This window comes from Brugia malayi (assembly GCF_000002995.4).
Source record: "Brugia malayi strain FR3 genome assembly, contig: Bm_v4_ChrX_scaffold_001, whole genome shotgun sequence".
NCBI classification, from domain to species: domain Eukaryota; kingdom Metazoa; phylum Nematoda; class Chromadorea; order Rhabditida; family Onchocercidae; genus Brugia; species Brugia malayi.
The window spans coordinates 450,767-594,945 of record NW_025062479.1 but is presented as its reverse complement, the minus strand read 5'-3'; the positions used below and the strand labels follow the sequence as shown (position 1 = coordinate 594,945).

General features: G+C 30.0%; 17 protein-coding genes and 1 further gene across 26 annotated transcripts; 10 read left to right on the top strand and 8 right to left on the bottom strand.

The window, feature by feature from the left end:
* Positions 1–4,920: 4,920 nt before the first annotated feature.
* Positions 4,921–12,012, top strand: Bma-mgl-3 (metabotropic glutamate receptor type 2, putative; the record flags this gene model as incomplete). Of its 2 annotated transcripts, XM_043073141.1 has the most annotated exons (17): positions 4,921–5,204; positions 5,597–5,783; positions 6,057–6,109; positions 6,215–6,278; positions 6,507–6,667; positions 6,925–7,062; positions 7,700–7,806; positions 8,127–8,329; positions 8,545–8,644; positions 8,815–8,956; positions 9,109–9,231; positions 9,459–9,612; positions 9,819–10,088; positions 10,257–10,542; positions 10,707–10,741; positions 11,009–11,311; positions 11,401–12,012. In XM_043073141.1, 17 exons carry the CDS (start codon positions 4,921–4,923, stop codon positions 12,010–12,012), a joined length of 3,222 nt encoding a protein of 1,073 aa, XP_042929075.1. The 2 variants fall into 2 exon arrangements, with proteins under 2 accessions (XP_042929075.1, XP_042929076.1); XM_043073142.1 differs by lacking the exons at positions 10,707–10,741; positions 11,009–11,311; positions 11,401–12,012 and having other exon boundaries at positions 10,257–10,547.
* A 679-nt stretch (positions 12,013–12,691) lies between these two features.
* Bm17877 (Uncharacterized protein) lies at positions 12,692–13,405 on the top strand (the record flags this gene model as incomplete). The annotated part of the gene is made up of 3 exons (XM_043073140.1): positions 12,692–12,825; positions 12,928–13,025; positions 13,380–13,405. The coding sequence occupies 3 exons, from the start codon at positions 12,692–12,694 to the stop codon at positions 13,403–13,405; spliced, it is 258 nt and encodes an 85-aa protein (XP_042929074.1).
* Positions 13,406–16,101: 2,696 nt separating this feature from the next.
* Positions 16,102–20,902, bottom strand: Bm6534 (Sodium:neurotransmitter symporter family protein; the record flags this gene model as incomplete). Its single annotated transcript, XM_043073139.1, has 15 exons — positions 16,102–16,221; positions 16,446–16,586; positions 16,710–16,872; positions 17,006–17,106; positions 17,300–17,557; positions 17,659–17,836; positions 18,005–18,167; positions 18,371–18,449; positions 18,698–18,808; positions 18,916–19,024; positions 19,268–19,365; positions 19,460–19,575; positions 19,739–19,873; positions 20,049–20,245; positions 20,766–20,902. The coding sequence occupies 15 exons, from the start codon at positions 20,900–20,902 to the stop codon at positions 16,102–16,104; spliced, it is 2,106 nt and encodes a 701-aa protein (XP_042929073.1).
* A 10,658-nt stretch (positions 20,903–31,560) lies between these two features.
* Positions 31,561–34,881, top strand: Bm7215 (the record flags this gene model as incomplete). Of its 2 annotated transcripts, XM_001898412.2 has the most annotated exons (8): positions 31,561–31,577; positions 32,548–32,682; positions 33,076–33,164; positions 33,249–33,370; positions 33,544–33,648; positions 33,923–34,012; positions 34,265–34,459; positions 34,774–34,881. In XM_001898412.2, the coding sequence occupies 8 exons, from the start codon at positions 31,561–31,563 to the stop codon at positions 34,879–34,881; spliced, it is 861 nt and encodes a 286-aa protein (XP_001898447.1). The 2 variants fall into 2 exon arrangements, with proteins under 2 accessions (XP_001898447.1, XP_042929072.1); XM_043073138.1 differs by lacking the exon at positions 31,561–31,577 and having other exon boundaries at positions 32,642–32,682.
* Positions 34,882–45,573: 10,692 nt separating this feature from the next.
* Bm17876 (Uncharacterized protein) lies at positions 45,574–45,925 on the bottom strand (the record flags this gene model as incomplete). Its single annotated transcript, XM_043073137.1, has 2 exons — positions 45,574–45,628; positions 45,873–45,925. 2 exons carry the CDS (start codon positions 45,923–45,925, stop codon positions 45,574–45,576), a joined length of 108 nt encoding a protein of 35 aa, XP_042929071.1.
* Positions 45,926–54,615: 8,690 nt separating this feature from the next.
* Positions 54,616–64,574, top strand: Bma-unc-7 (Innexin unc-7, putative; the record flags this gene model as incomplete). The annotated part of the gene is made up of 13 exons (XM_043073136.1): positions 54,616–55,023; positions 55,724–55,774; positions 60,014–60,089; positions 60,932–61,063; positions 61,473–61,514; positions 61,624–61,727; positions 61,922–62,063; positions 62,146–62,258; positions 62,434–62,550; positions 62,920–63,081; positions 63,275–63,442; positions 63,969–64,157; positions 64,500–64,574. 13 exons carry the CDS (start codon positions 54,616–54,618, stop codon positions 64,572–64,574), a joined length of 1,779 nt encoding a protein of 592 aa, XP_042929070.1.
* A 3,524-nt stretch (positions 64,575–68,098) lies between these two features.
* On the bottom strand, positions 68,099–73,126 carry Bm4617 (Protein FAM20C precursor, putative; the record flags this gene model as incomplete). Its single annotated transcript, XM_001898414.2, has 13 exons — positions 68,099–68,494; positions 68,722–68,878; positions 68,961–69,095; positions 69,214–69,298; positions 69,413–69,555; positions 69,727–69,880; positions 70,227–70,339; positions 70,510–70,602; positions 71,465–71,595; positions 72,026–72,104; positions 72,268–72,397; positions 72,653–72,772; positions 73,030–73,126. The coding sequence occupies 13 exons, from the start codon at positions 73,124–73,126 to the stop codon at positions 68,099–68,101; spliced, it is 1,833 nt and encodes a 610-aa protein (XP_001898449.2).
* A 15,752-nt stretch (positions 73,127–88,878) lies between these two features.
* On the top strand, positions 88,879–93,736 carry Bma-miro-1 (EF hand family protein; the record flags this gene model as incomplete). The annotated part of the gene is made up of 16 exons (XM_043073135.1): positions 88,879–88,957; positions 89,154–89,294; positions 89,524–89,621; positions 89,863–89,982; positions 90,052–90,243; positions 90,374–90,472; positions 90,727–90,793; positions 90,894–91,014; positions 91,115–91,199; positions 91,524–91,669; positions 91,785–91,878; positions 91,975–92,106; positions 92,472–92,555; positions 92,810–92,938; positions 93,159–93,361; positions 93,628–93,736. 16 exons carry the CDS (start codon positions 88,879–88,881, stop codon positions 93,734–93,736), a joined length of 1,899 nt encoding a protein of 632 aa, XP_042929069.1.
* A 1,773-nt stretch (positions 93,737–95,509) lies between these two features.
* Positions 95,510–101,338, top strand: Bma-efk-1 (MHCK/EF2 kinase domain family protein; the record flags this gene model as incomplete). 2 transcript variants are annotated; one of them, XM_043073134.1, is made up of 18 exons in its annotated part: positions 95,510–95,563; positions 95,881–95,955; positions 96,021–96,160; positions 96,289–96,427; positions 96,571–96,699; positions 96,962–97,042; positions 97,181–97,327; positions 97,428–97,526; positions 97,824–97,988; positions 98,194–98,332; positions 98,687–98,850; positions 99,003–99,071; positions 99,158–99,292; positions 99,563–99,683; positions 99,845–99,949; positions 100,026–100,197; positions 100,401–100,549; positions 101,208–101,338. In XM_043073134.1, the coding sequence occupies 18 exons, from the start codon at positions 95,510–95,512 to the stop codon at positions 101,336–101,338; spliced, it is 2,214 nt and encodes a 737-aa protein (XP_042929068.1). The 2 variants fall into 2 exon arrangements, with proteins under 2 accessions (XP_042929068.1, XP_001898451.2); XM_001898416.2 differs by having other exon boundaries at positions 99,146–99,292.
* A 757-nt stretch (positions 101,339–102,095) lies between these two features.
* On the bottom strand, positions 102,096–106,320 carry Bma-dyf-19 (Uncharacterized protein; the record flags this gene model as incomplete). Its single annotated transcript, XM_001898417.1, has 15 exons — positions 102,096–102,186; positions 102,271–102,347; positions 102,486–102,608; positions 102,686–102,748; positions 102,824–102,979; positions 103,100–103,222; positions 103,515–103,620; positions 103,826–103,978; positions 104,091–104,198; positions 104,318–104,476; positions 104,599–104,772; positions 105,414–105,515; positions 105,748–105,800; positions 105,929–106,024; positions 106,231–106,320. The coding sequence occupies 15 exons, from the start codon at positions 106,318–106,320 to the stop codon at positions 102,096–102,098; spliced, it is 1,674 nt and encodes a 557-aa protein (XP_001898452.1).
* Positions 106,321–109,197: 2,877 nt separating this feature from the next.
* Positions 109,198–111,675, top strand: Bm10138 (Uncharacterized protein; the record flags this gene model as incomplete). 2 transcript variants are annotated; one of them, XM_043073133.1, is made up of 8 exons in its annotated part: positions 109,198–109,397; positions 109,761–109,995; positions 110,486–110,587; positions 110,733–110,831; positions 110,926–111,008; positions 111,162–111,255; positions 111,380–111,461; positions 111,539–111,675. In XM_043073133.1, 8 exons carry the CDS (start codon positions 109,198–109,200, stop codon positions 111,673–111,675), a joined length of 1,032 nt encoding a protein of 343 aa, XP_042929067.1. The 2 variants fall into 2 exon arrangements, with proteins under 2 accessions (XP_042929067.1, XP_042929066.1); XM_043073132.1 differs by having other exon boundaries at positions 109,761–110,004.
* Positions 111,676–112,485: 810 nt separating this feature from the next.
* On the bottom strand, positions 112,486–115,414 carry Bma-sfxn-1.5 (the record flags this gene model as incomplete). 2 transcript variants are annotated; one of them, XM_001898419.2, is made up of 7 exons in its annotated part: positions 112,486–112,680; positions 113,017–113,066; positions 113,211–113,338; positions 113,607–113,692; positions 114,107–114,278; positions 114,624–114,797; positions 115,242–115,414. In XM_001898419.2, the coding sequence occupies 7 exons, from the start codon at positions 115,412–115,414 to the stop codon at positions 112,486–112,488; spliced, it is 978 nt and encodes a 325-aa protein (XP_001898454.1). The 2 variants fall into 2 exon arrangements, with proteins under 2 accessions (XP_001898454.1, XP_042929065.1); XM_043073131.1 differs by lacking the exon at positions 115,242–115,414 and having other exon boundaries at positions 114,624–114,700.
* Positions 115,415–118,666: 3,252 nt separating this feature from the next.
* Bm4824 (uncharacterized protein) lies at positions 118,667–121,865 on the bottom strand (the record flags this gene model as incomplete). The annotated part of the gene is made up of 9 exons (XM_043073130.1): positions 118,667–118,793; positions 118,899–119,047; positions 119,392–119,519; positions 119,835–119,884; positions 120,121–120,241; positions 120,600–120,683; positions 120,803–120,938; positions 121,387–121,539; positions 121,719–121,865. The coding sequence occupies 9 exons, from the start codon at positions 121,863–121,865 to the stop codon at positions 118,667–118,669; spliced, it is 1,095 nt and encodes a 364-aa protein (XP_042929064.1).
* A 749-nt stretch (positions 121,866–122,614) lies between these two features.
* On the top strand, positions 122,615–123,133 carry Bm10137 (Uncharacterized protein; the record flags this gene model as incomplete). Its single annotated transcript, XM_043073129.1, has 2 exons — positions 122,615–122,769; positions 122,950–123,133. 2 exons carry the CDS (start codon positions 122,615–122,617, stop codon positions 123,131–123,133), a joined length of 339 nt encoding a protein of 112 aa, XP_042929063.1.
* A 697-nt stretch (positions 123,134–123,830) lies between these two features.
* Positions 123,831–131,664, bottom strand: Bm1924 (the record flags this gene model as incomplete). 4 transcript variants are annotated; one of them, XM_043073127.1, is made up of 24 exons in its annotated part: positions 123,831–124,005; positions 124,163–124,285; positions 124,464–124,636; positions 124,816–124,899; positions 125,059–125,176; positions 125,345–125,491; positions 125,611–125,795; positions 126,045–126,151; positions 126,388–126,478; positions 126,686–126,832; positions 126,924–126,990; positions 127,117–127,301; positions 127,687–127,779; positions 127,932–128,129; positions 128,361–128,542; positions 128,630–128,750; positions 129,029–129,176; positions 129,376–129,582; positions 129,698–129,816; positions 130,026–130,164; positions 130,278–130,383; positions 130,538–130,710; positions 131,091–131,224; positions 131,641–131,664. In XM_043073127.1, 24 exons carry the CDS (start codon positions 131,662–131,664, stop codon positions 123,831–123,833), a joined length of 3,246 nt encoding a protein of 1,081 aa, XP_042929061.1. The 4 variants fall into 4 exon arrangements, with proteins under 4 accessions (XP_042929061.1, XP_042929062.1, XP_042929060.1 ...); XM_043073128.1 differs by having other exon boundaries at positions 129,698–129,804; XM_043073126.1 differs by having other exon boundaries at positions 131,091–131,197.
* A 1,238-nt stretch (positions 131,665–132,902) lies between these two features.
* Positions 132,903–132,984, top strand: Bm15519. Its single transcript, XR_006227912.1, has one exon. The product of XR_006227912.1 is annotated as a pre-microRNA Bm15519 (primary transcript).
* Positions 132,985–137,161: 4,177 nt separating this feature from the next.
* Bma-crf-1 (Uncharacterized protein) lies at positions 137,162–137,985 on the top strand (the record flags this gene model as incomplete). Its single annotated transcript, XM_001898423.2, has 3 exons — positions 137,162–137,224; positions 137,378–137,459; positions 137,900–137,985. 3 exons carry the CDS (start codon positions 137,162–137,164, stop codon positions 137,983–137,985), a joined length of 231 nt encoding a protein of 76 aa, XP_001898458.1.
* Positions 137,986–138,912: 927 nt separating this feature from the next.
* Positions 138,913–143,321, bottom strand: Bm10136 (RE24065p, putative; the record flags this gene model as incomplete). The annotated part of the gene is made up of 13 exons (XM_043073124.1): positions 138,913–139,090; positions 139,318–139,399; positions 139,545–139,713; positions 139,997–140,188; positions 140,253–140,449; positions 140,727–140,880; positions 141,035–141,128; positions 141,463–141,535; positions 141,843–141,946; positions 142,262–142,418; positions 142,594–142,788; positions 143,002–143,145; positions 143,264–143,321. 13 exons carry the CDS (start codon positions 143,319–143,321, stop codon positions 138,913–138,915), a joined length of 1,797 nt encoding a protein of 598 aa, XP_042929058.1.
* Positions 143,322–144,179: the final 858 nt, after the last annotated feature.

Genomic DNA, 144,179 nt, shown 5'->3' with positions numbered 1-144,179 from the left:
CAGAAATTTGGTGCTTTCACAGCTGTATCTTTCAATTAATATTTTTTTATTCTGCTATTCATTTATTTTCGAATTTCTCCAAGGAAATAAAAAATTTGATGTAACTTTTTTTGTATATATAAGGCATCACTTTTAAAGCAGTGCAAAAAACAGATAGACAAGGTGGTTTTAGTATTCATCTAGTATTTCTAACTCATTTTGCTGCTACTAAGTTCATTTGTGAATTGAATTTCATTGAAATTTGAAGGTGATAGTTCAAATTGGATATAGCTATATACATTTCAACTTTTAATCCTTCGTTATTTTCCTGCTCTCCTTCTAAATTTTCTGCCAATGTTAGGATTTTTTGTTACAATTAGCAATAAAAATTGATGTTAAAGGAATTCATGCTGAAATGAAACTGATTCAGGAAAAGGAAAAAAGTAAGAAAAGGAACTGTACGAAAAATTAGTATGAATTAAATGAAGAAAATAAACAAAATAGGTTTGTAAACATTTGACTTTTTTAACTTTGTTGTCCACTTATTACACATTGCAAAGGAACTTCAAAGGTGGATTCAAGTGCTTTTCAGAATAATAAATATGAAAGAAGTAATTATAAATTTCAGTTCTGTTACTTCATAACTGCCTGATGTTCGTAATTCACCTCTGTTTAAAATTTCTAATGAAAAGAACAAAAAAAATCAAACTAATAAGTTTATAAGCAGACTGCATGAGCTTACCGTTTTCAGTGTAAATTTTCAAAGTAACTGGCGTTTCAGAATAGCTGAAGTATGCCCTAAATATCTTTTTTCTTTATGAAGCTTTCATCAACTTTTTTAAAAGATTTTCAAGGAATTTTCTTTTTTTTAAAGTTTAAATCCAAACTAAAGGATTGCGAATGAGTGGTAAGAGTTCACAATTTTAATAACTAGGTTTGCATTTCTTCAAATTTCTTAGGTATGAACACCTGAAGCAGTATTATCCTGATTTCCTATCCGTTATTTTATCATGCAAATTTTGGATATAACTAAGCGCCTACTTTTTGAAAGTATTCAAGATAGTAGTTTTAGAAGTTTTCTGTTTTCAGTTTTCTGTGTCGCTTTCAGCTGCTAAACATTTATTAGTGCCTCCCGAAAAATTTATGATTGCCGTGCTTTAACAGTTTTATCGCTGGCATTTATTTCTTCAGTGCTCTGTTTAAATTGATTGTTGTTGGAGTGTTCGATGAGCATATTAGTATTTGAAAGTAAGATTTAACTCAGTAAATTATGAATTTTCATGAATTCCAATAAACAGTGGATTTGCAGTATTGTTAACTTGATAAATGTCAAAAAATTAAAAAAAAAGTGACTTTTTTATTTTCATTTAAGCATTAAGCGTTTGAATGAACTATCTACAATTGTTAATATGATAAATTTCATGATTCAAGCATTTCATGAATATTAATTACTTGAATAACGATAAAAAAGATTTTGATTGAAAGAGAGGTAAATAAATATTCGTTACAACATCTACTCTTTTCAAATGTATTATCTTATTTGGCTGCTGTTGTCAATTAAATTATTGATTTTCCAAATCCTATCTTTGCATCTAATTTTTACAATTAGAACTCATCATGATAAATATTCCAGTAAAGTATACTTGTGATTAGTCATTACAGTGAGATATTTTTATAGTAATTTCATAAAATTTGGACTAATTTTATCACTATTTTAATGTAATGACCATTGCGAAGTACTAAAACACTGCAGGAAATAAATTTGGAACTTGAAAAAAGAGTGAAAGTAATAATTTTATTTTTGCATTTAATTTTATTTTTTGCATTATGTGAAACTTTTCCAGCATAAGAGAAATTAGGAATCTTTTTTAAGAGCAATTTTTATATATCATTCATTAGAAAATTCAATTATGCCCATCAGTAATTTATTAACTAATAGATGCAATGCATTTTTTCTGCCATTCTCCCACCTTTCTCTTTTGGGCTATTTTCCTAAACATTCTATTATCGCACTAATTCTCAGGGCAATCAATGAATTATTATAGTAATTGTGTTTTTATCTTGCTTTTTTTCCTTCTTTTTTTTTTTTTTTTTTTTAATTTAGAAAATCAAAGATAGCAATTCACCATTTGCTCAAATAGATTTCTGTCAAAATTTCGACATTAGTCACAACTTAGTTTTTTTTTTTTCCTTTGCTTGTATTCTCATAAAGTATTTGAATAATTTTAATATTTTCTGCTGAGATTACTGAAAACTATCAGTGTTAGAAAAATAGTTGGAGTAATTGGAATAATGAATAATAATTCATAAATATTAGCTTTCTATTTTGGTTTCATAGAAATAATATTAATAACTGTTGGTTTTCTTCAATGGTATAGTAACGATATATGTATATTTGGATGAAAATATTACTGAAATGATAAGTATCTGACTGAATTTTTGCATCTGTAAAAACGATATTTTTTTTTTTGGAAGAATGAAAAATAGCGAAGTAATAATTAATTTAGCTTTTAAGGATGTTTTTTTTTGCTCAGTTACGTAGAATAATTTAACGGGAATTCCAGTAATTACAGTATCTTTCTCGCTAGTACAAAATTATATTTTATTGATACCTTTCGGAAGAAGTGTTATTTAATCCTAAATCAAGTTTTTTTTTTGCAAAAAAAGGTATATTAAGAACGAATTGCTCTAATAATGGAACTTTCAGCATGAATTTTTGTTTTATATCAAATAATTATGCGCTAAAATTTCCAAATATTTGAATTATTTATTTCATTAATTTTAGAGAGAAATGATGAAAGTTGGAATTTTTAATAATTGAAAACTTATCACCCCGTTAGTGAAAGAGGTAAAAAGCGAAAACAGGACTTTATGCTATATAACAATTATGCTTTTTCATTCACCATTTTTTTTTAGAATTTCGAAACTGTCACATAAATCTTGAAATTCGTAAAATTACATAAACAAAATGAAGTCGACTACCTCTTTCGGCATGTTTCTCTTACTGAGCGACGCTTGATTTATACTTTCTGCATTCTTTTATGAAAATTTATTGAATTTCATCATTTTTGCATTAAATTTTCAATATCCATAATATTAAATCATATCTGCTGCACTGTTTCATTCCTCCCACATTTTCATTTTCTATTTTTAATTATTATTAACAGAATAATGTCTGTTTAATTCTTCACAAACCTCGGTTTCTCGCTAAGCTCAGTGCCTGTCGAGGAATAACTTATTTGAGGCACCTGAAATGCAATCGATGAGATGTAAAATATTGATACCAAAAAATTAATTTTGTTCTTCAGATGCCTTCAACAAAAATGAGCATACTAATTAGCTAATTAGAATGCCATTTTAAGTAGGTCATCCCATTAAAAAAAGAAAAACTGAAGCTAGTTGGACAGATAGAGAAAAGGAATTAGAAATTTGATATTACTAAAGGAGGTACATATAAGGGGATAATTCTTAAATCCAATTCAATTTTTCAATATTTTTCATTAAACTTTTTCCATGAAATGAAATATTACTTTACATAATTTATGCATCATGAATTTTACAAATAGAAATTCTTCGATGTGTGTGTGTTGCTTCTTTTTTTTTCCAATCACGATAAATTTTAAAAAGAAAATTTTTTTTTTCACTTCTCCATTAAGCTTAAAAATTTTTTGAAATGTTTGCTTAGCATCACCTCTCAAAGGAATAATTGGAATGCACATCGATGGAAAATATGGACCGATCTAGAAATTGTTCATTTCTTGTCTAAAAAACTTACTAGAAAAAGTAAGTTTATGACATTTGCACATATATCTTTCTAACTTCGTTTTTCCTTCCCATCATCTCACTGAATTATTAATTTTTTTTTTTTTCAAAAGGTAATTCTGAAAGAAGAAGAGTTCAAATATTCATGCTAACATGAGAAAAGTAGTATTATAGGCAGGAACTCGTGTTAGTTATTTTTCAAACTTTGTCATACAATCACATTTTGATAACTCTTTTTTAATATTTCATTATTCCCACTTTGCTTTCAAACAATCATCCACTGCCATTTTTCATACTCATTTAAGGAAATAAACTGTATTTTCTTTCAAATTTCCTAAAATTGGTTGGAGAAAAGTTGGATATTTGTGAAAGAAATAGGAATGACATTTGGTAATGATTTGTTAGGTTCGAATTCACTTGCTGACTAACTTTAAAACTTAAAAAGTTTCTCTTTCACTTTATTGTTGGAATTAAAGAATCTTATAAGTGAAGGCATGACAAAGTGGAGAAGATTAGTTAGGAGTAAGATGCATCTAATTTTTCCTTATGCTTCCCTTATATTTTAATGAAATTTTAGACAAAGCCAGGATTGTTAAAAAAACTAATGCTGTACAGAGTGATGCAAAAGTGTCACCAATTATTAATAAAGGACAATTGAAGAGACAAGTGGAAGATAACAAGAATGAGAAAATAAAACAAATTGTGCAACTTGGGAATTTGATTATTTCATCTTTTTTAATAATGTATTTCTTGAGATTAATTTTACGCAGATTTCGTTTAGCTTAATTCATTACACCTTTTTATCATTGTCTTTTCCGCTATTCCTTGCTGTCATTATTATTTCCGCCATTTGCAAACTAGTTATTTTGTGTGATAAAATTGGTCGCCTTTCATATAATTTTATTCATTCATTGAAAACATCACGAAATTCAAATTGCTCATTTTTTGAATTCTGAATAATTAGAATAATTTTCAGAGAAGATTCTAAATGTAGGGAAAGAAGGTATCAAATTGTCTGCATCGATGATTTTGTATCCAAAAAAATGCTGACTCTACGAGACATTTTTTGCTCTTCTTGCGACAATATCTTCTTGGGAGTCTTTGCATGCAGTAATTAATATAACAACGGTACGTGTAGCAGGAAAGAACGACGACAATACAGTAACAGACGAAATTCATATGTTAATTCATTCATTCGCTTATTTACGTCTCATTCTCGTCATTTTACTAACTGAAAATTCATCGATCATCTTTGGTCGTCAAGTATTTCTGAAAGGTGATATAATACTGGGAGGTCTCTTCCCTGTACATGAAGCGGGTTTCAATGGTTCTGAGTGTGGTGTTCTGAAAGCAGCGCAAGGTGTACAACGACTTCAAGCAATGCTCTATGCATTAGATTTGGTTAATAATGATGAGACAATTTTACCGGGCATTTTGCTTGGTGCTCAGATTCTTGATACATGGTGAATTTTAGTTTTTACAAAGTAAATCCTTGTTCATTCAATTACTCACTTTCTTCGGAATGATTATTTAAAAGTTTCGAGATCAAAAATTTTAAGCTTTCCTGTAGCAAAAAAGAATGATAAATCAGATTAAAGTAATTTTAAAATTGAAAAGGGAAAGCGGCAATAATATAACACATCAAATTTCTTAACCATTCTTTTTTCAAAATTTAAATTTTGAATTTTTTATATTGCTTTTCTCATGTTGTTAGCACAGCCGAATCAGTCTAGAATTTGCTTTAAAAAGTGCTTGACAGAAGCAATATTTTCTGACTAGCATTACCCATTATTAGCACTTATAATAATGATTGCAAATGTTAATGGAAAAGTGCTTAGAAGCTTATTTGCTTAAGCTCAGTTGATTCGTATGCATTGGAACAAACTTTGGTATTCATCAAAACGATAATGTCGCAAGCGGAAGAGATTTATTGCTCCGATGGTTCTAAACCCATCTACCAGCATCATCCAGTTGCAGCTGTTATTGGTGCTGCTAGCAGTCAAGTTTCTGTTATGGTGGCATCTATGCTACAGCTATTCAAAGTAAATATTTCATTTCATGGAAAAAACTTTAATGAAAAATTGAATTGGATTTAAGGACTTTCCTTTTGTATGTGCCTCTTTTAGTAATATCAAATTTCAAATTCCTTGTTTGTTATCTGTCCAATTAGCTTTAGCTTTTTTTTTTTTTTTTTTTTTTTTTTTTGAAAAGGGATAGCCTAAACTAATTAGTATGCTCATTTTTGTTGAAGGCATCTGAAGAACAAAATTAATTTTTTGGTATCAATATTTTACATCTCATCGATTGCATTTCAGGTGCCTCAAATAAGTTATTCCTCGACAGGCACTGAGCTTAGCGAGAAACCGAGGTTTGTGAAGAATTAAACAGACATTATTCTGTTAATAATAATTAAAAATAGAAACTGAAAATTGTGCAGCAAAATACTTCAACGTTTGGAGTATTCTTATTTCAGATTTGCTTATTTCTCACGTGTGGTACCACCAGACAATTTTCAAGCCACTGCTATGGCACACGTAGTAAGTTGTAAAACCCCTTTCAATCTAAAACATTACAACAACATTGAGAAGAGATTCTAAATTTTTTCTCTTCTTTTTATTATAAGGTCGTTTGCTGTTAAAATGATTCTCTTAGCTAAGAAAAGCAGATAGAAAAGGATAGTCACGTGACAGTTGAGCAATCTACGTGTTCAACGAGTTATTACTTGATATGTTCAACGGAGAACATAACTTGATGACTCATGTCAGGTCTCGGCACTAGGCTGGACTTACGTGCATGCGATTGCTATAACTGGGGCTTACGGAGAACGAGGGATCGATTCTTTTCGTGCTGCAGCTGCAGAACTTGGGATATGCATTGATGGTGACGTTCATAAGATTAATCGACGGTGGACAGATAGTCAATTCAAGTTAGTTAACCTTTTCTGATCGTTGTAAAAGTGAGCGATCGGTTCTTTTTGATGAAATTAATTGACAGATATTCAATTAAAGTCAATTAATTACTTCCTGTTAAATCTTTATCAGTTCATACCTTTTCCCCTATCCTTTAACCTTATGAGTAATTTCTCTTTTTCACTTGAAAAATTTTTCGTTAAGAATTTTTTTTTCACTTAACTTTTAATATTTTTTTGTTTCTCTTCAAAAACTTCTTATTACTCTTTTGCAGAGAGCTTTTCTTCAAAATGAAGTACACAAAGAAAGCACGTGGTGTTGTAATATTCGTTGATGAGGACCAATTAAGGCGAATGCTTTCAAGTTTAGATGATATCAGACATGAGGATTCAACTTTTGATAATTACTTCTGGTAGCTCATAATCTTTCTCTTTAAAAACACAAATCAGCAAACACAATACATGACTCATAAGCGTAACACTACACGTGGACTTTTTTATACGCTTAGTAAAGCAGTGCTGATTAGCGCATTAGAATATTGATGTATTCATTTGCTATAAAGTTGTCTTGGAACTACGTTAAGTTTCGCATGACGAAGTTAAAAGTCACCGGGAGTTGACAAATAGCCGTAACTCAAAACTGATTAAAATTCTAAGAAAATCAAGCGGATAATGAAAACTGACTGGAAAGATTCCTAAAAAATTATTACCTATAAGCTGAAAAAATAAAATGATATAGTTGAGATGATTTATACTGACGATATATTGGTAAATCTTATAAAAAAAGAAAAGAATAAAGTTATGGCATTAAAAAAAGCAAATGAAATTTTGCGAATCGAAGTAATAATATTTATAAATTAATTTCCTTCCATTTCCATTTAAAAAGCTTTGAAGAAACTATTTCATTACGAGCAGTAGCTCAAATTATCGACTTTTAAATTAGCCATAAATTACAAAATGAAGAAATAGTTGAAATCTTACACATTTCTTTTTGAACCAAAAAAATATAATTTGTCGCATAAAAATAATTTAAAAAGAAATGGAACTCAGGTGGATTGCTAGTGATTCTTGGGGGATCAAACAGTCTGTTATAACTGGTTATGAAGCAATGACCAGTGGAGCGGTAACAATCTCACCTGATCTTAAAGTTGTGCCAGGTTTGAAACTATGTGATTGTGAAGAGGATGTTGTATCATTTAAATGTGAAATCTTTCTTACACTCATAGCTTTTTAGAAAATTTATTAATTGAACTGAAAGTCGCGGTAGCTGATACCTGAGGAAGTTTTAAAATACAACAATGAAATTAGACATAGATGATAAATAGCCCAAACAAAATACATTTCTCATCTATAATTTATGTAATTTAAGAAAGAATTAATCTATCGTTTTTGTATTTTTTAAAGTTTCTTTTTTAGTTCTACTTTCAGCACTCACAATTTATTTGCTTCTAGAACAAAATTAAATCTTGAAATTTAGATTTTGACAGATATTTCAAGAATTTATGGCCATCAAATACATTTCTTCGTGAGTACTGGGAATTGATTAACTGTACGGACGAACACAATAATTTCGGAGAGTGTTTTGACAAACATGGCATTACCTTTAAGCAAGAAGCTTACGTACCATTTGTTATCGATGCAGTAAACGTTGTCGCTAGAGCACTTCATCAATACATACAGGTGCTAAATCATTTGCTACAAGGAGAAAGTAATTTAACTTGAAATTTTTAAATTTACTGAATTCTTTAACTACGACTGATAAGATAAGCTATTAATAAAATGCTTGGCTAATCGCTTTCCGAGTATTTGAAAGCAATTCCAATTCCAGAATTAGATTCGAAATTTTGATAAGATAAAAATTAAATAATTGATTTGTATTTTGCATAAATTTACAGACGACCTGTTCATCACTGAACTTCCACAACTGCAATATTTCTAAAACCGATTTCGATGGAGCACGATTGCAAAGTTATTATAGGAACGTTTCAATTGAACGTAAGATTTCAAAATCACAGAAGAGAGAGAAAAAAAAAAATCAAATATTAGAAATGATTTCCTATGGTAGTAAATTTTGGAAAATCTTTAGTTCTTCAGGAAACTAACTGAAATTTCAATTCACACCTTGTTTTAAAGCTTTTTAAGGCTTTTAATTATAATTCTTACAGCTGGCGTTCCACCGCATATTGACGCAAATGGTGATGGGATTGGCAATTATAATATTTATCAATTAAATGATATGGGCTACTATCAAAATGTTGGCAAATGGACTGCAGGAAAGAAGCTTAATCTAAATGTTCGCCGTATCAGGTTGCCATATTTAGAAGTGCTTTGATTAAAATTAAATTTCCGGTCAAAAAGATAAAGCATTTTAAATGCTGAAATTTTATACAATTTGAGTTTTTTTGAAAAAAAAAAAAAAGAAAAGCTTTATTAGTTTGAAAAATATTTTGAATTTTTAGGAAAGGATTGAAAAGATGGGATGGTTCATTACCGTTATCAGTATGCAGCACAGATTGTCCACGAGGACACTACCGTGCTTATCAGGATCAGAATTGTTGTTGGACTTGCATACCATGCGATGTGTCAACATCAATTATCATCAATGAAACAAGATGAGTAAAAATGCTTTAAGAAAAGTTCGAATACTATTTCTTCTCAATAGTGCAAGTATTGAGACACTAAGCGAAATGATATTAAAATTCCAAAAATAAAAAGTTTTCCAAATTTTGAAAAAATAAAAAAAAATCCATTTTTGTTCTGAATTTTTTTTCTCTTATTTCTTCATGATAAATATGAAATGAATTTGCAGATGTTTCCAGTGTCCATTAGGTTATGCACCTAATGACGATTTGGTTGCATGCAAACTAATACCACCAACAACATTGGAATATAATAGCCCATGGGTAGTGCTACCAGCCATATGTTCTACACTTGGCATAGTAGCAACACTTTTCGTTTTTGCAGTAATTTTTCCGCTTATTTTTTAAAAATTTAAATTCAAAACATAAAGCGCAAACAAAAGATAAAAAAAAATATGATTTTCTTTGATAGCTTAACTTCCACAATTAGTTATTTCTCTGTGATCAATAACTTTGGCTATTCTAACTAAATTAAATCCAATACAGATTAAATTTAACTGAACATAAGTAATAGTGATTCTGTTCAATAGGTATTTATTCGATATAGCAGTACACCTGTTATAATGGCATCTGGTCGTGAATTGTGCTACTTCATGTTAGCTGGAATTTTATTGTGCTACCTGGCAACTTTCATCCTTGTATCTAAGCCAAACATTGCAATATGTGCAGCATCACGAATTCTCATTGGCTTATCAATGTCTACCATTTATGCTGCAATTTTAACCAAAACAAATCTTTTAGCAAGAATATTTTTGATGCAAAGTGTAGGACGTCTTGATTGCATTGTACCCAGTGCGCAGGTTTCATCTTTTGAAATTTCGTTGTTTGATTTTACTTTTCCAAATTCATTGCAAAATTTTGATCTGAAAAGAACAAAAATAAAAAGTGAAAAAAATATGAAAATGTATTTAGGAAGTCTACTGTGTGTATCAGAATCATAAATATCAAAATAAGTTTACTTATTTCAGATAGCAATATGTTGCGGTATTGTATCGATACAACTGATCGGTTCTTTAGTATGGTTGATTATTGATCCACCAGGTACCGCTATATTATTTCCGTCACGGAAAGAAACAGTTTTAACCTGTAAAGCTAGAGCTTCTCATTTGCTGATTTCATTACTGTACAATATGCTTCTGATCATCGCTTGTACATTGTATGCCTTTAAAACACGAAAAATTCCTGAAAATTTCAATGAAACACGATTAATTGGCTTCACAATGTACAGTACGAGTATCTTATGGCTTTCCTTTGGTTAGTTCTTGTATTTTTCGTCGCATTCCTCACATCTTTATGTGAACACGAAAGTTGACATTCATGTATCTTTTACGTGATTTTGAATACGTCATTTCAAGTATTAATGACTAAATTACGTAGTTTTTATAAATGTTAGTAACGCTTGAATTCTTTCTTTCCAGGACCAATTTACTTCGCAACACAAAATAATTTCAAGGTAACAGATTTAATTATTGGTTTTGAAAAAAACAGTGCTTAAATTTAACACTTTTTTTTTCTGCATGATTTTTAGATGGTATGTGTTTGATGTGTCACTCTGCATGCTTATATTTTTTTTGTCCTTGACATTAAATGGACATATTTCGTTTAGACGGAATAAGCACTCAATTTAAAAACATGATAATTTACATAATACTGGAGTGTTACATTAAACTTTAAGTTGAATATTTCGGATTTTTATCACTTGTTTTTTAAATTTTGCTAGTGTGAGGTGGTTCTTGTACCCGAAACAATGTTTCATTCCGCAAGCTCAAGTATCTGTAAAAATCCACCGGGTCGTAAGGTGAAATTTTCCTGGAGAGGAGATTCGTCATGTCAGGCTGTCTTATGTGTCACACCATCTGACACTTTAGCGCTGGTTTTATCCCATGACGTAGTGGTCGAAATAACACTCAACAAACATATCCGTATTTGTCGCATTGGTGGTGTTGCGGCTACTATTTGCAGTGGTGGACGAGTGGCTGCTGTACATCATCCATCCGTTGAAATTGTCCAACAAGAAACACAGGTAAGCTAGTAGGATTTTGTAGGGATTAATTCGTGAAATACCGAAAAAAAAAAAAACATTTAAAAAAATGGTGAAAGAAGGAACTTCAGGTGTTGTTCGATATGGTACAGGGTCCACGGGTTCGGGCTAACAGTGATACTGTTCACGTGTTTGATGTGAAGGGAACAGATCCACCGACACGAGTGCATTCTATAACGAAACAGGAAGTGTTAATTCATGAAAATGTCACCGTAGCAAAGGACAAATTTTGTTTACGTCGCGATATCGACGCTACAGTTGCGCTATTTCTGGACGATGACGGTGGTAGTGACGTATTTGGGATCTATGAAGATAAGCATGAGCGATGCATGCTGGCAGCACGACAAGCAAATGTAGATCAGAAGGGTAATCAGCTGAACGCAATCGTTCAAGGGGTTAAAGTGAAGCATGATATGGACAATGGCGATACGAGGATTTACTGTGGACGCAATTTCATCTCACTATGTGTATCTACGCATGCTTTAACGTTGCATTCCCCGTGGATCGATATTAATGTTGACCGCTGGTCACGCACGCGTCTACGTCGAGGTGAACAAATTATTGAAACGAGTAAAAATCAATTAAGAATCAGTCAAAACACAACGCATGCAGATTTCACATTAAGTTCTTCTGAAACCGCTGATGAATCGTTGTCAAATGAAGCGAAAGATGGCAACCTTTAAGTTCATCCATCTCTCCTGAAGTTTTCTGATTTGTTTATGACTGCTGCAATTTAACAGTATCTATCATCTATAAAACGCCCATCACAGAGCTCATTTTTATTTTCCACCAACAAAGTGAGATTTGAAGTGGTTGCATGCTTGTGTGTAACATATAATTTATGCACTCATGTCTTTTTAAATTGCACAGTAAATATGCATGCTCTTAAGTTGTTTTACAAACAAAAAGGAAGAATTGAAAGTGATAAATAGGTTTAAGATTAATAGATTCTGCTCAACAGCTAAAATTTCAGCTAAAATGAAATTGGCTGACTAATGTTATTGCTTCTGCTTGAATTTTTGCTTCCAAATGTTAAACTTTTTGGTGATTGCACAGATTCTGGCTATTTATTCTCATAACTATCCCTAAAATTAATGGTATTCAAAGAATCTGTAAATAAGTGGAAACAACTGAAAACTGGAAATGAATTTTTGGACAATAAATAGATAAAGGCTGAAGAATTGAAATGAATTTTTTTTTTTTGATCATTAGTAAGATTTGTTACCCATCAAACTACTAAACAATATTATAATTTGATTAATCGTCATATTTGGTAGCACTTGTTTTGCTCTTTAAAGTTGCCAATTTACATAATTTTTACTCTTACAGATACAAATGACAAGTTTGTGTATGTGTATTTCTATGAGCGGTACTGTAGCACTATGTTGCTTTTTTGCGCCAAAAGTATATATTGCCGTATGTCAGCCATACAAAAATGTTCGCATGCGGCAAAGCGCTGTTGGTCATTTGGTTAATCAACAAATGAGGTTTATGAGGTATTTCAAATTCATTAATTTTTTTCTTTTTTTTTTTTGAGCAGTTGAACACGCTTATTATTTGAAAGATTGTTTTCTCTTAAATATCGTTTCAATTTTCAGTCAAATAGCCACCACGGAAGTACCAAATAGCATTCTTTCCACATCTGTGGTTGATTGCTCGTCCTACCCGCATTTTGTATCCTGTAGCATTGTTGAGGGTAAATTTCTCTTATTCATTTTTCCCTCTTATACTTTCCATTTTGTTTATTAGAATAAATTGGTTTAAGCAAAGAGAGATTTTAAAAATTCCATATGATCACTTTCTTTTTATTTGCCTCTCTCCTTCACATTCAGGGGGTTTGCTATAAATTTCCTTTATCCTTCTAAAACTAATCCATATATTTCCCATTAACATAAAATATTGATATCTTTCATTTATTGGATGTTCTGCTGGATTTATTGTAATTTATTGTGCATATAATGATTTGAATGCTCAAATTTTAAATTAAAAAAAAAAAAAAAAGAGTAAGATCTCAAAAGTTTAAAATGAAAGATTAACAGTTAGTACTCAGGACTTCAGCAGAAAAGAATTCTATAACTTCGAGTCAGATAAGCCAGCAATACGGTACCATAACTCCGGTAATACTGATGAAATCACCTCCCAAATGCAATGCAAACAGCGATGACAATGATATCATCCGTAGAAACAGTAACTCCAACGATCACCAAAATTCATCATTTATCAAAACAACAGCATTTCTGCATCACTCTTCCAACAATATGCTGCATTCCAATGATAAACTTCCCAAAGAAACTATTATGTACCAAAATGACACTGAATTATTTTTTGAGCAACTTTTTGTTAATTGTGATGTTACCTCTCTTTGATTTAGTTTTTTCTTTTTTTCCCCTGAATGAATTTTGTCAGCTTTTCATCGATTCAACCCCTCCTCCGCATATCTGGTTTAATTTTTCGCATAATTTTCAATTTGTCCTTATCATAATTCTTTTTTGATCTTATAATATTTCAACTAGGCTAATTATTATAGCAGTCATTTCAAACTCTTACAAGGTAGGTACATTATTCACAGAATCAGTTAGACCATAATTTCAAAAAATTTTACAGAAGTTCATATAGTATTATTGCATGAATCTGAACTAAAAGTAATGCTGGAGATATGGCACTACTTATTCACTTCATTTACACCTGAAAATTCGTTTTTTTTTTTTTACATTTCTTGCTAACTTTTTACGAATTTTTAGTGAGACAAAAAAATCGAAATAAATTAGAAAAGTTTAAATTCACGATCTCTTCATTGTAACATGTAAGACTGCAAATAAGTATTGATTAAATAAAATTCAATTATTTATTACTTATGCTCTCTATGTACCAACTTTTAGTCTCTTCTGATATAGTAATTGTTGAATATTTGCAACACTATTATCGAATTGAAATGAATGGAAAATTTTGTGCTCTGAACTTTAAAAAAATTCAGCAATATGTCAACAAATGAAATCTGAGATAATTTATCATTTTTATTCATTTATTTTTACAAATTTAAATGTCCTACAGCAAAACAAATTACAAAACTTTTATTATACTGTTTACGATGTGTCAAACTTATTGGTGACTTCTATTTTGATGCTGTTAGCAAAAAATTAAAAATTAAGAAAACTGCAATCAATAAAATTAAAAATGAGAGAAACGATAATATTTCGTAAAACACAAAACAAATATCGCTTGATGATTTCAATGACTGTTACTATCAAATTCTCGAAGTACAGTACTTTATTACAATTTCTATAGAGCTTTCAGATTATTCCACATAATTTCACTGATCTGTTGGGCTTTATAGCTTGCATTAGCTAAGCAAATTGTCTCCGTATTGAACTTGAATAAATTTTTCATTAGCACTTCATACCTAATACCTATCTTTACTGCATTGAAAACGAAATGAGACTAAGTTTAAACCAATGAGCTGTAACCTTGCATGGACCAAAATTTATTAACATCTATGGTACTATATTAATAAATGAAATGGACCCAATTCATTATTTATTAGTCATGTATATACATTAGAAATTATTGTACAATTGGAAGGAATTTGCATTACTTGCTTTTTTGATTTCAGAAATTTTGTGGAAGCATCTTGATTTTTTTCAAAACTTTCTTTGAAATTCTCTTTCATTATAGAGAGGATTTTTTTTTAATGTCACCAAAAATTATATTTTAAATAATAATTCAAAATTTTAATTCCTTCGTTTTTTTATGATGTGATGACAATTGACTAACCCGAACAATTTACATAATTCTATCAAGCAACAGCAAGTTCTGAGATAGCAACTTTTCTTGAATATATTTACAAATCAACATTTCAGGACAATTTTATAGCTGTGGAACGAAAAAGACATTAGTGGAGAATTACAAAAATATTACTTAAATTAATATTTTTCTAAAAATTTTATAACTGCAATCATCAAAGAATGTCGAGAAGAAGTGATAATTAAGTAGAGTTAATGAACAAATTCACAGCTTTGTTTATTTGATCTCCTTTTTACATTAAAAAGAAGAAAACAGCAACTACATCAGTAACAATAACGGAAATAATAATATCATTGATGGAGAAACACAAAAATGATAAGATATCAGTGACCTGCAAATAATTCAAACAATGATTGCATATTCCGTGGCACATTTAACAACAATAAAAATATTAAATGAAGGAAAATTTGGGTTGAGCGTTGTTTTCGAGCAGTTAACACTGCTTGTGGTGACAGGTGACAGTTCATCTGGCGTACGCAAACTTTGGTCAAATATGAATTTTGTTTACGAGTTACAAAAAATTATTACGATTCTAAATCGTTTAATTGGAAGCTAAAAGAATATGATGAACAATCAATCATTTCGTATACAGTTATTATTTTACTAATTTATTGGATGGATTTCAACTGAAGTAAAATTATTCAAATTTTATTTTCAAAAATTCTTATTAGTTTATTAAAAGTTATGAGGATAATAAATAATATATAAATTTGTCTTCTAATGACAACAAGCGGAACGAATATGATTCCTCGAGAGGTGATATTGAATTTATTACTCATTGCATTTTAACCATACAAAACAAAATGGAAATAATTACAAGAGTTTCTTTATTAAATTATAAGTTTTGAAATGTCAGTTAAAATTAAGAAAAAAAAAAGGAATTTGAATATTTGGGTACATTTTAATTGCGATAAAGAAAGAAAGATCAATTTAGATTAGTTGGATCTTAGTCTACCTGACCCGTGATACTTTTAGAAGGAAGCTTTTAACGGCAATAACTTGGCATTACTTTCAGTGGAAACTTGAGCAACCGTTGATACAGACCTGAGAATGTATGTTGTACTCGGTGTTGCATTTAGACATTTCTGAGACTGGAAAATTGGTTAAAATTTAAAAAAGAAAAAAGAAAGAATATTGAAACAGGAAAAGTTGTCAAAAATTTTTGTAACTATTGATTTTCACTGTTTTTTTTTTCCTTGTAGTTTTAATGATTTGAAATGTGTTTAATAATTTAAAAAAAAAAATGATTTTTTTTTTTTTTACTAGTTTTAATGATAATTTCAAATATTGGAGTACAAATTAAGAAAAAAAATACTGTAGGTATATCCATCTCTAAATTCATAATTTTGAATTTCCGAATAAACCATATCAACGGTACTGGTGCCATAGCAAATAAAACCATTGAACTGGCAATAATCAAGACCCACTCGGGATATGTTTGTGCATTTTGATGTGTCTAAAAATGGAAAATATTATTAACTGAAAATAAATTTACCTACTAATTTATAGTGGAAGTAATTTGAAGACTTTTAAAAGAATTAAAAAGTTAAAAAATCAATAAAACAAATGATAAACTTACTGTCACAGAATTGTAAACCGAATATCTCGGTAAATCAATGAAAGATTTGATAATGGAAGCAAAAAAGAGGATAAGCATCAGGACTGGTGATATGAAACGCCATGTTATAGTCCAATAACAAGAAATTGTTTCACCAGTCATATCCACTAAATCTCGAGCAAAACTGAAATGATATTATCAATAGACTTTAAATGAGAAGCTAATTTGTATCCATTTTGGATTTATTCTTTCCCATCTCAGTTAAATTAATATCATCGTATATAAAACTTTAAATTAGCTGGAGAGAAAAAGCTAACTTTTGCCATCCGTAAACGTATATCACAGCTAAAACTTCAAAAAAAGCTACAGCCATTAGAGAGTAAGTACCAGCGAAATGATCAAACAACATTACCCAGTACTGAAATAAGATGAGTGAAGAATCAGATATTCCAGAACGATTGAAAAATCAAATTCTAAATTATTATTTTTATTATTTATATTAATTATTTGACAAATCTGACTTCTATAGGAACACAAATAAACATAAACAAAGAAATGATTAAGTGAACTGGCATATCAAACAATTTGAAGAAATATCCAGAAAGTCATACCTGACCGGAATGTGTTGTGAAAACAAGACCAATACCACAAGCAATTGAACATAAAATGGCTGTGAGAACGGGTTTTTTCAAGCTGATTAATTTGCTGTCATTCAGTGATGTTATTACACCTTCCAAAGTACCAAACATTGAACCCATGCCAAGCATTAAGAGCATCAGGAAGAACATTACTGCCCAAAAAGGTGGAAATGGAAATTGATTTATTGCTTCTGTGAATACAACAAACGCTAAACCGGTCCCTTCGGCTGCCTGAAATTTTTGGATAATTGAATGCCCCGAGAAATTGATAAAAGCTTATGGAAGGAATATGCAAAGTAGTAAATGGAGGAAAATAGAAGAACAGTGATCACCTGTGAAATGATCTGTTTATAATTACAATGACCTGTCACATTGGCCAGAAGAGAATATTCGGTGTCATGGAAGTCGCGGTACATCCATATTGCATATTGCTCCACTGATATATTCTTTTGAATTTCATCAAAGTTGCGAAACTTATTTGGATATATGGCAAGAATATTAGCCATATCACTGAAATGCTTGTATCAAACAGTACACAGATTTTAGAAATACGCCTGAATTTTACTTGTAAATTATTTGAAAATAATTTGAATGTAAATTATTCTCAATGTTAAACTCCGAAACTTCAAACTTTTCATCAAATCTTTTTTAAAGAAACTGAAATGAGTTTGTAATTACCGTTTTATACAATTGTTATAGTTTTGTACACCCATATAGCCAAGAACACAAAAAATAACAATAGCCATGTAAAGTGAGGTGATTAGATTGCAAAGAGAAAGCCAAAGAACATCTTTTTTACAGTTGTTCTTTTCCGGATTGTAAGATCCAAATGCTATCAATCCTGAAATTCATTTGCAAATGTGATGAGTGCTTTCTTCATAAAAAAATTTCCATCTGATAAGTAATATTTTTGACTAAAATTTCAAGTCTTACAATATCTTAACAAAATATTCACTTTCTTAATGAATTTCATGAAACTCTGAGCTTCTTCGTTTTTTATTACAAATTATTTTTTTTTTTTTTGTATGGCAGAAAAATTTTTACCACCAAAACCTAATCCCATGCTATAAAATATTTGTGTTGCAGCTTCCATCCAAACATTTGGATCCCATAAACGCTTTAGCTGAAATAATCTCTAGAAAAATCATTCTTGAAATTACTTTTCTATGCTATTTGCTAATAAAATCATTAGTTCAATGCACTCAGAATATTAATATTAGCGCAAAAAGGAAAAAAAAAACACAAAAAGTTTTTGGGTAATTCAACTAGAAGATTAATTATCTGACTTGTTTACTTATAATGTTAATTTTACCTTTCATTTTGCAGTTTATTTGTTAATTAGTTGCTTTAGAAGAAAAAAATAGAACTTACATCAGGATTCATCATATACTTCAAACCTTCAGCTGCGCCATCAAGCATCAGTGATCTTATTAAGAATATGGTTGTAACAGCATATGGAAAAGTAGCCGTAAGATACATAACCTGTAAATATGGAAGCTTTTCAATGACCTTTATAACGACTTATTCTAAATTATAAATGTCTGGAACTTTGAAAATAAACTTGAAATAGTGAATGAAACTGGACATGCCTTTCCACTACTTTTGATGCCACGCATAACGCAGAGGTAGATTAGCACCCATGCAAGAATCAGTGAAACTGTCATATGAGGAACAAAACCACCGAAATCACCTATTGACCTAATATAAACCGAAATAAGTAATTGTATTTTAGAATGTCATTTCATGATCTTAAATTATTATAACAAATTATAGAATCTCATTTTTTTTATAATAAATAAATACTGTATAATTTTCATTCAAATTTAATAGCAATTAAAATTACAGGATTTTTGTAGAATTAGGTTAAAGCAGTCAAAATTTTAGGAGAAAATTCAGACTAAAGAGTTTTTCTGAAATAATAATGTTATAAGAAAGGCTTACTCGCTTGTGTTAATTGCTTCACGATTCCAGAAATAACTTGTTGTGGAACTAGATATCCGGCACTCCTCCACCACAGAACCATTTATTTCAGGACAACTCTGCAATCTCATTGGTTACTGATATCGTCATGTATCACTTTATTATCACTGCTATGGGAGGTGAAAATTTGAAAAACAGAAAAGGAAAACAGACGCTCCATGGCAAATTGATATCGAAGGATCTGTACAGGTAATATATGCACCAGGTGATGATTACATTATAATAAAGAGCGACAAGAAACGAAACAATGGCTGCAGACACTCCAACACCTTAAATGGATCAGTTTTTCATTAAAGAAAAGCTTATCAAGAAGTATCAAAATTTCATTTCCAAAATGCCTTCACATTTAAAATTTTTTTAAATTCCATGATAAAATTATCCTGCAATAGCATTTAATGCTACCAATCATGATAGATAGCACCACTTTCTGACCTCCAAAATAAGGATGAATTTCGTTCCAAACACCAACAGGTCCTAATCGTAATTTTTGTCCAATACCAAGTTCAACAAGAAACAATGGTGTACCTTCGACAAACATCATTATACAGTATGGTATCAAAAATGCACCTAAAATTTGAAAGTTTATGCTTTCATAGCTTTTGCTAAATTTATGTTTTATTTGCAAATTCTTTCTCACTTGTTTTCAATTACTACCAATTAAATCAGCGACTGTCTCTTTCCATCCAATGCTTTTTTGTATGTTTAACGATGATATCATATTTATCATGCTTATTTTACTGACCACCGCCATTTTTTTGACACAGATACGGAAATCGCCAAACATTTCCAAGGCCAACAGCATATGATATAACACCCATCAGAAATTGCATTTTGTTATCCCATCCTTCACGATCGTCAGCACCACTACTGCTACTGTTGTCGTTGATTACCACTTGATGATACTCTTTTTCCTCTGTTAGTCCATCTGTTTCATTCGATCTTAAATTTTTTGAACAAAAATTGAAATAAGTATGGCAAAATCTGTCAATATTTTATGCTACTAAAGCTTGCATCAATTACTACTCTAAATTCTGCGTCTGAATTCACTTCGAAATTCAAATTTTAAATCTGTCTAATCGATCTTATAAAAAAAAAATTATTCAAATCCAAGAAGGTTTTTTTTTTTTTAAAAAAAAAAGCATAGTTAACTAATATGTTCCATTAATAAATCTTTTTTTACCAGGTTTTCAGTTCTTTTAAATCAAATTTAATCATATAATTCGAACCATTCAAACTCTTAAATTTGTTAGTATTTTATAAATTATATTCTCAATTAAATTCATTGTGGGTTAGATTTATACAACACTTCGTTATAAACTTTATAGAATCTGTAACCAAAAACCAAATTATTTGAACTAATTGATTATGATAATTTTCGGTTGAAATTGTGGGTAATGTAAAAATTTTCATCTATTAAAAGATTCTAAATTTCGTTTATTTTATAAATCTTTACAGCTACTTGTGTTCAAATGCTACGGATCCAGCACTGAATGTAACTTTTGAACTGAATTTCGACTCGATGGAAGTGTTGGATATTATTCGGCTTTCCTCGATATTCGTCGGTATGCAAGATAAATCGTTTTCTCTGTGACTCATTGACAAATACCCAACAGAGCACTTTAAGTGTGATTGATTCACTCCTCAAATTATTCGTTGCTTACAAAATTTTAAAATCAACTTGTTTGTTAGCTATAATTTAAACAATTTTTTGCTATTTTATTTATTTTGTTTGTTGCGACATCACAGTGTGAGAAACGTCGAGCAATACTGATCATCGATGCAAATTAATTAATAAAAATGTTCGGATACTTTAGTCCTAGTTAGCTTGTATTAACATTGTATGAATTTTAAAATATGACATGTCTCATAAATTTTAACAGATTGAGAAATTAAACAAATAATATGAAATCAAAATAAGCTCTGTTAACAATGCATGTGTGAATGAGAGATTGATTCGAATTCAAGGAAATTTAGGCAGAAAAATGAAAGGATCTATTTTTTTTATGAATGGTACTAAACTCTGACCTTCTCCATAAAAGTTGTATAGCTGAAATGGAAAGTCTTGGATTTCGCTGGATTTCTTCTTTATTAATAGAAAACTTTAATACTTGTGCGACAAATAAGCATTGACTTCTCCCTTAATGAAAACTTCATTTATGAGCTCAAAGTAAAAGTACATTTTGATTTGAATGCATTGCTTATTTTTCATAATGTAAAATTTAGTTCAGAGATGACATATTGAAAGAAATTTAAGCAAAAAGCGAAAGGATCTATTTTTTTCTTTTCTTGAAAATTAAATGGAATTTCATTATCTTTCCTATGTGAGAGGGAATATATTTGTATCTATTTCAAAGAGATTTTTCTATTTTCAAAGGAAGCAAAGAAAAAAGGTAATTAGTATAATTTTCTTCGAAAAACAATTACGCAGTGCTTTGATAGTGGACACATTTATTATTCAGCAAAAGCTAAATGTTTTATGATTTAGCCAATATATTTCATTCATTCATTTCATTCATTCATTCATTTCATTTCATTCACTCATTCATTTCATTTCATTCATTCATTCCATTCATTCATTCCATTCATTCATTCATTCATTCATTCATTCATTCATTCATTCATTCATTCATTCATTCATTCCATTCTTCCATTCTTTCATTCTTTCATTCTTTCATTCTTCCATTCATTCATTCTTTCATTCATTCATTCATTCATTCATTCATTCATTCATTCATTCATTCATTCATTCATTCATTCATTCAGTCATTCATTTCATTCATTCATTCATTCATTCATTCATTCATTCATTCATTCATTCATTCATTCATTCATTCATTCATTCATTTCATTCATTCATTCATTCATTCATTTCATTCATTCATTCATTCATTCATTCATTCATTCATTCATTCATTCATTCATTCATTCATTCATTCATTTCATTCATTCATTCATTCATTCATTCATTCATTCATTCATTCATTCATTCATTCATTCATTCATTCATTCATTCATTCATTCATTCATTCATTCATTCATTCATTCATTCATTCATTCATTCATTCATTCATTCATTCATTCATTCATTCATTCATTCATTCATTCATTCATTCATTCATTCATTCATTCATTCATTCATTCATTCATTCATTCATTCATTTCATTCATTCATTCATTCATTCATTCATTCATTCATTCATTCATTTCATTCATTCATTCATTCATTCATTCATTCATTCATTCATTCATTCATTCATTCATTCATTTCATTCATTCATTCATTCATTCATTCATTCATTCATTCATTCATTCATTCATTCATTCATTCATTCATTCATTCATTCATTCATTCATTCATTCATTCATTCATTCATTCATTCATTCATTCATTCATTCATTCATTCATTCATTTCATTCATTCATTCATTCATTCATTCATTCATTCATTCATTCATTCATTCATTCATTCATTCATTCATTCATTCATTCATTCATTCATTCATTCATTCATTCATTCATTCATTCATTCATTCATTCATTCATTCATTCATTCATTCATTCATTCATTCATTCATTCATTCATTCATTCATTCATTCATTCATTCATTCATTCATTCATTCATTCATTCATTCATTCATTCATTCATTCATTTTCATTCATTCATTCATTCATTCATTCATTCATTCATTCATTCATTCATTCATTCATTCATTCATTCATTCATTCATTCATTCATTCATCCATTCATTCATTCATTCATTCATTTTTTCTATTCATTCATTCATTCATTCATTCATTCATTCATTCATTCATTCATTCATTCATTCATTCATTCATTCATTCATTCATTCATTCATTCATTCATTCATTCATTCATTCATTCATTCATTCATTCATTCATTCATTCATTCCATTCATTTCATTTCATTTCATTTCATTTCATTCATTCATTCATTCGTGTTTTTCTTACATAACTAAGGTTTCTTTGATGCTACTTACATTCTTTCCTTTTCCACAAATAATAAAAGCCAAACGTAAAAACAGGAATGCAAGCAAATAATAATTAATGGATAGCTACTATAAAGAAAGGTTTAGAAAAAAGAAAAAAGAAAAAAGCCTCGGTAAGAACTAAATGTAAATCCATTAAAACGATGCCATGGTAAATTTAAATTTCCTCTTACACCCCTCTCCCCACCCAAAAGAAAAAAAGAGACTTTCTACCTCCAATTCTTTTATTCTTCTTCCGAAATGCTTTAGGTAACTCTTATGATGATGCATTTTTGACGAAAATTTTTGCTTTTGAGAGTGGAACAAGAAAAGAAGAGATATTGAAATATTTATTGTATCTTTTAATATGTTAATTTGTATTTCTTCAACTATCATTTAGACAAGCTCAGTGCTAATTGCCAAATATTGTAATCTATATGTATTTTTGATTTTATAATCAATATGTTTAATTTCCTTAAAAAGTTAAAAAAATTTTCTTCGTTACTTTACACTTAAATTGTATTCGAAAGCTAAAATAGAACTTTAATTGACAAAAAGAGCATATAAAAATTATGCATGGTAAGCAATCTTATTAGTCTATTTTGTAAAAAATTAACTGAGCTAAACACAAAATTACTTAGACCAACAATTCTTAAAATTTGAAACAAAACTATTAGTTGTAACTTTATTTTTTTTTTTTGTCTCTTAAAGCGAATTTACTAAACCACAAGTAGTCAATTAAGATTTCAAAGGAACAAACTAATCAAGAAATGAAACAAATAAATTGTTGGTATAAAGTAAGCGTTGTTGTCAATTTCAAAAAAAATGCTTACGCAGAATTTTCTTTTAACAGAAACAGCTTTCTTCAGAAATGGAATTGGCTAGAAAAGTATACGATATAATAAAAAAAAAAAATTAACAGAATAAAAAATCATACGTGTTCACTGGATCTTACTACTATTCATATTTATAAAATTCTTCTATATGTTGATTTTTTGATTTAATAATTTCTGAAATTTTTTCTAATAAAAAAAAAATGTTGAACAAATACGTTTTAAAAACTTTAAACACAATATTTTTTTAAGATAAATAATTCACTTAAATACTTTCAATTTGATTTTTCAAACAAGTTGATTTCTTACGCAATCAATAGCCTATTTTCTAAGAAAACTTCAATTGCTTATATTTTGTGAAAGTTTATTGAAAAAAATTTGATCTCTCAAGCAACTTCAAATTAATATTTCATTGTATTCTGTTTTCGTTTTTCGAGAATAATAAAAATCAAGAGTGGAATTATTTAGCTTTATTTGTTAAAGTCTTGTGTTTAAATTATATAAGTCATACAGCTTAAGTGTTATACTAAAGTAAAATCTTTGGAACAATGAAGAGCCATATAAAAACAGAATAAAATTATAATCTGGGAAATTTCCATCTCATCTACTTTCATTACTGAGATAAGAAAAACGCGAAAGGTAAACGAACAGAAGAAGTAATAATAATTTTATTTCATTTCATTCAATTCGTTATATTTTCAAGAAAAACAAAACAAAAAACATGACAAATATATATAAAGAAGATGGATGTATTGAAAATGAAATAAGCACTTATTTGCATGACTGTAACTAATGTTTCCTTTTCCTTTTTTGGAGAAAGGAGGTTGAATAAATTGTTATTGTTGATAAATAATGTCTCCATTTTTAATCCCTTTTCTTCAATTAACATTTAAATCAATGTTTTCTTCAAAAATACCTAACATTATGACATCTCGAAGCTATACCATGATTAAACTTTCTTATTTTATTTTTTTTTATCCCTTAATTTCACACGATAAACTCTTATCCTTTCAATTAAACAATTCCTTTATAAATAATTCAATTCTCGTACCAATAATTCAGATAAAATATATTCTAAATTGATGCTATTTACACATCATAAAATTTTATTCAATGATTTCTGAAGATGAAAATTACTTACTACGTATGATTTATTTATTACCATTCTTCTGGCTCTAAATTTGTGAAAATCCACAATTCACTAATGCAGTCAAAAAACTTTTGTCACCTCATTTCGCATGTTGTTCCCAAATAGTCTAATAAAAACAATCCTTTAAATGACTAAAAAAAAAAGTTTGCGAAAAAAAGTTTTAAAAAGTAAAGTGGTTTTTGTTGCTTTTTAATGCATCTAAATTTTAGTTTTTCCTCCTTTTACTTATCAATTTTTCATTTCTTGACAATTTTTTTTTTTTTTTTTTTTTTGCATCTCAAAATAATTTTATTGGGATTTTGTGCGGCAAAGGCAAAAACGTCATACTCGATATGATGTGACACACCAAACATGAAACGGATCAGTAGCAGTCAGTGATGTGGACTTTAAGATAAGAACATAAATTATCACCGGAAAAGACTGATAATGACCAATTATACAGCACAGCATTCATCTACGAAACTTCTTCTGACCGAGCACTAAATAATTCCTTATTCATCAAACAGTATTTAACTAAAGATGAGTGATAAGCAATAGCTTGAAAAATGTTAACTGTGATCTTGGTGATAGTAAGATTTTCACTATTATGCTATTATTTAATTATAACTTTCTCATTGAGTAGTAGTGAATAAATGTGAAAAAGTACCACAAATATTATTTTGCTGTATCAATTTGAACAAGTGATAATTCAACTGCAAATGAAAGTAAATTAAAAATGGTTAAATAAAATGATTTGAATGAGTGTAAAAATAAAAGCACTAAGAAATTATTCGGCAAGCAAAAAAAAAAAGAGAACAATAACAGATATTTGGAAATTTTCTAACTTCTGATAAACCGCTTAGAATGTTAATTAGAAAGTGTTGAATGAAAGTGTCAAGGAAATAATAGAAATTTAAAATTATTAGATTAGATTTCATCAATTTGTTTTTACATTCTATTACCAATGTATTATTTCAAAAAAGAAATCTGTTACTGAGAGATGAAGAAGAGCAAAATTTCATATTTCATTTATTTTTTCAAATGTGGTATGCTTTTCTAAGATTTGTTAGAAACATCGTCGGTTGTTTATAGAAGAAATGCTGGAACGCATTCTAGTGCCAGCAAATACTTATTATTATTTTTTTTAGGTTTGAAAGTGATTTGAAGAAAGTAAGAATGAAAGCTGACATAAAAGAAAAAGAGAGAATATGACTGAACAAAATAATTTATAATCGAAAAGAGGAGGAGGAATAGATTTGATTAGGAGAGAAAAAGCAGATTGGATTAAGTAAAATAGGTCCTTCTAAGTGCAACAAACAATTATTTCTTCAAATTCAATTCACATATTGTGAAATGCAATAAACTTTTTGAAATGAATTTAAAGCAAAACTTCATAATAAGTTGTGGTAATGAGATAATTGCCTAAATTTTTGCATGAAATCACAGAAATTTTATGATGCTGTCTGTACTTTTTATCATTGATGCTACTATCACTGCGAAAATTACTCATTTCATTTTACATACGAATGGGTTACAAACTTTAAATGTAAATATAAAAATGAAGTTCAAAGTTCACATATCATAGTTTGATATTTGTAGCAAACAGCATTTGTGTGATAAGATAGAAATGCTTCCAAAAGTAAATAAGCGACAAAAGTAAATTGACAAATATATAGCGAAAGCATATGTGTAATGATTATTTGGATTTTGAAATAAATTGAATAAGCAATTAATTTACTATTTAACTTTATTCTTAAGTGTATTAAAATACACATTCCGAATTTAATATAGCAAATCCTTCCGATGAGAAGCACTTCGTCCTCTTAAGTTTCAAAAATGACTAAATTTAATGAAGTGTGCTTATGAGTTTCAAAGTATCAATTACTTGCATACAGTATCGTAAATTATATGTGCGAAAGTTTTCATAATAGGTTTTATAAATTAACTTCGATTAATTTCTAACATAAATAATTTTATCTTTCAGTTTTTTAACAATTGCACTAGTGATAATGAATGGATAAAATAAGTGTCACATATGAATTATCAATTAAATTGCAAAATCAATTAATTATTACTAATGATGGATACTAGTTTTTTTTTTGTTAAACATTACTCCCATGATTAAATCTTCGTCTTCAATATTATTTCATTAAATTTTAATGCTTTTAAACCATGCAATATGTACGAAAGAAAAAAGCCCATAGTTTGGTTTATTTATTTATTTTTATGGATTCAATTCAATTAAAAAGGTTTGAATTATGTCCCTCCCATATAAACTATATCATAATACAATCATTCCTGATTTCCTATCTTATCAAGACTATCAAAGTTGCCAGTGCTGAGTGATTACCTATGTGATAAGAAATAAAATAAAAATGAAATTTGAAAAAGAGAGCAAAGCCGATGATCCATTTAGCAGACAAATGATTTCAAACCAAAATATTGTTGAAAAAGATTGAGTAATCCATAACATCCTTTCATCATACAAATATATCAACAATTTTTATTATTTATGGAAGTACAAGTCACAGTAAATCTTTTGAATGGTCGGTTAGTTATATGATAGTCGAGAATGAATCTCTTGGGTACCATGGCGAATATATAGTGATTTATTTGCTGTCTCTATTATCTTCACTTTAGAATTTTGTTTTTTGTTTTTTTTTTTAAGAAAGAAAAAGTTACAAATTAAGGATTTTTGATAAATTTATGCGATGAAAGGATGAATTTGAATTATCTGATCTTTTTTAATAACATTTTTTTAACCATCAAAGAAAAAAAGCACCTGCAATTTTATGATTGTCGAAACTATGCAAATCATTTTTCAGTTAAAAAAAAATTTTTTTTACAACTAATATTACAGAAAAAAAATTCTCCAAAACTATTGTATCAAATAAAGGAAATGATTATTTCTGTGATAAGAGAGTGATAAGAAACACACACAAGGATTTATAGAATAACTTTAATGCAACAATGAATAATAAGTGGCAAAAAAAAAAATAAAAAAAAAAGTTTATAAAGGATCAATGGATAAAGCCGATGTCAATGAGTGCTATCTTTGGGGAATTGTAGGAGGTTTAAAGGTTTGCTTATGTATGCTTTCAAGTGTTGTTTTCGCTCATGGCGTTCAAGCTATAAGCAAAGAAGAAGGATGAATGAATGAGTTTAAGGCCTGACAACATGTATATTTTATTCTTCCATTGAAATTGGACTAATGGTACAGGATGTTAGATAAAGAAGAAACTTGAAAAGAAATGAAGGAAGGAAGGAAGAAAGGAACTGTTGGGAATGTCGTCCCTCTCTCTCTCTCTCTCTCTCTCTCTCTATTTTTGGCCACAAAGTTTTGTTTCTGGCCAAAAAGAGGATGAGAGATAAGGGAGGCCTAGATAATAATAGTGTAGATGAGGCAGTGATAGAAATTTAATACTAGATATGAAGTGACTCTTAAGATTTTTAGAACCGTTTCAAGACAGAGAATGAGAAATAATAAAGTAAGGAAGAGAGTTTTAATGTCAAAAATTTTTTTTTTTTTTTTTGGTGGCTTATTGCCAAGTAGTTCTTTAAGAGATAAATAAAGAGTTGAGAGGGTGAAAGTTGTTTGCTAAACTAAACTAACTGCATGATGATTTGTAGGAACTTAGCCAATTGGGACAAATGTTCCAAGCAGCCTTTTTTAGGCCCTTTAGGCTGAAAAAAAAAAACTGCTTTCGATATATTAAGCTTTAAAGCTCATTCATTGTGTTATATACTTCATTTCAAATACAAAATACTAATTACACGTATATTGCTAGAAATAATGGTAAATTATACACCGTCATATTATAGTTGGTTATCTCTCCTGTTTATATTATTATTATATTTTTATTGTACATCGTTTGTAGCCTTTTTTTTTAATAAAACTTAAAAAAAAATAAAAAAAAGAATTTGAAAGAAGAAATAATCGAGCCAAGTTCAATTCTCACTCATAAAATTTTTCGAATTTAAAGGAGAAAAATAAAATTTACAACAAAACATGTCGACAAATTGAGGACAGAAAGCTACTTTCTCCACTTCGTCATTTTAAAAAAAGAAAAAAAAAAAAAAAGTGGCATCATTTGATCGATTCATTCTGTCCGTTTGCGTGATGCTATGAAATGTCGTGCGGCGAGCAGTGAAGTAAGTAGACGGAATGAATGGCGGAATATTTGTCGGTTCATTGTCAATGATCCTGAAGACTATTTGCCGCAGAGATTTTAGGGCTTAAAGATTTCGATCCGAGAAAGTTTCCCACTTCTTTTTCATTCGTATATTCAAATGATGCAAAGCTTATTTTTTTCATAGTTTTTGAAAGTGTACCATAATCGGTTCCATTTCCACCCATTAAAGTAATTGTTGTAAAGATACGCTATATTTTAGTACATGAAAGTGGCAAATTAATGTTTTTTTCTTCTCTTTTACTTGTGTTAAACATTTCATAAATTTCTTCCCTGCCCAAATCCAAGAATATTAACCATATTTTAGGGTAACTATTCCATACAATTCTATATTATACATTGAATACTATTCTAGTGCTATGCTTTCCCACGAAATAGAAAATAATCGATTTCTTGCATTTTTTACATCTCTCAGAAGTTGCACCTCACATAATTCATTTCAAATCTTTAAAAAATCAATGATTGTACTGACTGAGTTATGAGAACGCATTATTGTAAATCGGAACATTTGCCGTTTTTCCGGTGATAAATTTGATTTTAATTTATTTTAATTAATTGCAGTGAACAGTTAACTGTTCATATACATACACCACACACACATGCACACACACACACACACACACACACACACACACACACACACACACACACACACACACACACACACACACACACACACACACACACACACACACACACACACACACACACACACACACACACACACACACACACACACACACACACACACACACACACACACACACACACACACACACACACACACACAAACACACACACACACACACACACACACACACACACACACACACACACACACACACACACACAGTTCGTTCACTTTTTTGTCATCATTGTTGGTTAAATTACTACGACCAATAGTATGCTCAGATTGATGTTCACCCATTAAAGTAATTCGGCTACATGAAAGACTAAAATTTTGCTTTACTTACTAATGTTAAATTAGCAAGGTGATAGATATACCATATTATCATCACTGCATTTATCCGTGTTACGTTACCTTTATTATTTACCTCGTTATGTCTACCATTATGGCAGTACTGCAATTTCAATATCACGACAAACAATCACTTATAAGTGTTCCCTGTATTTCTTGACATTATTATTGATTCGGTAAAATCTTGCAAATAACAAAAGTAAGTTCGGGACTGTGCAATTGTTGCATAACAGTTTGAGCTGATTTAGAGTACGAGAAGGGAAATAAACAATTTACTCTAATCAATATGTTTTCTCACGTTATTTTTTTTTCCGCTAGCTATTCAAAAGTCTAATTTATATTGGTTTTGTCACATTTTTATGTCCTTCATCGTTTGATATCTTCGAAAGTAGTTCGAATTCAAAATGATCCATTTTATAATCAAAATCACTTTCTCTCATTTTTCTTTTAAAATAAAAGCGGAGCAATTGATTTTGATTCATCTTTATGCTTTGCCATTTATCATACTGGCAAAGCTGTCATTTTGTAATGTTTTGTTATTGTAACTACTTTTTGATAATAAATTTAATAAAAAAATATGTTTTCAAAATGTATTCCAATTACCGTTCCAATCAGGTAATTTTATCAAAATTTATTTGCAACTTTCTCACTACCTCTAACAGAGATTACATTTGTGTTTAGTTAAATGTTAAACAGATCTTTGACCTATTTTGATTTTACGAACGATTCGCTTGCTTACCACTCTTTGTGCTGCAGAGGTAAGAATTACCGGATGATTCATACTGTCAGGATCGTTAGCTTTATTGACTGGGTAGTATAAATATTTGTCAATAAATGTATCTGAAGCAAACAGTCGCACATTTGCTACTGTGAACTTTGTCAACTATGACTTCATCTTTTTGATCGATTCATAATGTGTTATGCATTTATTCACAAAATTTGTGAAATCTTCATTTTACTTATTTCGGTCTATTTCAAATATTTGGCAAATCGATTTCCTCTATGTTTACAATGCTAAAGTTGACAGGAAGAAAATTCCGGTCTTGATCAAATTGGATGATTGTTCTCTGATATTATAGCTGTATTTATTTGCGACCAGCTGCGTGATACAATCATTACGTTCTCGCTTCAAATCATGTATGATATTAAAAGGTACTACTAATATTAGAATTACATTTATGCCAGTTACAATATCAGATTTATCAGAGATAAACATTGAATCTATCGAGAATGACCTTTACTGCTAATTATCATAGCATTTCAGTAGTTGGAATTGAGATAATTGCTTAGGTAGAGAATAAGAGTTTGTGTTCAGTAATGTGATTAATAATTTTTATATATCAGATAAGTTTTCTTAATTCATTCCTTAAATCCAGTCAAAAATTCGTGAAACCGTTCAAAGATTTTCTTGTGAAAAAGCATTCTACATTCACTATTTGCCCTTCAATAGAAATTTTCTTTGTTTCAAATGATTTTAGTGGTCATTTTGACTTTATTAATCGCGTATTGCTTTATTGCTTGTGATATTTGGCTTCTGTTCAAAGGTCAATTTTGATTAAAGAAGGTTATTCAGCAGAAGGACTTGTAATACCTAAGATTAGAGAATGTAAGTAGCTGAAACTAGTACATGAAGAATGATCAATTTTGATAATATTTACTATTGATATCTTCATCGTAATTTTAAACCATTTATTTTAAAATTCGAATTTCATTTCTTTATCGTTTTGCTTGCTTGATATGCTTTTTGGTTGTATTAGAAAAAGGTTACTACCTTTTTGATATCAATTTAGTTTGATTTATGCACTTTTTAGTTAAAAATTTTCAATGATTTCATTCATAATTCATCTAGAAAAAATCAAAAATTGCTCGCTGACCTTTCTTTCCTTCTTCCTTTAAAAATTCCTAATTTTTATCAATTTCAGCAAATCAGAAACTTGCACCATTGGTGCTTATTTTCAATTTATTTTAATTTTAAAGAAAGCAAATGATATTACTTAAGTGACAATTAAATCAGACATTAAAGCACAAATGAAAATGAGTAACTTTCACCTGTAATTGAATTATCATACGAACTTCTGATACTGACACATGATGGAATTACATACTACATTTCATTATTTAGGTTTGACATCTATCGAAAAGTGCCACGTGATTTGACGCAGCCAACAACGACTGGCGCAATCATTTCGGTTGTTTGCATATCATTCATATTGTTTATGGTAATCAATGACTTGCTCAACTTCCTTACATTAGAAGTGTATGCTTCGTTAATTAACTTTCCATTACATTGAATTTAATCAACAATTTATTTGAACTGTTACGAATTAATTTAACAATTCAGTTTATAGTAATTAATGAAACTGCAACAATAGCAATTTGTATTTTATTTTAGCAACAACTTTCCTTCATGCTAACTGATACAACAACTAAACTTCATTCATAAACATTATTTTTGTAAAATTTACTGTTCCATCGTAATAATCATTTTTGCTCTCAAATCCTACTGCTTTTATTTGTTAGTACTTTATGAATTATAACTTTTTCTAATTCTTCATTTATATTTCTATTTCAGTAATTTGAACAATATTATAGTTCATTGCAAAATTTTGATTGAAATTTTACAGAAATTTCCAAAAACATTCTGTTACAGTCGATCGGAATTATTTGTGGATGATCCAGGTCGAGAAGGTCGAATTGAAGTGCAACTAAATATTTCACTTCCATATTTGTCATGTTATTGTGAGCTATTCCTGATTCATACCCAAAAATATAATTAGCTTTTCGGATGAAAACATAGATCCTTTTAACAGATTTTAACTTTAGACATAGGAATTGATATACAAGATGATAACGGACGACATGAAGTTGGTTTTGTTCGTAATACCGAAAAAATACCAATTGGTACCAGTGGTTGTAGATTCGAAGGAAAATTTGATATCAGTAAGGTACAACTTTATATCGTATAATTTTAGCGAATAAAAAGTGGACTTATTTCATTCAATAAAAATTAGTTGATACAAAATTCCGTATGTTTAAATTAGAGTTTCAAACATATTGGTGAGTAAAAGAAGAACGAGAGGATACATAAATTAATAATCAACGTATTTCTATTCGACAGGTACCAGGAAATTTCCATATAAGCACTCATGCGGCTGATACACAACCTGAAACATATGACATGCGACATACAATACATTCAGTTGTTTTTGGTGACGATGTCTCAGTTAGCTTTTCGTTTATAAATGAACGATATATTTTTTAAATGATACCTACGCTGTCTTTAAGAAATTAGTGTTAAAAATATCAAATTTGAATGAAAGAAACTTTCTTGAAATTAGGTAAAACGAATTGAGTTAGAATAGATTAGAGTGTTTTTGTGGATATTTTACATTCTAAATTTCTTCATTTCTTTAAAAATTTCTTTGCAAATTTAAAAATTTTAAATTTTTTTAGAAATATTAATGCCAAAAATTGTTATAGAATTGTATATCTTGCAGACATCTCAAAACCTTGGAAGTTTTAATCCATTAAAAAATCGTGAAGCTCTTGAAAGCGACGGAAGTTTTACCCATGACTATGTTCTAAAGGTAAGAACGTGTGTTAACATGACGTACGTGGCATGTACTTAGTGTTTTTGATTCTCTAGATATTCTCTTCTATGATTACTTCTCCTGTAACAGTTCTATTTTTTCTAATTCATTACTTCTATTACTATGTTTGGTGTTCTGTATTAGAGGAGCAAGATTTCTTAGACTTCAGCCTAATTCAATTCAACTAAAATTTCATCTATGATTTTATTTCTCGGTTCTTTTCATTATGCTACTTCAAATATGTCTTAGATAGTACCATCAGTATATGAAGATATTACTGGAAACAAGAAATACAGCTACCAATATACCTATGCACATAAAGAATACGTCACATATCATTATTCCGGTAAAGTAATGCCTGCTTTATGGTTCCGTTACGAATTACAACCAATTACCATCAAATATACCGAAAGACGACAACCATTTTATACATTTATCACGTCTGTATGTTCTTTTTTTTTCTTTTCTTTTCTTTATATGATGCGCGACCTTGTTTAGACATCATCTTCCATCCTTTTGAAGGAAATAAATTTTAATGAGCCAAACTTCCGAATACTTTTTGATTTGTTCAAAGTCAACTTATAATAGTAACTATTCCATTTTTTTTTCAATTTTTTTTTTCTTTCCGAACAAAACTTTGATATACAATGCTTTTTGCAAATTTCTAATTTTTGTATATTCCGTTGAATAATTTTCAAATTCATAAACACAGTTACTGTATTATTTGTTTTCAGATAGAATATGAATATAAATTTCAGATTTGTGCTGTGGTTGGTGGTACATTTACGGTTGCAGGTATCATTGACGCATCGTTGTTTTCATTGACCGAATTGTACCGGAAACATCAAATGGGCAAACTGAGTTGATTTTTTGGTTATTATTTTTATTTATTCATTTTCTGTTTCTTTATATTGTTTTTTTTTTTTTTTCCTCCCTATTTTTCAAAGTGAAATTTAGATTTATAGTCGAAACAAACGGAAAAGGTAGAACATTTGGGCAAAAATTTTGAAAGATTCTCGAAATTTTCGGCATAGAAGTTGTTTACTTTTCTAATTTAAGATATTGCTGTAAATAAAGATTAGACTTTATATAACCAAATTACATTGTATGCAAATTGGTATGCTTCTATTTCAAACTTGATATATTGCCTCCGGGTGGAATGAGCATTATCTAATAGCAACATTTCGTTTATTCGTAGGCTTTCGTATTTTCTTTTCAATTCCAATTGTTTCTTATCATCATTGGTTCGTGTTAAATTTATTTTCAAAAAAGTTCAGCTGATAAAAATTTTCCCAAAATTTATCAAAACTTTTGTTATCATAGATTCCCGATTTTTTATTATAAACAATTTTGTTATCATCTCTAGTCCACTGTCTTGTAATTAATTATATTGCTTGCCTTGTTTTTTTTTTTTTTTTTTTTCGGAGTAGTAATTTGTCAAGGTTCAACATGGAAAATTTATGGGCTTCTCTGAACTTATTTGTTTAATGTCAGTTTGATTTCATTAAATCACAAATTGATTTTTAAATCTGTTGTTCTTCTGTACTCTCTTAAACTAAGATTTAATTAGTATTATTTATGCAGATGTTTATTTCATATTTTATGTATTCACAATAAATAAAATGGGTGATGAAAAAGTCGTCTTTTCACTGCAAATTTTGAAACAACAACAAATGAAAGTAGTAATTATCTGTGTGTTCATCATTTTCAGTTAGAGAGATGTAAAAATATAAAAATTATTACAAGATTCCGCTATCAGTTTACAACCCTACGAAAAGCCTGTTTACTTAGGTCCCTACTTTAGTCAAGAGAATGCTATACTTACCTTAAGAAGTGTTTAACTGTACTTTGCACTTATTTTGCACTATTTGTTGATCAAAAATAACATCTAAAAGCCATACAATTTTGCTGTATTTGAATAGAAAACCATATTTTATTATCAAAGTTTTGCTAAACATTTCAAGAAATTGCGCAATTTGCAAAGAAAAAATCAATTCAGTAGCATTTTATTACTACTTCACCGTTCTCTTATAATTTTGATTGGTAGATAAATAAAAATTTTTAAAATGACAAACTATAATATCCAAACAGTATTTTTTTTTCTCTTTCTCTTGCTATAAATGATGGATATTAACAGATTTGTTGTGACAGTGAGAAAAGAGAGACAAATTATTTCGAACTGATTTAAATTATTCATTGTTGTGTAAGGAAAACTTTTAAGACAAACTAAACATAGTACTGGCATTTTAAAGTATTTAATCGGTAAGTTGCATAGTAAATTATCTATGAATTGCTATTTCATTAGCAATTAAGCATAAATAAATGAGCCAACAAATTGTTTAGTTTTGATTTGAAATAAATCGTTTTTCTCTTTTCACTCATTTTTGCTTCTCTTTCCTTTCTCACACTGTTTGTAATTTACTCATATATTAAAAAACTTTTTGTTTCTTTTTTTTTTTTTTTTTCTTTTGTCAATCTCTTCTTAATATTCCATTTGTGACACTTTTAACTCTCACATCAACCAATACTCAATATCTTTTCCTATCTAATTCATAAATGATAACTTTTCATTTGTAATATTGAAAACCGTACACAATGGATTACCACCATATTTATGCTTTTACTTGATAATTCTTTATAGCAAAGCAAATAAGCAATTAATTTTATGGTTTGATACACTGATTTCAATTCATAAAATTCGTGAAGTATATTGTAAAAGACTGAGAAAGACTCACTGGAATTTACGATTTTTCATACTGTAAGAAAGCTTTGAAATCTGATTCCACATTTTGATTCAACGAAGTATTTTGATTCAGCTGTTCCTTCACTACTGACATTTTTGGTAGCTTTCTAATTTTGCTGATCTCTGCAATTCCAAAATTGAAATCTACCCAATGAATAGGAAAAGTTGACAACTGAACTGTTCTACCGTAATGTTGTTTATTTTTTCAAAAAAAAAAAAAAACTTTTCCATACATAACAAAGTTATATGTTCCAATTTCCAAATAATCACAGTTCAAGATTATTGCCTTTCAAATTAATACTAGCATCTCCTCTCAAACCGTGTGGATGTAAGTATATGTACATTTTGTAAGTATTAGAAATATCAAAACCAAAAAAGAAAAAAATTGACGAGAAAGTAAAGTAAGAGAAGATGAGAACCAAAATGAAAAATATCAGGCTAGTGAAAGACTTTGATTTAATTTGCTTGATAATTTGATCGAAATTTGCCTACTAAAAAGATTCGGTGTGCAAACTTTACTCCATTCGTCCAACAACTTTTTCTTCTAACAAAGTCTCAATTTCCCGAGAAGTCTTATTTTCCCAAGCTCGATCGATGTTTTTATTTATTTAAGATATTTTCTATTTATTTAAATTTGTTTTTAATTTAAACAATTCTCCTCACAATGCTTGATTTGGAAATTTTACGGTAATGTGTGATAATTAAATGTTAGATGTTCACGAACTCCGCTCAGATGTGTTTTTGGAAGTCTGAGTGAAAGTCTCACTGCAAAATGAATTAAACAAATCAGTTGTGATAATATCCTGGGAGTTCAGAGGTCATAGCAACATCTGATTTGATGTACAACCACTTTATGAATAAACAAGCAATGATCTAACAAGTTAATCTGTTCTCGCTTTTCAATGATTTTCATTAGAAGCAGCAGAACAGTCTTGAATTTTTAGACAATTTTGAAGTGCAACATGAAAATGATTTAGTCTTGCGATAAGCTCGTAGTCTGTTTATCGGAATGTTTGGATAAGTACAGGATGAATAGCAAAAGAGTTTTTCCTATGGTCGTCGTCAATCGACATTTGTTGCAGTCAAAATCAAAATGACCTATAAAATTATATTTTTTTTTTTTGTTTAAACAGACATTTCGAACTTTCATAGGAACGAAGTGTGTTCATAGAAAAGTTTATAATATCAAAATTATATTTTTTGCATAATCGTTATTACCAGCAATGGATTAACACACAACATATGGGATATTTTTTAAAAAAGTTAAGAATTATGAAAGATGTTGCTTACTGCAATTCCTCTGGGGTCACCCAAATAACATTTTCTCTCCATCTACTAATTTTTTCTTTTTCCTCCGTTTATGAGAATTCGGCTGCTATTTGGAATTTTCGTGGTCAGCGCAATATTCTTCATCATAACCCAATTGCAGCAGCAATGCTGAAAAGCCCTTCTAGCAAGCTTTTAGTCTTCTTTTTCAGCAATCTTATCATATAAAGAATTTTTTTTTTTATTAAGATTTATATATTCAAGCTACATAGAGTGTTCAATAATTGCTAAAGATATTTTAGAGTTATTTGAATATTTAAAGAGATATTGATTGTTTAATTCTTTAGAAATTGACTGTTAAATAAATTGTGCATTATTCCTTTTTATGAAAACCTTGTAAGATATATATATGTATGTTGTATTCTGATCTATTTGTATAGAAAGGAAAAGTGATGGATGATTTATAAGTCACATCTAAGCAAACATTTTGATTTTGATTTGTTCATAGAATTGAAACGAATAGTTACATTTAAAGCATAATGCTTAGACAGAGGAAAATTTAGAAAAAAAAAAAAAAAAGTGGAAGAATATTTTTTGTCAAACAATCGCTGTACTCCATATTTTAAAAAAAAAAAATGATAATGTAATGCAAAAAAAGTGACAAAAAGGAAAGTTAAAAGCGTTATTATTATTATCTTCAATTCTTCTAAAATTCAGAGTTTTGAGAAAAAATGATAAAGCACCTTTTAGAATTGAGTAACTTTATAAACTTATTCACTCTACCAAAAAATGAAGTTAAAAAAAAGGAAGAGTTAACTGGAAAGTTAAATATTGGATCTAAAAATTGAATGTGTCGATTAATGACAAACTGGTTTTTAAAGAAAAATTCAAAAAGTTTACTTTTAATACTTTCATTTTTTTTTTTCATGTTTACATAGACTAGTAAAAGCTATGCTAAATGTTTTATAAGGTCGATCAGAGCAGAGAGAGTATTTGAAATAATTTCTTTCCATTCGGTAAACAAATGTCGCGCAAATTTTCATGATTTACGCAGGAATAATTACCGAATTTAATAGTTTATGCTAAAAGCATTTTAATAAAAGCATTTTAATGTAATTGTAATGAAGGAAGCAATCCTATTTCCGCTTTTTTCGATGGAATTTTCCAGTTAGGAAATGAGAGGATTTAAATTCAGCTGATTTTATTCTTTCTAGCTAGCGTCTTATGATTTCGATCGTCTGACGGAAATTTGAAATGAATTTTGTTACAGAGATACTCCATTTTGGCAAGTTCAAGCTAACGGAAGTGGTAGATGTAGCTCGAGTGTCATTTAGTGGTAAGTTCTACTTTTATTTTTTCATTAAATTATATATACTTCACTGAAAGAAAAAAATTATTTGAATTCTTTTATAGTCGGACCTTATTTCACTGTTATTATAATAGCGTACAATGAGGGAAAATTTTATTAATGATCATAAGTTGAGTGAATAGTATAAAATTTCCTGAAATTTATCCAGTAAAACTGAAGAATTGGATTAAGAATATTCCTTATATCATAAAGCGAATTTCGGAATTGGTCGGTGACAATGCTGAAATGTCGCATCGCCGTTCTGCACTCTTTCATCGCTACTTCAATAACTTCTACGATAATCCAAAATGAAATGATGTTACAACTAGTATTTACAATTACAATTCAAAAATATGAAAATTCAATCGAACAAATGGAGCTATTAATCAAGAAATAAAAACAAGAGCATAATGAGAGGGTTTATCAAATTTAGGAAAGGGATTACAGGAGGAATTGAAAAGGACCATAATGATTTGCGCAAATATTTAATTATCATGCAGCATTATCATATATTATATTCAATACCAAAATCAATGATTAAATGTAAACATGTGCTTTGCATATTAATCAATTCAATGATAATTTTTTTTTTCTTTTTATTCTATTAAGGAAAAGATTAACTTCGGAAAGGAATTCAATATGAACCAGAATTTAAAAGAATTAGAGACTCCTATCTGCTTCTGTATCTAAATCGGAAATTAATTGTGTTTGATTCGTCCACCTCCTCTTGTTATCATTATTTCCATCACCAGAACTACAGTCATCTAAATTGTTACCACCATTATTTCCTTATCTAATGATAAGGAAGTTCAGATAGATGAAAAGATCAGTTCATCTGTTCCTACATGAAAGATTTATCGAAGGAGTTTCAAATAAAATAAGAACTATTAAATGAGAGTGAAATAATACTGCAACCAAACAAGTGACACTTTTTCTTTGCTTTTCGTTTATCTTTTAAACATCAATTGGTAGCTTTTTTATCTTCTTGAAATTGAATATTTTCCAGACAATAATCTATAATTACCACTTCTCTGAGAAGAAACTGATTCTTTGAAATGACAGACAGTTTTCTCAAATTCTCGATGTGCTTTACCTTTATTCACGATACCAATCACCATTAGCTTGCTATAATTTATACTTTTAACGCTTAGTGGGAAAAATTTTATTTCTGTATTTCAAATATTTAAATTTGTATTCGATTAAGCAAATTTAAGCAGATAAAAAAAAAACGTCTATATGTCATCAAGATGGCTTTATTTAGTTGATTTTAGTTATTATTATGACATATTATTCCTATCGGTTACTATTGATCAGTAACTTTGCTACTATATCAAGAATGGAGGTTTTTTTTTTTTTTTAAATTTCAAATCATCCGGATTACTTAGAACCACTAAGACTTTTTTGAGCTTCTTTAAACCATAATATGAATTGAATAGTGTCAGTAATTTCAAAAATTGTTTCTGTTTATTTTCCAATGAACTTAAATATGTTTGAAATGAAATCCTTTCACATGCATTGTGATATTTTTAAGTTGTCAGCAATCTTTTCAAAATAGAATAAGCATTACAACAATGAATATTATCGAAATAAACTAATATATAAAGGTAGATAATGAAGTTTTTCTTATTATTATCTTTATTTTTGATTAATAAATGACAGACATACCAATATCATTTCATTTTCATTCAAATATAAAATTTGAATAACAATGGAATAAAGCTCAGCTAAATCTGTAACTGGATTATAGAGAAAAAAAAAGAAAAAGTAGAGAGAATAATGTACTATGTTTCCTCAAATTCCGAAATTGAGTTAACAGATTTGCTTTTAAATGAATGCAACACCTATTCTGTTTGTTGCTTGTCGAAAGTTGAATTTTGTTATATTCTTTGATTTGAATTTTAATACTGTTCACATCCTTCATTTCTAGAATTTCCATTTAGAAATAAGAAATTTGAGGCTTAGAATATTATTTAGTAAAATTTTTGCATTGCGTCTTATTTTATGAGGCATAAGATGTAGTGCAGACCTGAATTATCCTAATGCAATTGCCCACTGTTTAATGATAATTCCCTGCGGTTATCTTAGTTGGTGTTTGTAATAGTTTCCCAGAAATAATTCAATTTTTGCTGATCAAACTTTTTATAAACATCATTTCTATTACACTCTTTTTCTGCTATTCCTTAAGAAAGAGTTCATCATCCTCACCAATACTACTTTATTCCACATTTTTCCCACTTAATGACCTGTTATTTACCCGTATTACTTGTAGATGAAAACATAAGCTTAGCTAAAAAGAAAAAAAATTAGACATTTTCTTCAAGTTTTAATGCTTTTATCACTTCATTGTTAATTTTATCCATTTACCGACTTACCATTGGTTTACCTATTGTACATTTACTTAACCTTACATACGGTTGGTCCAATTAACCCAATTTTTTTTCTTCATTTTGTTGATTTATTTGAATGAATTAGAACAATTAAGTAGTAGTTAATACTCTGAAAGCTGAATGATCAGAGCTTTCATTTAATACGTCATTAATTTTTCAAACTTATACAGTAAGCAGAATAAATGATGCTTATAGTTTTGTTGCTAATCTTTTTCATAATTCGTTGCCATCTTTCAACATGTATTTAACACAAAAAAAACAAAAACAAAGACATATAAGAAATTAATATGAAAATTGAAAATTGCATGTTATAATATTTGAAACAGTAAAATTTGATATAAAAGAAACAAATATTATTGTCGAAAAGAAATGAAAATCAATTTTTGACATGCAATTTTTTAAAGTCAAACTATAGCTAGTTATACTGCATGATGATGTATCATTTCATTCAAGAAAATAGTTAGAAATGATGACCTTAGACCCGTATGATAATGCAAGTATCATGAGAGGAACTGAGAATTCTCATTAAGTAAGTAAGGGAGAACAGTTAATTTCTATGTCCAAATTGAAATTTGCCTACTTTTCGAAAGTTATTTAAACTTCTTGTTCATGGTGATTTTATAATGTGATAATAATATGAGTCTATAAGCAACTAATTATTAACATTGGCTACTTGCTGCGGAGATATACTTCAGACAGAGTAAAAGTAAGCACGAAATTATTTGAAATTTCCTCTTTTTTTTTTCTTTTTTATTAATAAGAAAGCTGTAAAAAAATTATTTCAAATTATACTTTGATCCATAAATAAATACAAATAAATTTAATATTGAAATATGAAATTCATTAAGTATCGACTTTCTGAATCTTAATAAAATCACTTCTCTTGCAAATTATACCAACAGATCAATGAGATGCACAGGAAATTGCTACGGTTTTCAGCAGAAAGGTCTTAATTCATCTGGAGGACGAGTTTGACTACTACTCAGAGAATCAACGTTTCAAAAATTGGAGGAATTGATTTAAAAATTTTCTGTCATCCTCCATTTTCACCCGATTGTTGTCATCTTAATAACTGTGTGTAAGGATAAGCAATGCTACGATGGATGAGATACTTTCCGGAAGTTTCGTCGGTACGATGGATGAGATACTTTCCGGAAGTTTGTCAACTTTCGAAAGATGTATTCATATGCTACAACAACAAAAATATTAATTCCTTATTGGAAAGAATGTATTTATTGTCATGGATCTTCTCGTGACCAATATGTGCGCCCAAAATTCAATTTAAAAATTCAATTTAAAACTGTAATTAGTTTTGCGCCAATGTCATAAATTGCTTCAACTGGTCTAAACCACCTTTCATTCTTATTTGCCAAGAAAAGAAAGCAAACTAACGAATTTAACATTTAATATTAAAAACACAAATCGTTTTTTACCAGCTTTATTTACTTAAATAAAAACACCATAAAAAATTTCTGTTAAATTTTTTACTTCTAATTTGTACCAAATCAAACATTACATCGTCTTTCTCCTTAGTGTCTAATCAAACTATGCTTCCCAGAATTAAGCATATTTTTATTTTTTTACAACTTATTTTTCAATCTTAAAAATGACATACATACATTTATAAAATCAACTTTTGAACAATTTAGAAAACTTGTGGGGAAGATTATTTATTAACTGAAAGAAATACAAGAGACTTTCAAGCATCTGTTTCAAATGTTGAATTGCAATTCGCTCATATTCTCATTTTTTAATTTAACATTTCACAGCTGTGTTATCTGGCTTTAAAATTTCGCAAGCAAAAAAAAAAAAAGAAAGAAAGAAGAAAAAACACGGTATATATATTTTTTTTTTTTAATTTTAAAAAGTTTTCCATCTTGCAGAGAAAAAAAATATGCATCGGATGTGAAAATTTATGTCGGAAACCTGATAAATAATTTAAAGTCGCACTTATTAGTAAGAAGGAATGCTAAATTCTTTTCTCTTTGCTTATCTATTATCAGAACAAGTAATTGATCGTTAGAGATGAAGAAAAAAAAAAAAATTTGTTTTTCAATTATAAATTGTTAATAAATCTTGACATAAGTGCATGCACATATGGAGAAATTAAATAGCCATCTCCTCTCTCCATTACTCTTAGATCATTTTTGCTTTCCCTCTTAACCTTCTCCTTTTATTATACGACTTTTTGTTTAGTGATTCTTTTGTTGTCATATTTTTCATAAATCCTTGTCCATTTTGCATCATCTCTTAATCACTTTCTTTTTTTTTTTGTAAAATTGAAAAGCATTAACATTTTCTATAAACTATTTAATGGGATATTTGAAGATTTCACAACGAAATGTTCGAAAATAAGATAAGCACTGCGGTAAGCTTCATTTCGAACTTCCTGAAATATTCATGATTATCTGAAATAGCAAGTTAAATCAGGATGTAAACATGAATGCAAGAATTGTTAGTCCCTTGTAGATAGAATGACCAATGAGTGTATACTTAAATGAGGAAAGGATGTGCTTATCGGTTTGTTTCCAAAATTACCACATTTTTTTATACTGATCTCACATGATTCTTTTTTTTTTTTTTTATTTTTTTTTTTTAAGGAAACTTTTTTTTGCATTTTAACGAAAGACAAACTGACGAAATCAAATTAAGCAAATCCATTTCCTTTTAAATTAAATGGAATATTTTTTTTTATCATAGTCAAACCACTTTTCCTGTAATGGTATTCAATGAGATATGTATGTATTCTGTCTATTTTTGCATGATAATGTGTTTCATTTTCTTTTCTACCAGAATTAAGCTTTCCATCAGAAAGTTCTTACTCGTTAAAACGACCTTGATAATTGATCATTTTTTTTTTGCAGTGCTTCAAAATTGCATCATATTTGAACAAAATACTTTTTTATTTATTTATTCTTTAAAGATTTATTTATTTTTTTTTGATACACTACTCATTTAGCGCCATATTTGTTGCTATCTAATTAATGTTTTCCTCAAAATCTTTGAAGTGGCACTGTTACAAATTCAAGACTTAAAATCAGTAAGTTAAGTATTATCATCCATTCTTTTTGAAACTTTGCACAGTTATCACTGGAAGGGCTCACAAATACTGAAGAATATCATTTAAAGCTAAGGCTAAATGAACGATTGGAGATTGCAATCACAAAGCCAAGTTGCATTTTTAGAAAATGACCTTTCCGTCATCCTGAATTACCGGGTTAGATACCTCGAAGTGCATCAAAATTTTTAAAGCGAACTTCTGACATAGCTTTTGACCTTATATTTAAGCTAGTGTTCTAGTAATTAAACCCATTGTTACCGGATGAATTACATTTCAAGCATCGAGGATGACTTGGTGTCTGTTGATGCAAATCCATTACTACTTTATCATTTGAACTGAAGATTTTTCTGCTAATGGCAAATAAGACAAATATATCAAACTGGAATTAAACTAGAAGTATTTATTACTAACTATGAAATTTAATGATTCAAATATCTGAAGTAAAAAGCAAGTCAGAAATTATCATTATCAATTATATTAACATTCACTCAACTATTTTCTCATCATCGATGTTTTGATTTTAGCTTAATTTAGTGCATAAAATACAAACAAACATTATAATATGATCACAATCAAACATATCTGATAAACTCGTAGAATATTCTCTCGAACTCGACTAAGCAAAATAAAGAATACAGTTAAGCAACCAAATTTTCACTCCAAATGAAAGAATTAATATCTGCTATCCTTTCATTGTCATTATCAATAGCAATGCTTGTAATTATCATCATTTCACTATCATCAATATCACTATCATCCAGCATTTCCATCATTTTTTGCCTTAGCACTGTCACTGTTATCCCGAATCCTGCATTATTAACAGTCGGAAAATAAAAAGAAAAAAAATATTTGTTTTGGATGAGTACTATTTACTTTTAATTAGACTACCGACTACCATTCAGTAAACAGAAAGCATTTAAAAAGTAAATAGTTCGTTTGTTTTTAAAAAATCCACTAGACCTGAAATACTTAAATTATTTCAGGAATTCTGAACCTGATAATTGAAATTAGTTGTAAATTTTGAGAGAAAAGAAACTGAAAGAAAGGCTTACAGCATATGATTTGATAAGAAATTTTCAAAATTTTTACAATGCGACAAAGCCATCGAATAACCATTTCCGAAAGAAAAAGCTGCTAGTGTGTGCTTATTGGAGTATCAATGCCGAATTCTATCTTCTTTTTTTTTTCTTTTTCAATGATACATATTGATTAAAGATTACTTCAATTGCACTGAAAGTAAGCTCATATGGCTTACATACCTTTCACAAAATCTGCATCTGTTCATTTATTGGGATTATGAACATTTTACCATTCTATTTTTTTGTTATTTTAAAATTCTTCAATTTTTAGAAAAAGAAATTCTTTCTACATTTTAAGAAAAATTTACAGACATTGCTTGAAGAAATTCGATCAATTATGGACGATTATTTTAATTTTCATGATTCTCTGACATTCATTTGCATTTGTTAATTAATATTGAATTCGTGATGTAAGCTATGTGCTCCTTTCATGAAGCATTTTTTTGCTATCAGAATGTCATTTTTGTAATATAACCGATTTCATGAATTATGAATTGTGTTTCTGTGATTGACAACTACTGGTAACAAATGGATTTTGAGTTTGAAAAAGAAATTATTGTCAACGATCTTCTGTATTTGTGAAAAAATTTTTCAATAATTCTGGTTTCGCATCTGTGTCAAGGTGGTAGCATTTAGAGTTTATAGCAATTTTAATCCTATGAATAATTTTTGGCCAATGTATTTTTTCATATTTGCTCAAAATGAGTCTAACAATTATCCATTTATCCATTTCAGGCTAATTAGCACACTTTTTCACTTTGCGAAATCACGAGTTCTTAAGGATAAGAATGTAACAATATAAATGATAATAAGTGATTTTAATATAGCATTTAATCGTTTTTCCAGTCACAAATTCAAAATATTCTTACTGTTAGCTTTTTTGTTTACATCAGAATTAATTAAACATTTAATATTTTGCACAAACTTAGCTCTATTTAGCTAAATAGAGCAATTAAGTTGAAAATTTCTTAAATATAACTTTCGAGTATGACGAGAAAACAGTTATTTAGTAATATGCACTTAGAATTAGTGGTTTCTTTTTATACCTCATTTATTTTTTCATAGCTTCTCGATAAAAACATGCCGTAAGCTCTCTTATTTCCTTTCTTCAGAATAAATCTTAATAAATAATGAAAATAACTTTAATGCGCTCTCAACGCGGTAATTTCTGCTTTCTGTTATTTCCATTTTCTTATCATAACTATTCAAATGATTCTTTAACAAATCGATTGGAGAAATTGTCATTTCTAAAGCAGCTGTTATTTAGAATTTTTTTAAATCATTTCTTTTAATATTGACAAAATAGTTTCAGCAATATTTTTGCTTTATCGATTACTATCAGCGATTGATCATAGAAACTTATCACTAGTATCTATTCCCAAACATTTTGCACTTTGAAAATAGGAAGCATATTGCTGTGCTAATGAAGGAATTCTTCTTTTTCCTATCATATGTTCACAAAAGTTTTTTGCAATTACGAGTAAAGATTTAAAATTAAATTCCAAAAACAATTATAAATTATAATTCTTTGCCTTCTTTTGAATTGCTCTGTAAATTCTTTTTATTAGCACACTAGTTGATCTAATTTGAGGTATTGATTTCGGACTGAAATTAGACCATTTATAATAAGAAAAAATGAATGAAGAAAAAATGCATTAATGACTTAAATGGACTTAATTTTTGTTAAGAATTTAATGATTCATTTACATTATCGCGTCAAAATTCCCCGATTTTGCTTTTTTTCAATTCGTGAAAATAATCAATCTAAAAGGGTCTGTAAAGTAACCAGTTTAAAAGCTTTCACTTTCATCTGGAAAATATATAAACGGAGGAAAGCATGCAAGAGTGAATGTAACAGAAGTACGGAAAGAGAGAGATTCGGAAAAGGGATGCGAAAAGGAAAAGGAAAACGAGACGAGACGAGACGGAAACACGGAAGGGACGGATATCTCACCATTTGAATTAAAATGTTTTCAGGATAATCGTATTCAGTGCTAATTGATGAAATAAATGGAACGTAACGCACAAATCAGACTCTGTTATTGCTTGTATTGTGTTCAAGAAAAGAATTTCTTTTTTTAATTTTTTTGATTTCATTTTGAGATTACAGAATTTAAGTGCAAATGCATCATGCGCACATGCTTGCAAATATATGTATATATATATATATATATATTATATAGATTAGATAGATAGATAGATAGATAGATAGATAGATAGATAGATAGATAGATAGATAGATAGATAGATAGATAGATAGATAGATAGATAGATAGATAGATAGATAGATAGATAGATAGATAGATAGATAGATAGATAGATAGATAGATAGATAGATAGATAGATAGATAGATAGATAGATAGATATAGATAGATAGATAGATAGATAGATAGATAGATAGATAGATAGATAGATAGATAGATAGATAGATAGATAGATAGATAGATAGATAGATAGATAGATAGATAGATAGATAGATAGATAGATAGATAGATAGATAGATAGATAGATAGATAGATAGATAGATAGATAGATAGATAGATAGATAGATAGATTAGATAGATAGATAGATAGATAGATAGATAGATAGATAGATAGATAGATAGATAGATAGATAGATAGATAGATAGATAGATAGATAGATAGATAGATAGATAGATAGATAGATAGATAGATAGATATAGATAGATAGATAGATAGATAGATAGATAGATAGATAGATAGATAGATAGATAGATAGATAGATAGATAGATAGATAGATAGATAGATAGATAGATAGATAGATAGATAGATAGATAGATAGATAGATAGATAGATAGATAGATAGATAGATAGATAGATAGATAGATAGATAGATAGATAGATAGATAGATAGATAGATAGATAGATAGATAGATAGATAGATAGATAGATAGATAGATAGATAGATAGATAGATAGATAGATAGATAGATAGATAGATAGATAGATAGATAGATAGATAGATAGATAGATAGATAGATAGATAGATAGATAGATAGATAGATAGATAGATAGATAGATAGATAGATAGATAGATAGATAGATAGATAGATAGATAGATAGATAGATAGATAGATAGATAGATAGATAGATAGATAGATAGATAGATAGATAGATAGATAGATAGATAGATAGATAGATAGATAGATAGAATAGATAGATAGATAGATAGATAGATAGATAGATAGATAGATAGATAGATAGATAGATAGATAGATAGATAGATAGATAGATAGATAGATAGATAGATAGATAGATAGATAGATAGATAGATAGATAGATAGATAGATAGATAGATAGATAGATAGATAGATAGATAGATAGATAGATTAGATAGATAGATAGATAGATAGATAGATAGATAGATAGATAGATAGATAGATAGATAGATAGATAGATAGATAGATAGATAGATAGATAGATAGATAGATAGATAGATAGATAGATAGATAGATAGATAGATAGATAGATAGATAGATAGATAGATAGATAGATAGATAGATAGATAGATAGATAGATAGATAGATAGATAGATAGATAGATAGATAGATAGATAGATAGATAGATAAAGATAGATAGATAGATAGATAGATAGATAGATAGATAGATAGATAGATAGATAGATAGATAGATAGATAGATAGATAGATAGATAGATAGATGGATAGATTCATCCAATTATTTTGAAATGGGTCGTATTTTAATTATAAAATTTGAAATGTTTCAGACTAAAATTTTTAGATAATATTTATAAAAATAAAAGAAAGTAAGTTAATAATTTAAAAATTTGTTTGCAAAGAAAACCGTATTATGACTACAGGAAGGATTACTTTGGCAATCAGCATAACTGCCAATGATTGCAAAAATTTTTAATTGCTCTTAAATATTACGTCAAATTGTTTTATTTTTTGCTAATATAGGTAATGGACGATATGAACGGAATTTCTCTTGAAAGAATTGAAAATTCACTATGACTTTTACTATCTTTTAAAATATTCCATCAAGCTATCTACCATCTTGATAATCAGTTGCAAATATTAGCTTTAGCCTGGCATAAATCTTTATCAATCTTATTTAGCAATTCTAATCAATCTGTTATCAGTAGTACTCTTATTAGTCAAGATGTACCAGTTTGATTGCTGCTAAGGTTATTTCATGAAGAAAAGAATTGGATGTGAAGAATTGAAAAAAACTTATGGAATAAAGTATCTGTTTTTCTCTTTTTTTTTAAAAAAAGCACTTTAATACATAAATCTAATAAAAGGATTTGTTTAAACTAAATGGCTGAAACCTTGAAAGCATAAAGTAAGATGAAAAATATTCATAAGAAATCCTCAGCACATCATTTTACCATTGTTTACTTTTCTTTAACCTTTCTTAAACTAAGAAGCGAAAAATCAATTGTGTAAAAATCATTTAGTTTGATGTTTCCGCTTGTCACATTGTCACATTGTATTATCGAATTTGCCCCATAGTTTATCTATTTCTAATTTTCTTTGATGTATCAACATTTCAGTCTTACCATAGCACCACCTTTATCCATTTCAGAAGTTTATTAACAGAGCTAAATAGCCAATTCATTTTCAAGCATTCAAAGTTTGATCTCAAATCTAAATGTTACTTTTGGCCGTAACAATAAGGTCACATTTTCAAATAAATATGTTTGGTTCTTATTTGAAAATAACTTTGATTAAAAGTCATCAAATATAAACATTTGCATAAATTATAATAAATATTTTATTTGATTTTTTTAGTCCATTTTTACTTCTGGTCCTCTTTTGTAATATCGAGATTACAATTTTACTTGATTAATGTTAGGACGGTAAACATAATCGATAAAAATTTGATACTTCAAAATTTTTAAAGTTCAGATTTATCTTATTAATTTAATTGATGAAATGAATTAATTCTTGATAGGAATTGTACTTAGAACTTGAAAGTTTCTTATTGGAAGGAAAAATTGTTATTTTCTACCAGAAGAAACGATAAAATGACAAGGATCGATTTAGACGATGATTATTCCTCTTTCCGTCATCCTTGGAGAGTCCTCTATGACATCCATAAGTGTTCCGTAGCCGTTCTCTTTCACTTCTTATTTTTTTTATTGGTTGCAGCATAATTCGGTTTCTATGATGGCCACCCCCTATTTTATTTATGAAGATAGTGAAAATTTCCTTCTTTCTACTTTTCATCCTCACACCCTTCCTTCGAAAAGTTGAGACTTTCCCTGAGAAATGGGTAAGGCCATTTTTTTCAGATTAAGCCTACTCACCTGATGGATAGACAACCAGGCAAATATGGATTTCAATAAATACATATGTCCAAGATAGGCAGTCAAACTGTTTGTTAAGCATTTCTCGTCGACATGTTAGGAGTTCAAGACCTCAGCAAATAGATGGATAGGCATATAGCCAACTGAATGTTTCAAACCCAAGTTGGTTAGGTTTGTCACCCATTCTCATTTCAATTCTCTTTTTTTCCTTTTACAGTTTTTTATTCTACTATCATTTTTTTTTTTGCATATATTCCGTCCGTATTTTGTTTTTCTTCTTTTTTAATTTCGGGAAAGAAAGAGATATTTGATTGGAATATTTGTGCTATATCTCATAAATGAAATTATTATGATTGGAATGATTCGGTAATCGTACTGTCTACTGATGCAGTATTGATCAATTTTTTCGGGAAAATGAAAATCTACAAAAATTTGTTTTCCTTGATGAGCAAATTTATTTTCTTTTTCGCCATCAGAAAAATCGAAATTGAAATAAACGTTATTTGATCGTTTGCAAAGGATTGGATACTTCCTGAAGATTGCGATAAGCTTCCAAAACAACATTCTTTTATTGGGGTGTAATATTAGCCTTTCAAAAAGTGTTGAATGAGAAAGGGAGCTAGAGGGGCAATCAATCTTTCATTGATATCCAATTCTTTATGTCAAACACTTATTGGTATAGTCGTCATGAATTTAACCAAATTTTAGATATTCCTATTTGAAAAAAAGAAAAAAGCAACTACCTTTTCCGCCATATTAAATTATGTTATAAAATTTCATCCTGTAATATTTGGATTACTATTACAATTCTATAATCTTTGCTCATTATGTATGAATAGCTTTTGAAAAAAAAGAAAAATGCTGAAATAATTATTTCAAATGGGAATATTTTCTAGTATGAGCTCAAACAGCAAAATAAAACACAAATTTGAGGTGCGAAACTCTCGAACCACCTTCAAAAAAAGTGCACGAAGCAGGTGTCATTTGTGATTGCTATTCGAAAGGAGGAAATCAAATAGGTATAGCATTAGGATGACGAATTGAAAAGATTTGGGTAGTTCTACTTCGTCACAACGATCCATAAATAAGTAATACGAGCTAATGCTCATTTTATGGCATTTCCTGTACCTTTTTTTATTTCACTTATTTAAATTTATAATTTTTTGCCATATTTTACTTGGCATTTTCACTATATTTGATTCAGATGATTATTTACGAGTGTCGAAAGTAACTTGTATGCCATTATCTGCATCCGCCAGCTAATTATGCTTTTATACTCCTACTTCAATCTTTATTCTCAGACAACTGCTTATGAAAATCTGGAAGGAAACAAAAAAAGAGAAAAACTTTTTTCCTAATTTAAAAAACTACCTGAAAATATAAACTAGAAAATTTTAATCAGGAAGATGTCTGATTCATCGTTTACATAGTATAAAGGGAGATAAGGTAAGAGGTGTAGTTAGTCATTAACTGGCATTTTACGATGAGCTTGATAACAATCATTGATCGAGACATAATTTATGACATGCAGCAAGTGTCTGGCAATATCAGGTGAGTTTATTTGAATTTTTCAATTAGCATTTGTTACCATCAATGGCAATAAATGCTGATTGTTGAACTTAGAATTTAGTTCATGAAACGATGAAATCATCATTTACACCACACAAGAAAATAATCATAATTGTCTACTGCATACCTTTAGTGCTTCAATTCAGAAATCATCTTGCACACTTTGCTATCAGAATGGGTCTTCGTACTTCTCGCGAACAAACCAAAAGCACAATTTTTTTCAGAGTTTGTGTGCTTTTATTAAAAAAAAAAAAATTGAAAAAAAAAGGAGCGAAAAATCAGAATTCAACAACAAAAGCAACTTATTAGCATGAAATGAATCGAACATTTCCTGCTTAATGGGTTGACAAATGAGCCATAGAAAAAGAAAAAGAAAAAAAAAAAAGCTTTGAAGATATATGTTTCATTAAAATGATGGAATGGTAGATTGGAGTATAATGATAAAAAGAAAATTTGAAAAAAAAAAAAAAAATGTTATGCTCGTCAGTTTTGCCTTCTTTATCCAAGCTGAAAGCACTCTATTTACATGTCTTGATATTTTTATTTATTTTCATTTAATTAAAAACACTTTCGTCATTCTTTTGCTGGTCTCTTTCACTTGCTACTTGATTTATAAATTGTTTGTACCACGTGCTTCACCTTTTTTCAGTTAAGCAGCAAAAATATAGCATTTCAATTTTATCAATTTACATGTAACATTTGCTTTAAACTATGCAATTTCGACTCATTTAAATTTAGCCTAATTCAGCTGAATCACTTTAATAAATAAATTTTGTTCAATTTAAATTATTGCATCTTTCCTGAACTACTGATTCAATTTGAGAAACTTTGTTAGTTTGTAATAATTGTCTTGTCTTTATCAGAATTTAGATTCTTTACTTTATGTAAATTAAAGATCCAATCACTAGTTCAGGCCATACAATAAGACACTAGAAATAAATTTATACTTAAAAAAACTTTTCTCCTTTTAGCTTGTTGATATATTTCTTGGTACAAAGCAATTACCTGCCTTAGGTACTAAATATAAGAAAATGGTGACAACTTTCTTTGTTGTTGATCATACAGCTTGTCTATTCACCTCTTAAGTGATATCCTAAAAAATCACGGATAATCAGCCAACTTTCAAGGTTAACGGCTGGTAATTCAAGTCTATGATTATCTGCTGTTATTACACTCAGGTATTACAGTAACAAAATTTTCCTCTTGTTTCTTCTTCTAAAACATTATTGAAATTGTTCATAAATGAATAGTAGTAGTTGATCTTTGAGTTTTTGAAGAGCCGCTCCTTGAGAAACCAATACTTTCTGTTCCCCTGGAAACATTATTTTAAATATTCGTCTGAAATAATGATTGCTGCTTACAGCTTTATGTTCAATGCTTTTATCCTACTATAAAAGCGACAATTAAAATGAAATTTCAGTACATAAAAAAAATTTAACCAGAAGTCCTACATCAAAAAGTGTCAAAAAAAAAAGTGCATGATTCGTTGAAAGAACAGTTTTGCGAATTAACCTGCATATGTATTGAAGGAATAATAATAATATATCATTCTGCATAACCACCAAGGTATCAATCACCTGCTACCATCACTCTATAACATTTAAATTTTACTGAAATTTTTCTGCTACTAATTATGTGCTTCTGTTTGCTGAAGAAGAGAAATTATTTAGTTTTGATTTCATGTCACTTCATTCATTGATGCTGGTTGCTCTGGAATCATTGTGATACTTCTGGTACATCTACAAACAGGTGCTTAAAACCCAATAAGTAACACTTTCAACTGGGAGTTCTCTGAACTGTGACGTTTCAGCCATTTTTGCTACCGCATGTACTCCAGAAAAGAGCAACGGTTGCATGTTTTCACCGAATCGGTCAGGAAATCGAATAAGTGTTCCTCGAAGTGATAAAACCAATCGTTTACCTTATGTACCGCAGAAACAGCTAGAACAACAAAAACATCAAAAACAACCGTATTGGGGCTCTAACAACCCATCGGGTGAAGAATCCATTGGTATTCGACTACCTCTTCTCTTAAATAAAGCAGCAAATACCAGTATCCAAAGTTCTTCTACTAGTACAATAACCAATCGGTTACTACCACCACCGCCACCACCACCACGACGTTCAGTTACCACATCCCTAAGTTTGTTTCCAGTACCCTACCAACAATTAACTCAACAAGACGTACCATCCGATCGACAACTCCCTTCTGAATTTTTACAAATTAGACTTGAAACCGTCTCGAAACCTTATTGGGCGCAGGCAAGCCTATCATTTTTTACAGAAAAAATTAATATTGATCATGGGAAATCATTTATTTAGCCCAACCGTATATTTTCATATTAAAATTTACATTGTTATTACAATCTCATATTCCAAAGAAGCTTTAATAAGATGGCCAATAATTCTAGATTCTGCTTCTTTAGATTCCTATCTTATTGTGACGTTTAAAATATGTGTTGTAAATTTAAAATTTGCTCGAGATTTGTCATAAATGAGTGCACTACCTTCATGGAAGCAAACCAGTTCGATTCAGAGCAAAAAGAAAATTTGCATGATGTGTAAATCTGCAAAACGAAATTACATCTATGAAATTCAACAACCTTTTTGAGATTCTCTTTTTTTTTAAAAAAAAAAAAAAAAAATGAGAGAGAAAGCAGTATTTTAAATAATAAATAAAAAAAAAAATAATACTGGCAAAATGGCAAATCAAAAAAGAAAACGATAAATCATCAAAAGATCACTAGTAATAATCATAATAGACATAAAAATTGAAAATAATCACAAATGATACAATATAGAGAGATAACAATGATAAATACATTGAATGAAGATAGTTATAACTGCGATATATTAGCAATAGCAATATTTACATTAATAATGATAGCAGTGATAATGATAATGATAATTAATATTGTGATTTGCAGTAATAAGTACTAATCAAATGACAAGATCATTTCAGCAGACGGCAATAGAGAAAACTCACCACTTGGATTCGATCCCTTCATATCAGGTACGTCTGTCTGTCTATCTGCGTGTATGTGTATGTGGTGTAATTTTGGTTGTGTTTGATGCATGTTTATCGGTGTCAATGAATTATGAAGCTGTCCTCATGCAAATCTTTCAAGAGTTTAGCCTCCTTCGGATTTAAGGTGTCAAAACTCTGAGTTTTGAATGAGGGTGACAATAAGAAAGGAATAATAATAATGTTTCTGGATGATTGGATGCTATTTACTTTGCATGTTTGTATGTGTGTTAGTGTTGACGTTCTTGCTTGAACGACCTTCTGTCTCCATTTGACAGAATTGTCCACTGATCCATGGCCATCTTCCAACATGGCCTTCTGATGATATTTCAGCTCCTTCTAAACATTTGCAGTTGGAACAATCACAACAAAACTTATAATATTTCGAAATGAGGCATCCTTCCATGGATCAATAAATTTTTTTGGTACAGATTATGCTTTAACGCTTGTGCTTGTTATTATTATTATTGCTATTATTATTATTATTATTATTATTATTATTATTATTATTATTAGTATTAGTATTATTATGATATGATTGGCTCACCTTTCGTATTCATTATGCATTCATGCATTTTATTTTTCTTGAAATTTTACTTTCATTTCGTTCATTCTTTTCTTTCTTAAGAAAAAAACAAAAATAAAACCACAGACTCATTATAATAAGTAGATGAAGCAGTTTAAACAGATAAGCCTGTAGCATTGCGCATTGTAAAATAAATCGTAAAAAACTGGAAAGGAAATATCAAAATATAAATAAATTTTAGAAGATATTTGATGATTTTAAAGGTTGCTGTAAATTCAATTGACAGTTTACTTAAAGAAGTTTTTTTTTTTTTTTTTCTTTTACTTTTGCTTTAATATAAACTATATTAACAAAAATTAAAACTCTGAATGAATTTTTTTTCTTTATCGGCACTCTTTTTTTTTCATTCTTTGAAACTTTTGAAAGTGACACACTTCTTAGATATATGATGCAATGATTGTTAACTACAAATTTCCTTTTGTTTTACTATCAATCAAATTTCATTACTATTGAAATTCATTAATTTTGAAAGCAAATTTTCCATTAACAAAGTGCTTCTTCATTTTCAAGAGTGAGAGAAGGATGAGTGATTCTTAAAAATAAAAATTGTAATTTTCGAATTTGGAATAATATAACTCATTGGATCCGACCATCTTTCTAAATTAATTTGACTGCGGATGACGCTCAAAGACCATAAAAGATTAAACTCTGCTCAAACATTTCAATAAATTAAACAACTTTCAACGATATTAAAAATGGAAATTTTTGGGGTTACATCCAAACCGAAGTCACTCATCATTTTGTATTCATTCCGTTAGGTGTTAAAATTAGCAATTCTTCCGGATTACATCGAAGTAATCGTCAGGTCACTAAAGCATATGTATTTTGCGACATTGCAGTAAATATTCCTTCCGGTTTCGACGATACATATGTGTTAAATATTGTTGGCCTGGCCTTTTTCTCAATGTTGTCAAAATATTGGAGGAATGAATTTTTAAACAAACATCATGTTAATTACTTAACATTTTGAGACTTTTATTTATTTATTTTTTTTTTTTGATAATTTAAACAAAGGATATTAATTTTCTCGCCTTCTTCTTCTTCGTCCAATGTTAAAACTATCTATCTTCGGACTGAACATTCCAAACGGAAAGGTGGGATCGGTGCTCCCTCCATGTTGTCCGTTGCCTTTTTTGACATCGCTCCAAAAAGTGATACACGAATCAAATCATCTAACAATTTAAATTCAACAATTTAGTATGAAAGTAAGAAATTGCACTTTTTTGATGAAATATTCGCATTATATTATATATGCAATGAAATTTCCGATTTTGACGAAGCGCAAATCAACAAATGGCTTCAAACCAACATCCGTAAATTTAATGAGAAATGCTGAACTGTATATATCTCATTATCATTATGCAATTTGCTAAAGTCCTTCATTACCTTGAATTTTTTAAACCAAATTCTTTTTTTTATTTTTATATTCCTCACAGATTTCTTCATTTCTGCATATTTCTCTTTAATGATATTAATTTCTTTGTTCTTCTAACTGATAAATACATAATAGAAAAAATTATAAAAATTTCCACATTAAATAGTGACTGGCATAAAAAAGTTGAATATAATCGAATAATTATTGTCTGAAGCATTAGAATGAGGGCAATTTTAAGTGAAGAAAGAAAATGTAAATATATCAATATCATATCATAAGTAAATTTTTTAAACTTAGGTATCTCATTCAAATCATTTCTTAGGGAAAGTACCATGGCTTCATAGGTGTAAATTTTTTTTTTTTTTTTTTTTTCTGATCATATCATATTCTTTTAGTTTCAGTTTTTTCCGATTTTTTCTGCATCAAATCAATGACTGAAATGTTTTTGGCAAATTTATCCGAACACACTTTTCTTTGCTTCCAGGAAAATTTTCACCTGAAAAGCGAAGTAATGTCTGCTTCTCTTGGCTTGTTTAAATATATGAGTTGTATTCAAACCGAAAAATATATTCAGGCTTATGTAGTTGTTATTTTAGTTAAATTGAATTGAACCAAATCTTTGAATTTGGTCCCAGACATCCCTATGAAATTATAGCGTTTTCATTGTAAATTCAATTTGTTCAATCGTTGTCCCACTTACGTCCATCCTTTGCATTGCATATGCATAGTTGCCCGAAAATTGTATGCCAAAAATTCTAGCTGATTTTCTGGGCCCAAATTTTCTTGTCTAAATATGGAGTATTGAAGATGTAACTAAATTTTGTGAGATAAATTTAGAAAAAATTTAATAACTTGTTAAGTTTGCAAATCTGAATAGTCTTCGCATTTATTGAATACAATATAAACCTGCTAAACCTTATGAATTACATATTGAACTTATTGCACAATAAATTTTTATCCAATTCAAAAAACGTTTTCTATTTTATTTCTTACATTGCATTAATCGCTGTTTCAAAAATTAAATGAAAATGTAATTTGAAAATTGCATCTTAACGTCTGCTACCATTGATACTTTCGAATTTTTAATTTTAATTAACAAAATTGAAAATTAAATTACTTTTATCATCGTTACTACTCTTTTATTAAACTAAAAATATGTGCCATATTTTAGATTTCCGTTACATAACTAACATTATTTGTAGTTTTATAATTTTTTTTTTCATTATAGATGGATATTATTTTCTTCCCTGCAGCGATTTTAAAAAATGAGTTTGAAATTTTACTTATTAAATTAGACACCTGTCAGTTGTATGTTCCTGACATCTTAAAAGTTTTTTCTGCCTTTTTTTAAAAGAAATTTTGTTTTTTTTTTAATGCTTTCGACATTTGATAGCGTCACATGACAGATGAATTTTCAAACAAGTTATAAACGTCGATATCTAATTAAACTCATTTGCCTTACTTTTTCAAATGAGGAAAATGGCTTTCTTTTTTTTTTCTGCAGATAAAATAACACTTAAGATAGTTCTAAATCATTTAAAATCATTAACAATTCAACTTATTGATAATTTTGTAAAACTTGGAATTATTTTTTTCTTTTTTTTTTTTTTTTCTTTTTTTGAAGTTACAAACCATTTTGAAATTCTTGCTAAAAAGTCTATAAATTTGATTAAATCGAGGTTAGTAAATAATCGTCCGATACACAAAGAAAAAGTTACTTTTGAAGATTGCTTCACATTGCCCATTATGAGAAAAATGTAGTTTAGAGGTAGAAGAAGAATTGCAAGTGAAAGCTTCTGAAATTATGTTAAAGAGGCTTTTTTGTGAATGATTTCTCTTTCTAATTGCTAGGAATAGGAGAACTTTTTGCTTCATTTTTGTTTGCCTAATAATTACTACCTTGTTCTTAAGTGCCTAACTGAACTTTGTCGTTTATTACCATCGCTCTTCTAACTTATTTTCTAACTTTTGCATCATTTTTAAATCATTTCTATCATTCAATTTAAGCGCTAATATTGAAACTATCCATAAGAATCATCAATTCTTAACAAGGTTTGAGTTTCGCTTTTAATTAGCTCAGTTCACCTGGTGAAATGAAATGCTCACTTTGTCTACGCTTTTTCTAACATTTTCTCAAAGTGTACGGTTGCTTCAGTTTTTGTTGTGGTATAGGTGATGCAAAAAAAAAAATGAATGGCTTCACGTAACGAGCAATAAAATTATATTAATTAACAAAGTAATTCTCTTCTTTTTCAAACTTTTTCAGGTTAAGAAGCTGTTGGACGGAACACATCAGTTGCGCATCGACGGTCATCACGTCGGAAGCGCCGGCCCTGGCGCTGGTAATTTCATCTTTAGCATTTGGAATTTATTTAAGCTTTTCACTATAGAATTGTCATTTAAACAATTTAATTATTTGAAAATGAACTTGAAGTGTTTTAAAATTTTTTGCTAACAACATACTTAAAAAGCTCACTTTTAGATGAAATAACTTGTAGCAGTTGTTTTAGTGTGTATCAGTTAATTTGAATACTACAAGGTCGCTTTTTTTTGAAGTAGTAATGATTATTAATTTCTGTAATATTTTTTTGTTGCAAAATCTCATAATGAGATAGCAGTTATTGAATTTTTATTATATTCTTGCAACCAGCACCAATAATCCTGAAAAAGATGACGGAAATTTTTCTTTCTTTCTTTGGTCATTTTTCATTTTGGAATTTTTAAAACAGTTTACGATTGTTTCCCAAGGGTCAAGTTTTTTATCGTTGTCAAAAAAAAAAATCAAAAAAAAAAGAAAAAAAAACCAAAAGGCACTTTCTTTCCTATTTGATTATTAAGTGATCATATTCTAAAGTAACGAAAGAGTTATTTCAGTCTTTAGCATGCCAAAAATTTAAATTTTGATGTACAACTCATTTTCGATTGAAATAGAAATGAAGAACAGGACAGGTTTGAATAAAGTTTATAGGAAGTGATTAAACTCACGGAAAAAGCACTTAAAAAAAATTGTAAACAATAAACACCAAATAAAAAGAAGCGAAATTAAACTTGAAAATATTATATTATCATTAGGCGAAAAAATGCTGTATTATCATGCGGTAAAGTAATTTATTTATAATAAAAAAAATTATGCAATATGAGTGTCTTTAATATAACAATTAAATGTATCTAATCTAAACACTAGGCCACGGACATAAAAAAGAATTTGGTCCAGCTATGATACTGTATTATTTGGCATCCGCTTTTCGGACGCTTTATCCACGACTCGATGATGATTTTGTTGACAAATTAAATTATTATTATACGACTACGATATGTAAGCTTTTCTCATTTATAGGAATGCTAACACTCATTTAGAAAAATTGGGAAATTTTTGTTTTTGCCTTATTTGTTAAAGCGAAATTATTGAGAGTGAAGATTTGTTCGCTAGGATATGGTGGTGATTTCTTAACAAATATTTAATGTTTAGTGATAATCCTTGGCTCCATGAATTTGACAATTAATTCGTCGAAAATTTAGTGACACAGACCATCATTTTACTTTTCATCATTGAAATTGCTTCAATTTTTTTTTTTTTTTTTTTCACTCTAAATGATTATATTTCAAAAAATTTACTATACATCATCAGTTTGTTTAGGTGTTTTCTTTATTTCAAAGTTAAAATTTAATTATATTTTAACTCTCTCAATATGAACGTATTTTATCCAAAAAACGCTTAATTTCAGTAGCATCATTTGCGCTCCTTGTTTCTGCCAAACAATATGTTGGTAAGTAAATTTGATTTCCTTTAATTTAATTTTATGCATTGCTTTTTTTTTTCTTTTCAAATGTTTTAAATCTCAAATATCAATTTTTGATCGATATTCCCTTCTTAAGGTTTTCCAATACAGTGTTGGGTTCCGGCTACTTTTACGGATGCTATGGAACAATACACAGAAAATTATTGCTGGGTGCAAAACACTTACTGGGTGCCTATGCAGGTAACTTCTAATTGTTACTTCAAAATATTAATATTAAAATTAATTTATATATTTTACATTCTTATGTGATCTACGCTAGTGCACTTTCATTCATTTGTAAATTAGATATATGTTTGTTACCTTACTTTATATTTGCCAAGTATTCTTATATTTGTTATACGTATAAACGAATCTCTCTCTCTCTTCTGTTACAGGAAGATATTCCACGCGAAATCTATTCACGAAGGAATCGCCAAATTGGTTATTATCAATGGGTACCGTTTATTCTAGCTATAGAAGCATTGCTTTTCTATGTGCCTTGTATATTGTGGAGAGGGATGTTATACTGGCACTCAGGTATATTATATTCTAAATTTAATTAATTAAATTATTGCTGTGATTTTTTTTTTTTTTTTTGAGGTAACGTTGAAATATTCAGGAATCAATTTACAAGGCCTTGTACAAATGGCATGCGATGCAAGACTTATGGATACAGATGTTAAAAGTCGTACAGTATATACAATGGCACGGCATATGGAAGATGAAGTGCAAGTAAAATAGCATTTATATATTTTTAACGAAATAAGAAATATATGTATGATAGAACTGAAATTGAATATTTCAAAAGTTACTGTTACGGAATATTGAAATTTTTATTGAAACAATTTTCTATTTGAAATAAAATTTCTAGTAAGAAAAAAGATTGACTAAACGATGGATATTTTAGCTAGCGCATCTGGAAAGACGTGGACATCCTCGAGCTTGCTTTCCGTTTGTGCAAGCAAGAGGACAGTGCGGAAGACATTGCGGATGCTATGTTACTATGTTATACATTGGTATCAAGGTTAAGTTTTTATTGTGCTCAAAAAAGTAATGAAGTTGCTAATTTATTTAAATAATTTAGGAATGACAGATAAAATAAGATGAAATGAACATGAGAAATTGAATGCATAGAAGTTTATAATATACATATTAATGAAATAATTATTCGAGATTTTACTATCGTAAAATATTCGCTCTAATCATTGGAATATAAAATATTTATAAAAGTTTGTATATTACAGTGATATTGTTAAGGATTAAGAAAAGTGAGAAGGATATAGGTTCCATGGTTTTATGATTATAATCTAATGATAAAGAATATAATTGACATAATGCATAGATATGATTAAGATAATTGTAGCTTTCTTTGCTTGAAAAATTCAATTTTCAGATATTATATTCGGCTAACGTCCTATTACAGTTCTTCCTGCTAAATCATCTATTAGGTGCAGATGATCTTACATATGGTTTTTCATTATTGCGCGATTTGATGCATGAAGTTGAGTGGGAGCAAACAGGGATGTTCCCGAGAGTAACACTTTGCGATTTTGAGGTATCTAACTGCTGTGTTATTTAATTTTCCCCCCTTTTTTTTTTTTTTTAATTGGTTTCATTTATAGTTTGTTTAAGATGAAATCAATCTCATTACAAATAGCTCGAGCTGTGAAGGTAGCAATTTTCCATACTATTTCAATAAATTTACCAAAAATTATGAAAACTAATAATGGAAAATGTTTTTGTTTCAGGTTCGAGTGCTCGGTAATATTCATCGACATACAGTGCAATGTGTGTTGATGATAAATATGTTTAATGAAAAAATTTTCCTTTTTTTATGGTTTTGGTTTTTAACCGTCGGTTTGATAACAGTTTTCAACAGCTGTTACTGGATACTTGTGATGTTCATTCCAAGTCAGGTAGGTAACTTTTTTTTTTCCTTACATGAAATCATTTTTAACGTTTTGTTTACCTTTTATTTTCTATTTTTTCGTTAAACTTTTATCCTAATATTACCGTCTTACAAATATGTTGTGATCTTTTAAAATTGAGATGAATTAATTAAGTGAAATCAAAATCTGTCTGCAACTGAAATGCAGAATTGCAGTTCATATGATTCTAAGATCTATATACTAAGCTCTATAATGAAAAGTTATTGAATATTAAGTATGGTCGACATTATGCAGCTTTGAAAATTTCTGAACAATGATTTTTTAATGTAGTAGTGCTATGCAAGTTCAGTACTAATTCTACCATTTGCCACCTTTGATATCAGTTCTGTTTTTTTATAGCAATTAGGAAATTTTAACGACTAATTTGTTTCGTCTTTCAATTATATTATAACTTCCTTATTTTCATTTTTAAATTTCAGGATCTAAAATTTCAAAAAAAAAAAAAAAACTTGAGCTTAATTTGCCTTAAGTTCTTTAATTCAATTTTATATAGGGAATGTCTTTCATTCGCAAATATTTGCGAGCGTTGAGCGATCATCCAACAAAACCTGCAGCTGATGATGTATCACTCCGAAAATTTACGAATCAATTTTTGCGTAAAGATGGTGTATTTATGCTTCGAATGATCTCAACTCATGCCGGTGAATTAATGAGCAGTGAATTAGTTCTTGCTTTATGGCAAGTAAGGGTTATATTGACAAGATAAAGTTATTTGTCAAGAACATTTCAATGGTCCTAAATCAAGTCTATTAATTAAATTTAATTTAATTTGCAAATTTTGCATTTTAGTTCATGTTTAAAGATTTCGATTTCTCACTGAAGTGATCTTATTTTGTAGAATTGATATTGTTATCAAGGAATTGTCGAAAAGCTAAACTTTCCAAGTCATATGTTCCCCTTGTGACAATTGAAAAATTTCAAGTTTCTAGCCAAAATAGTTTCAAATTATCCAAACAGTATTGGCCTTTTAAACAAATAGAAACATTCGTAAGCAGATGAATGTTAGCATTTGCAAATAATTTAGGATTTTAATAATATCGATCGTTCGTCTGCTCAATTTTGGGATGCTGAACATGGTGCTGGGACACTGAACGCTTAATTAATTTAAAGTGATCTTAAGAATGCTAAGGTTTGCTTATTTATTCGTTGTTATAATCCAGAAGACTGCGAAAAAAAAATGATCCATAAAATTTCATTATAAATTACTGTTCTCTTACACTGAAGAGAAAAGGAAGAGAGAAAGAATTGTTTATCCAGTTCTTTGTTTTTCATTTTTTCTGTTTTGGAGCTATTTCAACAAAAAAGTTTTCTCCTCAAAACAAACATTTTTGATTTTGATGATAAAAAAAAAAGCAGAAATCGTAAAATTCCCAGGAAAATTGTCTCTTTTCAACTGCTTTCGTTGTTCTTAATGATTAATAAGGTTCCCAGCGGGAATTCTCCATTTTTATTCATCTTAAACCAGAATACTTCTTTTTTTTTTTAATTTCAGCAAAACATTGTGTTTTTTCAAACTTAACAACTACTTCATCATCTTATTATCATGGTTCTTTTTTTAATTATACACTTTTTTAATCTTTGTTTTTTTTTTTTTTTTTTTTTTTTTTTTTCAATCATTTTTTTCTATCTTACTAATTCGGCTAATTAAGCTTTGTAATTTCTAACGTTGTAGAGGAATTTCATTATTCAGTTCAGGAAATCTTGAGTAATTTATTTAAATAAAATCGAATTTTTCATCGTATTCCAATTTACCGTTTTGCTTCAGGTTTATTACAAAATTTTATTTTATTTTAGCTGGCATTCTGGATCAATATTTATTTCGCTAGAATCAGTGGTACGATCAATTTATATATTCTATAACATGAGGAAAAATAACATTTCAAAAGTTTTGCTACTGCAATAATAGTTATAAACAATGTCAATAATTGATAATACTACTAATAATAATAGTAATAATAATGATGTTAATAGTAGCAGTAATAATAATAGTCAATAATAATAGTAGTAGTAGTAGTAAACAATAATAATAATAAATTAATTAATAGTAAACAATAATAAAAATAATAATAAAAACACTAATAGTTGTTCCATTACAATAACCATTGCTATTTTACAATTGCTATTATTTTTGCTAAATTTCTAACACTTTATTCAATAATTAGGTTCACTGTTGTAGTTTTTTCTGTTCATCAAAGATTGCTGTTCTTTAACAATTGCAAAAATTTTTTAAGCTCAAATTTAGCACACTGCCAGATCTCCTGTTTTGAATTGTACAGTGCTGTTCTCAATATGTAATCCTTATGATATTTAGCTTTCACTTAATTTAAAGCAAATATACAATCTAGTCTTTTGATACTGTTTAAAATGAAATTTACTGATTTGAGAACAAAAAAATCAACGATAGATAAGGTTACTCTTGATGACAGCATAAAATTTCAAGGCATTTTCTGTACTTATTTATTATCCTTCTACAAGTTAATTTCTATTAGCTTTGATGTAACTTATTTTTTCAAGATTAAATAAGCTTGCAGATACTACCCATTTAACACTGCAGTTTAAAAATAGCAATATCTTTTGGCTATCACTCTTTTAAAAATGTAATATTAGAATTTGTTTGGAATAAAAATTATCTAAATGTAAAGTAAGGTATCGAGTAATTAAACCTAGCTGAGATTAAGTTTCGAGCATATAAAACAGAAGAATGAATTGTGCTATTTATATGATAATAATAGAATTTTAAAGGGAATGCTTTTTTGTTTTTTTTTTTTTTGATGGGAGAAGTGATTTGCACTGATTTGCACAGATTAAAGTTCGATCTTGATGTCACCCTTCCTTTGCACTTCCTGTTGTATAGGACTGGGAATTAATTTGCAACAGAGAGCGTATTTTTACTAAAAATTCTTTCATACATTTCTATACCTGATGCTGTCACTTGCCTTTGATAATTCAATGTTGCATGATTCGATAAATGATCTTATGATGAACATAATCATTGCTATAAAATATTTTTAGAATATGAGTTTTTCTTTTTCTTTTTTTTTAGAAAATAACTGCAAATTTTTCTTGAACTCCTAGAAAACTCTCAGAATGCAGCAGCTTATATAGTTATTAAAATTTATTAAATGAATCTCGAGAAAACAAAGTTTCACAATTAACAAAATATTTGAAAACAAAGAAGACACAAAAAGACATTACAATCACCCGTAAAAAATTTTGCACAGCGTTCCATCATTACTATTAAATTGAACGTAAATAAAATTTATGCCCTGTAATGGTAACCATAATGACTGTGATAGCGATAATGATGATGATAATAATAATAATTTCTAAATAAATAATCGGCGAAGGATAACAAGAAAAGAATTCAATAACTAATACTAATGGAATTATTTATATATATTCAGTGTGCTTAATGTTTTTCGAGAATCTCGAGAAATGGCCTTATTATATTATTATTTCTTAATTTCGTGCTTCAGACAATGTTTAATTCATCCAGTGCAGACTTGCAACAAAATTTCAAAAAAATATATATATAGTGACCGATTTAGTACAAATTAAGAAATAAGGACATTTCAGAATACAGGAAATGGAACGATAAATTGCATTAAATAATAAAAATAATAGAAATTATTGCAAGAGACATAAAATTTTCAAAGAATAGTTAACATGCAGAATGAAACAAGCAAGTAAATGCAAAGTAAAGATATCATTTCTGTTTGGCTAATATAGGAACTATTATTTTAGAGTGATTATGAGCAAAAAGTTGGGTCAGTAGTGGCATATATTTTAATTAAAGTAATGGAATATATTTTAAACTTAAGGATTTATTATTTATGTGTCTTTTTTTCCTACAAATCGTCTTAATTCTGAATTTTATTAGTGAAGCCACAATTTAACTTTAACTTTTGATTTGAGCATATCGACTAGCAGAAAAGAATTGGAAATAACAAATTAAGGAATGAAAAATTATGTTAACATATTACCGATTCTAAACTCTGAACAATTAAATTTTATACACTTTTCCTTCAGAAACACTGCAGAAAAAATAAGGCAACGGCAAAAAATATACGAAAGAATGCACATACAACAAACTTTTTCCTTTCAAAAATTTCTTTCTTTGTGAATCACTATAATTTGTTTTAATTTACTTAAAAATGTTAAAATTCAAAAACTCGTTTTAAATAAAATAAAAAAAAGCAATATTGCAGATGGGTTACAAGCTATCATTAATTTTTCATCGCTTATTGTAAAATTAATTTCCTGAATTAAAAAAAGAGAAACAAACAGATGTATTTAAAACTTGACATAGGTAAGTAAATCGCTGAAAATTTTGAAATTTATGGAAGTGAGGCGATCATAGCATATGAAACATGAGGTTGAATACGAACTGTATATACACATATATAAATCATACTACTTAATGAAAAGGATCACCAGTAAAGTAAAGCAAATCACTTGTTGAGCTTTTCGGACAGTCACATTATTTTCTTTTCATATTTCATACAATGTTTGCAGGAAGAAAGAAATAAACAAAAGCAAAATTACTTCTGTTGTTCGGTCGATTACTTTGAGCATTTCAGTTGGTTTTGTCTTTTCATCATTGTTTTCCACACTATTTTAACACTAATTATTATTATTATTGTTGTTATTATTATTATTATTGTACTTATTAATATTATTGTTATTATTGTCCTTATTAATATTATTGTTATTAACATTAATAGCATTCTTATTATTGTTATTAATATTAATAGCATTCTTATTATTATTGTTGTTATTATTGTTATCATTATTGTTTTTATTATTAATATTATTGTTACCATTCTTACTATTATTATTATTGTTATCATTATTGTTGTTATTATTAATATTATTGTCATCATTCTTATCGTTATTATTGTTTTTTTTATTATCATTGTTATTATTATTATTATTATTGTTTTTTTTATTATCATTGTTATTATTATTATTGCTTTCATCATCCTCCCATGTCTCTTCACCGCCAACCAAAGGCATGTCCTAAAATGCAATGAACAAGGACATCGAAAGATATGTTTCACTTAAATATTTTGTATAATATCTACTCCGACTGAGCAATAATTCCACATTTTAAAAAATATTGCTCTCTTAACTTGTAATTTAAAAGTTTATTAAGCACTTTGAGCCCTCATTATGTGAACAAACTTAATTTAGAAGAAATTAGTTTGAAATTGAATTCATATATTTAAAATAGAAATTAAACAAACATTATTATGATACTCTGCCATTATGACGCCTTCAGGACCTACGGAATTTTCACGGACGCATTTATCGATGTAAACCATAACATTGTGCAATCTCCTTTCCATGGCAGGATAATGCTTATATGCTAATATTGGTGCCAAGGGATCCTTCGACATCGACCTTTAAATAAATGTGAAATGAATGAATTTGAGAAGTCTTTAATGAATTTGAGGAAAAATAGCAAAACGAAAAATTAATTTACTGATGAAGCGCTTTTGTTAGTGAGATGGGCTCACGATAGTATTTCAACAGCGTAAAGAAAGTTGAAGATCTCAGTACACAACACTGCTTTAGAGGTAACAATATATCATCGTCATCAAAATCCGTCCTGCCAAATCTGCAATAACAGAATTTGTGCACTATTTTACATTGGAATGAAAATTTTAATGCAACGTGGAAGATTTTAATATTTGAATTTTGAACTATTCAGTGAAATTTACTGAGTAAATACTTACGCTCTTCCGTTATCCAAATGAATTGCATAAGACGGAGCATTCGTAAAAATAGAAAATGCTTCATAATGATGTCGATCTTGATTGCCTATAAATCAATGTATCTTGTGCACTAATCTTTGATCTTTTCACTTTAAAATCTTACTGGCTTTTTAGAATTTTAGGTTTATTCAAGTTTATAAACTGTATCGAATCAACCAACCAATCAGATAATCCATCACGTGGAAGTCAACAAGATCAAGTAACGTTCGACCGTGAGCATAACGTTTTGCTGTTTTTACGTTTTCTTGACAATAGTCCATATTTCGTTGCCATTCAGCTATTTGGTTCTTCTTCGAATATGTTCTGTATAAAAAACACAATTTACAGCAAAAAAAAAAAGAAGAAAGTAATATCTTGTTCATGATAATTAATTGAATTCAAAAGGTAATTCAATTTTTTTCTTTCAGCTGAATTTTGAAATGCTTAAAAATATATTCTGAAGAATTATGTGAAAAGAAAGAATAACGTCCTGACCTTCTGTAAGGTGATCTATTATGCTTCCTGGGGACACTATTTTCATCTGGAAGGAATACTTGTACTGACCCTTCCCTAGTATCTGGAGTACCACAAATGGCATGAGATGTGTCACAGTAATAATCGCATTTGCTCACAAAGCATAAATTTTTGGCTGAAAATGATGGAAGCATTTGAAATGGCTAAAAAACAATTTGAAAAAGTATTTTAAAATAAATTTTTTATCATATCAACCTTATCAACTCGTCATTAATGATTAGTGAAATATTTATGCTAAAAAACTTGTTTAATGCCTAGCCATCTCTACAGGATCAGTGCCAAAATAACAATCTTTTCGGAAAGCTTAAAATTCAAATGACGATATCATTCATAAATTAGCATAATCTGCAACCTGCAATAATAACCTACAAAAAGTGTAGGATCAACTAAATTCATTCCCCGCAATTTGCATCGCCGACAACAAAATAACGCCAACCAAAAAAAAAAAAAAAAAAACAGACCTGGTGAAATGAAAAATGTCTTAGCCAAACGTTTTTCGGCTTTTTCACGTAAATCAGACGTTAAATTGACAATACGACCAACAGTTGGTACAGCACGTCGAAAGCCAAGTATTCTAAATATGAATTCATTTAGATAGGAGGTGAAGAGGACAGAGAACAAACAAAGCAACTACTCTTTGATAATGCGAGAATTCAAAAAACGATTTAATTTTCAGACATTAATCACATTATATATTAATTTAGTGGTTTTTTTTTTTTGCAATTTGATAGTTCGATGACATACTTGTCCATATGAAATGTTGCAATTTCAGCATTATGACGTTCGAAATCGTTGAAGTAAAAGTGATTCGGATCGGATTCATAATCACGGCCGAATCTGAAATTACGAATTTCTCTTTACCATATTTTTCATTTCAGTCTTTTCTGTTCTAAATTTTTCTCAATTTGTAGTAATTCCCACTATTCTGTGTTTTCTAAAATTTTTCAAAATTTATTACATTCCATTTGCGCAAATAGGAACCAAAAACAAAAAAGTTTAGACTTAAAAATAAACTTAAACATTTATATTGATTTTTCATGTCTCAAATATGTTTTGTATTAAAAGAAAGTGGTTGATTCAAATAATTAAGTAGCAATTGACGTGATTAATTTAATACGATTAATTATGACTAATTAATAATTCAGTGCAAAACATATGCAAGTGACAGTGAATTTCTCTCTATGCCATTAATAATTGAAGTGGTCAAAATATTTTTTGATTCATTGATCGTTCAAAGTTTTGATTGTTAAATGACTTTGATAGTTGTATACACAGTAGCTTTCAGCTTTCTCAGCTCTAATTTTAATCGAAAATTCATTGGAATTTGTTTTTTATCTTATGCTTAACCGAATCTTAGCAGACATTTCTTCCTCTTCTTTCCCATTTCAATAATAAATGGCCACTCATTTGGTAGGTTGAAACTTAAATTTATAAAACTAAAAAAAAATTAAACTTGAAATTTAAAATTCTTCTACTCTTTGATAATGAGAGAATTCAAAAAAAAAAAAAGCATTTAAAATTCCAAATATTAATTACATCAGAGATATTAATTTAGTATTTTTTTTCAGTTTGACATCTTGATGACGAGTTAAATTTATGGTTTAAAAAATCATATATATGTTCAAATGTGCAATAAAATATGTTTATGACGAAAAGCGCAATAAAATTTGAACTATCAAAAATAAAGAAGAAAACATACCGCATAGGTTTAAAAACCGCCTGCTGGTCATTTTCAAATGTGAAGATAAGCTTAACTTGTGTTCCACCATCCATAATAGCTACAGATTTCAATGGTAATTTGGTCAAATCATTTAACAAATTGTCTACAACCTGCAGATGTAAACGAAAAAAAAAAAAAAAAAAAGATGAAATTATTTTTTAATTTAGATTTATTGAACGTTAACAAAATAAGAGTAAACTGTTCTGAGCAATTCAGCATCGTTATTTTTTCAGATAAATATTCATCGTATAAAGGAATCTTACATTCCCACTCCTTAATGAATATGAATGCCCGCCATATAATCATTTTTCTCTTTCGGCTATCATAGAGTAATGTCTAACTCTACCTATTAATTATATCGAAGGAATGTCATCAATCATTACAGCCAGAATTGTTTCAATGCCGAATAATTATGATTATTTAAAAATTAATGGTAAAAGTTACGAGAAAGTTATTATCACTCAAACTGATAACAATGCAATCAAAGCTATATTATTATCTCTTACACTGATAACAATGTAATCAAAGTTTAATGCATACTTCTTCATCCCTGTATACATCACAACTGCCAATGTCCGCATAAAATTTCTCCCATGAATCTCTTTCCGGTACAATTTTTCTATAAGTAATTCATTATTAATATACTATAAATTCTCCGAAAATCAATTGACTAATCATTTTTTGGCAATTAAAAAAAAAGGAAAATTATTTACTAATTAATTTCAAAAAACAATTAGTTTGCTTAATTTCAATTGTTTACAAGTATCACTTTTAGTACTTACCCATTCTTGTTTTTCCAAAACTGTCGCAAAGTTTCGTTATTCGGACATTCTTTTGTAATCATTTCCGAAATATTTAAATGAAATAAATATTGACCTAGCTGTTTCGCCAATGTCCAATTGATATGTGGTACTGAAATTTTCTTTCTTTTGGCATCATAATTTATGGTAGGAGATGTAATCCATTCTGAACAAGAATTCGTTTTTTTTTTTTTTTTTTTTTTGAGAATCAAAGAGAGAAGTTGAAAATTTCTTCACTGTTAATTTTTTCGAGGTTTTTAACTCTTTTTTTCTTTTTTCTGCAGTCACTAATTTTCATGACCTTTTTATGACCTGTTTGATTAAAGTTCAAAAAAAAAGAAAAAAGGAAAACGAAAGGTTTTTATACCAAAAAAACGAGAAACATCGCTATCTTTAGTCATATACTTATAAATATTTTGTTCTTGCACATAAGCGACATGTGGAATTGGTCGTTGAAAATTTAGTTTTTGATGTCTTTTTAACCATTCTGAAATAATTGTTTTACTGAACATATTCAAAACTTATTGAGCATATGAAATTTCAGTAAATAACTGATCAAATTTTTATGTTTATTGTCAATTATAACGATTCCAGTGGGGAAAACTGATAACGAAATTATAAGATTTTTAAATTCATTTTCATTAAATCGACTTATCATGAATTAAGAAATAGTATCAGGCAAAGATTTGCAGGTATCTGCAATTCTCTCCAACAATTTTTATCGTATCGCAATGATTATCTTACCGGAACTTTCATCCTTCCGTATCACTGATAACAAGATGATAATGGTAAAAAATGTGACACAAACAATAAATGCTAATTTTCGAATATATATACGCATAATGTTGTCGTTTCAATTGAAATCGTTGCAGATGTTAATAAAACTGTTACAGTTGAAGCCGCTGTTAACGATGGTTGTTGTACTGTTTTTGACTGTATCCCACAATTTTTGCTCATTGCAAAGTGTCATCTGTGTATAGGTACGAGCACGGTAGAGAATTTGATCTACCGATTCTCGATTAAGATCAAAATTATACTGCAAATGATTCAGTTATGTAAAACATTGTTGTCACATTTTCTGCTAATTAATGATTTATCTTCCAACCAGATGTGTTGAAGGGAATGTTAATGTATTTTTTTTTTTAACTTACTACTTTCACAATTTGTTGCTGAAATGTTTTTTCTTTTTTTATTACCTAAGTCTGATTATGTAAGCGAATAAAGTCGAAGTGTTATGAAGTTAAAAAAAAAAACAAGAAGAGGAAAAAAAAATCACATCAGAAATGAATGTGGAAATGTAAATCTTGCAGAATAGCAATAACGAAGAAACTGTAGCTTATTTATAATGTCTTTTTTTTTTCCTTCATTCAATTATTCAAAGATAATGGTTTTGTACAAGCTAAAATACTAGTGAAATTGTGAAATGTTGTAAATTTTTTGGGTAGATATTGATGCAAATGAATCAATGATCTATTTTATGATTACATATTAAAGGAGTATTTCAGGAGTATTTCACAAAACTAATTACGTATTTCAGATTAATTCATCAAATTTTTCAAAAAACAAAAAAAAAAAAATCTTTTTGAAAAAGAGAAAACAGCAAACTATAAATGATTGAATGTGAAAAAGAACTAGAAATGAACACTAAATGAGTCAAAATTGTTAAGGATAGACGGTTGACAAGAATGGCTAACGGTGTTTTGTATGTGTGTATGTAATGTATATGTCTGTCTGTGTCTGTGTGTATGTTATTATTACCTGGTACACCTTAACCCGTCCTCTACCCCGCCATCTCCATTGATAGAGATTTCCAATGTAAATACACGGAAAACTGAAGACATGCATCTGTTCACCGAACAAAAAACATTAAAGTACATTGTTGTTATTGTTTACCATCTTAAAGTTCCGGTATTAATTTCCTTGTTAAATTTAACTATTCTTGTAAAGATATATACAAATATCATTTTGTTTACGTCTACCTATATTCTTCACTCTTTTCTCATTTTCATTATTGGACAATCGTTCTTAATAACATTTTGTGCGTAAGATATGGCGGAGCAGTGAAGAATGTGTATTTTAGCAATTTAAATTGATGGCTGAAGAATGAGATGGCTTGATGACGCATAGTTTTTGGTTCCATTGAGTAATTGTCAGATAAATGAGAATCTTTAGCAATTTATTAGATTTTTCCGGGCATGCAAATAAGTAAAAATGTAAACATGAATGTGAAAGAAGTTAGTGTAGTCTAGCTGTCGAAGGATTAATAAGTATTGTGGTGTTTCAGTAAATGACTTTTTGGAATATTAAAATCTCTGTGTGGTAATGTCATTTTTGAAATTTTAAAAAAAGATTGGTTTTGAATTTCATGAAATATATGTTTCAACGGTAAATTAGCAGGCCACTGAAATTAAATCATTTTTAGAGGAAATATTAAAATCTCTCTCACTAGTTAATTACTGCTGAAAAATTTTTCATGCTAATGAGTCGATGGAATTTCACATCATTGTTTGTTCACCTGGAATCTTTTTGCTTTGTGCATATTTTCATTTGATTGTTTATCTGGATCAAATGTCATAATTTTGCTTGAACTGGTAAGAATAATCCTCTTAACTATTAATTTCGATCTTAATGATAACAGTTACCGTACAATATGCACCCTGAGGGTTTACTAGTAATAAAATGTAATTAGGAATTATGGTGAATCAATAAGAAGTCAGACGAGAAAAGAACTTATTTCTAGTAGAAGCAGTAAGAAACCTCAGAAAGTCAAACTTAAATTTGGATGGATCAAAATTATTTGAAGAAAAAAAAGCAATAACTGTTATATTTAAATTTGAAACAAAAAAATAAGTGAAAAAATTTCTTTTTAATGAAGCAATTTTTTGCTTATACACTTAAGAAATTTACTGTTTTTTTTTTTTTTTTTTTTTGCATATTCCTTTGTATTGGGATTAATATAAGAAATCTGCAAAATTATGTCCATGAAGATGATAGACCAAAACGGTTTAGATTTTCCGCAAAAATAATTGCTCGAAAAGTTTCAAATATTATCAAAAAATGATCAATGGACTATTTCAGCTTTATATCTATACTGGCAAGTTTTTCTAAGCTCAAATTATTACTAACATTATATTAACATTAAGCTAAGGTGAGACAAACATTAATTTTGATATTTGAAATTAATGGAAACAGTAGATGTGTCATCATCGAATGTGTAGTCTTCGTGATATGATATGATAGCATAGACAATTATTGGATATAGAATGGTTGATGTAAATTTAATATTACAGATAGAATTAGTCATATTTTTTTGTTGTGCCAGAATGAACCAGTTGTTTTGAAGATGAAAAGTGAGATATTGATGGAAAGATTATTGGGGCGATGATGATAATCGAAGAGACATGGATGCTGGACAATGATGGTCAAAAACAAAAACAAGAAAAGTGAAACGAAAATTAAAGAAAAAAAAAAAAAAAAAAAGAAAGAAAACCAAACAAGCAGTTAAAACGCGAGATGAAACGATGGAAAAATAACGAAAAGAGCAATGAAGGAAAAAAGAAATTAGAAAGAAAAAATAAAAATAATAAAAAATGGAACAGTTGGAATGATCGATGAAAATACAAATAAGAAATTAGCCGAATACTTCGTAAAATTGCTCGGTAATTTGAAGGAAATGTTGTCATCCAATACAATAAAAATTGAATATATCTGATCGTTATAAACCAAAGGAACTGTAATTTTTTGGTATTTCAATACGACTGCACAACATATGCTGCTGGTATCAAATAAAAATAAATTATTAATTCAGCGTCATTGTACTACCACTAATATCGGTCACTAATAATGGCTCCAATATGAAATTGTGTTTCTATATTATTGTTACATCCGGCTTTCGAGAACAATTAACCATGAAAATAGCTGAACAAAAGTTTTTAAAATTCAATTCCAGAATCAGTTTAAATAAACAAAAGTGAAGCAAAAGAAATGTATAATTTTCCAAGTGCAATTTTAAGTGTAATAATACCTAAATATCCAGGTTTCAAAATTTCATCCATAGTATTCGATTGATTATAGAAGCGACGTAATCAAACGTAATGTAAAAACAACAAAGACAATAACGGAACACGGCTAAAATACACGTGTACTAAATATGCTATTGTTCTTCTGAGATTATTCGAGTTAAAAAAAATTGAATTATTTTGCTCGAATGCAACAAACAAATTGTGTATATCGTAAACATTTAAGTCTATGATAATATCGAACACTGAATTTCCTCATTTTTACACATGACAATATCTCTTAAACAGGTGGCATTTTAAATTTAATGTTAGAATTTAAAATGATAGTTTGGAATTACAGTTAAAATTTTATCAAATTATTTATAATAAACATGAAGTACCGTTTTGCACTTATCATTGATATCTTTCTAAAATGAAAAAATGAAAATTCAGCAATGTGTGATAAATAGAAACCCACTTTACTGTCAAATTTATGTGCATTGAAATACTTTCCATACTGAAAAAGATCACTTTCTTCACTATATTTTTCCTTTCAAAGCAAAATCTCTTAAATTGCTAATTGTGAGATAGCTATTAAAAATTAAAATAAATTTGTAGTAGGGAAAAAAAAAAGACGAATCTTTAAGAGTCAAAAATTCAAGTATTTTCACAGTGTGCAATGTTTAACTGATGAAATCAAAAATTTTCTATTTAAATCGTTCCCCTTCGAAATTTTATTTTTCGTCTAATAAGAAAAAAGAAAAAAAAAATGCTTCTTTTTCTTCTGTTTCTATTACATCAAAGAATGAACAGATAACGATATTTGGAGTCATTCGAGAAAGTAGCAATGTGAACTTCAAAAACGATAATGGAGAAAAAAATATTCGACTAAAGATTATCGTGGCAATGTGATGATAATGAAAATAGCATAGTGTTGATAATCGATGAGTCATTGATTGCTAAACATATATTTCGTTGTCGTTATGGAATATTTCAGAGATGTTGCAAGTTAATATGACACCTTATTGATTCCAATTATTAAATATTGACAAAGAAGTTTTTGAAATAAAAAAGCTGGCAAGAAAAAGGAAAAAAAAAAAAAGCTAACTGTTGACAAATTTTGGTAATGTAAAGATTTTTAAACAGAGATTATCGCATGTTAACAATTTTTTGCTATGCTCATTTATCAAACTTTATATTTGCTGTAATTTGAACGGAAATAAACAGTTGCTATTGCCATTTATTGCAAAGGTAAAAAATTTCTTGGTGGAACACAGGACAACATAATTCATTTAAAGTACAGTCTTAAAAAAAAAAAAAAAAAGATATAAAGAAAAACGGAGAATTTCTCTACAAAATTAATCACTAAAATTTTGAGATTAAAACAATATTTGGCAAAAAAGAATACAACATTCTATTAACTTGTATGACAAGGGAAATACTAGAAAAAAATAAATAAAAGAAAATGGTTAGAATGTTCAATAATAGAATTTAAAAAGAAATAAGAGATGGAAGTGAACTGAATATTACTGTAATTCAACAGCAATGAAATTTTGGTGATCAGAAAATATCTGTTTGAAGAGCTCTCAGGAATTATCATTTCAGAGAAATGAATTAATTCTTTGGAACTTGATAATAAATATATATAGGTGAGAGGCATAGACAACAATCAAATCTTATTTACCAACTTAAATATTGTATTATTCTGCATAATTTATCATCTGAAATACTATATATTATTCTATATAAACAAGCAACCTGTTTCTTAATAAGATAACTAACTGTCAGTAAGAAATTTCATTTAATTTATTAAGTGATTACAAAAGATATTTTAGCTTGGATTATCAAATGAATGCATTTTTTTTTTTGCTTTAAATGATTTGTTTTTTTCGTTCTTTTCGTTTTTTTTTTCTAAAATTGTAATGCTAGAAGAAAAAGGAAATTGTTTCAAAATTTTCTGTTACTGTAAATAGGACGTAATTTTGAAGGCTGCCTGGAGGATACGACAAAGATCGAAGTATAGAATGTAAAATGATAAAACATGGAAGATTGTTATGCAACAAGACGGTACGCCGAAAAGAATGACAAAAATTTTGTTGGAAATGCATCTAAATGGAATTAAAGAGTGCACATAAATGACGAGTTCTGCTGATAATTTTTTGAAAAAAAAAAAAGAGATTTCAACGGAATGAAATGATTTCAAAAAAAAAAGATTTCAGCGTATTGTTCAGCAAGCATTTCAAAATGAAAAAGAAATACTTTCTGGAAGAATAGCGCACGTCATTTTGCTAATTTTTACATTAAGATTTTTAGCTACCATTTGAAATGAATCAGAATTTCGCATCTTTAAACATAATTGTTTGAAAAAAAAAAAGAAAGAAACATGAACAATTTATTCAAATTTAGGATGTATAATTAACAAGACTAATGTCAGGTACATCAATTTGAACCTTTCATATACTTCAACTTTGGAAAAAAATCTCCAGTTAATGCTAGGAAACATTTTTAGAGAAAAAATTCCCTGCAGATTCATCAATAATCTTATGGAAACTGGTTATAGGATCGATCTCCTTGTATCGGCATGATCTATTCAGGAAATAAATATGACTTACTTTTACCCAGCAATTCAGTTCATAGCAAATCCATATGTTGACAGTGGCTTGGAAAAGATAGAAGAAAATCAAGAAAGAAACAGAAAGAGAGGAATATTTCTGAAACCTTTCTTTTCTTATCTTCCTTAATGGCATTCTCACGTCCCAAAGATTTCTCTCACGATAACTGGATTTAAAAGTGAAATTTAAAGACACGCAAAGCTATCTGCAAGAGAAAGTTTTAAGCAAAGGAAAAAACAGTTGACAGTTAACAAAATCAAAAAAGTTAATGAAGTTGACAATTCATTGCTTTAGCATTTGCTGCAGAATGCATGCATATGTTATCATGAAGTTATTCAAATGAATGAAATTACCAGTATAATTTGGACGAAAAGTTTGAAATTAATTATGAAAATCTATGAGAAAGTTTTGCATATGCTTACGTCCCACTAATACCCATAGTTTTTCTTACTATACACCTGTTTATTGAAAAGGTATTCAGTAGTATCATATAGTGAGTATGCTACCATTTAGCCTATCAAAATAGATATTTGAGTATCAAACCAAAAAGAAACTATTTTTTCTGAACAGAACAACAATGTTAATATTGTGGAATATTGTAATATTAAATTTAATTTTGACATTAAATTTAATGAAAATTACCTTACTGCATTTCCGGTAGCCATCGTCAACGTGAAACAACAATGTAAAATCGGCTATTTACAGAGTACAATAACATTAGATTTGGAAAATTATACGAAGATTGCGTATCATTTGAAAAACGTATTTATTTCATGTGTGCATCGCTGTAAATAGATTGCAATATTGGGAACTGTATGATTGACCATCACTGACCATCACGACCCAGTTTAGTGACATAAGAATGACCACCTTCTTGTAGCTAATTTATTTCTTCCCTTTTTTAACGCTTGATTTGAAATTATTAGATTAATTTAGAAGTAAATTCTAAAAAAAAAAAAAAAAAAAAAGACAGAACTAAAGAAACAGCTTTAAATTATTTAAAGATATAACCGCTAGATTGCAAAAATGAAAGAATGGACAATTTCCTGTCATAAGAATATATTTTAATAACCAGCATTTTAATATAATCCAGTTTCCAATTACCTTTTTGGTGCAATGAACTTTACTTCTTAAAATTTGAAAGAAGTTTCGTAAAGAGGATTAAATTGATGTTTAAGTACCTATAAATATACAAATAGTGTGCCTAGAAAACGACATCAGGATAAAATGGAAATTATCGTAAATGAGTAACCGTTACTCTGATTGAAGGAAAAAGAGAAGAAAGCAGCGAATAGAATATGAATCGAATATCAATTAGCTAAAATGAATGCTACATAATAGGACCACTTATGCGATCATTATTTTTATTTTTATGCACTTTTTTTAGACTTCAAGTGAGAAAATATGTAGATTGACTTTATTATGTCTATCTTATGTACTGATCACATACTACTTCAAATCGTTTCACTTAAGTTAAGTCCATGTTGTTCGTTAGTTTGTTACCGTTCTTACTCTCCGTATTGTTGTAGTATGAATAGGTAAATTAGATAACACATATGTAAATTTATGTGTAGGTATGAATGTGATATATGTATATATATGCACGATTTGGAAATATATTTGTATGTTTTATATAAGCGGTAACATCTGTTACAGTTTTATTTCACCTATTTGCGCCTTTTTTTACTTCACATATTAGTTTTCTCCTCAATTGAAAATACAAATTAAATTTGGTTATTAACAGATGTCCAGTGCATCACTGCTGCTACTTTTATGTTCAGTGATAGAAATTACAGTTCCTGCTACTACCACGAATACTCCAATACAAATGTGATAAATTTATGTTGATGAAGTTAAGCAGTAAGCTAAATTCGTAAATTTGGCTCACCATTTTGCATTCATCTTTCATTAAAGAAAAATTGTAGCAGCAATATTCAAAAAAGATGATGGAATCCACTGTAGAACAATCATAAGGTTGACAAATTTTTAGTAACTGCCTAAAGATTTCAAAAAAAAAAAATAGCAAAAATTGAAAAGCTGTCAAAAGCTGTTGAATAAAATGAAACTTTTAAAATATCATAAATTTAATGAACAAAGAATTGATTAGCAATGGAATAAGCATAGAAGATAGTTAGATAAAAAAAGTAATAATAATAATAATAACAGTACGTAATAATGTTATGCCTTCTAATCGCTAAACACGTAACACAACGACTGCAAAACTGAATCGAGCAAGTCACGAATTTTGCAAAAGACAACATCATGATGAATATATGAGACAAACTGGATTTCAAATATAAATCACAAACAATTATTTATTTATTTATAGCAATACGTAGGTAGACATCATTATGCGTCTACCTAACCCAATATGCATGAAATGAAATGACAAAGATACACACACATACGACAAGGAAATAACTGACTGCTCACCATTCATAGCTGTGAGGGATATTCGTTGATTATGAAAATTCACACTTTGTGCTGTTGACATTTCACAGTTTTACATATGACAATAACTCATCTTACAGTGAAGAAGAAAGGAATAGTAAGAGACTAATCTCGGTATTTTCTCAAAACATTACAAGTTGATATCGATAGCATAATAATACTATCATTGTACAGTTGACACATCTTCTGTGATTATTCTATGATAGAACTATTTCAGATGAAATCTAGCAGAAAGTTATTAGTTCAAAAGAATGTAGCAGAAATGTGAAAAAGTTGAAAATGTCTAAGAGTACTACCACCACAATTATTCCTACGAAAATAGGATTACAGAGCTATAATGTACAATATGATTTATGATAGATGTGGAGGGGAAAACTAATTATGCATATTTGGCGGTAAAATATGAGCAGACTAGAAAAACTTGCTCAAGTTTTCTAGAAAGTAGCAGCTTTGTAGAAATGCTATTTCCTGTTTATTGCAACTAATAAACTTAATCGATCTATAATGAAGATAATCTTGATTATAGATTAATTAAGTGCTAGATAAATGCTGGATGTCCAAATAAAAGATAGAAAAATTGAGGGAAAAAAAAAAGGTATCTAAATTTTTCAAATAAAACGATGAATGAAACATTTGACTTTCTAATATCTTCACAGTTAATACTGTCCACTTAAAAATATTTATAATGGGATTTTCTGACTTTTTTAAGAAGGACGAAATGCTATCAGACAGGAGATATATATATTCAAGATTTTGGAACAATTGGTTTAAAGGTGAACTGCAATGAGACTGAAAGAAAGAAGTAAAATTTCTAAGTTTTGAAAAGATTTTCAAATAAGAAATTATCAGTCAATAGCTGATCGGTTCAAGAAAACAGCTGTTTACTGCGCAAACAAATGAATAATGCTTAGCGATGAAAGAGCCACACAATTTGATCGTTTTTTTTTTTTTGTTAAACTTCATTGTTAGATAACTAATGAAACTAAATCGCTCTAATTAAGCTAGTGAGTATTTATAGCCTGAGAAAATATAATTAAAAAATCACTGCCTAAATTTCACATTTCAAGCTTATGATTTTTCAACATAGTTAATTCGCCAGAATTCGTGAAGTATTTTTTAAAACAACCATTATTTATTTATAGAATAGAAAGAAAAAAAAAGAAACAAACAAAAACGGAAATGAAAATGATCACAAAATTAATTTTTGATGATTGACTGCAAAATTTAATCTTACTATAATTGTATATCAACAAGAAAAGAGTTTTGCTCTTTCACCAGCAAAAAGGAAAAATATGAAATCAATTGATAACATTGCATTGATAAGCTTTTGCTCCAGAAATTTCATATTATGTTATTACCTCGCATTTACAACATGTACCAACTCTGTTTCCCGGTAGCTAATTAATTACAAATAGTTATAAAAATTTTAAGGGCAAAAAAGATCGGATAACAAATTGTTCCGAATATGAGTGCAGGTTGCATTTGCATGACGAAAATTGATCATTTCTATAAATATGAGAGAAGGGTTTGTCCTCTACGATCATGTGATGTATGTAGCATGCATCACATTGCAAGTCGCGTGCAGCTGCATTTTGTGCATGAACTTTCACTCCTCATGCACTTTTTTTTTTTGTTCAAAGAAATATGGAAAAGCTGTTCAAATTTAAAAATTTTCTGTGATATAAAGTACCACTGAGAATTCCATCGAATTGAAAATATCTCGCATCAGTGCAAGAAACAAAAGATTGTCCCCTCTCTTACTCCCCTGTAAAATAATGGATGCTTGAAATTTTATAAAAATAATTTTTGTCGGCTGGTTAAAAGAAGCTCATAAACAAACATACATACACACAGACAAACAGACACGAACACATAGAGAAGGGAGGAATCCACGATAAAACTGATATAGCTTATCACAAAAAAATGATGAAAATATGGGATAAGCGGATTATATAAGGGATTGTAAATAGACAATCAGTAATAACCTGGGATGACACTCCTTTTGAATGATCGATTCAATTCCTTTATTTTGCACATGATTCATAGATTTAACAATAACAAATCATTTAACAACAATCAATCACTTTCACATTGACATATTGATTTAGATTTTATTTCCTTTCTTTTTATAGAAACATTTTAAATGTATGAGATCAAATGATAATTTTCATTTCTTTCCCTAAAACGACACTAAGTGATCTATGATTTAAACATTTTCAAACTATTTCAAAATAATCAATATTTTGTTTCAAAACGATCTCAATTTCTTTTCGGCCAAAAAATTTCATGAATCATTTAGAAAAAAGTTGCAAGTCAAAGAATTTGACAGTTTCTTTAAAAAGACGTACACAAGAGAAGCTTTCGATAAGGTGATCAGATCTGAATCAACAAAGAATGCGAGTATTTTCCTTTGTTTTTTTTAAGGAAAAATTGAACAATTTAAATTTCAGAAATTGGAAATTACCGCCCACATTGAAGTACATTCACGCATTCATATGGTTCATTCATTTCATTCTTGTTTTCTTTTTTAGTCTAAAATTAAAATGAGTGAAACTAATAATATATACTTAAAGAAGCATTCCCTTCTATACACCTTTTAGTGAATATGTTTAAGCTACTTTTGCTGCAAACTGCATCTTTTTTTTTTTCCTTTTGGATGCATTTTTTCATTTTTTTTTTTATTGAACACTATTATTTTCATCATAAAAATTTTCATATAAATATTAAACTTCCATATTTATAATTTATTAAATCTCCTATAAAACAGTACCACTTCTTACCTTCCAATATGAAGAAAATTTGAAATCTTTGAATCTTAGTTTTGAAGGAAATTATTGAAACTATTCGAAGAAATTGGATGCACAGTTCATTTTTATGGAGCATTACTATTGGTAGTAGAATTCATGCAACATTTATTTACAACAATGATTATGGAAACGGCAATAACAAATATGTCAAATTATTATTGCCATTACTAATACGATAATTAAAACGTGAAGTTGTATGTTTATTAGGAATTAGACAGATAGAAATCACCTTAAATGCTATTCTGAAACACGAAGGGTAACACAATACAATGAATAATAAAGGATAAATAATAAAAACGGGTAACATACAACGTCACATTCGGTAATTACTGGTAATAATAATAACCAAAAAATAAATAAATTTGCTAGGTAATGGATGACTGTTAGAAATTGGACAGGTATCAGTTGATAAATCACACATAACCATTTGGAAGCAACGATAGAAAAGAGTAATTATTAGTGTCCATCTGCACTTTAAAAAAGAAACATAGGTAGAAGAATTGCAAACGGTAGCTTTAATTATTCTCAATGATTGCTTCCTACTCTACCATTACTTACTACTACTACTTTTACTTTACCAAAATGTTATTGTCTCAAGTTGCAGTAGTAATAGCAAACAGTATCTTTCCTAAGTTTTTTTTTTTTTTTTTTTTAAACAATATCCTTCCCTCACAAAGTTTTTTTTTTCTACGAAGAAAAAAAAAATGCCGAATGTTTGATGGAACATGGTTTCCAAAGTAACCAAATATTTCGACAGGACTTTCGATTTCACTATTATTGGTGAGATTAATCAGATATGGGTACAACAAATGATAAAAATAGTTTGAATGATTATGAAGATGAACTAAAATGTTTTTCTTAGGAACCAAAGAAAGAGAAAAGCATGAAATGGAAATTCAATATAAAGCAGATTGGTAAAGCAATAGGAAAACACTATGATAGCTTGTGTGCTGAGAATCAGTGCAAAATTTAAAAGAAAAAAAAAATTGAAAAATAAAAATACTTTCGCCCTTTCCAATTTTTTTTTTCTTTTCTTCTTTTCTTAACAAATATCAGTCAATAACGACAGTTTTTTCCGAAATATGAGCCATTTTGGATTTTGCGCAACACTATCGCTTTCAATTTCATTGAGGAAAAGATTGAATATTAAATGAATGGGGATTTCAATGATTTGGCTAAAATGCTGGGTTTATGTCAATGAAGAACAAGTAGGATACCTTAATTCTAAAGATTCCTTTTCTTTGTTTGGAAAATGCCACTGAAATTAAAATACCCATCTTATGTTTTAGAATCTCTCGACTGAATATTCGAATTTCAATACGTAATGTTAGAGTTGAAGAAGAAGAAAAAGAAGAAAGTAAACGAGTAGAGAAAAGTACTGAAATACAGAAGTTTCAACGAAAGGAACAGTGCCCATTTGGGCATTTTAATTTTCCTTAACGCGAAATTTAATTGAACAAACCAAACACTTATGCTTTTTTTTTTTCAAATTTACTTCTCTAATTTTAGAAAATAGAGGCAAAAAAAAATTCGCTTTTCTGTACATTTCAGACTTCATCATTTGCATTATATAATATCTCGGAACAAACAGTATCAAATAGATGATCGAACTGTGAAAGTTATTTTTTATTATTAACAATTGCAAGGAAAAGATTATGTAGGATTGGAAATCCGAGAAACAAAAATTAGTTTTATAAGGTGATTATTTGGCTGATTTCATCTTACTATATGACATTCTGATATAAAAGTTTGAAAAATAAAAAAAATTTAAAGTCATTTTTACTCCACACCAGATATTTATCTTTAATTCCCATAACTTTCTTAACTTTTTTTTTTTTAATTTTACTGATCTTTATAATCGTTTAATGCTCATAAATTCCCAAAATTGTATTTTTTTTAATGATGAAAATATTTATTTGCCTCTTTTTTCGTTTTTTTTTTTTTTTTTTTTTCTAAAAATTGGTATTTTCTGCTAATAATTTGTGGTGAGTAGTGCGTCACTCTATTCATATTTGTTCACTTTCAACGTGAGTGTTACACGCTGAGACAAAATTTAGAGATGTACTAAGAATATCTGATGGTATTGTCCCTTCCTTTTATAGATTTTGTCTTTTCGCATATTGTCATATTGCGCTATGAATCAGTAAGATAAGACGAAATTGAGAGGTCTGATGGAATTATATGATCGGATAGTTAAGAACACAAATCGAGAGCATCCCAAAGAAAGATAAAGTTGATTTCTTGAAATATTTTAAGCTTCAGAATCATTTATTTCCGTCTAATGGCTCAAATTTGTAATAAAATAACATCGAGTTTACTTTTTTTGCTTATTTTAATCAATGAAAATGAAGAAAAATAACACCACTGATTCCTTCTGATATATGGAAAAAAAGAATAAACTGAAGTCTATCTTTCTTTTATTTGGTTTGCTTTTTTCTGAATTCTGTTAAATAGGTAATAAATAAATAGGTTTGAATCGAGAAGTAATATTGGCACAAAAATGTGATAAGGTTATTTCGTGTGGAAAAATCATTTTCTCGTAAGTATTCCGTATTACAAATCAATTTCAAAGAGTACGGTAGGTCAACAATTAAAATTGTTTTAATTTAGAGAAATGAATCGTCCTGTTCTTGTCGGATCTATGGTTAACATTTAAAAGGAACTCGAAATATTATCTATCACCAAACTTATTTAGTTCTGATTGCTTCCATCTTACATTTATGAATGTTTACTTATTAAAATTAAATTTAGAATGGATGGTTTCGATAACGTCTGGAAATGTTGTGGAAATAAGATGTTTATACAAAAGCAAGTGTCATACTTATTGCTTCAATTTAGCTTTGTCCAAGTTGCACAATAATTTCTAACGGAACTTTCTATCACGCCAAAGAAGATATAATACTATAGGAATTCCGCATTTGAAAGGTTGTTTTCAAGTTTTTTGTTGAAAAATTTCTATTTAATTACTGCAACATTCTTCTGAAGAAGTGCAAACATAGTTCTGTTCTTACTTTCAACTTTTTTTCTTTTTTTTTGATCTAGAGAACAAATTCAGTTTGACTTTTTGGAAAGGAATAATTACCACTTAAAGCTAACAACACAAAACTATTACTCAATAGAGCTGATCAACCTTATCCTTTCATACGGTTTAAATTTAAAAGAATTTACCAGACAAATTTAATTTGCTATGCATTAAGATATTGGAGATAAGTGGACTAATAAAAACTTTGAATATTCTTCTCGAATTTATTGTTCTTGAAACTGTAGCCAAATTGGGTCGTGACAGTGATTTAATATCTATAGGTCTTGAGCAAACCAAGAAAAGAGCTTTTTAAGTTTCAAATTATTGAGAATTGCAAAAAATTCAGTCAACATACTGTAGCAACAACATAAAGTCAAATTTCATCGGAAACAAAATAATTTTTCGAGCTATTTTGGGAAATATAGCATTTTACAAATTTGATCATTCGTAGCGATAGCAGCAGATATCACTAATCAAATGCTGTCAAAAAAAGATAAACATTAAAAGTGAAAGACAACTTTGAGTGTTGTGTTGCTGTTATTAATTCCTATCATCATTCCAAAAAATATCTACGTACATGATGACATCATAGAGAGTGAATTCTTGAAAAATTGCTCGCCAATTTTTCTTTATTATCTTTACATTTTCAAGTGTGCTTTAGAATACTGTTTACTAATTTCTCTTTTATATTAATTTATCATTTGTGTTATGCCTGGCTTCTGTAACAAAATTTAATCTTTCCATTTTAATTGTGAATTGGATATTGTGACAGTATCGGTTGTCAATTCTTCAAACTGAACTTTCAACCTGATTGAAACACTAAAAAAATAAGTTAATTCGATCTGACAAAGTACAAAAGAACGCATTATTTGCATAAACAAGATTTCAGGAAAGCCACAGCAGCAGGAAAATTTTAGAAATTCGAATCATTTCTGAATTAATAATATCTTCAAAGTGGGACCATAATGGTTATCTTACGAATCTAAAAAAATAACCAAATATTATGAAGCAGTAAGGAAGAAAGAAGAAGGAGTACTTTTCCTTCAGATTATAATGATTTCCCGACGTGTAACATCCTTCTCCTGAACAACAAATATTCAACAAAAATAAATTGGATATGAAGAAGTGAAGTATTTGTGACTAATTTGCCTTATATAAACTCTGTATTGATAACGAGAAATTTCATACATCAACGTACGACATTCCCGCTACGTCAACACACTTACGCTAACTTCGTTGCCGAAAGCGAACACCAACCATTCAATTCTCACTTTCATTCCATGGGCCGGAAGGTATTTTGCTGGTTGCAACATGGCCTTCTTTATGAAATTGATTTTGTGGCTTTAATGGCTGTGGTTCGCTTCTTGCGTGATACTGATTGCGTCCTGGTTTTGTCGGTATTTCCGGTTATCCTGAATTATTGGAGATTGTGGGATTTCTTCAGTTTTCACAACACGTTATTTTTCCTCTTAGCTATTCGGCTGTATCATTTATATAAATAAATTTTTTTGTTACCCAGAAATAGCATTCAATATAGATATTGAATTGATCACATGATGTAGTACTAATCATCTGTTTTTTTTTTTTTTGAGTTTTTTAATATTTTATCTTGCAGATTACTTCTTGAACTTTGAACGACAAGAAATGATTCGTGAAAACTAACTGGATAGTCATCCATTTGACTATTAACATTTTCACTAACAATGACTCTCTCAGAAGCATCTACTCGAGATGATACTAGTGATAAGAATGCCGACGTACGCATTCTACTTATCGGTGAACGTAAGTTGCAGTGTTATTTTATATTTTTTTTCCACTTCGTAGAATTTGTGAAGAACTGCACAGGTTTCCATCATACCGGTTATTGCTTTCTATCGGCCGTTTCTGGTGTGGACCACTGCAGTGATTGATTTTTTTTTTTTCAGATGGAATGGTAAAGATAGTGGTGCTTTTCTTTTCATTTTCAGTTTATTTTCAGCTGGCGTTGGTAAGACATCTCTGATAATGTCGCTACTTGAAGATGAATTCTGCGCAAACGTACCCTCTCGGATTGATAATATCATGATTCCAGCTGATGTTACACCTGAAGGTGTTGTTACATCAATTCATGATTATTGTGGTCAGTTCTTCTGCTATTTGTTTCAAGATGCTGACCATCAGCATGTTTAATGTGTCATAATATTGATGGTGTAATGTGTAGTGCAGAGGGAGTGACGAGGGAGAGAAAGAGGATATATGTTGAAGAGGAAGAGGATATTATCAGTCGGAAGAGTACTTGTCCTTTAAAAATCAAATTTCACTGTTCTGTATTTTTTAATAACTACTGAAATTTGATGAGTCTTTTTTAGCTAGTGAGCAAACTGAAGAAGAGCTTAAAATAGAAATTGCATCAGCGAACGTCATATGTCTCGTTTATGCTGTAGACGATCATCAGTCGATTGAAAAAGTTGGTTAAGTCTCAAATGCTTTGTCAATGTTCAGCGAAAGCGATGAAGAATACTAAATGATTGTTAAATATAACAAGAAAGATAACCTTTCTGTTCTGTTCATATCATACTTGTGTACTGTCATTAACAATTCAAACAATTCTAGGATCATTGAAAAACGTGGTTCATCAATAAAGGGCAGATGCCGTATACTATTTCCAGTATATGTTCAGTTTTAATTCCACATGTACTTCTTTTCAGGCAACAAATATCTGGTTACCTCTGATCAAGCAAGTCAAAGCTTATGAAAGTAACAGCTGCCCAATTATTTTTGTTGGGAACAAATCAGATGGAGCTGGGCCATCTAAGCATATAGAAAAGGTAGGAAAGTATGCTTTATATTTTTAACGAGAATTATTTAATTTTCCAATTAAACAAATTTTCTCACAGGTGCTTCCAATAATGAATGAATACGATGAAATAGAAACATGCGTGGAATGTTCAGCAAAAACGATGAAAAATATTAGCGAGATATTTTATTATGCCCAAAAAGCGGTTATTTATCCCACTCGTCAATTATACATATCAGAAGATAAGGAGTTAACAAGGAAGTGTAAAAAGGCTCTGATACGGATTTTCAAAGTAGGTTTACGATGTTGAACAAAGTCCGTTGTCTATGATTTGCTTTTCACTGCTTTCAGCCACCTAATTTTACATTTACATTATCAAAAGTTACTTCTGATCTTGGAGATGTTATAAAAATTATTTCTAGTTATGCGATTTCGACAATGATGGCCTTTTAAATGATATTGAGTTGAATCAGTTCCAGTTGTTTGTTTTTGGAGTCCCGCTTACAGCATCTGCCGTTTCGGTTAAGTTCTATCAAATTTTTCATGCTGCACAAATCGCTCTTGTTTGATTGCTAGCCATTCAAGTTGATGTTGTGTTGAGTCACTTCTATTTCAAGTACGTTTTGTATAGGCATAAGCTATAAAGAAGCCCTTAGTTTGTTTATCTGCTGTGAAAGGTAAAACATTCGATTTAGGATGTCAATGATAAAAAGTTTGACTCATTCAAGATTTGTTAGCCATTGATATTTGAGACAAAAATATGTTGTTTTCCAAGGATGTGAAAACAGCTGTACGACTAAATACGAAGGATGGTGTTATCGATGACGCCATTGCTCTCCCGGGTTTGCTATTTTTTTTTTCAACTGTTCTCCGATAGCTCATTAAATTAATCACTTCTTTATTGATTAAATAAACTTCGTTCCTCGCATTCGAAATGTTTAGGCTTTATTTATCTTCACCAGCTTTTTATTCATCGTGGTCGACATGAGACAACATGGAGGGTGTTGAGGCGATTCGGATATGACAATGAACTAGAACTTGCAGCTGATTATATACAGCCTGTGTATGTCATTTTAAATGTAAACATATCGCTAATATTGTCTTTGAGGAGCATAAATATTAAGCGACTAAATGCGCTTTCATTAATACCCCAGTATTTTCAGGTTGAAGGTACCTAAGGGTAGCTCTACGGAATTGACTGAGGAAGGCTTTCAGTTCATCACTGCATTGTTTAAAAAATTTGACGAGGTTTGTTGTTTATTGTAAAAGTAATTTTGCGTGGAACCGATGAGAGAAAAAAAGAGAGTAAAGCGGAAATTCTGGGAGGAATATTGAGTCGTAAAATAATCATTTTCATAATTCGAACAAATCTAAATGTCTAAAGCAAACAGTAGACGATAACGGAAAAATGCTTTTGGTACTGTTTGAATGATTCGAAAAATCTTCAAACAGCATAAACTGTTATATTTTGGATTGGTCGAGATCAGATCGTAACTAGGTAGCTGGTTAGTAGAATGGTTCGAAAGTTGCAGTGTGAGTTTCTTTGAATTGAAAAGAAGGAAAAGATTTTAGGATAAGGATGGCTGTTTATCTCCTGTGGAACTACAGAATCTGTTCAGTGTTTGTTCACCGCAGGTGTGGAGCAAAGAAGCTAATTCTGCTGTTGAGACTAATCACAAGGGATGGCTAACTTACAATGGATTTGTGGCTTACTGGATGTAATGTGTAAATTTTCATTACAAGCATTTTTGAATAAAATTGGATAAAATTTTAATTTCTATAGAGTTTGCAAAAGTAACTTATGAATTTCTTATTAATTATGTTTTTTCTTAGTTTGACAACATTCTTGAATGTTTCGTTGACGATGGAATTGTTGGCTTATCTTGGTTTCAGTTTACAGCACGAATCTCAACTAGATGCTATTAAGGTCTGTTTGGTGTGGCATTATTTCTTATATAGATGTTACTTGTATAAAAAAAGTATCTTGTTAAAAATTGACATGAACTTGCCTTTTCCTGCTCAGGTAACTCGCGAGAGGCGAATTGATATTGCTGAACGATTCACAACAAGAGCGGTATTTCAATGTCATGTTATTGGTCCCAAAGGTGCTGGCAAAACGATTTTTTTACAGTCCTTCGCTGGTCGTAATCTGATGGTTTGTTGTATTACACAGTAATAATGTTTTAGAAAGAGTTTTTAGGAAGGGAACTGATGATATTTAAGGCTTTTTACAACTTCCAGTCTGATTATTTTGTTTTTGAGAATAGTGAAAATTGAGATCAGCTAGGTAACTTGGAATCGTGGCTTTTTTAAGCATTGTATTAGTTTGGGTAGACAAATTAAAATTGTTCAATAATATCTTTCCATTAGTCATATACCCACAATATCTGACATAATAAATAAAATGAAGGTTTTGCTTTACCGTAAGTTATTTCACACTTGAATGTTATTATTAGGAATGTTATTTGCTTGATCTTTATGCATGACATTTTGTGATCTGATGAAGTAAAACAATTGTAGGATGTGGCGGCAATGGGAAAAAAGTCGATTTCACCCTATGTATTGAACAGTGTAAAAGTAAAACAAAGTACGAAGTATCTCTTGGTAAGAATTTTAAGAAGATAGCACAGGAATTTTTTGTAATTAAAGTTAACGTTTGATAAAGATAAAATTAAATTAACGTTCTATAGGAGTTGCACGGTTTAAATCGGAACTGTCAATTCCTTTCAGAAGACATCTGAATATAGAGGCGGATGCTGAGTGATTTGGCAGTATTAATGATTATGTGAAAATTAGTATTTGAATAGAATTTGTAATAAATGAGAAATTTTTTCTAGCTGAAAAAAAGAAATTTACAGCTTCATGAAGTTGATGTACTTTCACCTGATGAGGCGCTCACAACCTATGAGAAAAGTGCTGATGTTATTGTCCTCTTATATGATATTACTAACCCTGATTCATTTGCGTATTGTGCGTCTGTTTATTTGGTGAGAATATTTCACGATTCTGTACATTTGCATTTGGAAAGTTGGAAAGTTCAATTTTCCTCGGCATTTAATTTATCGTTCACACTAATTTTTTAGACAAAAATAAATTTATCCTAGTTTTGTAAAATTTGACTGTATATGCATACTATCATTAAGTAACTTTAACTGCGTACCTTCTTGAAATTCTTACCTAAAATGTCATAGATTTAAATCATTTCAGAAATATTTCTATCGTACAAAAGTGCCATGTGTAATTGTGGCCACAAGATCGGAGTTATATGAAGTGGAACAAAAATATGAACAGCAACCAAGTGATTTTTGTCGTGCACACTCGTTACCTCAACCTCTCCGTTTTCGAGTTAATGATACTGGCAAAACTGATAATCCCATTTTTTTACAGCTAGCTATGATGGCTGTTTATCCGTATGTGAAGCATTTTACTTATATTATTTAGCAAAAAATTTTAATACCAAATATTGAGTGATTTTGAAAAGAATTGATTCACTTTATGCAACTCATCAAAATCAACGTTTTCTTATGGAATACGTCAAAATCGAAGGTCTTAGACAAAAGTATTGAGAGCACTGGGAGATTGGAAAAGGCGAGGTTTGTGCAGTTTGATGATAAGACTTGAAAGAGTGCTCCACAGATAGTCAACAAATATATTTAAAAATTTTTTGAATTTTCAGACATCTTAAACGAGTGTACTATCTCCAAGATTCATATTTGTTGTCCACAATTACTGTTGGTGCTGCAATAGCTGCTTTAGCAGGATTTTTACTCTACAGAAATTTATGATGTATTTCCATTCTTATTTATGAAGGTCTGATTATTGGTCGCTTTATAAATGTATAATGTCGTCTATTCTTGTTCAGTTTCCATTATATCTTTTTTGTAATTTAGATATGCATGATTATTTGTATTTTCCAACTTTAAATTATTTATGGATCTATGAATGCATTTTACGATGTTTTCTATAGCTTTTTCAGATATTGAAAATCAAGTCTGAGCAGTGTTTTCCAACTTTTTCGGAAAACGCTAAAATATGAAATGAAACGGATACATTAATGAAAACATTAAATCAACTTCCAGCGGCGTAGTACTACGGAGCGATTCCATTCATTGGTTGTTCCTGGAATTGATTGGATTTATACTAGATTATTCGTTTCTGTGTTGTTCATAATTTGAATATTTTATTTATTAAAGCGATGTAGAATGCTTCTGTTTCTAAATACAGCGTTATAGTGTAGCATGCAAAGCAACGTGTATCGATATTAGCATTTTGTTAAGTGTTCAGTAAGAAGTGAGATTCATATTGTTCTTTTGTTTGTCGTATGCATGGGTAATATTGAAAAGTGTAGGCTTGTGATATTGATATTAACGTGTTCAGAAATATCCACCAATTCTCTTTTTCATTTCGCGTTAGATCTCGTTGCTCAATTATCCGTTTGTGCGTATGGTCTTTAGAGAAGGTTTTTTTTTTTTTTTTTTTTGGTTTTTTGTGGAATGCTATGTGGATGGATAATCAGAAGCATTACCCATTGATCGATTGCAATGTACTTCATGTATTTCCTTGGTGCAAAAAATAAACGATTTTGCTTGATCCATTTGTTGTCAAAGCCTTAGCTATAATACAACGAAGTAGACATCGTAACTTTGCGTTGCATATGTAGTACTTTTAATTTTTTTAAGTTTTCAATTTTAATTCAGAAATATATATATATATATATATAAAATAAATTTGTATGTGTCCTGGTAGTAGTCTTTGATGCAAAACGACTTGGAAATAGCTGATCTATTCCCAGACAATCCTAAGGGATAGCTTGGTGCGTCTGTACATTCATTCTGGGTGGTATTATACTAAGCGAACTTCTCTCTATTCTAAAAGAACGGCAGTTTGAAATTTCATTTGTGTTCCAAGTGATACTTCCAGTTATCGCCCATTGTTTGGTGCTTTGTTTTAGCTTTCGCTGTTTCCCTAGAAGAATTCTGGTGTTTGAGTAATTAGTATGTAAGAATGTAGTATGTGAAAAATGGTACACTGTTGTAGAAAGCTTGAGATTGATACCTTGATAACTATATTGGCATAAGCGGTGTACTATCAGTATCCAGAGTGTGAAACCAAAGATTTGAAAGCTTCCAGTGTAATAAGGTTTGTGAAGAAGTTCAAAGAAGTTAAAGATTGATGAAGTTCTGGGGTACATCCAAAGCAGTCTTCCTAAAATTTTTGTTTGTTGATGCTTCTAGCAGGTCTTTTTGTCTTATCTGAGAACAGCCTATTCTATGTGGAATTCATTTGTATTGAATTACTGAATCAAAATTATAATTGTTGCATTAGTTGCAGTATTGTGAACATAATTTTCTTTGCAATAGTAGTGCCTGACGTCTGCTTCAATTATTTTCGAAAATGATGTTGATAAGTGTTCCTTTTATTTTTTATAGTGGGAAGACTTAAATCAAGTTTACCATTTCTAAGGTCCATTTTACCAGTTCCGGTTCCGGTTTTCCATGTTTTTGCGATTGCAGGAATGGAAAGAAAGTTAGATCATTGGTTTTATTGAGTAATTTTGTATGGATTCGACTGAAAATCACGGGAAATATGTAGGCTCAACTTCACCAACACAGGTACTATGAATTTTCAAATGATATATATGTCGAATAAATTAATAGGGCATTGTAGATTTGTTCTTTGTTCTCTTGTCTTCTATTAAGTTTTGCTAGCTCAAGATATCTAGCGCTTCTCAAGCAAAGACTTTTGTTTAGAATGCCTCAAATTTCCCTTTAAAAGATTTTTTTGTTTCGTGAGATACGGATGCATATATTTTATTGTGTCAACGCTGTGTTCGATATTGATTAAGCGAGCTTTTGCTGATTTTATTTCAATTTATTAACAAATGAAACTGAAATCTTCCTTTAGTGTATAGCTGATCTGATTGTTGCAGGGCGATGATGCTGAAAATGAGCATTTGGACGACTCAGAAGAATGGCAATTGCTCGAACCTCTTTGTGACATTTCTGTAAGTGTTGGCAACATTTGACAGATCTTAATATCATTGTGTTGCTTGTATGTTTATAATTTTAGGAATCGGTAAAACGGAAGTTTAGCCAGTTAGATCCCTTAGATAATAGAAATTATCAGCAATTCGAGCCTGATCCTCGTTCGTCGCGCTTATCCGAAGGAAATCGAGGGCTGATGCATCGATGGCAGCAGGTTGCGGCATGGTATTTTATACTGTTATCTAGATTTTTACAAATTATTACATCTATCATGCTGTGGAAGTGTAACTGATTTAGATTTTCTATGGATGCAGTTCTTCATGTCCTTTTTATTGTCTTTTTGCTTGTATTAGGTGTGTGAAGCATCCAGATGATCCGTGGGTAAAATTCCATTTTGACCAATTACCTGTGAGGGATTGTAAACGTCATCGTTATTCATGTATACAACAGTGCTGGACCGTTGATGATGTGCAAGTGAAATTGCACCCGGAGGTGTTATTTTATTTTTTCATCCTTACTCGATAAATTATATCGCATTACCTTAGGGTTTTTTACCAGTTTAAGGTAAACAGTAAATGTCTGAATGCCGAGCATAGTTATTTGGCATATAATTTATTCATATGTGTTGTTTGAAGCCTTTCGCTCGAGGCGCAATGCGCGAGTGTTATCGCTTGAAAAAGCTAGGATCGCGTGGTAAAAATGACGACTGGGACCATGCACAGAACTATGTTGCTAAAAAATATATAAGAAGTGTTGATAAAGAAGTTTGTTATTTTTGATTTAGCGTGTGCTGAATTTGTAATTCACATGCTGTTGAGTTATATGAAAAATAAAGAGGATGGAAAAAAAGACATGATTTTTGACGATTTGTCGTTATTATATAATCGCCAATTATTTTGATTAGATAACAGAATTTTTGCATGTTGAATTACATGACACACATATATTTTGTGGATTTTTGAGATTGTTTAAATAAGTTTTAGCAAATGTTTTGGTTGTAAATGCAGAATAACGTCTGTTATTTAGGTTTTGTTTGAAGACGTGAAGCTACAAATGGATAGCAAACTTTGGGCTGAGGAATTTAATCGTCATCATCCACCCAAAAAGGTAGTTTTATTTCCATCAGTTTATTTTAATAAAAAATCAATCTCTTTAGTTGATTTAATAAAGACAAGCATTGTATCATACCAAATACCTGAGCAAGTTCAATTTATGCATGGCCTACGATTCACGACAACTATTTAGATTGACATTTTTCAAGTATGCATTTTGGAATTTCTTGATGAAAGTGAACATGCATTTTATCATCTTGAACGTTTCATAGAAGGCGAGTATATTAAGTACAACTCCAACTCTGGCTTTGTATCAGATATTTGTCGACAGACGCCTCAGGTTAGTTGTCACAGATATGCTAGTTATTTTGTTAAGAATTATTTTTGGAATAAATTAAGGATGACACAACAGTAACTCTTAAATATTCTTACATTTGTAGGCATTCAGTCACTTTACATTTGAACGTAGTGGACATCAATTGATTGTTGTCGATATTCAAGGAGTGGGAGATTTGTATACCGATCCGCAAATACATACCGTATGTTTTTTTTTGCAATTTTCAGGTTGCAAAATTTATATTCAGTTTATTTTATCTCAACTCTCCATTTATGTTCAGCTTGTTATTTGCTGGGAGTGATATTTTATGTATTTAGTTTCGTTTGTAGCTTACATTTGAAATACAGAAAAGGATTATAGCTGGTAAAAAAAACCTACTAAATTAAAAACTTTATTAATTTCCAACTGTCAAAAAATTTTGATTTCATTCCATTTCTAATTGCACGGTATTATAAGTTAGCCGAAAGTCCTGCTATATGCATTATTAAAGAAATTTCAGGCAACTGGAGAAGGTTATGGTAATGGAAATCTTGGTACGAAGGGAATGGCATTGTTTTTCCATTCCCATTTGTGCAATGACATCTGCCGATCAATGTGCTTGACAGAGTTCGATCTTGCTGCAAGCGAAAGAAATGCCCTTAAGGGAGGTGATAATGTGGAGAGGGTAAATATTTAGCTTTTTGTGGAGAATCTAGAAATTAGACTATCCATCACATGACTAGCCAAACCAAATGGAAATAGTGACTCGTAAAATGTAAAGGTCCCTAGATATTCTGCTTTTACTAATACCATAAAATTATAATTAGATCGTCTTATTGTATTATGATCTCGATGACCACTGATAAGGTTAGAAATTTTTAATTTTTTAGAATTGGACTTCAATGACTAGAAGTAGCAGTAACAGACCAGCAAGTATTTGTTCGTCTCTTGTTGAAGAAAATGGTAATGCTATGGAAGAGCTGCGGCGCAGAACAGTGTCAGTAAACAGCTCGGGAAGACGTTCTTCAGGTTAATATGCTTATGTTTAGTTGTCATTAGAAAACATATCTCGTTCAAGCACTGTTCAGATATGCAACAAACTACAATAAAGAAAAACAACCGTCTATGATTAGTTTCATATGGCATATTTTTAAGACTCTGCAATATTGCTTACTCGAACTTGCATCTTTTTATTTTTCCGATAATTCATGCGAAATTTCCTTTATATACATCCAGCTATGTTTGGAAGATGTTTAGGTTTTGTTGGTCCTCCATGTCTGTAGAATGTGAAAATCCTGATGTCATGGCTTGTAATGTTTTACTGTAGTGTAATGAAAATAAGAATCCTAGTAAAGACAAGGTCGTAGGTTTTATTTTTTCCAGCATCTTCGTTTTGTGATGAGCATAGCACTGATACGCAGCATTCTGATGTACGATTTTATAGCGATTACTTTGAACAAATTGTGCATGACTCTGATAAGCCTATGGCTAAAACACGATTCACCAGTTCATGTTCCTCAAATTTATTCGATTTAACTGATAGCGAGGTATAATGTTATCGTCGAAGGATAATCATTCTTGTTTTGATGTTTTGCTCAAATTCCTAAGATATCCAAATTTAAAAAATATATTGTAAAAAATGTGGAAAAATATGGTGGATGGGAAAATGCTTAATAACAGGTGGACAATGAAATTTTAGGTGAAAGAACGAATGCACCACGATTCTCAGTTCGAAAGTTTGAGTAGCTGCAGTTCGAGAATGACTCGAGTAAGTCTAGTACCACATAACTTGCTGTAATCCTGCTAAATTAAATTGAAGCTGTTAGCTCAATTTACCTACAGCATATTACCCAGGAAGCAGAAAGAGAAGCTTATTGGTTGGAAAAACGCAAATTTTCACGACCGGCAGGGCTGTTATCAGAATCGCAAATCAAACAACTTTCTGAATTTTCGCAAAAACTTCATGGTATGAATTGCATCCTTGGCCAGGTAACTTTGTAAATTCGATGTCATTTTCTGTTTCACATATAGTTTTCTGCTTGATTTGAGATTTACAACGGACATTTCTTTGAGTATTGGCAATTATAAAGGGATATTTAGGTTTTTTTATGAAGTTGTTATATGTCCGGTAAGTTTAATGATGCTTTTGCTTGATGATTCATATTAGAAGGTATTACTGAATTAATGTCCAGTATTTCGGTCATGCCGAAATCTTTCAGTAATAATGCTGTCCTCCTAGTCCTTGCTTTAATGTTTCAGATACATTTGGATCTTGCGCGTTATCATGAATTGGGACAGTTCGTTGATAAATCGCCTTTTGTTTGTTCCGAGAAAGAAAATATTTATTCAGCAAAAGAACAGAGAAACAAAAGAAATGCAGGTGTTGACTGTTTTGTGTCTCTATATTCATGTAGTTTGTTAAGTTGTTATGAAAATGAGAGTCGTAAATTTTCATAATCGACATTATAACAAAAAAAAAAAAACTGTCGCAATAAGAAAGTAACAAAAACACTTCCATATGAGAATTTCAGTTCATTTTAGGAAATTATATTAGTTACGACAAGGATGCAGCATTTTATCATCTTGACATTGCTCGACGCTGTGGTGTTCTTGAAGCGATAATTACCATGGCTAAAATGGCTTTTGGTTCTTTTTAATACTTACTTATTAAACATTCTTATTAAGAGTTGGATTTTAGTTACACTTTTGTTATTCTATTTAGGTCACCCTCACGAGCTGCTGAAAGAGGTAGTTTGCGAAGAAGTATGGGAAAATGACGATCTGGAAGGGACTGGTTTTGAGCTGATGGAATGTGCTGCAGATATGGGTGATCAGTCCGCCGTCATTTTCGTAGCACAAGCGTATGAAACGGGTCGTTTTCTAGGGCCAATGAAGTTTGTTATTGAAATATTGATTTCATTTGGTTTAGTTATTTAGTGCTTAAATTTGCCTTTTCTTGTCTGTTTGATTTTTTTAAGGTGGATTAATTCAGCCAGAAATAACGAATTTTTTTTTCCCTTCCATTTCTCGTCATTTTTAACATAGATGATAATAAGAAAGAAAAACCATCAGTAAATATTGGATGAGAATTTTTCAGAAAACCCTCATGGCCAAAAGCTATTGCATGGTATGAGAAAGCTTTGAATTTTCTTCAAAATTCAGAAACAAATGAAAACGAAACGCCTCATGAAGGAGTCCGTCCTCGTTATGAGTTGTTGGAGAGAATGGCAGTAATGTATAAAGAAGGTATGAAAATTCTTATTACTCGTTGATATTAACTATTTTTGATGCTTGTTTAATGTAATGCCTTGGTTTCTATTCTACTCAAGTCTATTTAAATTTTGTTTGCGCTTAACATTATTCCAAAAGTACTTTTTTTTTTTTTTTCTACACTGTATTAGTTACCTATGCATTTTTTCCTCATCAAAATACAGCTGATATTGCAAATGTCTACTAATGCTTTTGTTCCACTTAATTGTAGTTGAGATTGCTAGTTGGGAATTCCTGTACAAACTGATTAAGTAAATTAAAGGAAGGTAAGAAGCAAAAAAATTTGTGCAACAAAAAGTAAAGAAAAAAAATTGTTCAGTTACATCTGGCAATGCAAAAACGTGTTGCATATAGTCATGAATATTTCTGCTAAAATACTTTGAAACAAAGTGTTAAGAAAATTTCTAACCAATGAAAACATGGATAGATATATAATCATGATCCTAGTTGTTAAAATATTAAAGTGGTATATAAATGGGAAGAGTACTCAGTGCTTTAGAAATGCATATATTCTGGCATAATGATCTTGACCAAATCTCATATTCATAAGTGGTAATTTACTCAACTTGAAGTTTTCCTTCTTTTCTCACTCGTTTCAAAATATACTCTAATTCATAGTTATTGCTTATTCCAGGTGGATATGGTCTATTACAGGATTTAACGAAAGCGTATGATTTGTATACTGAAGCAGCTATGTCAGCAACAGAAGCTATGCAAGGGAAGTTGGCCAATAAATATTATGAATTGGCAGAACAATGTGTGTAAATATATTCTTCAAGCCTTAAATTGCATATATACAATTTATTTTAAACTCACCTCAACTTTTAAATCATCTATCTCTATTCTTCAAAATTATTTTATTTCTGTTGATAACTGTATTCACTGAAATGAGTTTGTGTGTTTCTAGATATTTAAGATGTTTTTTTTTTTTCTCTCATATTTCACAACAGTCCTGCAATTTGTAATTGTACAAATGGGAAGAAAATTGTGAGATTGTCATGTGAGCTTAAGTACTTTTGAAGTGACTTGAATAGTCACTCGAAACATAAGTTCTTGAATATTGTCAAATTTTATTTTCGAAATTCCTTTTTTCGGGTCACAGTGGCAGGCGGAAAATGCCTCCAGTGTTTTATTTTTTGCTACGATTGTTTACTAATAATACTACAGGTTTTGTTGCTGGTTCTCTTAACCTCCTTGTTTGTTCATTTTTTTTTCTTTTTTTTTTCTAGGATTGATAATTTTGGAGCTCTATATCCAAGTGCTAGCGTATCTTTCAGTTGATCTTCCATGTTTGGCATAAATTGCATTCTTTATCATATTACTCAAATGATATCTTTGTTCAGTTGTGCGCATTTGTTACCATTTCATTATTAGTTTAGAAGTAAAGAGTTTAAAGTTTCTTTGATTCTCCATATTTTAGTTAAATAATTTTATTGATATTGTCATCAATAGTATTATTGAGGCAGTACCGTTTCACTTGCTTACGATCACCTAAGCGCAGGAGAGCAATAGATCGCATTATTTAAGCTTGCGTATTTAGACTTTGTTCTGAAGTAGCACTCTCTAATGTTTTGGCATGCATCTTTAGTGTTGCATGGTAGATTTTTTTCTCCCTGAAATAAGATTTAATATTGGATATTACGAATTCTTAAAAACTCCGATTTAAAAATGCTATAAACAAAGAAGTGATAGATAACCTCCGATTTGGTCTTTCGTCGATATACGGATCTGCGATAAAGTCTGGCGCGTTTGTATCCAGTATTGGTATTACTTGCTGTAAACAAAGCAATTTAAGAATGACAAATTTGGGTATGGGATAAAAGAAATTTTCCCAAATTGTGCGTGGCCTTGTCATAATTCTTATCCGCCAAATATAATGGTAAGTGGTGCGTGTATTATTCTTGATGCTTACTTGAAATTGTTCATTTCTTGGATTTCGTTTCTTTTGATTGTCGTTTTGAATGGTTTCCAGTTGCTTGCGACATCGTTCCAGTTCGAAACATTCATCTATAAGTGCTCGTTCTAATGCCACCACCTAAAAATGAACAAAACGTGGTGAATTCCATTATCACGACTTTTTATCTCGAAATGAGGTAGAAAATAGGGAAATACCTGCTGGTATTTCTGTTCATAAATTCTTTGCGTATTCTGTAAAATATTTTCAGCATTTTGCACCTGAAAATGAATTAATCTTGCTTATTGAGATTGTTAGTGCGGGTTACTTTCATGTGTCTTTTAAAACTGACCGACCTCTTTCAACTTACGATCAAGTTCTTCCGCTTCCATTTTTAATCTAACTACATCCTGCTGACGTTGCGCATCAAATGTACTCTTTTCAGCTTCCAATGATGATTTTGCAGCCATTACTCGCATTATCAGATCATGTTGATCACGGAGAAATTTGGACTGCAAAAGAAAACTGAAAGCGATCATTTTTACGCTTTTATAGTTATCTCCTCCCCGTTACAGGTTTGGATTCGTTTATGTTTGACAAAATGAAATGACAGTAATGTTAGATGCTGTAACCTTTGAAGCCTCAATTTCAATCTTTTGTTGTTCTGCTGCATCCAGAATTTTCAGTTGCTCACTTTTAAATGCTTCTTTTTCAGCGTTCAATTTTTGGCGTTCTTCACGTACTTGCCATTTTTCCTAAAATGATTGATTTGAGGGATTTTAAGTGTAGTCGATTATTTAATTCTATTTCAACAAAAATTTAGCATCAGACTTCAAATGCCTGAGGAAATTTTTTCAGAAGTTTAAGGAAGAAAGAGGATTGACCGCAACTATAGTTAGTTAAGAACAACAAAATCATCAGTTTATTCTCGCATTATAATTAGCAATTGCTCTAATATCACCTCAAGGATGATCAAATGCTTGGCTTATTTTTCCCTTTTTTTTGCCAGATACTATTAGACGACTAAAATATCAGCAAGACACTAACTTTTAGAGTATTTTGCTCGTTACTATCGTACAAACTTTTCAGTTTCAAATTTAATTCGATCACATGTTGTTTTTCATTTGCCAGCCATTCCTCCTCTTTTTTGATTCTAAATTGATTTTAATATCTATTAATCTCCGCTGCATTGTCTTCGAAGACCAATTAGAGGAATAAATAAGCTAATCAATGCTAATTCTTTTATTATTTTGAGGTCAAAGTGTAAAACGGAAATGAAAATTAGCAGCTCCTCCTCTACTATCGCATCATATAATTGTATAAACGTCAAATTCCACGTCTTACTCTTTTTCCCTAACCTTTCTTCTCGAATTTCGAGCTGTTGCTCTCTGAATGAAATGTAATGGCTCTGATCGGAGTTACTTTGATCCGTTTGCTTATTCAAATTTATGGTTACTTCGCTTATTTTTGCAATCAATTCGTCCACTTTCTCCAGCATTTTCTCATAATTCCTGGAAAAAAAGAGAAGAGGATGCTGGGAACACACTGACTTCAATAAAATACATATCATCGTATCAACTGAATTGATTGATTGATTGATTGATTTGCAGCAAAAAATAAAACTTTGATTCTTTTTGGCTATTTGTTAGTGTTTCGATTTGGTTGTGGAACATATCACGAATTGTTTGGGATACATTTTCGTGGTCACTTCTCAAACGACTCATTTGCTTCCTGTAAATTTGAGTAGCACTTTATAAATTAAAATGCTGAAAAATGCTAAATATTGTAACATTTTTTATATTTCAATCTTAAAAGTACTAGTTTATCAGTCTGAAATGGCAAAAAAGGACCGATTATTCTCTTCCAGATCGGCAAATTCTTCTTCAAATTGTCGTTCTCGGCGTTTCATCTTTTCTTTCCATTCTTCTTCCAATGCTTCTTCTCTCACCGTTTGTTTATGTCTCAAGGATTCCAATTCTCGATTTAGGCGATTTATTTCGTTTTCCATTCTAAATTAATAATATCAGTGTGAGTAGTTTCCGAAATAACACTAATTTAGTTATCCCACTTTCCCTGCTTCCTGAATTCTAATGAAAAGCTCAAAAGCATTCCGGTTGCATCGCATCATTACCGTTGCATTCCGGCATATCCAGGAATTTCAGCCGATGGATTTGTCATCCGATTCTTTTGATTTTTTGTTGATTCAAGTTGGCTTGAATCGCTAAATCGTCCACTTTCATCAGCTTCATTACCTGCACCAGCTTTTCTTTCAGTGATTTTTCCTGTCCAGTTGCTTGTTGTCCTCCTGTCAGATTTACTAGTTTATGTTGCAGCTGTGAAAGACTAATAATAAATTTGAGTAATAAAATAGAATTAAATAACCTATCAAAGTACTTCAGATCTCTTTCTCTCTCTCTCCCTCTCTCTCTGCCCCTTTCCTTTTCTTTCCTTCTCTGTGACACTAGCACACTAGTATAATTATGGAAGAAGCAATTTCAGTATAAGATCAGTGCAAATCAAATATCTACAACATGCAATCAGTGCTGTATGAATCATGTTATCCTTCTTTAATTGATCCAATTTAACTTTATCAACATTGTGCCTTAGCATGGCATCTCCACTGTCTATTTTATTTTAAAATTTTATTAATTCTTAATAATTTGTAATATTAGCGTTATTTTTATAATCTAGTAAATTAAAATCTATCAGTGCATTACTAATCACTCTTTTCTGAAGCTTGATTTTATCAAATGATATTGGCTATATGTTTAACATTTACGAATGCTTCCTACCAGATCCATCGTATCCAAAGTTTTGCTCAACGTCGGATTTGATGTTATCAGTAAAGTAGCTTAAACGTGGGTTAGTAGGATGCAAATAAGCTTTGTCTAACATCTAACAAGCTTTTAACTAAGACTGACGTCTTTGAGACAAACTAATACTTACCTGGGTTCTGGTCCAAATATACTGTCCAAGTTGGAAGTTGTTCTATTCGTAACTTTTGCTGGATAATCACCAGTTGTCGCAACAATGGATGTACCTCTGATACTATAACAAAGTTGTGGTCAATTTTTTCAGTTTGGAACGCTTCCCTATGCAACGCTTATTAGTTTTTACAAAAGCTGCTTTGGAGAGTGTCTTTGAGTTTGTCTTATATGGTGCCAAAATCTATCAGGTTGATATGATATGGTGGTATTATTAGCACAGATAAATAAAAGCAATATGTTCACATCGACAGTAAAATAAATTGAAGGAAGTATTTAGAAACATGGAGATTTACTCTGATGGACGCTCCGACATTTTGTTTTTTCTTGATGTTACCGCTTGCTCTCGCTGAAATTTGTTGATCTTTTTATAAGTGCATTTTAACAATTGTAAAAAAAAAAAAGTGTGAAACATCACAAAATAAAAAAGAGTGACTCATTGCAATTTTAAAGAGAAAAAAAAAAAGGAAGAGGAACTTGTTGAAGTTCAGCGTCACTTAGTTCATCCATAAATGATACAGTTGACTTCTTCATAGGAAAAAAATCATCGACATTTTTCTTCAACTTTTTTTCCTGAAAAGATGTATTAAAGTTAAGTTAAAAAAAAAAGCGAACAAAATTTGCCCTAACAGTCATTCCATTCTATCTTTTTTATTTGAAAAAATTACAAATAACTAATCTTTTTTTTTTTCATTAATTTCAGAAATTAAATAAAAATAGTGTTATAGATGATGCTTCTCACAAATTTCTCAATATTAAAGAAAAGAAAAGAAATGAACCTTTTGAGGATCATCAAGCAAATCATCAATGATTGAAAGACCTTTTCTTGGTGCAACATCTTTCTTTTTCCCGAACAGTTTTTCATCCATATTGTCAATGTCCTGAAAGATAACCACTGAATTGGTTCTAATAAAAATGTAATACATTAGATCTAAATTTAAGGTTGCTGTTAGACAAAAATTAGTGCATAAATATTTCGAGAGATAGGCATTTGCTCAATAGCCAGTATGTATAATATGATGAATTCACTTAGTTAACAAGCAATATTCTCTTTTTTTTTTTTTTTGCTTACAAATCCCACAAACTTAATTTAAGCAAATCTGCAACATTATCGGAATCGCTATCAACCATCTTAGCAAGTGCAATTACACCATCTAAGAATAGAATTATTGTCTGCTGTCGAGTCTGAAAGCGTAGATATATCAAATTTACTCTTTAAAAATTTAAATTTAAAGAGGTAAATTAGAAGGGAAGGTCATTGCTATCTTGGGGAAAGTATGATAGAAATAATTGAACGAAAGAGCTAAAAACATCATTCATAGAACAAATTTCCAAATTTTGCACGAAAAGGCAGTAAGAATTCAATTACTATGAGCATTATTACAGCAACTTACCTTATATATTCATAAGTTTAACTGGTGATGAATGTCACGTAACGGTGATGACATTCGTGTGATATCTCTATGGCAACCACAATTTTAGATTCAATTTCTGGCAGCTAAACACATGGAGATATTCTTTCATCGACTAAATTCATTATGATTTCTTCAATTTATTTTCTTTTTTTTTTCTATTGTTTTGATTTTTGTTACTTTTGAATTAGAGATTATTATTTTTGTTATTTTGATTCAGTGTGTGTCGAGAACAAGCTCGAAATTCCACTAGAAATAATCTTTGTACCGAACAATCGAATTTAGCAAAGGGTCAAATTTAAATCAATGTATTTATATTTAAGCAAATCATGTTAATCATTTATTGTAAGTTTTATTGTAATTCAAATTCCTTAATGACTCATAGATGGTAATGTGTTAACAAATTCCCATGCTAATCTGTCATATTATCTAATGCACATCCTTTCCAATCCTTTGTTTGTTATCTAATTCCGTTTACAAAAACTACCACCCATAGCCTTCCTCCTAGCTTCCATTGTATCAATCGCTTTATCTCTCCACCCTCAAATCATGCTATATAAGGGCAATTACCACTCAACAAAGGGCATTGTTCCAGAAGTCTCCCCGTTGCTTAGCTCATCCTCCTCACTAAATTGTCAAACTACTGATTGCTTGTTTGGTTTAATTACCCAAGATAAAGCACTCGACTCAATTGTGCAAGTAAAACAACCCAATTCAATCCATTCACAACACCAATCCAACCCAACATTCACAACAATTTTATGGTGCCACGAGCCGGGAACATGTCATCCATCATCATCAGAACCGCAGACCAAACAAAACGAAGATTGTGTGAAGTCCTCAACGAAATCAAGCGTCTGAACTTGGATTCGGTCGACCAAATGACAACAACCAACGTCTCTATGTATATTTGGATATGCATGATTTTTTCTTGGGTGATCCTTCTCCGTTCCTGATGAAGACGGATTGTTTCGTCGATTGTTGTCATTTGGTCGACCGAATCCAAGTTCAGACGCTTGATTTCGTTGAGGACTTCACACAATCTTCGTTTTGTTTGGTCTGCGGTTCTGATGATGATGGATGACATGTTCCCGGCTCGTGGCACCATAAAATTGTTGTGAATGTTGGATTGGATTGGTGTTGTGAATGGATTGAATTGGGTTGTTTTACTTGCACAATTGAGTCGAGTGCTTTATCTTGGGTAATTAAACCAAACAAGCAATCAGTAGTTTGACAATTTAGTGAGGAGGATGAGCTAAGCAACGGGGAGACTTCTGGAACAATGCCCTTTGTTGAGTGGTAATTGCCCTTATATAGCATGATTTGAGGGTGGAGAGATAAAGCGATTGATACAATGGAAGCTAGGAGGAAGGCTATGGGTGGTAGTTTTTGTAAACGGAATTAGATAACAAACAAAGGATTGGAAAGGATGTGCATTAGATAATATGACAGATTAGCATGGGAATTTGTTAACACATTACCATCTATGAGTCATTAAGGAATTTGAATTACAATAAAACTTACAATAAATGATTAACATGATTTGCTTAAATATAAATACATTGATTTAAATTTGACCCTTTGCTAAATTCGATTGTTCGGTACAAAGATTATTTCTAGTGGAATTTCGAGCTTTTTCTCGACAGTGTGGTTTTTATAGTATTTTTTCCTTTTTTTTGTTATGTTGTTTTTAGTTTTTATATGGAATATTTGTAGTATAATTTAATATAGGTGATTGCAGATCATTTGATTTTTAACCTTGAGTTAATTTTTTTTAAGTTTTGAAAACTTTTTTTAGGTTTTGCCTTTAACTTTGCTGAATTAGTTTAATTTTTAAAATAAAATGTTTGGGGCTTTTAGATTTTTTTCAGTTCTTTTTTTGAAGATTTAGAATGTATTAGTATGGCTTATTATCTGTTAGCTGGTTTTTTGCAGTTAACGAAATTTCCATATGTGAAGTGCAAATGTTTAAAACCGTGAAATTATCAAAAAATTTTTCAGAAAAATCACGAATATTTACAGATAATTGAAACAATGCATCTTCAGAGTACGAATTTCAAAAAAAAAAAGCAGAATATGATACATTGCTGTGATGTTTGAAAGAGATTAGTTTTAAAACAAAAATTTCTTTGACAATAAGTGTGGAATAGCAACATTAAACTGAATGTATCCTGTAGACACTATTCTGACTATGTTTATTATATTACATGAGACTGGGATTGTTTAATTAAATTTATTGAAAATATTCAAAATGTAGATCAAATTTGATTTTGATATACTCGGAAAAATTGTTTAGTAATTAAAGGAATGTTATTATGTGTTATTTGATGAACAATGAACGGTTGTTTACTTCTCGTCCTGTTTATCATGAAACTATGCGGCACTAATAAACAGGCGGCGGTGATGGTTCAGGCATTTGTGAAGACCACAAGTAAATCACTGGGACGCTTGGATTTATTAGAATGTGCAGTGCTGGAACCTATCGAATATGATAAGCATGTAGCTAAAGGCTTATGTCCGCCATCACCCACAAAGTTTGTTGCTTTCCTGTTTGTTACATAAAGCAACATTCTGCCGCTAAAGATTTAAAAACTTGATGATATTTTCATTTTTTTTTTTTTTTTTCTAAAAATCCCGTACAGTCTGAACATATGAAATGAGTTTGTTCGTTTTGTTTTCCACTTAAAAGTTTGATATGGCCTACTATCTCTTTTTTATAATATGTTATGAGAAAATTAAATGAAGAATTATTTGTGAAAAAATGATTTATGGAAGTCATAAATTCACATTATTCCAGCTGCATTTGTTCAACAAAAAAAAAAAAGAACTCCAAGTTGGAAAATCAAATTGACAATGAGAATTATGCTTTTAATTTATAAATTTATGTGAAGTTATAGGATTCTAAAGACATTTGGAAATAAGTTGGAGAAATTATATCACCGAAAAACCTCTTGGTTGATGAAGAAAGAGAAAAAAGAAAAGAAAGACTGGTTGATGAAAAAAAAATTGATAATGAAGGCAGTATTTTTGGGAAAGCAATCATTTTATCAACTGCAGTTGCAAAATGTTGATTTCGATTTTGAGTTGATCGAGGGATTATTTTTGATATTGGAATGTCCAACAAGGAGAAAAGTAAAGAAAGTTAAAAATTTGACATCTTTGTCTGCCTGAAGCACTATTGGTGAATTTGATTTAGTGTTAGATGATGGTAAATTAATCGAATACTGATAACTCAAAGTTAATTAATCGAATACTGATAACTCGAAGTTGCCAAAAAACAAAAAACGCTTGCATGCCAACTACTGCTTAAATAGAGATTCTTTTTTTCAGACACGTGATATGCTGAGGTTAAACTTGGTAAATCAAATAATTAATAAAACAGAATGACTAATTTGAGAGATAAGGTGATCCGTTTATGCGTACGCCATATTAAGTTGATTCTTCCATTTATCCTACTTGCTCGAAATATTCATGACACTTGTTTCTGTTGTACCTACAAATTCTAATAATTTGTTCACCTTATAGCTTTTGGCTTATTTTGAATATGAGTTTACGTTACTTCGTCCTAAAGCAAAAGCGATTGCATTTTTTTTCTTTGAAAACTTTACCTTTGCAATTTTAGCCTAACATTGAATGGTACCTAGATGGTTCGCCAATAACTACTGATTCTCGATATTCTCGATTATCTTGGAGAGTCAAACTTACTCCACTCAAATATCTTCAGGTTCACCTTAATTAAAATATACAACTTAAAATTAAATCCTTTCGGTCAAGATCACTTAAATTTTCAAGATTTATGTCATTTCCTGTAAATTTCGAAATTTCGTATCCATGGAAATGATACCATCTGCGATGTTAAACTGTGTCAGATTTGGCCACTAATGGTAACCCAAGATGACGGACGATACGAATGTTTTATTGATGGTAAACCACATGGATCAGTCACTTTACATGTCATTTCTGTAGCTGTAAGTGGATAGCATATTATTACTAGAAAAAGTGTAACTTAATTTTGCTTAAAAGCTGTTAAATAATTAAAAATCAGAGAAGCATAGTTTTTAGGAAGGGCTTAGCCGAGGTACGACTAATTATTTTATAACGATGATGCTTTCTATACCATTCGTTGCATTTGCAATTTTCTACCGGTAACTCACAAGTTTATCGTTTTTAACATAATTATATTTGTAGCAAATCTTATTTTTAGCTAAATTGTAGAGCTAAGTTGCACCTATATTTGAATCGCAATACAGATAGTTTAACTGAATAGCAAGTGAAATGGTTAATTTCTTTGCTTGAAGTTTATTACATCCACAACGTGAAGCAATTATGTTGGACAGTCCCGTAATCGATTTTTACGAGAAACTTCTAAATCTTACAACAAAGGAGATGAAGGTGATCATTGGTACAGATTTTTCACAGAATATGTTCTAAATCTGTAGAAGCTAATTAAATTTGGTGTAATGAGAAAGCTAATTTCGATACTCACAATGAATACCACCACATATAATCTTTTCAGAGTCATATCAGCAAAACAATTCACAAAGATAAGACGGAAAGAGAGATTGAATCTAGTCATTCACATGGGAGAACTTCCAATGGTACGATTGTTTCATTAAAACAATTCTACCATCGCTTCATCTATCTACTTCTTTTCTATCATTGAACTGCTCTACAGGTGAAAGTATGCGAAATAATCGTGACGCAGTGATGACAATTTTGAATGTTGCCGAAATAAACCAACGCAAAAATTATGATGCACCCAAGCAGAAGGTGAAATATGGACCGCTAAATCATTTGAAATTGCTACCGTAATATGCTACCGCTATAATTTATTGTTTCGCTTTCTGAGAAAGAATAAACCAAATTTACATCCATGACAGGCATAGAAATTTGAAACAGGAATAAGAGTTGATTTTATCTGAAGATGCCTATGCCTCCAATAAATATTTACAAGAAATCGGACTTTGCTACACTATTAGCACTTCTTTCCACACATCTACTACTACTATCCTTTTAACGCTAATCCCAAGTTTGCTCTTCATATCACCCACAAATTTCGTTGTGTCGTAATTGTTGATTCTTTTTAAAGTGGTGCATAAATAGCATTGTAAAAATGAGTTAATGCAATTACAGTTCCGACCACTGGACAAAAGCTTCGGCAATTCAGATTCCTCTTCGCGCCAAACTTACAAATTTTGCACTTCCAATACCATTCATATGATTTAGATATAACTTTGGAATCTTGATAAAAGTGCCTTTAGTTGACTTGCAACCATCCTCTCCCATTTAATCGAAGAAACAAGCTGTTTTGTGGAGAGAATTGTTAGAAATCTTTTGCTTAACATTCTTTACTTCTTTGCATACATATTTTATGTATAAGATGATATATTAGCTTTGCTAACAATGTCCTGACTGAATTGATCGTCAGCAGTACTAAGTCGAATTAAAAGTCAAACAGATGTTTGCTGATTCTCGCTTTGTTCAGTTTTAAGTCTAGATTTGTAATTTCGATGTACTTACAAAGTGCAAGTCGGTTAATGTGGGCAAAATGTGACGGATAGTAATTCAAGAAACTTTTCACACAACTATCATTACATTTAGGTGTCGCGCTTAGACACAAGATCACAGCCCTTTATTGTAATACACAAGTTTAGGTGGGTTCTGAAGTTTACTGATTTCCTTTTGAACTTCTGGCTCTAAACGACTCGTTTCAATGGAACTTATCTGCGGAAAAATGGCACAGCACAATGGTGTTGCAAATGTTAGGATGAAACCGGCCATCAATGTTTGTATTGGAGCTGATACCCAAGGGCGCTTCTGCAATAAAACTTTAGGATATTATAATTATTTTACATTTCATGAATTCGTGATTTGGAATAATACTTCACGGATTTATGAATCAAAAAATATCCTTAATTCCTCTCAACTTTACAAATTCATTTCAATTTATTTGTTTAAATGAAAAAAAAATTCGGTACATGTGGAACTACAGAATTTTCAATAAGAGGCAAAATTTCATTATCAGCATAGTTAACTATTTGGGAACAGGATAAGATGTGCAATTAATGAAGATAATACTGAGACATTTTTACAATTTGAAGTTTTTGTATCTTCTTAGTGCTTCAAATTTTATGTAATTAAATGTGATTTTACCTGGTACCAACTCGTCTTCACGATCTGATTCATCAGAAGTGGTATGGAGACTATAACATAATAATAGCAGTAATAAGAAATGAAGTTTTTTGTTACTACTTTAATTTGAATTTTGAATCACTTTAGTTTGATTATGGCTTCCATGTATTAAAACATCGCACAAAGACAGTGAAGATATTCGACAAAATACTTACAAAACGATGGAACAGCCATCCCAATTCGACTTATTATGACATTAGCAATAGCTATCCGCGCTACTTTTTTACTCGTGCCCAGTTTGTTACCGTTTTCATCATTTATCACAATGCCATCTACCAATTCTCTAGAAGGAAGTGATCCTCAGAAGTTATACTTAAAATCTGTTTGACAGTTTGAAAGCATAAATATAAAATCTTGTAATCCCCCTCCCAAAAAAAAAAACAAAAAATAAACAAATAAATAGGAGGCGTTTCAACACACTGAAGGACATATGATCCAAATGGGAATATTTCATAACGTAACACTTATGAACTTAATTTCTTACAATCAAATACCAGTATTAATAAACTTTTCTAACCCACTGTTCACTTAAAATAATAAGGAAGACAAACTTGGATCGCATAAGAGGGATATTGATTGAATTTGCAATTGCAACGGCACAAAATGGTACCAGACGTCCGACCAGCGGTGACATTGACTACAATAATAATTGCACTTTCCAAAGTTTTAACAATCATGCATTTAGGAATGTGATTAGTACAATAATTAGCTTCGAACATAAAGAGGTACAAGTGAAATGGAAAATGGAGTGGAGATAAGAAAATGGAACGACATGGTTAAAACAGAAAATGTTATTAGAGCACTCTTGCAAGAATGAAAATACACATTTTTAAAGAATGAAATGTAGATATCTTTAATACTTACAATTAGAAAGTGGTAATTGGATGGTAGAGCTATGGTAAGCAGACATGTAAAGTTTTTATTAGTCTTACTAGCTAATGCATTCTTTACAGTCATGCTTAATGTTTTATCCATTTTGATTTTTATCTAAGAACTTATGAATATTTGATAAAAATTGAAATAAAATTGAATTGAACTGAAATTAATTCACCTTTACCAGTGAATTGAGTCCTAACGCAGCAGTAACAGCACCACCCGTTGCACAGAAATACGACGTCAGAAGCGTTTTGTTGGAAACACTATCACCCGAACGGTTAGTATAATTAACAACAGCATTGAATGACTGATTCAACCATTGCCAAAATATTACAGCGCTTGAGGATCTTAAATTCAAATTGGGATGGTACTTAATTCTTTTTACTCATTACAGATCCTGGGGAATTCTCGGAAATTTCTTAATTTCGACTTTGCAAACTAAAACAAATTTTTATAGAAAAACGAAACCAAAATTTGCAATAAAAACTGAAATTTCATGATGACAGTTAGCAAAGGCCAAAACAACACAAGCAGTTATTTTATTCAAGCCCAGGTCAATCGGTAAAACAGACTGTTTTTCCAGAAATAATAATAAATAGAGGTGGTATAATGCACGAGAATTTCAAAAGCCAGTGATTTTATTGTTACTGATGTTTAGCTCGTAAAAAATAACTTTAAAAATAACGACAAACTTATAGAAAGTCAGCATGCCACCAGTCAGGAACATATTACCAGGTACTTGACAGCTCATACGTCCTGGCAAAATCATAAGTTCATTCGTAGTAGGATGATATGCAGAATCGAAGATGTGTTTCGCATGCCATAACTCATCAACCGTCAAATTCTCCGGCACTTTGTGTCCGTGTCTAAAACCTAACTTAATTGAAACTAATTCTCTCACCTTTTGCAACTGTTTCAGAACTCTACACAACTGTCACAAGTGCCTACAACCATGAAAGTACTTCATTTTTGCTTTTTTGATAGTTATCATAATTAAATACACATGGAAAAGTGGAAATATGGGAAATTGTTAACAACTTGGTTTTTAATACTTCATGTTTTCAGAAGGACGCATAAGCTAAAGCAATGGAAAACTCAGATTAGCTGAAGATTGGATCTAAAAATCAAATGTATTTCCGGATACTTCTTACTGTTGCTACCTCAACGGATATCAACTGTTGTATCACACTCTCACTTATCCTAATAGCTTTGACGTTGTACGTATATGTGGCCATATAATGTTTGATGTTCCGAACTTTGCCATATTTTTAACGTTTTCAGAAACTGACCACTAAATTTCTAAGACATACTTATAATCTAGGACAATATTTTTTGCTTCTTCCAATCGCTTTCCAGATATAAATAGATTTAATGGATTTGTAGTCACAAAAAAATGACGAGCACGTCCTCCGAATGTCGACTGATCCCATCGTGGTTTCGATATATCGGGCGGATGCTTTAGTTGAGATACCAATTCAGACATTGTTTTCTCGGAACTGAATTAAATTAAATTACGTCCAGTTGATTAAAATTTATGCAAAAAGATAAGCGAATTTTGTATTATAATTAATAATATTGAAAATGGGCTGCACAAAACTTGAGTAACTTACAGTATAGCACGGATATATTAGTTAAGGTAAGGAACATTTAAATCCTACGTTTCTGCCCTATAATGAGTTTCGTTTACATAACTTTCATAACTATCACAGACTATGTATATTCATCAATCTACATCTTTCAACTTTACAATATTCGAATGACTGGTATACTTATTACAGTAGAAGTTAAATGGAGTGAAACAGTCTGGTGAGGCAAAATTTACAAAACTTTCGTGATATGAAATGTCTAAGCAGAACTTATACCAGAGTCTTGAATCATCTGAGTGCAAAATAGAGGAATAAATGGGAAGAGCATTATTGATTAAGCTTAATGTCCTCTACTACCAATAATATAAATGTAAGGAAAAAGAGGAATAATTAAAAACGCTGACGGAAGCAGAGTTAATAGGACTTCAGTGGTAATATTAAATCTTATCTAGACATATATAAATAGAGAAAAGAAATGAAAAAATCATACGAATCAGTCATCTATAACAACTAATCAATAAAACTGAAAATCATAGGTTAACAGTCAAATAATGAATCGAATTAAATGAATTTGTTTGATATTTGCAAGCAAGAAATATAATTAAGGTTTATTGGAACTCTAGGGAAAATACCAGCATGACAACATCAAAGAAAAACAAAAAACCAGCAAATTACAACTGATGATATGAAATGAGAAAGAAAAGAAGTGAAGGTAAGGAAATGATAAGAGAACAATGACTTTAATTAGTCGCTGCTAAATAAGTGTTCGCTTGATAAGAAATAGGAAATGGAAATTAACTGAACAATTTGCTAATTCATAAACATTTACAATCATTATGGAATTGTCACATTCTAGGAGTCAAACATATTACTTCAATCTTGACGAAATTTTTAATGTATTAAACACAGCCATCACTAACAGTTTATTTCGATGAGCTTTTTAGAAAGAAAATTAGAAACATCACTTCTTTATAATTATGTGACAAGTTCATTTTAATAAAAAGACTGTCTCAAACAAACAACTAGATGCAATAATTCTTGGTCAGTAATCATATTTATAGAACAAAAAAAAAAAAAAAAAAGCATCTGAACAAAAAAAGAACTCTCCAACCCATAAAATCCCTATACGTATTCTAAATGAAAAGGAGAAAATAGACTTGAAAACTGGTAACTTCTATTTTTAAATGATCTAACCATAAGCAGACTAGCAAAAAAAATGTTGAATTACTTACTTTCCAGAATTAAAGTCCATTGATATCTAATTTGAAGATTTAAAACATAAATTTGCAATAGCCAGTTGATGTAAAACTTCGTCCTCTTGCAATCAGATCTTTTGCCGATTTCGAAAAACTATAATCGAGCAACAAACGAGAGAAGAAAATAGCGCATTCCTCGATAGCAAAAGTGAGAATACTGCACTATTATAATTGCAACTACTTGTTAATCTTAACACCTTTCAAATGACACTTTGGAATAAATACGATCAAAACAAAAAGATGTTAAACCTAGAACAACAGTATCGATGTTAGTCATCCACATAAAGCCAATACGAATGTAAAGAAAAAGTGAAGAAAAAATGGAGCATCGAAAGGAATTATGGATACAGAAGTGTTTGCAATGCATATATTTATATAAAGATGGCTGGAACAATTAAAATATTTGCAGACAAACAAACAAGTTATCTCTCTTATAAAATCATTTAAATTTGAGCATTTATTCAAGTGACAAACTAACACAGCCAACATAAAACAAAGCACATTTACTGGAAATAGACACTGCAAAGTAAATTATGAACTTTGCATTCCAGTATTTCAATACTTTATATTTTTTGATGGATTGAAATGTTATATGAATACATCCATCAATTGACATGCAATAAATAATTACGGGTAAGCCACTTTCTTTAACAGTCATACTCGAAGAAATCGATACAACTATTCTAGTACCATGTCCAGTACATTACGTTGACTACAAATTAATACCAGTCTAACACTAAGCATTCAGAAAGAGAATGGAGAAATTCGGTGACAGTAGGCCACATTCGATAAAATGATTGCCGACTTCGAGATTTGAAAATCAAGAAAAAAGAAAAAAAAAAAGTTCACAAATGTCTCGGAATGCTTACAGTACTTGTTTGCAATTCTGCAATACACTTCTAACAAATATTAAGTAGAAAATACATTAAAAACAAAGTACCCAAAATGCGCGGATGACAACATTTAAATTATAATTTTTACTGTGAGTATACCCCTAACTAGTTGAAGATCCATAAAAACTTTTTAGAAAATATAGGTGAGCAGTAACTTGGTGTCAAATTCAGCTGCAACCTACTTATGCTTAACTCTCGGGTTCTCAGCAAAATCATCCACATATATATTTCTACTGCAACCGATAATTTGGTTATCCTAGAAATACGCCACGTGCAACAGTTAGCACAAAAATCTAAAAAGTCTATCACGGAAGGATAAAAGGTGAAAAAAAAAAAAAAAGATTTGATTCTTCTAAGAGGTGCTTTTTGGCAATGACAACCAGTATCACTAGGTAAAATTGCACTTGCAAAGTGCATATCCTCTGCAAAACGCACGAAATAAAACGCTGCTTACGGACTTATGTCGGAATTTCAAATTTTTAGAAGACAGACAAATAAATGATGGTAAACAGAGAGTGAGGATAACAGTAAGAATATGAACTGATTGATATTCAAAAAGCGCTAGTAAGGGGAAAATATGAAGTTGAAGAAGGTAATGAAAAACAAACAATAAAGACTGAGCAATTAAAAAGCTAAGAGGAAAAGCAAACAGCTATATCTTAAATTCCATATTCCGCCGCTACAACAAAACCTGAGGTCAAAATTTAAGATAAACAAGTGATGAAACGAAATGTCGATCAAAAGAGAGTGACAATAGTTAATATATATAATTATATTACAATAAACGGTATGTTACAGTGAACAGCATATAATCTTGAGCATGTTTCCAAGTTCACGACCAAATCCTCCGATTTTCGAAAATTTTTGAGAAAATTTTTTAATGATAAATTCTTGAATTTCATCATTCTCATTATTACTTATTTTCAATATGAATAAAAGCTCCAAAAAATCAATAAATACACAAATCATCAGTTAGTTTCATGTAGGGAAGTGAAATATATTATTCATTCGTTAACTCAGACCACATCGCATCGTTGATATCATCCTCCAGCTGTTTGAGTTCGTCCTCCAACATCAGTATACCGTATTCTAATTCCTCCCCTTCTTCAGTTCGCAATTTAACTTCACTGAAATTTGAAAGCATTTGTAGCAGCGAATTCCGTCATAACAAATTCATCTTACTTCGTAACAAGAAAATTCACAGTGAAGGAAATTGATGAAACAAAACCTACTTTGTGATGGCATCCAACTTCTGTTTAAATTCATTGATGGCCGCAGTAATTTTCTGCAACTCAGTACGCTCATGTTGTAAACGGTTTGGCCACTCACGTTCCCGTAACGGATTCAGTACAGCTCTTAAATTTTCCTGTTGTCTTCTCAGCTAAAAAAAAAAAAAAAGAAATAGAAATTTCGAGACGTAAATTATGTCGTTTTTGTTATACTTTCCAGAAAGTATGAAAAATTGGATGCCGTGAATAGATAGGTTTGTCATTCAGTGATTTCGCATAAAAAACCAAGGTTTTCAATGAACCTTTCGTAGTTGCATGCAATTACTGTTATCATTATAAATAAACTATGTTTCGGGATACAGGGAACAATCTTCCCTATCTAAATTCTACGATTTTTTATGCTCATCAACAATATACTGGAGAGAATTTAACTACAGGAAGTTCTGTATTTTTAAAACTTTAAAGTTTATTGGACCAACATAACATGCATAATCACTTGGATAACTTCTCGTTGTTGGGCATTGTCGACAGCAAGATCCAATCTGGCTAAATGAGCTTTCTGTTGATCGATAATTTGACTCTGATCTTGAATCAGTTCTTCCAAGGCATTAGTACTCAATTTTTCTGCGAAAAAACCAAACAATTTGGGAAGGAAAATAGAAAATTAACACATGTCCAGTGTCATGTACTAAATTTGAAAAAGGAAACAAAAATTTCTAAGAATTCACGAAAACATCCACTGATTCAAAATAATGTTAATTCAGTTGGATTAAAAGTTATTCCACACTTTGGACGAAATTTTTTTGTCAGTTATGGTATAAGATTTTTCTTACACCAATTAGGCAAACTATTTTTGTTAAAAAGGATAAGGAGAAGTCACCATGAAATAAATTCAAACTTTCCTTCAAAACAGATAAAAATTGAAATTACAAAACTTACTTATCAAAACACCACCGCTATCCAGATTGATTGGCTGAGACGCCACACTGCTAGAATTGGAATACTTTTACAATTATTCAAGCATAATAAATTTTTTACTGAAGTTCAACAAGATAATAAATTGTGAGCTGTGGGCTATGGACATCACTTACAATGTTAGAACAGGGCTCCCCAGAAAGGTAAAGAATTCAGGGATAAAAAAAAATGTGTTTTCTTAAACTGTTTTAAAACAACGATGATTTACTTAGTAAAACAGCCAGCGATTATGCAGCAATAGTTAACTAACTTAATAAGGCGCGATTGGTCATTGATGGAAATATCAGCCGATTGTATTGGTGTTAATGATGAGAATGGCGTATTCTGTTTGGATAAAGAAGTAAAACGTTGTTCAATTACTTCATGGTAGGCTGCAATGACCATATAACTTACATAATTTTGTTTTGTGTGAAATTTCTCAAAATTTTGATTTTTTTTTTTTTCGGAAACCATTTATGCTCCTCAAATCTTTATTTCAGCCTTACTCATATGGCAGCGACGTATTATAGTAAGTGATTGTCATTGTAATATTATCACCACAAATAATAGTAATTATTATTTCAGCAGTTCTTGTTCTTTTGAGGAGACCAGGTCAATGAGTACCAATATCTAACACAATTAGAAAAAAAGTAGGTGCAATGATTCTGTTTATTTCACATAAACAGAATCACTGTAACTATTCAATCATTCCACTTATGCTACTACTTAAACTAACACGATATAATTTACCCGGTGGAGGTGGGCGATTCTTGATTCGTTCAACGGTCACCTCTTGCATGCTGATTTTTTGGAAGACTGGACGATACGACTGTTCTGCAAATGCACAATAACTTTGGAAGAAGTGGTGCACAAGAACCTTTAAGTTGTAAAGATCCCACATCTTTAAAAAATTTCAGCTAGCTAAAAATAATCGTAAGTTGGGAAATATGTGCCTGGCATCGAAGGAAGGACGGCAGTGGGAGAAGCCATTCCTCGATTTTGTTCAATATCGGTACCGTTGATGTGCACACCTTGGGGCACAGAACTAACCAATGAAGTGAAGCATGGTTCTTTCAGTTGTGAATTTTCCTTAAAATTTTTAAAATCATGAAAAATTGAGAACTTTTTAAAAATGAAAGAATAACTGTAAAATTAGTCATAATAAATAAGAAATGGAAGGTGGCACAGTAAGTTTCACCAATAGAAAATCCATTGGTAATTAGAAAATGTTAGACGTAACGATATGTTAATGGACATGACGCACAAACTCTATACAAAGATAAACTTTGATGAGCAAAAGGTTAGGTAGAAAAGGTGAGTGGAAGTTACCAGTTAACATCCTTCTTGCAAATAATCACTTAAATCGTCTTTTTTCAAAAACAGTAGTTGAAATTTTCTAAAGTAAAAAACCTTTGCATGTCCCCTACTATACTTACTTAAAGCCAACATTTATGAAAGGATAACAAAGATGTGAAAAAATCTTGCTAATATAGATTTCCTGTACAGCGATTGACAGTAAAAAAGATGTGATTAGTACCAAACGATCGTCAGTATCAATAAGGTAAGTTTCGCCGGCAACTGATAATGGACCCTCATCTAGATGCTTCAGGAGAAACGTCACGTAACGTGAATGCGTACCCCTTTTCTTTAACATTTCAAGCGGTCGATCTAACGGTGCCAAACTTCTTTCCTAAATCAAAATGTTTACAAATAATTTCTGGAAAGAAATCGACAAGTTTCTAATCGGAGAACTAGCATATCAAATAATGTCTCTTCTACAATGTTCAGCACTGTATCCAGAGAATTCTTGCGATTCAGCTAAGTCTCCGGCAAATCTTTTATACGCCAAATTAGTGCTTAAATACTTACCGTATCTCGAAACTTTTCAATTAAAACGAAACGGCCCTTCTGTCCTGTAGCATGGGCAAGAGCATAAATAATTTGAGCGCATGTCGTGCTATTCGTTATTCCGGAAACACTCCGTTCGATCCCATCTACGATGACCCTTATTTCCATTCCGTCCAGTGCTGCAAATGACAATCACGTAGAAAAAAAAAAGAAGCAATAACGAATTCTGATTCAATGTAACTTTGTTCTGATGACTTTGGTGGCATCTTCTAAATCACAGGTGACTTTGATGACTTTGATCCCTTACACTTAATAAAAAAATACGCATTTTTGAGAAATTAAAACAAAGTTATGACAATTCACATTGCTGAGCAAAAAAAAGCTGTGAAAAATTGGCGTATTCAGCGCATGTGCGCATGCATGTATGTGTATGTGCCTGTCGTCTGTCTGTCCGTCTGTATGAATGTATGTAATTTCTCTTGATGATCTAAAAAAGGAAAGGAAAGAGGTTGACGTGACGGATAACAGTAATGCTTTACTGAAACTTTCGGGAAAAGTAATATTTCGCGATGAAGACAGATTATCCTTTAAATTAGCTCTTTTTCCTCCCAGCAGTTATAGTCGTCTTTCCTTTCCAATGCAAAATGGAGAAAATGTTTACCCCAAATGAAACTCAATAATCCAGCACTCGTACAAACGTGAAATGAATTGTCACGTAGAATGAAAACTTAGTGATTGATAAAGACCGACAAGTTGTTTATCTAAACAATACAATGAAATATCACATCGATCTCAGCCGTATAGTCCTGACTCCGTCCACGTCTGCGTGTTTACACGTGTGTATGCATGTCTGTCCATTTGTTTGTTTGTTTGTTTGGATTTGAGTAGGTGGGTATGTTTTGAAAAGGAGCGGACGTATGGATGATGATGCGAAATGGATAAACAACCGTTTAAAGGAAGTGTTTAAGGATGCAAAGCGGAAGAATGAGAATGACAAGTTCGAGAGTGCACGAAGAAAGGTGAGACTGGCAGACGTGATGCGCGACACTGAACATTCTCGCATTCAGATTTTGTGATCCGTCGCCAATTAGTTTGTTTCGATGACAGTGGTGAAAAGTTTATTCATATTTTTGAATGAACACATATAGGCGATAATAACATTGACATAGTTTAACTTTTCAACGTTGAAATTTCGTAAAAAAGTTCACGACTTGCTTGCTTATCCTACGCATTTTCACGTCTGTCTTTACAGATCGCTGTCAATCCATAGGTATTGTGTACCTGTGTGTGTTTGCGCATGTGCGTGCTTGCGTGAATCCGTAGGCTGTATTGAAAACGTTCAACGTTTATGCGTCATGCCGAAAGAAGATTCAGTTATGGACGTATCGGTGTTATACACAACTTTACTATCCGTACTGCTGCTGGATAGTGAATAGTTCTCTGACTTCATGTCATTATCAGGAAGAAAACCAGAAAATACGGAAATAAATTGCGACGGAAGATTCTAGCCACTATCGCTTATGCCTATTTTTGCTAACAATTTGTTGAAAATTGCTCGAAATCGAAATGAACTCAAATGATGAAATTAAATAATATATTTGTCACATACTGTGCAGAATGTTGCGTTTGCAACAGTAAAGACTATTTGTATAGAATTGATCAAATGTACAATGGTAAGTGCAACATACAGACTAATAATAACAGATAAGCACATGATCTCAGTGAATTACATGATTTTTAAATTCAAAACGATATCAAAGAGACATTTACTTTCCAAAATCTATGATAAAAAAGAAAAAAAAAAAGCCTCTCGGAAACCGTTTTCTGATGTAACTTCATGTAGACTTCTAAAGCAGGTTATAAATGATAAAAGTTCTATGAATAACTGCTAAAAATTTTCTCAGCTGTAAAATCATTCTTTGTAATATCCTTCACTGACTGCAATTAATTAGGATGAAATTAAATTTGGTGAAATTAAATGCAGCAAATCTAAATTGACAGCTAAAATTTCACTCTATTATGCGCATGGAAAACTCTGCTAGATTCGATAAAGTATTATCCTTAGCAAATTTGGAACGAAAAAAACACAAGTAAAGGATGAATAGTTAATTGGACAGTTGACAACAGTTGTAATTAGAACTTCCAAGCAGGTCTCTTCAAGTCATCCTTATTACCCGAAGAATTGGATGAACCAACAGATGACGAAGTGGCTTCTTTTTTGGGACGCAATGATGGCTGACGTCCAGGTGAGCTTCGTCTATGCTCCTCAGTCAACGAAGATCGTTCGAAATCCGGAGAGAGCAGACTTCTGCAAATAAAACTGCAGCAGCAGCAGCAGTAGCAGTAGCAGTAATAGCAGCATTCCAGAAACTTAGAATGTTTTCATCTCAACAGGTGAAACAGAAAATGACAGCACTGAAAATGTAGATCCTAATCTGAACTTGTTGCTTAAATGTATGAATTACCTTTTGTCCTCTTTTTGCTTTATTACATCTACTGTTGGTGATTTTGACTTTGTAAGACTTCGTTCATAAAGCCGGCCGGAATAACTGGGTGACTTTGGCCTTGGTATACCAGTTGCGCAATGACTAAAATGAGGAAATTATTCAATTGAAAAACTAAAGATTGAAATTGAAATTACTCAACTTAATGTTAAAAACTAGATGGATGAATTTATATGATGTTTTAATTTTTGATCTTCAAAATCAGATCTAAATAATGGTTATAAGTAAATATGGAGTAAAAAATTAGTATGAAACCACTAACTTTACTTTATCCTTTTCACTACTTTCTTTTTCCTTCCTTTTTTTGCTCTTGGTAAGCTCTTGCTTACCACTTTTCGAGTTACTTTTAGCTTGTCGTTGCGTTTCAGTAAGTAAAATTTGCAAATTGCTTGTAATTGTTTGATTTTTGGAAGCTTCACCAGCCGTAAAACTGTTCTGAATATGTGAAAAAAAATTCTGCTTTGAAAGTAAAACTGAATAACTTAAGGTATAAATTTTCAACCAAAATAATTCTCTATCACTTAAGAAGGTTTGTTCCAGTTTTATGTTATTGTATTAAAATCGAAATGTATACAAACATATTACAATATAATAGTATTAAAGAAATAACCAACCGATCTGTTTTTTTTGTCCTCTATTTCGGATTCTTGTAAAATTTCTAGAGCTTTTTGCAGCTGAGATATAAGAGCATCTTTTTCCTAAATAGTTAATGAGCAAACTTTCTAGATGCTTAAGTTTAATAAGAAAACTTGAGTATCATGAAACTGCCAAATAGCTTCTAACCTTTGAGCTTTCGAAAGTTATTTATGTATTATTTTGAATAAATAGTAAACAAATACATAAAAATATTATCTCACTCCAAGTGCTTTCTGCAACTGTTGTATTTGCTCGTTTAATTCCGGATTTATTTCACTCGTTCCTGCTTCATTTTCATCTTCAATATTTGTTTGTATCCCATGTGTGCCAGTTTCAGGTCTGAATTATTGTTGCTAAGCAACAATGTATGTTATTTTCAGAAAAAATGCTGGTGACAAAGCACCGATATATCAAATTCTGATAGATTTTTAATTTACCTTCATAGATAATTCAATGAAGATCTGAAAAAAAAAAAGCAGCTAATAAAGTATTGGTAAAAATCCAAACTTATTTGTAAGCTGTTGTTGAAGCTTCTGGTACTTGTTGACCAATTCTATTTCATGTTTCTTCATCATTTCGATCGTTTTTTCGTGTTCCTTATTTAAATTTACGATTTTTTTCTCAAGAATCTGAGCTTGTTGATTTTCTCGCTTCCTGATAAAATTTAAAATCACCATCATAAATTCTTGCAGTTACATATCGGACTAGATAATCTGTTACTTATTTTTAATGGAATTTTGAATTATTGATTATCAAATTAAGTCAGTTTTTACCTGAGATATTCGTCCGTTTTTTTGCTGAAGTTTTTGATTTCCTGATTTTTCTTTTCAAGTTCATTATGTATCGCACTTATTTCATCCATTAATTTCTTATTTTTATCGGATAGCTCTGTTATTTGTTTTGTTTTTTGGCTGCAGTCATTTTTCAAAATATTCATATTCGCTTCCAATTCTTTATTCTGGAAATTCTATCAGTTAATTAAGCGACGGAATTTTTTTTTTTCTTGAAAAAAAAAATTCCGTTTTTTTTTTTTTTTTTTTTTTTTTTCTTTTTTTTTCTTTCAACGTTTTGAAAACTGAAGCTAAGAGCAATGAAGTACTGCGAAAATCCCAGAAAGTTCCTAGCCTTAAGAATTCCAGAAAGTATAAAATGCATTTTTAAAATCGTAGATTTAATTTACTAGCACTCAAAAAAAAAAAAAAGCAACCTTTTCATTGGCAGTATTTTTGGCTTCGTTAATTTCCATTTCATATCGGGATGTTACTTTCAATGTTTCTTCTTCAACTCTTTCTTCCAACTGTGCTTGAAATTCTTCTGAAATTGTTCATGAACTACTTGATAATTGATTGAGTGATAATAATTCAAGCACTGGAAGAGTTGAACAATGAGAATAATAAATGAATATTGCAGTCATTTCCAGACTTCACAGCATTTTTGACCAATGCAAAAAAAAAAAAAAAAAAAAAAAATTCCGAAAAATTCCAAGTCTAATTAAATTACGTTATTATTTAATATACTACAGAGAGTGTCAAAAAAAATTTTGTTCATACCTCGCAAACGTCTCTCACTGATTTCTGAGATTTCTGTACTTTCCCATTTCTGACTAATCTCATCAGTCATTCTTTGCTCCACATCGGATCTCTTGAAAAGTTTGCTTTACTTTCTAAAGTTAAAATAAAAAGGGAGAAAAAAAAATTAATATTACATAAATGGATCAATGAATCAAAAATATGTCACAAAAAAAAAATTCACAAATTGCATGAATCATTCTTCTGAGGCGACATATGCTGATTGCGATTACAAGAATGGATTAAATTTACTCAAGCAAATTGCAGAAAAATAACATACCATTTGTCCACTGTCTCTAATGTCACTTGAATCTTGAACATTCAAATACCTGAGCTGGTTTATTAATTTCTCGTTTTCAGACTTTAATTTCAGTAAATTTTCATTTAAAATTACCACATCTTCTCGTTCAGCTAAGAGTTCAGCAATCTAAAATAATTCTAAAAATTGATTCTGAAAATTGAAGAAGTAAGAAATAAAACGAACCAAAAATGAATTGAGAATTAAACTTTTGTATTACCTCGGTTTTCAACTTCTTCACTTCCTCATCTCTTTTCAAATGTCCATCTGAATTCATTAATTGAAATCTATAATGCAAGATCAATGTATCATTAATCTCTGCTAGTAAACTCATACGTAACTGTAAAAAATAATTATTCCATTACAAAGCTTGGTATTTTAAATTAGAATTCCTGCACAATAGAAGTACATACCCAATTTCATCTTTGATAACTGACATCTCATCAACTGCTGTACGTTGTCGCTCAAACTGCTCTAATTTTTTTATTTCTAACTCTTTCTTATTCAATAATTCTTTGTATTTTTCCACTTCGTCTTTCATTTGATCGCTTTCATCAATTAATTGCTTAATTTTTCGTATTGTTCCACTATCGCTATCCTGAATATTCCCAAAATTCATTAGCTTCAACGTAATTACCATAATTCAGGCATACTTGTTATGGATAATTTATGAATAATTAAAAGTAAACTTCTGAATGAATTTATAAACTGGCGAATATATACAATAGTACTTAATGGTATAGTATAAATCGAATTACAGTTTTAAAGTTATATGATTAAAAGAGAGCGAAAAATTGATTCGTTGATTGAATAAACGAAGGATAAACAAATGAAAATATAAATATTCAATTAATTCGAATTAGAAAAGAATTTAAAATTGTAGTAAATAGTTCTTGTAGCAACACTTTTCAACACTTCCCTCAATATTATAAAGAATAACATCGTAGTCTTCAAAGACACTGAGCTAAAAAAAATAAACATACATCATTGCTTTCTAGCAGTAGATCAAGCTTATATTTCAATGTGTCCACTTTTGTCAATAATGCACGGTTCTCTTCCTTAACATCCAGTATTTCCTGAATTTTAAAAATGAACAAATTCCGAAAAATTTTTCAGGCAATTTCCTATATTTGAATATGAATATATTGACTGGTGGTAGGATTGAAATGTCTTGTAGGAGATGAGAGAAAGTTGCAATTAGCTGATTTGCTAACTGATCCGAAAATACCTGTTCTACGTTTCGCTTTGTACTATGCTCCAGATGATCCTTTAAACTGTTGTACTGCGATTCAAGTTCATTTAATTTCGAACTGAATTCTTTCTTCATTGCATATTCACGCTCCTCTGCCTGTTGACGTTCTCTCTCTAAAAGACTTTCGTAGTGATCCTTCGTTGATTCTTTTTCCTTTGTCACTGATTCCAGAACCTTAACATTAAATAAAATTCAATCATTTTACCAGAATTTTTTTTTTTTGTCAAAAGAATTTTTGCTTGAAATATCATTTGCTATCTGATAAGGTCTGAAATTTCGGAATAGTTTTTGTGTGTTTACAGAAATATTCATTAATTATTTTCCTGAATTCATTAATGATTTTCCTGAATCCACTACTTAATAAAATACATAATGTTGACTTTAAGAGTGAGAAGAAAATCTGACCGCTTCGAGAGCATTCACTTGTGAATTCTGCAATTTTGTCTGACTTTCGCTTTGACTTTGCAAATTTTCTCTTTCTTTCTCCAAAAATTCAACTTTGTTTTTCAATGCTTTTACCTCGGCTTGCAAATCTCGAATGAATGCTTCCAATTTACTTTTTGCAGTTTCCACGATATTTAGTAAATCTACAATTTGTCCACTATGCAATTTTTTTCATTCATTTATTTGAATCACGAAAAAAAAGAAAGACGAATCAATTGAAAATTCATTACTGGACTTGCGCTGCAATTCCTCCTCCTGTTGTCGATATTGTTGTTTAGCTTCTTGTAGTTCGTTTTCTACTTGCGAAAGTTTCCTCAATGAATCGTTCGTTTCGTTACGAGCTTCTTCAAGCTGCAAAAAGTATTGCTAGCCTATTTATTCTTTTTAGGTTAATTCTTAAATGAATTTGATAAAAAGTGATAAAATTGCCTAATTTTGGATTAAATGAAAGAAAAAAATAAAATAAAATCACGTCAAATCAAATAAGAATCAGATGTTCTCGATAGTTCTTGGACAGAACAATATAGCTAATTTAATCTACTAAGACAAATCAAATTTTGCAAGTTTTAATTATTATTTACGCCTTAAAATTCATTCAAATATTTATTTTTAAAACGAACTGCCAGTACCTCTTTAGAAATTGCCACAACTTCTGCCTCTTTTACTAGTAATCGTTTTTCCAGTGCTGTTACTTCATTCTTACATGTTGCAAGTTCTTCTCTACTTCGTTTTGTTTGATCTTGTAACTCTTGGAGACGATCATGGAATTCATCTTGCCTGTATATATATAGGCTTATTTATATTCGAGAATGATAAAGTAAAAATTTGTTTCATTTTTCGACTTTAAAATTGCTTCAGAAATACCTTTGTAATGTATACTATGAGTATTATATACATATATAGTGACTTATGCATAGATATGTCTGAAAATCTGTGTGAATTATACCAAAATTCTACGCTTAAATGTAAGTGGTACCGTGCCAGAAGTTCCTCCTTGAGGGCTTCTTCATGATCTCGTAACGCTTCAAGTTCTTTTGAATACAGCATTTTCGCTGCCGTTAATTCGGTCTCGTATAAACTTTGTGCTCTTCGAAGTTTCATTTCAAATGTCTCTCCTAGTCGCTCTTTTTCAGCTTTCAAACTTTTTCGTTCTTCTTCCAGTCGTTGAATTTCAATCATATATCTGTAGCAAACATTTGTTAGCTATTTTCAGGATGTCCATTTTGATTCTTTATGATGTTATGTAGAGATGGGAACTGCTTTGATTAAGTATATCTCATAAATAAATAAAGACCTACTTCTGTTCCAGATTGAGTAATTGTGACTCGGAAAAACGTTGCTCCAGTAACTGAATCTCCTTTTGATGTTCTTGACGTAATTTTTCAAGCGCTTGTTCTTTTTCTCGCTCAAATTTGTCCTAAGTTAAATTGGGTTCAAGTCTCACCCAACTTCAGGAAGAATGGAAACTCAGGGGATCGAAAATCGCATTTCTGATTTTTCTTCTCTTAATTTCATACTACACAAACAGTAAACTAGTGGCATATATTTTAGAAAAGAGGAGCCAGTTTTTGATAAATCTGTAAATAAATATGATTTTTTGAAAGAGTAAAGAGTAGTGAATGGTACTTGTAAAGCTTGAAAGCTTTTCATCCGAGCTTCAAAATCTTTTTTAGCTCCAAGAACTTCTTCGCTAAGAGCTATAATTCTGCTAGAATATTCCGCTTCCAGTTTTCGTTCTCGTTCTGCTACTCGTTCTCTATATTCGCTATAATATATACGTTGAAATTTGCCACTATTAGTTTATTTATTAATTAGTTTTGTTACACTTCTTTCTTTCGATTCATTTGAAAATTTCGAAAAATGGCCCATAAGTCTAACCTAAATGTACCCATAACATTATATTTCTGTCGTTCATATTCAGCAACCGTATCTTCCAGAGTTTGTATCTTCTTCTTCAGCTCGCTTTCTCGTCCTCGAGGTGCAGCTGCAATTAAAGAAATTTACTTATACGAAGATTACTTGAATCTCTGAAATTTGGCTGAAATGCTAAATGATAACAATCAGATTTTGATTAGATAGCTGAAATTTGTAACGCTCCTATTTTTGCAATCTATTCCTTATGACGAAAAAGATTTTACTTGAAGAAGCCACTTTGAGAATGGAGAATAACTTTGTAGATTCCTCTGAACCATTTCCCTGATTATTGTTATTAGTACTTTGCGCATTTGGTGGTGTCGGCCAAGCGATAATGTCAGGTCGCGAATCTCTGATTACATTAGTTTGTGGCGAACAGTTACCACACCTTTCCGTACTGCAATGAATTTGTTTCTTCTTCTCTACACACATTTTTCATTTGTTGTAAACAAGATTTTGCTAATATTATTACTGATAAATGATAAATGAGCTGCAGACATAAAACTTATAATTAAGTCTACTCTAATTAAAATAAATTAATGGAATTTACTGACATTAATTGAAATTCATTCTGTCTATTGCAAAAGTGATAGCTTACTTTTTATTCTTTCTCACTACCATTTGCATTTTTAATTACTAATAGTTGGAAAGGATAACTCTATTCACACTTTGTAAAGATTATGCTCAGGCTCGTAAAATAATTATGCAAATGAATATATCTTAAATTGATTAGGTGCAATTTTTAATGAAACTGTTTCTGATGAGTGAAGTAGGAACCTGTTATCAGGTGGCTGAGGTGATTTGCTTTTCCGGCGTGGTGATCTGGTACCATTGCTAGAGATATGAGGTGATATGGATTGAAGACGGCTGCTAGGCGAACATTCCTCAAATTCATTCGACAGATAACCAAACTGAACATACTCTGATAATTTCTTCACTCTTTTACTTTTATAGACATTACAGGGATTTTTTTTTCTTATCGATTACAACTTATCATAAAAACAAAGAAAAAAAAAATGCAACTCCTTATGAATTACTCGTGATAACACTTATGCTTTTTATTCAATCCAGGAAAAGTACTCATTGAGATGTTACCCATACCCATATGCAGCACATAGAATACAAGTCGAGTGACACGACTTATATTTGTTGCTAGCAAAAGCAGTAGAGCAAACAGCTTATTGAATTTAATTTAAGAAGAAATGATCAGTAATTGTTTTCAACCATTCATTAGAAATACTTTTCTTTCTATCTGTTGTGAAGCAAACAATGATTTCAGCAGAAAACAAAACTTGTTTGCATGTGAATTAATCCAAGCGAAGCTTACCATTTCTCGAAAACTTTCAGTCATACCGAACCATCTGTCATCTACAATATTTTCAGCACTTCTATCGACTGTTTCAGCAGTGCCAAAATAACATCAGGAAAAATATTTAAATTATCAATCTTTTGTCGATTTAATAAACGAGTTCATGCTGTTTAACTTGTTCTCCTACTTCTTTTCCCATTAATTGAAAGTTTTTTCTGGAAATATTTTTTCTGCAATTGCTATTCTAGATGTACTTAAATGAAAATATGATCGAATAAGAATGAAAACATCACACAAATTTTTATGTAAAATTGTAACCATTGATTTCTTGCATTTTGCAAATCATGAAGGGGAACTATATAAAAAAACGAATTAGCAATTTTTGCGGATAAAAAACTTTCCGCGCAATTTGTCTAATTTATGCCGAATTACGTATTTGAATCTAGTTCATCAGTTAAGGTTTTGTTATCAGTTTGTTCTATCTGAATACGCCACATAAAAAGGCTAAAGCGTCTATAATACTAATTTTAATATAGGCGAAGATTAGTTTAAAAAAAAAAAAAGGTTGTTAACATGGAAAAAGAAAACAAGAAAACCTAAGCAAAGGTAAGAAGATGAAGTACAAAAAATCTGTTTACGTCTTTCGTTTTTTGTTAACGTACAAGGTTTATCTTGACGTCATTCTCTACTAATCCTTTTCACAGGTAGATACTTCTCAGCACACCTAAGAAGAAATATGGAGAAAGTATTGAAAATTGAGGCATTTACGAGTTAAAAATGATTCGAAATGATCTGAAATATTTATGTAGAAGCTACTATCATCAATTTACAAACTGATCGTTGGCAAATGCAATCTTAGAGAAAATAATATAGAAGAAAGTTGAATTATTGCTGTTGCTATTAGAACAAAAAAATATCTGAGTAAATGATGATGATAATAAAACGACAGTAAGTAGCCGTGCGGAGTTGCCCGAGTGATAGTAACAGCAACTGATGAAGAGTGAAAAGATTTAGGAAAGCATGTGGAAAAAAAATTAGAATACATGGAATTAGAATGAAAAGTAGTGTAACTTGAAACTGTAAATATAACCAAGCAACTTTTAAATCTTCGATTAAGATTTGAATGCAAGCAGGTAACATTAGATGAATTATGCAACAATACATTTGTTCATAGTAATAGTAGTAGTAATATGTTTGTATCATTCATCAGATGGGCAGGAAAATAATGATTGGAAGAGATCTGATCTGAAGCAATAGGGAAGAAGATCAACTTGGCTACTTCGAGTTGATATAGATGATGAGGAATAGTTCGTTAAAAGAGTAACGAACTATTCCTCATCATCTATATCATCACTTTCTGTGTGTCGTGTCATACGTAAAGTTAATCTTTGAGAAGGGACGAATGAATGTTCGCTTTCTTGCAATTCGTACACATTTCATTGAACGAATATATTCTAATCGTTCTTCATTCAACATACCTCAGCTGAGCTAATGAAGTACAGATAGATAGATGAAAGGCAGACAGACGTACGTACTGACAACCAATTATCATTGAAGTGTATTCCGTATGCGCCTGTTCCTATCAGTTCAATAGTGCTTTCGTTCAACTTTTATTAACTAATCAAATTATCAGCTAAGGAGAACAACTGTGGAAATCAATTCTTCATACTGATCAGCTGTTGATACAAAATGCAAAAAGAACTAAGAATATGTAATTTTATATATCAAATTATTTACCATTTGAAATATCTAGATCATTTCAAGAATTCAAATTATGTTAGATTTATTCATTTACTTTTAGTTTGAACATACTTATTGCTCTCTTCAACTTGGAATATATTATTCAGTCATATCTGCTGTAGCACAGGTAATTCAAAAACCTTTGTGACAGTTTTGAATACAACGTGATTCGTACACAATTACTCAAATAGTCTATCAATCAAATTAAATCATCATAGAGAAGGTAACATTCAGTGATTTTGTGCAGAATTCTACTACACTGTGTAAGTATAAAGCAATAAATATATATATGCAAACCATATGTGTGTGAGTGTTTCATATTCAGTAGTCTTATTTATATATAAGTTATATTAAATTACTATATTTAGAAGCATTGAATTCTGGATATAGTTATACGTAGAATAAGGACTCAGATGGTACCACAAATTATAAATTATTATACTAAATGGCATGCGATAATTTAATTGTGTGTTAGCACTAGAAGGGAAAAAAAGGAGTGATCATAAATATTTTTAGACAATGACATGATGTGATTCATATAAAGCTTCGCTACTTTCTTTCTCGATCCATTTAAAATGAAATAATTTTTGCCGAGCATTCATTATGCGATCCATTTACGCTTCTATGATTTTGTTCTATAATGTTTAACTCATTAAATTTCTTCTCATTGGTTTATTTTATAATTAGGTTTTATGGTACTTGGATTTAAATATTTAAATTTCAATCATAATTTATTTGAAAGGAAAAGTTGCTGCTTCATTGTTTACATTCATTTCAAAATTTGCTCGCATGCATCTTACTTTTTTTTTTCTTAAGTTTTCTTAGGTTCTATTTTGATTATGGATAAGCTAACTTCTCCGATATTTAAGGAATGAATGTCATAATTATTTCAGCTCTTTTATGAATAAAGATAGCAGGGTGTGGTCTCAGCTGGAACATAATTATTTTCAATTTTAATTTCGGTATTTAAAAAGAGACTATTCAGGAGAATGCTGAAGCAGAAAAACATAAAAATAGGAAAAGTAAGGAGGGAAAGTTAAAATAATTGAAAATTTTTGTTCCAATAATGAAAAGCATAAAGAATGCGAAAGAAAGGAGTACAAGCAAAATAAGTTAAAAGTTACAAGTTAAAAGTAGTAAAATGAAAGTGTAGTAAACATTTTTTAATTTCCTCCAAAGATAGGCTAAATGCTGTTCGAATAATACTTCAGTTATCCATTTTACTGCTAACGGTAAGATGGAATTCAAATTATCAATTTGTTAACTGCAAATAGGCGACTAAGTATCAAAAGTATGTTTTGTGTACTAAGTCTCTAATTCATAATGAACTAGGTAATTGTTAAATTTGATTTTATTACTTGAAATTAGTCAATGAAAACTTTGTCTTTCTTTCCAGTAGCATTATCCTCAGTTAGTACTTTTAATTAAAAAAAAAATGTTAAATCATTCTTAAATTGTGATAAGTAGAAAGGAGGATTGAAAAATGATAAGAGAAAAAATAAGTTTAACTTTTAACAGATGATGAGCTTATTCAGGCAGTAATTTTCTTTTATCGCTTTAATTAGTAAGCAGTATGCACTGAAATATTCATAAGTTTTGCAGTCATTAGGAACTAATATTGCTTTCAAAGCTACACGTCATTCTTCAACGTTTTAAGATCGATTGATCACTTTTGAATTACTTTTCATCTGATTTCCCTCAAACTTCTTTTCATTATCATTATATCACAACATCGTAAATCGTATATCAGCAAGATTGGTAGACGTGAAGTAAATGTGATGCATATCACTTACGCCATTTTCATGTTCCTTCTCTAATGCTAGCTGCAGAACAATTATGCATTCTACTGTTGCCTGAAATACCTGAAATTGTTGCCTTCTTAGATGTGAGAGGTAAATTGAACCATAATTAGTAGTTGTGGTTCTGTTTTTTTTTTAAATAAAAAATTACTTTGAATATATGATAAACTGACAGATTGTGGCACGATGCAGCTTTCAGTGGAAAGAAAATGGGAATTGCTTGTTGATTTCAACTTTCACTCATATCATAAATCAAAAAAAATGTGATTTATTGTTTGAAAATTTGTCTGATGTTGCTTATTTTTTCAATAGTTAAAAAAAAAAAAACAGTTGAGCGGTCATCTCTCTTATCTCTCTCAATCATGTTCAACTGTTAAGAAGTTTTGAAATTTGGTAAGTGAAATTTTGAAGAGGGCAAAAGATGAATGGTTATGATAATAAGTCTAAAATTGAAAAGGGAGGTGAGAATTGAGGGAGAATGAAGGAAGGAAGGAGAAAAGAGATTGTACGATGTTTCCGCTTTTTGATACAACGCTGATAGATGATGCGATTGATTGATTGATAGATAGAAAGATAGGTAGATCATAAGATATGCACTGCCTGACACCAATCCTTCCCTCATATCCCAACATCAAAAATTTGTGTAAACCGGAAGGGAAAGCAAGCAGATGAGACAATTATTGTAAAATTTGTATTTCGTTCAAAATCTGTGGGACAAATTATTGCAACGAAAGAGTCTTATACCAAATTAAACAATTCTCTTCATAACTTAAATGAAATGCGAATTGAATAGTTTTAGATTTTGTCAATTTCAAAAAAAAAAAAAAAAGAAAAAAGAAAAAGAAATGAAGTTTGATAGGATGAAGATTTTGTGCACTGAATTGCCCTTCTAACTGCAGATACGTCAAAGGAAAAGTGAACATTTTAAAAACTAAAATGAAGACAACAAAATAAGATTAAATAGATTAAAGAACAGAACAGAAGATATTTTGAGATTAGTGCCTCATTTATCTCAAAACGAAGAAACAATCATCTGAAAACCGTTGACGAATACAACTTATTATGCATTTCTAGTTTTTTGCTTTTATTCTAAAGTACTCAACATCAAACAGACACTAATCTCAGATAATGACAAAATCAAAATTAGTGTTGTTTTGAATTGAAACGCATCAATTAGATCAAGGTAAATTTATCAAACATTTAAAAATAGATCAGTAAACTCTAACATTGCTCACTGTAAATTTAAATATGACTAAAACAGATTACACTTAATTAAAGTGCAAAAATACTTAGGACAACACTGCATATCAGAGCAAACTGATAAATATTGTGATTCAAGTTCTACCATCAAAAATCAAATTTTAATCATATTAACAGTATTCTACTCTTAGACTTAGTCTATCAATAAGAATATAGTTTCACGGTAGGAATATTTGACTTATTTTTGTTTGCTTTTATAATTCTTTTTCTTCTTACCGAAAAACAAAATTAGGGAAATTGATGAGATGAGATGAGCTTACTGCAAGACTTGTTGATATTTTAGCAGTTAATAAATAAGGTGAATGTAACAAATGACCTCTCAGTTATGCTTTACAGAAATCATATGGTTATCTATTGTCCGATACGGATTTTACTTCCATTCTTTCATTTGAATAAATTATTGTTCTCAATAACATATCAATGCTGCTTTACAAAATTTTTCAGATGTTTTAAAAAAAAAAAAAATTGTGAAATTTTTAAGCATTCTAAATTAAGCTTTTAAAATTAGAATTATAATACCTTTTTTAATCTATTTTGTTATATGTGTTTCTGAAAGTTAGAAATTGAGATAACAGTGATCGCTATTTTAAAGGGACAATATTTATTATTATTTTTTTTTTTTTTTTTTTTTTTTGCGAACTTCAAACACAAAAAATTATAATTGATGTAATGCTAATAAATTAATTTTAAATCAAAGTTCTGCAGATTTGTAGGGTAATTTAAAAATTGCTAATACAAGCATGAAATTGTCAGTCACACTACTTATCGTACTCGTTACTGATTGCATTGCGTGGCCAAAAAGTGTAAGTTATCTTTCTTGCAAAAGATCAAAGTAGAGAAGTGGAATAATTTTGATCATTGCGGAGACTCTTACTTCTATGAATCATAGAAATGTCAATTTATTTAAGCCTGAAATCTAAATTAATTATTTCAAGAATTGATGGGGACAATTGCAGATTGATCGAACAGGTAATGATTTGCCAATTGAACAACTAAGTAGAATTTATCAAGCAATGTTGCTCAAATCAAAGCGTAGCCGTAAGTGGTTTCTTTTTATAGTTAGCATTTTCAATTCTACTAATGATAGTATTAAGAAAAGTAAGTTAATGATTATAGAAAACTTCTTATCAACAAGGACGTTATGTTCAATTTTTGGTATAAGTTTTCATCGATTATTTTTTAACCAGTATGGTATAACATGAGTTTTATAATATCATTTGAAAGGTTTAACATGAATAAATGACACCAGTAATTAATAATAAATATATTATCATGATCAGAGCTTGAATTTCAATTTTCAACTAGCAAAAACTATGGAAGCGGTCGAGAAAACAGAGCATGAATGAATGAAAAAGAAATTGCTTGATAAATTCAATATGCTTGCAAGAAATGTTTTATTTCGTTTATGTAGAATTCTGTTGATTGATTTATTAAAATATCTAAAATAAACTGATAGCTATGAAAATTTAAATTTACAGCAAGCATGGGCTTATCATTAGCAGAATATATGGCAAGTCCGCAAAGCCAGGATAACTTCCATTTTATACCAATCATTCGCCGTTGAACAGTGCAGATGACCAACATTTAATCTTTTTATTATGATTGATTTTATGATAACAGGTGAACATTGTTCTATGTGACGACTTCAATAATAAACAACATATGAGTTACATTTGCAATTTCGCTTAATTTAATTCTAAATTTAAATTTGATTCGAATGATAGAATTTACTAAATTCTTCCGAGAAAATCAACAAAATACTGTAATAATGGACTCTGTGTTGTTTTCACTCTCTAATTATTTTTTTTCCATATGTTTAATTTGTGGATAATGAACGGTGGCGATTACCTTTGTTACTAACAATATTTTGCAAACATTCCTCTTTCAGCACAGCACCATCTTCTTTCTGTAACCAAACGTGATATCTTTGTACAATAAATAAATTGTTTGTTATTATTTATTATGAAGAATCACTTTAAATTTTGGCTGAAACGACAGATCATTGAGGAGAAAAAAGGAAAAAATTAATGAAAAGTAATGAGAATTTCGAGAAAATCACAGAAATGATAAAATTAACAAAGCCTTTTGTAAATAAAATTTCGATTGTCTTTCACACAAAATAATGTACAGAAATAACATTTTTTTTTTCTTTTCTAAGCTATAAAGTAATATTGCTAACAAAAAAATGACTAAAGAAGTGCAATATGGAAGGTTGAAATTTATTGAAAAATAGAAATTGATCGATTTAATGTCTTTTATTTTACCCATTTTAGAATAGTTATCTTATAATTAATGTTCCGTAGAAAAGGCAAATGTAAATGTGCCATGATAATTTCAAGGGTACTTGCTACGTATATGTTTGAATTGGTCTTGTTAGCTTGTTAGCACCCGGTTAGCCACGTGTTCTTAACAATATGTTAATGCAAGAAATTAAATGTTGACTAATATAAATAATTTCATGCATAAAACATCGAAAAAAAGAGGAAAGAAGCTAGATAACATCATAATCATTACACGGTGGTACAAGTAAGTTGGGCGTAATAACGTGTCCATAAGAGCGTCTCTCTATTTCATTGAATACCGAAATGAAGTCAATATCAAACGTACGGTACGTCTTCGGTAAGCGTATCATCACATTTTCACCATTATAATTTCTTAACGGTTGATCGCTGAAAATTTGCATCACAACTCTAATTATAATATATGTGAAAGCTTGCTGTGATTGCTAATAAATGAGCTGAAAAGTCACGCTGTAATACATCAACAATTAATATTCCGGAAAATACCATCCCTGATTTAGCACATATTTTTCATTAAATTTCTTCCAGATTACAAAAATCTTCTGTAGCGTTTCTGTTACAAAAAAATTATGCATGAAATTAAAGAAAAAACTTACGGTGGTTGTCCAACAACATAGGCGCGTACTTGTTTTTCGATTCTGTCCGGAAAATGTCCAATACCTGCGTAGAAATATGTTTCTGAAATAAATGGAAAACAGTACTTTTTAAGTTACAATGTGGAATTTTCCTCGTTTTAAATTGCTTCAAAAACGGAATATCAAATATAAGATACTCTTTCAGCTATTGAGCCTATCTATTTTAAAATTTTTGAACGAATAAAAACCTGGTGGGTCATTTCCTTGATTGAATACAAAACCTGGTATAAAGATTGTATTACAATTCAAAATTTGAACACGATGTGATGTAACGTTATGAGATTGACCCAATAATGCACCAATTTTTTCCTCATGCGGTGGATCGATTCCTTTCAGTGATAAGAGAGGAATCGTTCTCTTTAAATAATCTTTTTTTTTAATTAAAGATTATAAGATAAGACATTAATTAGCATCCCAAAATTAGCAAAATCATAAATTCACTCTCCTAGAAAGCAATGAATTAATAATATTATCACAGTTGAAATCATATACTTATTTCTTAAGTTTCAATAAATAGTTGTTAAGAAGAATGTACTCACCTAGCTATCAATCACTGTCAATTTTTTTGTTATCTTTTATACAAATAACAAAAAAAAAAAGTAAGCTGAAAAAAAAAAAATTGTAAAATTAATAAGCAAACCTGAGAACAGTGATCACGTAAAGCAATCCATTGATATTCCGTTATTTTTGCATCGTTTGTAATCGAAAATACCACCGTCTTATCCTCAATTAATGGTAACTCAAAACGATGATCGACCTGTACCTTGAAACGAGACTTAGTTGTTGCAACTGTCGTCACTGCTCTATCATCCAACTTATTTTCGTATTTGTTCTAAAAATTCGAAATTATCTTAATCAAGATAAAAATTAATGTTTCATAGCCTATAATAACAGACCTTTTTTCGAAGTTCCATACGTCTTCGTTTTTTCAGCCTAGGATCTTGAATAACCCAGTATAATGGTGTCGATTCTCTGAATGATAATGTTGTGGTAATTGCAGCATTTTGAGTTGATGTGAATACAACACCTTCATCTGTTTCGACAATTCTATCCGATAATGAAAAATCACCAGTGGCTAACTCATCATCATTATCTGTAGATAGAATTAATCTCATGTATTTTTATTAAAATTGTTAATTCGTAAGCAATATTACAATTTTTGTTTAGTTAAACTAAATTAGCTATATTATTTGACTGATCTATTTGTTTAGATGGAAATCATATTTAGATACGAATTCAGATACAGCAGCATTAATTACCGAATTTTATGCTTCATTAATTTACATGGCAGTAATGAATCATAAACGAAACTGAAAGCAAAGGAAGCAAAAGTTGTTTACCAAATTCAATCGTAAACATATTTTTAATACCTTTAATTCGCTTTTCCGCACTTAATTGCTGTGACGATTTTTTAAACCATTTTTCAGGCTTAGCTTGACCAAGCATAACTGGAAATCCTTTGTCTTTTCGGTCAAATTTGCTCGATTTCTCAGCCATCTTTTCATAATGCGACAATAATTTTCCCTACGAACAGAGAAATTCAAATAAAGGTAAATAGATGCAAGAGTGACAAAATTCCAATATATATAAGTTGTGCGGTACGACTGCTTAATCCCACTGTGACAGCATAAATTAAATTTAAGTTGAAGTAAGTAATCAGCCATAAGTAATGAACCACCTGCTTAAGTGGATATGCATTTCGTTCATACGGGAAAATTCCATCATTTGTTAATCTCTCATTGTTACCATCGTCTTTGATAACATCCTCAATTCTACAATTTGTCCTTTTTCTTTGTTCCTGATGTAATGTTTATTTCTTTTTTTTGTTTTCAGCAACCTTCTCAAGCAAAAAATTGAGATCATAAATTTTGTAATAATTCAAAAATAATTAATTTTATGTAAATTCAAAAAATTTGTTCCATGAAAGTTGCGAAAACAAAAAAACACCATAAACAGTATTTTAAATTATAAGATACATGCCGTTGGAAATTTTTGAAAAATAATTTTCCTTCATCCGACCTTTTAAGTTAATTTATGACACTGTACCAACTTATTTTAAACGCTGGTTTCTTTTATAGAAAAGTTAGCATTTATACAAACACTTACTTGAAAACATCATTCGCAAATATTGTACTCTCTATTCTGTCATCACCTCCAAATTTAGAGTCAGTGTGTAAATCTTTAAATTCACTCCACGTTGATTTGATAGTATCCATCGTAGACTCTTCCGTTGATCCGCCAAAAATCACAATTTAAAAAAAATGAGGAAAATCAGATAGACATACACTTCCTGATATTTCGGTATCAACTTCTTCAGGACCAACAAATGTTAGATGTTAATTCTCTCTCAACTCCCTAAAATTGCTTTTTCAAAAACCAAGAGAAAAGCTGACATCAGTGTTACTTATTCCGTCTATCTTCCCTGTTTGTCTTCTGACCACCTTATTTCAAATAATGAGCAAAATTTTAATTACTATTAATCATACTTGTTGTATCTGTATTTGTAATGATGGTTTCGGTGGTGGAATTCGATTGTTCAATTTCACCTTGAATTTTCACGGATACCTCACCACCATCAAAGATATTTGTTCTAAAATAGTACAGAATAAAAAAAAAAAAGCTAAATTCCGGCATTTAAAATGACACACAAATATTCGAGAATTTAAAAAAATACGCATTTGTGTCGAACAGTGTTATTTCATTCGAAGAGAAATCATCTTGAGTAGTAGCGATGGAGAAAAAAACTGCATTAGAGTTCCTGGAAATTAAAATAATGTGATATATTAATGAGCAAAGGATGGTAAATTAGAGGATTATTGGTCCAAGTTTATAAATTGTTCAAATTTCTTTTTTCTAAGACTAATATTTTATGTAGATAGCCATGCTAAACATAAAATAAACAAACGTTGTTGATACTGTTGATGAATCTACAGCTTCAAGAGCTCTGATTCCCTCAATATGAATGTCTTTCGTTTTAGGGGTAACATCCTCTGATGAATTTACATCGATTTCAATCCCCGCAAATGGATCTTTTTGCTGGCTCGGTATCGGCTCTCTACTATCTTTATAAATGATTATTATTAACCATTTGTCTTATAGAATTATTCTGAAAGTCATTTTTTGCACTTTGCAATGCCTTTTAAAGCTACAGATTAGTATACTTCAATAGTGAAGAAAAAAATTTTTGCTTCAAATAATTCAGTTTCATATATTTTATCTTGGAATTTCAAAGAAAACCTTTTCGAAGTTCAAGATGATCAAATTCAACTGGCCAATTACGCATTCCAAAAATAGAGAAAGGAACTTGACGGGTAAATCGCCTTCTAGTAGTGGATTGAGATGCTACCATAGGTTGTGAGATTGACAAGAAAACACCACCAACAGCTATATTACGATCAGTCGCTCGTGGTGGTCCAATTATTATCGAAGTACCTAAAATAAACTAATTAATTCTAAACACTTTTAAAACTTCTTTTAAATGAGAGAGGTTAATAATCATTCTAATGACAATAATAATTTTTAAAAATGTCATTGTTTTACGTCAAAATACACAGAATTATGCAGATTTACAGAATTATTCAGCTTGAAGATGAAAAAGATAAAGATGTAATAGTGGTTACTGAATATGTTAAGTATCAAACGTACATCCAGGTTGACGTGGTCGATGCGTGAAACGATGAAAAATGACGGTATATTCATTAGCGGCATAAGCTTCCGCTCGTGTATTACCATCACTGTAATGAAGAGCTCCGAGTGGTACTCCGTAATAAGGATTATCATTATTCTGACCTGGAAATTATCTCACCTGCGAATCTTATGCCTTCATTTTTGTCATTAAGAATAAAAAAAGCAGGTATGTATTTAAAATTTTAAGAGTGATACATATCTTTCATTTGGATAAACTTACTATTTGCGCGAAGGATTTGTCTCGAAGAAAGTATAAGTAATAATAAAATCATCGTCATTAACTGCAATTGAAAATATTAGGCAAAAAAAAAAAAAAAAAAGGAGTTTGAAACAAATTTTTGACTGAATTTTTCATCAGTATACATTTCATTCTACAGCGAATGCAAAGAAAAATGCTATGTAATTAACTTGCTTTGCTCATCCGTCATAATTTTCAAATTTAGAATTTCGAACATTTAAAAATCATTCTATTAATAGCAGATAGGATGACGTTCTTCAGGTACCAAAAAAAAAAAGAAAAAAGAAAATAGTTTTGCAATATCGAGAAAAATAATGGATATGAAATTGAAAGAGTTATGTACAACTATTTATAGTGTTTCAAAAAGTGTGGAATAGAGAAATCTGAAAATAATTTGTCATTTAGGGTAAGATAGGTTGGATGTGCGTTGTAATAATGTTTTGTGCTGAATTTGGGATAAATTTTGTTTTGTTTTTTTTTTTTTTTTTGTTTGTTTGAAGGAGTCATTTTATTTGAATACGATAGTTTTGGCCACGTTGATGATGACAAGATGATAACGATGTTGTTAGCGTATGATGGTTATAGCAAAGGTAAAGATAATGAAACTGGTGATAGTAATGGTAAAATAATGATAATGACAATAGTTCTGTTTCTTCTTTAATTTTTTTGCAGACTGGTGTTGATCATGATACTTTGTGAAAGAAATGATGATAACACGCATAATGACATGGAAATAAGGTCAGTCCCACATAATGCCTCTTAAATAAATTTCAAAAAAAAAGTGTTATTTTGACTGTCATTGAACTGCGAAATCTTTCTTTTATTTGATGAAATTTAAAAAGAAACATAAACTCCGGAACGAGTAGCATCCATCCATTTGCCATTAAATTAAATTTGT